The sequence below is a fragment of the Salvia splendens genome, chromosome 14 (genome assembly GCF_004379255.2).
Source record: "Salvia splendens isolate huo1 chromosome 14, SspV2, whole genome shotgun sequence".
In the NCBI taxonomy this organism is placed as follows: domain Eukaryota; kingdom Viridiplantae; phylum Streptophyta; class Magnoliopsida; order Lamiales; family Lamiaceae; genus Salvia; species Salvia splendens.
The window spans coordinates 13,515,621-13,659,799 of record NC_056045.1 but is presented as its reverse complement, the minus strand read 5'-3'; the positions used below and the strand labels follow the sequence as shown (position 1 = coordinate 13,659,799).

Sequence of the window (144,179 nt, the reverse complement as noted above, 5' to 3'; positions counted from 1 at the left end):
AGTTCTGATTTGCGATTTTTAAACTGTGTAGAAGTGATTGTGTACAGATTGTTTTCCATGATACCACGACAGATATAAGAACCATCTTTCTTAATAACACAGTTGTCATTAAAAGAAATCGAATATCCATCATAAACCAATTTAGAAACTGAAATTAAATTTCTTCTAAAAGAAGGTATCAACAAAACATTCTTCAAAATCAAAAATCTATCACTACTAAAACGTAAATAAATGTCTCCCACTGCAACGGCTGTCACTTTGGTAGCGTCGCCCAGCTGGACTTCGATCTCACGATCATGTAGCCGTCTTGTCACCTGCATTAAGTCAGGATCAAAACAAATATGATCAATGGCTCCTGTGTCAATAACCCAAGTGCAAATTGATGTCGAAGTCAAACAAGACTCGACAACTAGAGCCTGGTGCATACCTGTAGCCTTGCCCCGTTTAGGACAGTCTGGCTTCCAATGCCCCTTCTCTCCACACTTGAAACACGTCCCCGTGGGCTTCTTGGTAGCCCTCTTCTTCTTCTTTCCCTTAGCTATCTTGGCCGGTCCTGAGTTCGGTGCCTGCCTTTTTCCTTTGCTAGGCTTTAAGCCAGAGGAACGAGGAGCCGAAATCATCATGGCCGCCTTAGCCTGGACCATAAGGTCCTCTGCCGACTGAAGTTCAGTCAACAGCTCTGCCAAGGTGTAATTCCTTTTGTTCATCTCGAAGTTGAGCTTGAACTGTTGGAAGCTAGGGGGAAGACTTTGAAGGATGATAGTCACCTGGGACTCGGGATCGATCGTCCCTCCCAAGACCTCAATTTGGTTGAGGTGGCCCATCATCTCGAGGACGTGGTCCCTCACAGACGAGCCTTCCTTCATTGTCTTCGACATGATACTCCGAAAGGCTTGAGACTTAGCCGTTCGATTCTGAGTACCAAAAAGATTCTTGAGATTTTGCATAATCTCGGCGGCAGTTTCCATAGCAGAATGCTGATGCTTGAGTACTAATGACATAGATGCCAACATGTAGCACTTAGCCATCTCATTCGCCTTATGCCACTGTCTATGTGCATCTCTGACTCCTGCCGCAGCGTTAGCCGCCGGTACTGGAGGTCGCGGGGTGGTGAGCACAAAGATGTACTCATCTGCTGTGAGAACGATGTCCAAATTTTGTTTCCATTCTATATAATTTTGGCCCTCGAGTTTATTTTCTTTGAGAATTGCAGAAAGAGGATTGAACGACATATTGACGATTTGGATTGCACTACAAAACATAGTATTTTACTATTGTCATAAACTTATGTAGGAAGTTTGATTAGATTAACCATAAAACTTTTCAAAATCTTACAACTGTAAAATTAAAATTTTGTACCCTCCAGAGGAAGTCAATACGCATTAAAATCTTACAGTTTTACTGGTCACAACACCGACGAATAGTCCAGAGACCACAGAGTGGCATGGCCGCCAAATGTTGCCTAAGCAAGACCATCTCTTTAGCATTACAGAGTCTTGTTTCTACAACACACTCCCATAACAATGCTTATGTGCTGCTAACAAGATCAAGCATATCTCATAAATTCTGTGTGAACTTCTGAATCTCGTAGTTTCTTAGGATTATTGTCCCCACAGGGCAGGTGGCGATAATATTGGAAACCACATTGAAGTTCATACTATTTATATTTGAGAAGTCCGCCCTCATGAACTTGCTATTTTCTTAGGATTATTGTCCCCACAGAGCAGGTGGCGATAATATTAGAAAAAAAGCTTCATAAATTGCAGACCAATTGATGGAGACCATATACAAACGTTGAGTTCGTAATTATAGCTTAGATATTTCGGTTATGGTTTTTCTTTAATTATCCTTAGTCTTAGGGAAGAGAAAGACTTGGTTAAATTCTGTTGGTATTTAATCTACTGGATAATTAAATCTTTTATTAATTGGTATCTTCCTTTAGGGAATAATTATTCTAGAATATAATTCTTATTCATGTCTACTATAAGATTTGACTAAAATAAATGAATTATTTAATTCTTAATAAGACATGAAAAATTAAATTCAAATTAATTCCATGTTCAAGATTAGGAAGAGATATTTCATTATTTAATGTATTCATACATATCTATCCTTTTTAGGATCTTAGATATATAAATATTAGGAAACTATTAAATTATTCTTATCCATATCATCTAGGAATCAAAATATTATTATTTATTTCCATAGATATAGAAAATAATAAAAATATTCCTTAATTCTAGATAAATATTAGGAAACTATTAAATTATTCTCATCTATATCATCTAGGAATAAAATAATATTATTTATTTCCATAGATATAGATAATAATAAAAATATTCCTAAATCTAGGTAAATCTTCCAAAAAGATTTTATTTCCATTAAATAATAATATTTTAATGATATCTTTTAATAAAATAATTAAATAATCATTAAAATAATCTTTCATCATTATCTCATCGTACGAGGTTCGCACGAACGATGAACGATGAAAATCCGACGAGTTCTTCGTCGGACCACGAGGCATGAAGCGTCTCGGCCACCAGCGCGCAGATGGCGCGCCAGCGTCTCGGCCAGGAGCGTGCGCGGAGGCGCGGCTCCTCTCTGCCAGCGGCGAGCACCCGTCACGGCGTCTCGGCCAGGCGCGCACGGCGCGGCGTGCGCCTCTCGGCCAGCGTCTCGGCGCCCGTCTCGGCGCCTGTCTCCGACATCCGAGCCGTCGGGTGGCGCGAGCTCTCGGCCAGCGGCGCTCACGATGGCGCGCCCGCTCTCGGCCAGCTCCAACCTTCCGCCTAGGGTTCGGCCTGGCGTCTCGGCACCTTGGCACGTTCTCGGTTGAACTGCCGTGCCACTCCATCAGCCGCGTCAACCTCGACCCGGGTTCCGTCTGGTGCGTGTGGTCTCGGCCGGCGGCGCGCTCGAGCCCTACTCGTCTGCGCGTCGCCCCGTGATCACGGCTCCCGGCTCCCACTGTCTCGACATTCCTACCTCGATAGCACGTGGTGCGTTCGAGCAATTCAAGTTCTTTGATTCGATAGTTCTTGCGTTCGTCATGCATAAAATTAAACAAAAACACCAAGAACATGCTTCGCAATCAAATAACACATGCATACATGAATTTCGCGAAATTTAAATCCAAATAATCAGAGCCAAAGACTGGCTCTGATACCAACTGAAGGGGTAAGTCAAAGTAGTGGATCCTCAATATCGTATGTTCAATGCTAATGTACATTGATTAAGAAATTAATTTTCAAGACCTCGTCTTTCAGTAGATAGCATAAAGACTCGTCTTGCTGTTAGATCCATTCAGTGCTATACCACACCATCAATAAGGTTTAGAAATAATCGGACTGACATTGCAACCTTTCGCGATAGGTAGTCTAGGCCTATATAGGTTGTGAAGTTCTTATTTTTCTTTGTTTAGAACTGACCGTGTTACCTTAAATTGGACGACGCCCACAACCGGTCTACTAAAACAAAGACTTAGACTTTGTTACGTTTGCTCATACATTTAAATATGTAATAAACAACCATTAAATGTAAAACATAACAACATTATGACAAAAATAATCTGTTGCATTTATTGGAAAATAACCATTAGAGTTTTACAATATCCAATCACTCAAAAGGTGATTTCTAGTATACAAAACCCTAACAAAAACAAACGTCATCTATACTTTAAAATCAACATCATCATAATGGAAAATAGAAATTTCATAAAAAGATTCAACAATATTTCAACAGCCAACAAAAGCCGAGCTTCGATCAGCGAAGACTCGGTGAAATTCACAGCAGCAAACGAAATGAAAGCAGTAAATTGTTTCTTCGCCCTTCGTAAGGACGGTGGTGCACAACAGCTTAACCGAAAGTGAAATCCGAATCCATCTCAATTTTCGAAACCCAAGTGTGTAGAAGTGTGTGCGAGTGAGCTGAGAGCCCAAAAATAAAGTAAAAAAAAAAGTGTTCCCTTCGTATATTGCATGCTCTCTCTTATATAGATGCGGAGATGATATTCTAGAAGCCTTCACTTGAAATCTCTGTTCTGCCCTCAACTTAGCGATCTCCTCCGTCTGGCTATTTTTTCTTCATAATGCTCACTTTATTGCCTAATTTCCTTCGCCAGGCAATTGTCTTCCTTTCTTCCTTGGTCTGGCGATATCTACTACACACCTAGCTTAAAAAGATGCGTTAGACCCCGTAAATGCATGAAATTAACCTCCTAACCAATGCATGAAATTAGCCTTATCAATATATATATATATATATATATATATATATATATATATATATATATATATATATATATATATATATATGTAGGGGTGTGATAAAATACAAACTCTCTAAAATACAAACTATACAAACTTTAATCATACTCACTTAATACAATTAATCAACGGTTAATATAAGAGATTTTTCTAATGTCAACATTTTGACATCGAAAAATCAGAATTTGGACACCCCCGTCGACAGAATTTGTACACTCCGTACATCCCCCCGGTGACATAATTTGTACATTCCGTTGACATCGACCCCCGATGACAGAATTTGTACAGTCCGTTGACATAATTTGTACACTCCGGTGACAGAATTTGTACACTCCGGTGACATAGTTTGTATAGTTTGTATTTTACAGAGTTTGTAATTGATCACACCTCTATATATATATATATATGTTAGTGAACAAGATATAACTAATTTTAAGTGTATAACTAGAGAACAAATCTCAGCCACTCATTATCTTAATCTAATGACTAAATTAAGTATTCATTTTCTATTAATAAAAATTGCATGGGGGTATTTTGGGAAATACATTGTTCCATATTTTGACATACACACTACATTCATGCATACTCTCTCTCTACGAACAAGTGGATAGATAATCCACTTGCACCTTAGTGATCTCTTCTTCCTCATCGATTTCTCGCTCTTCTCTTCAATCGGCGTCGCCGCCACGCGGTGGAAATTGCAATCGATTTCTCGCTCTTCACTTTCAAAGATTATGGCTATGTTTTGCGAGTTGGGATGCATAGATGGAGAAGGAAACTAGGACATAATCGTAGCCTCTCAATTTTGGAGAGATACAAATGGTTGATAGATTCCATGATTATCGATTAGAAATGTGATTACAATCAGTTTACATAAATAAAATTAATTAAAGGATAAGTACGTTCTGTTCTGTTTTGTGAAGAGAATTGATTGACTTACAGGTCCAAGTGTTTTTGGTTAACTCGTATTAAGCCCACAACCATCACGGGCCTCGCATATTGGTATCGAAAATTCCAACAACATTAAAATTTAATGTAGACCAAATTATTCAATTTCGAGTAAATTAACACTTTGCTAACTAAAGGAATAACTCGATGGGAATGGGATTCATTTTTTAAATTTATATGTCATACATGATTACACCTTAACTAATCTACTCATATAGTATATTTTATATTTTAATAATGATATGTAGATATTTACTTCACTCTTGTTTACAAAACACATCACTCTTAGCATGATTTTACTTCACTCTTGTTTACAAAACACATCACTCTTAGCATGATTTTACTTCACTCTTGTTTACAAAACACATCACTCGTAGCATGATTTACCGCCCAATACGCTCTATGCTCCACTCCCACGGGCAGATGACACATGTTGCCAAACACCAGCCTGTAAGGCGGCATACCAATAGGAGTTTTATACGCAATCCTGTATGCCCACAATGCATCGCCGTGCCTCTTGCTCCAATCCTTCCTTGACGGGTTCACCGTTTTCTCCAATATTGTCTTAATCTCCATGTTCGAGATCTCTGTCTGTCCATTAGACTGAGGGTGGTAAGTAGTAGAAAGCCTGTGGTGGACTCCGTATTTCTTCATCAGAGCTTCTATGGTTCGGTAACGGAAATGCGTCCCTTGGTGAGATATAATAGCTCGGGGCACACCGTACCTGTTAAAAATGTTAGCTCTATGAAATTTAGCCACCTCTTTGGATTCACAAGAAGTGGTAGCTTTGGCTTCTATCCACTTTGACACATAATCTACGGCCATAAGGATGTACGTATTTCCGTACGAAGATGGGAATGGGCCCATGAAATCCATCCCCCAGATGTTGAAGATTTCGCAGACGATTACTGGGACCTGCGGCATCTCATCTCTCTTTGAAATGCTGGCATCGCTCACAGTTTTGATAGAATTCAAAGGAGTCCCTGTGTAATGTAGGCCAATAGAATCCACTGTCTAGGACTTTCCTCGCAATCTTCCTTGGCCCAAAATGACCTCCACACGCCAACGCATGACAATGATTAAGCACATCCCTCTGCTCCCATTCGGGGATACATCTCTTGATTACCTAGTCTGCTCCCATCCTCCATAAGTAAGGATCGTCCCAGAAATAATACTTAGCCTCGCTTTTAAGCTTCATCTTCTGGGCCCGGGAAATTTCTTGCGAACTAGGCACCTCTGCTGTGACCAAGTAATTTGCCAGGTCTGCGAACCATGGTTCAGCGTTCAGCTGACACTTTCCTTTCTCAGCATCTCCTGGACCTATTATCGCCATTATTTCCTCCCAACTGATAGGTCTAGGAGATCCTCCTATGTAGTACAGATGTTCCTCCGGGAATGTGTCTGTTATTGGTTCCTCAGTCTCTCCCTGGAAGATCCGACTCAGATGGTCAGCCACTTTATTCTCTCTCCCATTTTTGTCTCTCACTTCCCAATCAAATTCTTGCAAGAGTAACACCCAACGGATTAACCTTGGCTTCGATTCTTTTTTCGCCAGCAAGTTCTTGATAGCCGCGTGGTCGGTAAAAACTATCACTCTCGACCCTAGTAAGTAGCATCGGAATTTCTCGAATGAATACACGAATGTTAACATTTCCTTTTCCATGGTGTCATAGTTTTTCTGGGCCTGGTTGAGTGTCTTCGTGGCATAGAAGATCACATAACTTTTTCCATCAATCCTTTGACCTAGTACCGCCCCCACGGCGAAGTCGCTTGCATCACACATTATTTCAAACGGCATACTCCAGTCGGGTGCCCTGATGATAGGGGCCGACACTAGCTTATCTTTCAATAATTGAAACGCCTTCTTACTCGTTGAGGACGAAATCAACATCATTATGCAACAGATGGGTGAGCGGCTGAGCAATCTCCGCGAAGTCCTTTATGAATCTTCTATAAAAACCTGCATGCCCTAGGAATCCCCTGACTTCTTTCTGATTCGTAAGGTAAGGCAATTTCGAAATCGCATCGACCTTTGTATGGTCCACCTGTATGCCTTTCTCCGAGACTACATGCCCCAAGACGATTCCCTCGGGTACCATAAAGTGATATTTTTCAAAGTTAAGGACCAAATTCTTTTCCTGGCATCTTTTCAATACTACGTCCAGGCTAGCTAAACATGAATCGAAAGAGTTCCCATATACGGTGAAGTCATCCATGAAAATCTCAATACATTCCTCTAGTAGATCTGAGAAGATACTCATCATGCAGTGTTGAAAAGTGTCTGGCGCATTGCACAGCCCGAACGACATGCTTCTATAAGCATACATGCCAAAGGGGCACGTAAACGTAGTCTTCTCTTGGCCTTCGGGATCTACATAGATCTGGAAGTATCCACTGTACCCGTTAAGGAAACAAAAGTACTGCTTTCCGGCCAGTCTCTCCAGTATCTAATCAATGAAGGGTAATGGGAAATGATCCTTCCTGGTTGCTTCATCCAGCTTCCTGTAGTCTATTATAACATCCCAAAAATTTGTGATGTTTAGGGTTTAGTACTTGTGTTCTCGCCCAGAAAGTTTCGTATTCTGTTTGACCGACCAAATGACCTCCGTTTGATGTGATTCTTGAACCAAATGACCTCCGTTTGATGTGATTCTTGAACTAAATGAACATGTGATTCAGCCTCATTGGACATCGGATGAATTTATGGTGAATTTTTCAAATGAACTGCGCAATGGTGCCAGAATTTTTATGTTCCGACCAGAGATTTGTATAAATGTTTTGACTGACCAAATGCCATGATTTGAGTGTGAAACTTTAACTGAATGAGCGTGAATGTGTCTACTGTGTTGTGACCAAATTTTAGCTTCATATGAGGTCGGATGAATGTTTGGTGATTTTTACAAACCAACCGCGCAGTTCTACCAGTTTTGTTGTTGTGTGAAAATATCACTTGTTGCTAAGTTTGATGAACTATATGATGCATGTATGATTTGGGAAAGTATCCTATGACGTGATTATGTGTGACACGTTGAGAAATATTATGGCATGTTTTTTCTTATGTTGATGAATGATGGGATGGGTAATTTATGGGAAACGATAAAAAGGAACAATAGGACATGCATGATAACATAAGTTTATGGAAAGCTGATTGTGTTGTCGTTGGCAAGGGTGATTGAGTATACGTGAGCTCGAGGAACGAGAGTTGCATAAGTTGGAATTGTGTTGTTAAGCAATCGAGGTGGGCTTTCTTTTCAAACCTTTTTATTTTCCAAAAATACGATGTGGTGTTATAAGGGTGGTTTAACTTGTTATGTCATGCCATGTTATTTTGTTTGTGAGATTGTTGCCTGATGCCTAGTTCGTCTGAGCTTGCTTCGTTAGGCTATATGGTTGTGTTGTGAAACGAATTCGGGTCTGAGTAGGGCCGTAAACCCTATCAGGTTGTGTACACTGGTGGGATCGTGAGCCGTCCTTGTTAGTCGGCCGGTCTCGTGGGCGAATAGTGTGGCCACACTTTCGTTGCACTGTGATATGATGATTGTGATTGATGGAATGATGTGAAAAGTGGGGAGATAAATTGTCTGGCCAGACTTGAAATGTTTTTGTGTTCTCGTGATATTTCTTACTACATATAAAACTCGAGATCACTGGTATGGATGACATAACTAATATAAAAAGTTTTTGGCATGAGCCCATTGAGTACAACAAGTACTCAGCCCTACATATTATTTTTCTTATGTGCAGGTTGAGCGGGATGTTGCGGAGGATGTTGAGTTAGCCTTAGGATGCGTTGTGTCTTCATACATAGGCGTTATCCTTGACTCTCTTTAAACCTTATCTCCGCTGCTATGTTTTTTTTAACTATGTTTCACTACTTTAATCTTTTCCGTACTATGTTTGAGTATGTTTTGGTTGTGTCAGGCTTGAAACGAGTATTTACAATGTTACTTGAAAATGATGTCTCCCGCTCTTTAAACTAAATGTTTTCTTAGGAGTTGATTGAGTTTTAATATTTATTGTTTTTCCGCTGCTTCTTTTAAAAGTGTTTATCATAAGTCGTTTTTATTTAATAGTAAAATTATAACTTTAAGCTTCTTTAAAACAAAAAAAAAAAGTTTTTCATCCTTTAAGTTAATTAAGTTTTCATAAAAGGCTATCCTTGCATGTTGTATCACGATCGCCGCGTTTGTAGTACCCCTAGTATGGGCGGTCGTGACATCTATGCACATCCTCCACCCAGTGACAAGTCGGGTGGGCACTAATTCATTCTTGTCATTCTTAACTACCTGAATTCCTGACTTTTTGGGCACCATGTGAACTGGACTGACCCATTCACTTATCTGGAATGGAGTAGATGATACCTAGGGAAAACAGCTTCAAAACTTCCTTCAGAACTTCCTCCCTCATGTTTGGATTTAGCTTACGTTGCGGGTCCTTATAGGCCTTTGCACCTTCTTCCAACTTGATGTGGTGCATGCAAAGATCAGGACTAATCCCTACTAGGTCTGAGAGAGTCCATCCTATTGCCTTTTTGTTCCTTCTGATTACCTCCAGTAATTCTCTTTCCTGTTCCTCGGTCAAGTCGTTGTTGACGATTACTGGGAAAGTCTCATTTTCTTCCAGATAGGCATACTTGAGGCCTGTTGGAAGCATTTTCAGTTCCTTATCATTCCCTTTTCAGACCCAAAAGAATTTTCCACACTAGCCACATGGGCTAATCCCCTTGACCTGGCTGACTCCGGATTCTTACAAAACTCTGAAATAGCTTCGACTAGCTCCTTATCCGTTAATTCCCTTGTGTGCATTGCCTCACACTAACCAACTACCTCTCTGTCAATAGAGTGACTTAACTCTGAATTATCAATCTGCTCCTATATTAACTCGGTCTCAAGATATTCCTGGACCAGGGGGTAAATAACATTGACAGCATGCAAATTTTCAACATCTAATGATTTTTTCATTGCTTCATCTATGCTAAATGTATATTTTTCCCCATTATAGTCCAGGCATATGGTTCCATCAAAGACATCGATAATGGTCTTAGCGGTACGCAGAAAAGGTCTATGGAGCATGCCGCTAGACTCAGAAGATTCATTATCACTCATTTTAATAACATGGAAATCGGCCGAATATAGAAAATCATGCACTTTGACTATAACGTTTTCTAAAACTCCCTCTGGACAAATGCATGACCTATCCGCCAATTGGATTACCACTTTCGTATCCACCATTCCTACTCCTACCAACTTTTTGTATATGGAAAGCGGTAAAACATTTATTGACGCCCCTATGTCACGCATAACATGCTCAATTCTGACATCACCGATGGAAATGGGCAGGGTGAACATACCTGGGTCAGTGCGTTTCGAGGGCATCCTTCGTTTCTGAATCACTGCTGACACGTTTTCTCCGATCAGGATCTTCCCACTGGGTCTTGTCTTTCTAGATATGAACTCCTTGATGAATTTGATGAAGACAGGCAGTTTCAAAGCTTGTAAGAACGGTAGGTTGATTTCCAACTTTCCAAAGATATCCATAAAATCCACCGGTTCATCCTTCTTCTTCTTAGTCTCTCCTCGGTGCGGAAATGGTTTCAATTGTTTCCCTCCACTTGTAGAACCTACATCTGAAAGCTCGCCTGTCTCCTTCCTCACTATTTCATTCTCCACTTCTGGCTCTGGGTCTAGGAAAAACGGTTCAGCCACACTAGGTAGCGGTCTCTGATAAGGCTAATTTCATGCATAGGTCTAGGGCAAAAATTCATGAATTTACAGGGTCTAACACTTGTTTTAAGCCAGGTGTGTAGGAAGGAATCCGCCAGGTCCAGGAAGGGAAGGCGGTAATCACACGCCCGAGGAAACTGGCGGATAAGTGAACAATGTGCGAAAAATTGCTTGACGGAGGAAACCTCGGAGTTGAAGGGTAGAATAGAGATTTCTACGAAGACTCTAGAAGGTTACGTCCGCATCTATAAAAGGGAGAAACATGCACGCTGGAGGGACCTTCTCGGTTGGAGGCCTCGTTAACAACCTGTAGCTTAGTTCACTTTTCACACACTTGGGTTATTTTCGTGGGGTGATTCAGGGTGACGTACCTTGGGTTCACATCTAACTTTCTCACGTTTTTGATTGGGTTGTAACACCGTCTTTCTGTGGGGCGAAGAAACAATTTAATTTCCGTTTTCGTACTTTGTTGATTTCACCAAGCTTCTCTGTTCGAAGCTCGGACCTCTGGTTGTTTTTACCATTTATTCCGTCTTTTATGCATGTTTTATTTTCAGTTATATCGATGATGTTGATTTCTGGTTTTGCTGCTATGATTTTCTGGAATTTGAGTTAGTTTACTTGTTTTGGATGCGTTTCGCAATTGTTTTCTGAATTTATGCAGGTTGTGGTTGGATCTGGGTGATCGGAGTCTGTTTGTTGATGAATCGGAGAGTTGAGTTCGCTGGTGTTGTGGAGATGTTTGTGATTGTTGGAATTCGGAGTTGATAGGGATAGATCTGTGAAAACCGGAGTTGTAGAGTCGATTTTGTCTGTTGTTGGGTTCGGATCGCTTGGATCCGGAGTGGATTAAGCTTCCGACGTGAATCTGAGCAAGATTGATTAAATTTCATGCCTAGTTTACGTGTTTTCATTTCATTTGGCCTAGTTTACGCAGATCTGATGTATTTCCGGTTCATGGTAAGTTTCCAGCATCCAAATCTTTATATTCTGTTCGAATCCAGATATAGGCTCTTCTTTCTCCATTTGCGTGCTTGAATCGGTTAGGAAATTTCATGTCGCTGTTAGTTGGAGCATAAGTTTGTTATTTGCAGCTTTGGCCGTACTTACTATATTTGGAGTCATGGTCCCCGCCGTTTTATTCTCTCTGTCTAGTCTTAATTAGTTAGGCGTTTACTCAATCTAGGAAGTAAAATGTGTCTCTCAGTATTTAAGTCTGATTTTATTTTCTTTTCCGTGTCCTAGGTCTAGCATTTACATTTCGTGCCTAGGTCTAGAGGTAGTTAAAATTCTCAACCCTTTTGTGTGGCAGCAGCCGCTTGTTTCCAGAGTTTCTAAGCGCTACTTCATGAATCCATCTTCGTGGGATCGACCCCGCTTTTCTATACTAATTTATAGTATTCGGGTGGAGGGATTTATTTTTGAAGGGGAGTCGAGTGTGTCCAACGACAAAAACACTGTTGTTCTCTTGAGTTCCTGGACCTGGTGATCCGGTGGATTTAAGGAGCGTGGTGTCTTAACCGAGCACTTGCTTTAGTTTTCTCTGTGCACACTTGACTTACTTACTATCACTGCTTACACAGAAAGCAACCCTTCAAATGGCGCCGTTGCCGGGGATGGATGGCGTGCTTTGTGTTAGTGTTCAGAGCCTGTGGTGTAAATAGTTTTGATTTATTTTCTCTCTCTTTTATTTGTAGTTTATGAGCAGAGGCTCAAGATCTACCTACTGGAGCAACTCATCTGGGTGGAAGCACGGCCAGTTTAACTGGCGGGTAAAGGATACAGTCTCTACTGTGACCACCAGATCAGGGTTCACCACGGGAGATCCGTTTCCGAGTGAATTTACTAGCGACGAATCTTGGACGTCGTCAGGACGCGAAGATCCAGAGTCACCACCCGAATCAGAAACAGAGTCAGAAACAGGGAAGCAGAGGAATTAGTCATGGCGCAAGTAGTAGATCCAGATCCAGAGATCGGTTCGCTCACTGCCCATTTAGATGGAGAACCAGCTTAAGCAATAGTGATGAATCCACTCCAGAGGACTATTGAGATCAAGACAAACGTACTTGGCATCTTGCCAACGTTCTCTGGACGTAGGAATGAGTGTTCGTATGAGTTCCTAAATGAATTCAGTAAGTTGTGTGGTATTCAGAAGAGGCCGAATGATGCAACAGAGGAGGATTATCGCCTACGTGCAATTCCATTTACCTTGAAGGGGGAAGCTAATACGTGGTTATTGAGGTTGCCCCCAGATTCTATCCACACATGGAGGGACTTCAAGTTGGAATTCTTAGATTATTTCTTTCCATCCAACAAGACGAATGCACTGAAAAAAGAAATACTAGAGTGTAAGCAGGATTACGATGAATCGCTGAGTCAGTATTGGTCGAGATTCAAGGGGTTGTTGGATGCATGCCCGAACCACCAAATGATAGAGGCAGAGACCTACTCTCTGTTTTACGAAGGGGCAACTCCTGAGTCAGAGGACCTAATGAATTCCTCGAGTGGAGGGAATTTCACAAGAAAAAGAGGAAGTGAGGCAAGAGAAATCCTGGGGAAGTTGATCGACGCTAAAAAAACATACGATAACCCTAGGAATGCAGTGAGGAGAGGATCGGTGCATGCTGTAAGAGAGCAAGAAGAGGACAAAGTAGAAGCAAGAATTGATAGGCTCGAGAAAGCTCTTTTGAACGCGATTGAAAAGACGATTCCACTGGCTTCACAAGGGAAGGAGACATCTCCTGGTCTAGGAGATAATCAAATTCAGCAATGTTACGGGACCCCGGAAGGAGATTATCAGGCCCAGGTCAATTCAATGGGAAGTTGGAATCCCGATGGGAGCTGAAATCTAGGGAGACAGAGAGATGCGCCCTGGAGGAACCATCCAAATTTCAGATGGACTGACAATGAGCAGAATCAGCCGACACCACAACAAAGTCAGCAATTTGCACCTTAGCCCGAAAGACAAGGTAACTGGTCAGGAAGGAATCAAGAGGGGTAGGGCAGCTGGATCAATCGGAACCAAGGAGACCACTCGAGCTGGGGAAACAGAAATCAGAACAGTCAAGGGAACTCTTATGTACCACCGCACCAAAGGAATTTTCAGAACAATTACCAGGGTCAAGGAAATCAATACAACAATTCTTCAGGAGGTCAAGGAAACGCTCGTCAGGGTCAAGTGAGTGGACCGACTCTGAGCATAGGTCCAGGGCCCAGTCAGCCATCGAAATCACCAAAGAGCATCGATGATATGGTGCACGATCTCGTCAGTTCTCAGCAGCATATGCAAAACAACCTGCAATCGAACAATGACGTAGTGCACAAGCTTCAAGAAGCTCAACAGGAGCAAAAGGCAGCAATGGATATGCTGGCCAAGCAGTTATCCCAGATAGCCACTTCTTTGAGTGATATGAGGGGAAATGAAGGGAAGATTCCCGCCTCCGTAAGGCCACCGGATAGAGCGAATATAAGTCAGATTACCTTGAGATCCGGGAAAGGATATGTTGGGCCAGTGGTAAGAACGAAAGAAGCGACAAGCCCCAAGGAAGGCAAGGACGAGGATACAATTCCTAGGCCTAGGAACTTGGAGGGATGAACTTCCTGGGTCAAGGATGATCTTAAGACAGGGGATTTGGAGAAACCCTTGCCAAGGTCAGCTGAGCCTTTTTTCCTCGATCCAGAGCCGGAGTTGGAGAACGAGGCAGTAAGGGAGGAAACTGGAGAATTCTTAGCTGAAAGCTCTACAGGAGCAGAGAAGCGACTGAAGCCTTTCCCAAGTCGGGGGGAAGCCAAGAAGAAAAAGGAAGAACCGGTGGACTTCATGGATATTTTCGGGAAATTGGAGATTAATCTACCATTTTTACAGGCCTTGAAATTGCCGGTGTTTAGCAAGTTCATCAAGGAATTTATAGCTAGGAAGGCTAGACCCAGTGGAAAAATTTTGATAGGCGAGAACGTCTCTGCAGTGATTCAAAAGCGGAGGATGCCTTCGAAATGCAATGATCCAGGTATGTTTACCTTACCCATCTCTATTGGTGATGTAAAAATCGAGCATGCTATGTGCGATTTAGGTGCATCCATAAATGTGTTACCACTGTCTATATACAAGAAGTTAGTAGGGGTAGGCATGGTGGACACGAAAGTTGTGATCCAATTGGCAGACAGGTCATGCATTTGTCCTGAAAGAGTTCTTGAGAATGTGATAGTAAAGGTACATGACTTCTTGTACCCAGCTGATTTCCATGTGATTAGAATGAACGATAATGAATCTGCAGAATCTGGCGGAGTACTTTTAGGGAGACACTTCCTACGTACCACCAAGACTATCATTGATGTTTTTGATGGTACCATCTGCCTTGATTATAATGGGGAGAAATATACATTCAGCATAGATGAGGCAATGAAAAAACCTCTTGACGTCGAAAATTTGCATGCTATAGATGTTATTAACCCCTTGGTCCAGGAATACCTTGAGACAGAATTAATGCGGGAACAGATCGAGAATTTTGAGATGAGTCATGCCATTGATAGAGAAGTAGCTAGTTGGTGTCAAGCAATGAACACGTGTGAGTTATCAGATGATGAGCTAGCTGAAGCGATTCTGGAATTCTGTGCGAACCCGAAGCTAGCTAGATCAAGGAAGGCACCTTATGTGGCGAGCATGGACAGTTCTACTTAGTCTAAGAAGGGAATCGCAACAGAGTCGACAGAGAAAAATCCCTTGCCCCAGGAAAAAGATGTCCCCAAGAAAGAATTGAAAACGCTTCCACCTGGGCTCAAGTATGCGTATCTGGAGGAGAATGAAAATTTCCCGGTAATTATTAACAGCGGCTTGACCGAGGGACAAGAAGAGAAATTGCTGAATGTGATCCGGAGACACAAGAAGGCTATTGGGTGGACACTCTCTGACTTGGTTGGAATCAGTCCAGATATGTGCATGCATCACATTCGTCTAGAAGAAGGAGCAAAGGCCTGCAGGACCCGCAACGCAAGTTGAATCCGAACATGAGGGAAGAAGTGCTGAAGGGAGTATTGAAGCTGCTATCCCTAGGAATCATATATTCCATACCAGACAGTGAATGGGTTAGTCCAGTACATATGGTACCAAAGAAGTCAGGAATACAGGTGGTTAAGAATGATAAAAATGAGTTGGTCCCCACTCGACTTGTTACTGGGTGGAGGATGTGTATTGACTACCGGAAGCTGAACGAGGCTACTAAGAAGGATCACTTCCCGTTACCTTTCATTGACCAGATGTTGGAGAGGTTGGCATGCAAGCAATATTTCTGCTTCCTGGATGGATATAGTGGGTATTTTCAAATCTATGTGGATGCCGAGGACCAGGAGAAGACAACCTTCACGTGTCCCTTTGGAACGTATGCTTATAGATGGATGCTGTTTGGTCTGTGCAATGCGCCAGGCACCTTTCAGCGGTGTATGATGAGTATCTTCTCAGATCTCCTAGAGGATTGCATCGAGATTTTTATGGATGACTTCACTATGCACGGGAATTCATTTGACTCGTGTTTGGCAAGTTTGGATGTAGTGCTGAGGAGGTGTCAGGAGAAGCACTTGGTTTTGAATTTCGAGAAATGCCACTTTATGGTCCCCGAAGGAATTGTCCTAGGGCATGTGGTATCGGAAAGAGGCATACAGGTAGATCAAGCAAAAATCAATGTTATCTCAAAACTGCCTTACCCGACGAATCAGAAAGAGGTGAGAGGATTCCTAGGGCATGCAGGATTTTATAGGAGGTTTATAAAGGATTTTGCGAGAACTGCTCAACCACTCACTCACTTATTGCATAACGATGTGGAGTTTGTTTTCGATGAGGAGTGCAAAAAAGCTTTTCAGTTGTTAAAGGATAGGTTAGTTTCTGCTCCCATTATTAGAGCGCCCGACTGGAATCTACCCTTTGAGATCATGTGCGACGCAAGCGACTACGCCGTGGGAGCGGTGTTAGGTCAAAGAGTTGATGGGAAAAGCTACGTGATTTTTTATGCATCCAAGACACTGAATCAAGCTCAGAAGAATTATGACACCACTGAAAAGGAGATGCTGGCTGTTGTATACTCATTCGAGAAGTTTCGCCCGTACTTGCTGGGGTCGAAGGTGATCGTTTTCACAGACCACGTGGCCATTAAGTACCTGCTGGCGAAGAAGGAGTCCAAACCAAGATTAATCCGTTGGGTGTTACTTTTACAAGAATTTGATTAGGAGGTCAAGGATAAGAAAGGAACTGAAAACAAAGTGGCTGACCACTTGAGTCGTATTTTTCAAGGGGAGACCGAGGAAGCAATTCCAGATGCATTCCCCGAGGAACATCTGTACTATTTAGGAGAACTTCCTAGACCCGTTAATTGGGAAAAGATCATGGCGTTAACAGATCCAGGATATTCTGAGAGAGGAAAATGTCGTCTAAACGATGAGCCATGGTTCGCAGATTTGGCAAACTACTTGGTCACTGGAGAGGTGCCCAGTTCGCAGGAAATTTCTCGGGCCCAGAGGATGAAGCTCAAAAGCGAGGCCAAGTATTATTTCTGGGACGACCCGTATTTGTGGAAAATGGGAGCTGACCAAGTGATTAGAAGATGCATACCAGAATGGGAACAAAGGGATGTGCTGAACCATTGCCATGCCCTAGCTTGTGGAGGTCACTTTGGACCCAGGAAGACTGCAAGGAAGGTGCTAGATAGTGGTTTTTACTGGCCTACATTGCATAAGGATGCTTTCGACCTCTCAACAGACAGGGGGAATCTCCAGGAGGGACGAAATGCCACAAGTTCCAGTGATTGTGTGTGAGATCTTCGATGTCTCGGGAATAGATTTCATGGGTCCATTTCCGTCTTCATACGGGAACGCATACATACTTGTGACAGTTGATTATGTTTCAAAGTGGATAGAGGCCAAGGCGACCACATCGTGTGAAGCCAAAGAGGTAGCAAAATTTCTTAGAGCTAACATCTTTAACAGGTACGAAGTGCCCAGAGCTATAATATCTGATAATGGGACGCATTTCCGTAACCGGACTATTGAAGCTCTAATGAGAAAGTACGGAGTTCACCATCGCCTTTCCACACCATATCATCCTCAATCAAATGGGCAAGCTGAAATATCAAACAGGGAAATCAAAGCGATTCTGGAAAAGACGGTTAATCCGTCAAGAAAGGACTGGAGTAAGAGACTTGATGACGCACTATGGGCATACCTAACAGCATATAAAACGCCCATTGGAATGTCTCCTTACAGGTTAGTATTCGGCAAGATGTGTCACTTGCCGGTGGGAATTGAGCGTAGGGCGTACTGGGCAGTCAAGGAGATTAATATGAATCCTCAAGCCTGTGAGGGAGAGAGGAAACTGCAGCTCCAGGAGTTGAAAGAATTGAGGCTTGAGTCTTACGAATCAGCGATTTGGTACAAAGAAAAGACCAAGCTTTGGCATGATAAGAATCTCCGGACCAAGGAACTGCTAGTTGGGCAGAAAGTTCTCATTTTCCAATCCCGGCTCAAGTTAATGCCTGGTAAGCTGAAGTCCAAATGGACTGGACCATACACTATTGTGAGTCTTCGTGCAAATGGAGCAGTAGAGATCCAGGGAAGTGCTTCAAACTCAACTCCTTTTCTTGTCAACGGTCATCGTGTGAAGGTATTTAGGGATAACTCAGAACTGTGTGTAGTGGACGAAATGCCACTACCCGCACTCCCTGATATCGCCTGATCGGTCTAGGAAGAGAGTGTTCTTAAGGACTTCCTAGGTCCAGTATCCAAGAAGTTTTACCATGACCTGACCTAGGAATCGTGAGAACACTTGAACACAATTTGTAAATATTTAATTGTTTTCCTTAAATCAAGAAACCCCAAACAAATCAGAAAAAAATAATCTTCCAAAAATATTTTCGAAATACCAGACTCCTTGGGAATGTTTTTGATATTGTCATATCCTAGACCTGGGGGGTCTGGCGTTTCATTTTTCTAGTTTGATTCTTTTTTTTGTGTAGTTCTGCAGAGAGTATCTACTGGGGCAGGGAGTTGAGGAGCAAAACATTGGAGGGAATTGGCACCGGTTCGGATTTCAAAAAAAAAACTAAAGGGGTACCTTTATGAGGAGACGTACGGTTGCTAGCGTCATGCCTGCAAAACCGTCCTCGTCCATACCCATCAGCTAATAACCGTGTGCTGCTTTTTATTTTTCATTACTCACTCTCTCTCTACATTCGAAAATCCCTAAAATTTCTCTTTAGGTTTTCTTTCTCTAACCCTAATCGAGAAAATTCCGTCCGAGTTTATGTGAAAATTTTGCAGCATTCTTCATGGACAACAAGCAGGGTGCCGGAAGTACTTCAGGACCCACCGATTCTAATATGGTGGCGTTCATGGCTGGCCTCCTTCAAAAATTTGGGGGGCCAGAAAGGGCGATGGAGGCATTTGCCATGTTCGCGGCTGTGATGGGGAAATCTGTACCGGCCGTTTCAACATCTGACGTACCACCCCCACCGGAAACTTCAGGGGTTTCAACATCTGCCGTACCACCTAACTGTTGAGGAAGATGTCAAAGAGGGGGAAACCCCTGAGAAGTCCGTGGGTATTGAAGCCCACGTTGAACAAGAGTTGGTTGGGGTAGAGTCCCCTGTTTATCTCAAGGGGGCAACCCCTTTTATGTCTGACAAGGGAGAAGCCCTCGTTGCTGATGCTGAACAAGAACCCGACGGCGACGAGATGACTTTGATGGTAGATCTGACTGATGTCCCCGATGGGACCGATTCACCAGTTAACGCACGGGAAGCAAGGAGGCAAGCTCGCCGAGGTTTACGTGATGAAATAGAGGAACACGTCCCGCGGACAGAAGCAGGGTCGCTGGATCTAGAGCCTGCAGCTCCTGACCAGGTAAACTCTCCTAGACCTACTGATGGGGAGAGCGACAAGGAGGAGCGCCGACACGCGGTCGAGAGGAAGAGGAAAGGAAAACAGATTGCTCCTTCCTCGACCAAGAAAGCAAAGGGGAAGTACGTTGAACCCTCTCTCCCTCCACCTGCTAAGGTACCGTACGCTGCTGAGTCCGGAAGCCCTGATGGGTCCAGTGACTCCGAAGAAGAACAAGAGGTGGAGCTCAACTTTGAGCCGAAAGAAATCTAAATTACTAAAGAGCTACTGAACGAGATGAGGAAGTTCGCGGATCCAAAACGCACAGCAATATATACGGAGAAGAGTGGTTTAGGAAAGGTTGCTAAGTCCGGGAAGATGTATGACTCGGCAGAAATAAAGGAGATCTCGAGCAACGATGAATTTTGGGGGTATATAGAGGCAATCGGCTTTGACTGGTTGCTAAAACATAGCACCCTTGAGGTTCTGATAGACTTGGCCCGGGAATTTTTCTCGACTTTTCGGTTTAATTCTACCACCGACTTGGATGCCGATTCCATTAACTTCCGGCTCTTCACCGAAGAACATGTGATGAGCATCCGTGAGTGGACCTTACGGATGGGTCTGCTGACGCGTACAGAAGATGACGAAGGATTATGGAACGAGAGAATGGTCGGCCCACCAAAGTTCACGCCAGGTTTCAAAGCGCAGAGCGCATGGGAGTTCTTGACCCACCCGAGGGTGGGTCAATTTAAAACTAGTTTTTCGAAGGCCCACCATATCGAGAACAGGATCCTGAGGTTCGCCCAAACCTTCATTAGCTATAATCTGATGGGCACAGCTAACAACGCATTGACGACTCCCGACTTATACTTTACCTGGTGCATGGCCACGGGTGTACGTGTCCACTTTGGCTACTGGTTAGCCCAAGCCTGCCACCAAGTAACTGCCAACCCTTCCCGGCATCTATACACATGCCATCTTCTCGGGGCTTATCTACAGCGGAATGTGATCATGAAGATCCACAAGTCCTGTCGAGAAGTGAAGATGTGTCTACCCCCAGAGGTTTTCAACATGGATTACTTCTTCAACAAGGGGCTGCTAATCACGCACGGGAGGGATGTCTGTTTTTATGAAGTTGGTAAGTCGGAAGCCCAGATCAAACAGGAGCAAGAGGTGGCGGGAGTGAAGGAAATTGCTAATGTGGATGAAGCCAGAAGATCAGTCGTGGAAGTTGAAGAAATGAGGAAAGAAGTCGGATGGATGAGATCCGAAATTAAAATGGTGAGAGAAGAGATCGTGGCCCTACGGGGCAAAGGAAAGGACAGTGCTGAAAGTGAGAGAGTATGGAAGGAGGTCACGGGAGTAAGAACAGAAGTACACAACATGCGAATGGAAGTTGGGCAAGTTAGGGAAGAGATCATGGCCCTTAAAGGGCGTGTTTCCGATCTAGTGGCTACATCAGCCAAGTATACTGAGAATATGACGGAGGCCGTCGCACTGATGATGACGATGGCAAAATGGTTTAGAAGGAAGTTCCCAGAGTTGCTTCATGGACCTGGGAGCACTTCGGAATCGTCGGGGCAGGGAAGTTTACCTCTTCAAAAGCTTTCCCAACCGACAAAACCTCTAACCGCCCCATCTACCAGCAAGCCCGTGACTGTGAAATCAATCCCCAAATCCGTGACCCTGAAGAAGACTGTACCCATACAGACAGCAGAGACGACAGAGAGGCCGGAATCGCCGGCGAGAAAGAAAGCTAAGGTGACCCAACAGGCCGTGCCGCCCAAGTCTGGCTCCCGAGGGGGCCAGACCCCGAATTGAACCCCCCCAACCCAAGTAACTTTTACTTTTCATCTTTTATTGCTTTCTGTTTTTGTTTTTTCTGTGCCAGTATGCTTGTTCTGTACTTATGTGTTGCAATTTCCCACACTTAGCCCATTCTTTGGTCTAAGTGTGAGAAGGGGTTGTGCCGTTTTTGCGTGTTTGGTTTGAGTTATTGAACTTTCTCCCACTTAGCCCGGTGTACGGTCTAAGTGTGAGAAGTTTGTTTTGTTTTTAGCATGTTGTTTGTTCGTTTTATGGTCTGTTTTGTGTTGTTCATACTTCCCTGTTTCCCTCCTTCACTAGGATAGCTTGGGGACAAGCTTGAGTGAAGTGGGAGGGGGAGGGAATAGGTGCAGTATGTAAATAAGAGTCTTAGAGTCTTCAGTTTTTTTTTTATTTTATTTTATTTTTGTGTGTTGCATGAGCTAGTGGATACAATAAGGAAAAAATTCCCTTAGTAAGAGCAATTGAAGAAAGAATACACGTCAACTTTGATGCCCTTTTCCTTAATAAACCAAAAGCGGTTTGGATGAAGTGAGGACGATAGAGGATGCTTTAGATAACCTAGCTGTGCAGCCCTACTATAAAAGTGAGTTATAAGCCTAAACACTTTAAGCTAACATGTAAAAATGGGCAGCCACTTGATGCTTAGGGAGTAGAGTACAAAGGAGGAAAAATGGGTTAAGGAGGAATAAGCTGGACGAAGTCCAGAATTGTTGGTATAAGCTGGACGAAGTCCAGGAAAAGGAGGTATAAGCTGGACGAAGTCCAGGGGAGGAGAAAATTGAAAAAAAGGGAGAGGTATAAGTTGGACGAAGTCCAGGGAAAAAAAGAGGGGGAAAAAAAGAATAATAATTACTGACCTAGAAAAAAAATAAAATAAAAAAGAGATGATAGAAATGAGAAACTCTCGTAACCCAACGCATCAGTGGTGTAACTTTAACTTTGGAGCGTTTTTGGTCCTAACATCCCTGATGAGGAATGAGCGATCGAGCAAACCTAACCGCTAGGAAATCCATAGGCTTCTTGACAAACTGACGGACCGTTTAGGTCGACGAAGGAAGAGGGAGGATTTGAAGACTGTAGACAATCAGAGAGAACTTAAGCTTGTGGGGACCGTTGCCTAAACGTTGAAACTAGTGCATGCTTATTTGTTGTGTTTTGTGTTCTTTGTGTGTTTTATTTTTTCTTTTCTGAATCTGTAGTTGTCTAGGTCTAGGAGTCTGTTTTTGTGTTAGTGTCTTGTTTATAGAGTTGTTCTTGGGAACCGTGCATTGAAATTCGCCTTATTTCTTTTTTCTTGTCTTTCATACTTGAGGACAAGCATGGTTTAAGTGTGAGCAGTTTGATAAGGCTAATTTCATGCATAGGTCTAGGGGAAAAATTCATGAATTTACAGGGTCTAACACTTGTTTTAAGCCAGGTGTGTAGGAAGGAATCCGCCAGGTCCAGGAAGGGAAGGCGGTAATCACACGCCCGAGGAAACTGGCGGATAAGTGAACAATGTGCGAAAAATTGCTTGACGGAGGAAACCTCGGAGTTGAAGGGTAGAATAGAGATTTCTACGAAGACTCTAGAAGGTTACGTCCGCATCTATAAAAGGGAGAAGCATGCACGCTGGAGGGACCTTCTCGGTTGGAGGCCTCGCTAACAGCCTGTAGCTTAGTTCACTTTTCACACACTTGGGTTCTTTTCGTAGGGAGATTCAGGGTGACGTACCTTGGGTTCACATCTAGCTTTCTCACGTTTTCGATTGGGTTGTAACACCGTCCTTTTGTGGGGCGAAGAAACAATTTAATTTCCGTTTTCGTACTTTGCTGATTTCGCCGAGCTTCGCTGTTCGAAGCTCGGACCTCTGGTTGTTTTTACCATTTATTCCTTCTTTTATGCAAGTTTTATTTTTAGTTATGTCGATGATGTTGATTTCTGGTTTTGCTGCTATGATCTTCAGGAATTTGAGTTAGTTTACTTGTTTTGGATGCATTTCGCAATTGTTTTCTGAATTTATGCAGGTTGTGGTTGGATCTGGGTGATCGGAGTCTGGTTGTTGATGAATCGGAGAGTTGAGTTCGCTAGTGTTGTGGAGATGTTTGTGATTGTTGGAATTCAGAGTTGATAGGGATAGATCTGTGAAAACCGGAGTTGTAGAGTCGATTTTGTCTGTTGTTGGGTTCGGATCGCTTGGATCCGGAGTGGATTAAGCTTCCGACGTAAATCTGAGCAAGATTGATTAAATTTCATGCCTAGTTTACGTGTTTTCATTTCATTTGGCCTAGTTTACACAGATCTGATGTATTTCCGGTTCATGGTAAGTTTCCAGCATCCAAATCTTTATATTCTGTTCGAATCCAGATATATGCTCTTCTTTCTCCATTTGCGTGCTTGAATCGGTTAGGAAATTTCATGTTGCTGTTAGTTGGAGCATAAGTTTGTTATTTGCAGCTTTGGCCGTACTTACTATAATTGGAGTCATGGTCCCCGACGTTTTATTCTCTCTATCTAGTCTTAATTAGTTAGGCGTTTACTCAATCTAGGAAGTAAAATGTGTCTCTCAGTATTTAAGTCTGATTCTATTTTCCTTTCCGTGTCCTAGGTCTAGCACTTACATTTCGTGCCTAGGTCTAGAGGTAGTTAAAATTCTCAACCCTTTTGCGTGGCAGCAGCCGCTTGTTTCCAGAGTTTCTAAGCACTACTTCACGAATCCATCTTCGTGGGATCGACCCCGCTTCTCTATACTAATTTATAGTATTCGGGTTGAAGGATTTATTTTTGAATGAGAGTCGAGTGTGTCCAACGACAAAAACACTGTTGTTCTCTTGAGTTCCTGGACCTGGTGATCCGGTGGATTTAAGGAGCGTGGTGTCTTGACCGAGCACTTGCTTTAGTTTTCTCTGTGCACACTTGACTTACTTACTATCACTGCTTACACAGAAAGCAACCCTTCAGTCTCCCCAGATCACCTTCTCGAAGGTCATATCCTCTTACGGTACTCCCTATCTTCGAATTTCCAGGTCCAGGAACTGAGTTCTTCCCTTCCCTGCCTTCCGCGGGAGGTGTTTCTTCATTCTTCCTCATCACTGGACCTTCATAACCACGCCCAGATCTTAAAGTGATTTGACTGATGTTAGGTCTGTCTGGTGGCTTGACTGAGGCAGGAATCTTTCCTTCGTTCCCTCGCATCTCGTTCAAGGAAGTTGCGATCTGAGTCAATTTCTTTGCCATCATGTCCATTGCTGCCTTCTGCTCCATCTGAGTGTCCTGAAGCTTATGCACCACGTCATTGTTGGATTGCATGTTGTTATGCATATGCTATTGAGAACTGACTAGATCATGCACCATATCGTCAAGATTCCTTGGTGTCTTTGAGTTGGGTTGGCCGGAATTTAGTCCTGAACCCAAGTTCGGTCCACTCCCTTGGTTCTGGCGGAAGTTTCCCTGACCTCCTGAACTGTTGTTGTACTGATTTCCTGGCCCTTGGTTCCCCTGGTAATTGGGTTGGGAATTCTGATAATTTCCTAGGTAGTTCCTCTGGTGTGGCGGCACATAAGAGTTCCCTTGGTGGTTTTGATTCATGTTCTCCCAATTAGAATGATCGACCTCGTTCCGGTTGCTCCAGTTGTCCTGCCCCTCCTGATATCTCCAAGACCAGTTAGTCTGCCTTTCTGGTTGGTGTGTAAACTGGGTGTTTTGTTGTGGAGGTGGCTGGGTCGGGTCATTGTCAGACCATCTAAAATTGGGATGAGTTCTCCATGGAGCCTCTTTTTGTTTCCCCTGATTCCAACTCCCATCTGGATTCCAACTCCCCATCGAATTCACCTGGGCCTGGTAATCTCCCTCTTGAGGGCAATAATATAGCTGGGGTGGAGCTTCTCCCAGGCCTAGAGTTCTCTCTTTCTCTTGTGAGGCTGGCAGGTTGGTCTTCTCGATTGCACTCAAGAGTGCTTTCTCAAGCCTCTCTATTCTCGCCTCGACCCTTTCGTCACCTTGCTCCTTCAGTGCATTTGCTGACCCTCTCCTCATAATGTTCCTCGGGTTGTCGTACGCCTTCTTGGCTTTTATCAACCCCCCCCCCCAAAGTCTCTCTCGCTTCACTTCCCTTGTTCTTTGTAAAATTTCCCCCGCTCGAGGAATTCATCAGATCCTTTGATTCAGGGGTTGCTCCTTCATAAAACAGATAGTAAATTTCTGCCTCGATCATTCTATGATTCGGGCAAGCATCTAACAATCCCTTGAATTGCGACCAATATTGACTCAGAGATTCATCGTACTCCTGCTTACACTCCACGATTTCCTTCTTGAGGGCATTTATCTTGTTTGAAGGGAGAAAATAATCCAGAAACTCCAACTTAAAATCTCTCTAGGTACGGATGGAATCCTGAGGCAGCCTCAGCAACCATGTGTTGGCCTCTCCCTTCAAGGAGAATGAAATTGCACGTAGGCGATAATCTTCCTCTGTTGCATCGTTGGGCCTTTTCTGAATGCTGCACAGCTTGCTAAACTCATTTAGGAACTCGTATGGACACTCGTTCCTACGCCCGGAGAACGTCGGTAGAATGCCTAGCACATTAGTCTTAATTTTGATGGCCCTCTAACGCTGATTCATGACTATAGCCTGGGCTGGCTCACCATCTAGATGGGCAGTGAGCGAACCGATCTCAGGATCTGGATCGTCTACCCGGGCCATGTCTCTGATCTCTTTCTCCTCTATATCTGTTTCCGAAGACGACTCGGGATCCTCTCTTCTTGACGAACTCCACTCCTCGTCACTTCCTGAACCAAACGGAAATGGATCTCCCGTGGTTAACCTCGATCTAGTGGTGACCGTAAATGCTGTCTCTTTGACCTGCCAAATAAACCGATCGTTCCTTCACCCAGAGAAGTTACTCCAGTGTCCAAACCGTGAGTCTCTGCTCATAAACTAAAAATAAAGAAAAAGGATAAATCAAAACTATATACGCCAAAATCTCTAAACACAATCATAAACTACGCCATCCATCCCCGGCAACGGCGCCATTTAAAATTGTTTGGTCAGGAACTGTGTGTGCTTTTGTTCTTGGTCAAGCTTCTCAACTCCAGAGAATCCGCTAGATCACAAGGTCTAGGAACTCAGAGGATCCTGGAAGTCTCGGTCGTCAGACACACAAATGCCGCGTTCAAAACCCTCAACCCTCTATACTATGAATTAGTACAGGGAAGTAGGGATCAATCCCACGAAGACAGATGCGTAAGAATGCATTTAAGAGACTCTGCAAATGGGGTTGGCTGCTGCCACGCAATTTTGGGGTTGAGAAAATTGGCTGACACTAGACCTAGGAAACAGAGAACATCATGCAAGCATGGAACATCATCTTAACTTCAATATCTCAACAAACTTCCTCGACCTAGAAAACCGCTACCTAATCTAGCTAAGCAGGAATCAAACATGCAGTGGGGACCATTTCCCAAAAATAGTAAAGTATGGATGAAAAGCTGCAAATAACTAACTATGAATTTAACCAACAATGTTCTGCATCTCGTCACCTGATTCAAGCTCGAACATGGAGAAAACAGAGTGATAACCCAGATTCAAACAGAACATAATAATTCGGACGTCGGAAACTGGCGATTAATCAGAAACCGAACAGATCTACTTCTACTAGACGAAGTAAACAGAAACACAGAAACGAGTCATCAAATTCATGCAAAATCAACCAACTCTGTTTCAGATCCACACGTCGAACGCTTAATCCACTCCGGATCCAAGCAATCCGAACCTAACTGCGATAAAAAACAACTCCATTAGCTCCGATTTAACAAATCCACTCCGATCAACAACAATCCAACTACGATTCAATTCCAATTCACCAGATCAAGTGCGAAAAGCATCCATTCAAGTTAACAACTCCAAACTCAGAATCAAACATCATCAAAACTCAAAATCAACATCATCATGACAGAAAATCGAAATTCCATAGATAGATCAACAGCGAAGATTCGGTAGAATTCTGAACAGAAAATGAAATGAAAGCGGATAAATTATTTCTTCACCCTACATGAGGACGGTGGTACACAATAGCCAACTGAAAATGAACCTAACCCCTATAGATTCCCAATCAACCCAAGTGTGTGTGTAGAAGTGTGAAAGTGAGCTCAGAGCTAAAAATATATCTCCTCATAAAATTCTCTCTATCTCCCAATCCCTCTTATGTATGTTGCGTGCTCTCTCTTTTATAGACGTGGAGGCGATCTTCTAGAAGCTTTCTCTTGAATTCTCCGTTCTGCCCTCCAGCTAATGATCTCCTCCGTCTAACAATTTTTCTTCATTCTGCTCACTTTCTCGCCAATTTCCTTCGCCGGGTGATTATCTTCCTTCCTTCCTGGACCTGGCGATTTCTTCTACACACCTGGCTTAAAAGGTGTGTTAGACCCCTCAAATTGTTGAATTTAACCCCATAACCGATGCATGATATGAGCCTTATCAGTATGGTATAGATTCTCAGACTTGATTTGAAAATTCCCAAGTCATGGGGTAGCTCCAAACAAGGAGTTGCACAAGTTCTACAAAGGTCTAACTTATAAGGATGTGCGTTGGATCAATGCCGCGAGCAAGGAAGACTTGAGGAAGATGTCCTTTGATCAAGTGAGAGAGCTCTTCGAGACTCAAGTGGTGATACGCTCGGATTTTGCATTATTTTAAGGCCATCTTTTAGTCCGTTTTTAATGTCAAAGTTGCATTACATGTCCATTATTTGCATGAGCATAATCTAGGTGACTCGTTCTATAAAAGTAAGAACTGTGCTAGGGTGTTGTAGTTGGAATTTGCATAACCATAACTGTGAATGCAAATAGTTGCTTCTTTTCTCTATACTTTTATCTTCGTGTTTATTTGCAAATAGTTGTTTCTTTTCTTTCAATAGTTCCTTGTTTTCAAAAAAATCGCCAAAACTTTCGGTTTTCCAAATAGTAATTGAATTTTAGTAGATGATAGACAGACTGTGTTTGTTTTCCCTGTGATCGATATCTGATACTAACCTTTAGCTATACTATTCCTACTCTGTATACTTGCAGGTATTTATAGTGCTAATAAAAAGTGCATCAAGTTTTCGGCACCGTTGCTGGGGATAACAATTCACTTTATGATTGATATCTTCAAACGGATAAGCTAATAAAAAGTGCATCAAGTTTTCGACACCGTTGCTGGGGATTACAATTCACTTTAGATTTTAATTGCTTTCTGTTTTTATTTTTTTTTTTAGTTTGATTTTTGTTTTGTTTCTTTTAGGTTGTGTATGCGAACGCGTTCTGGGAAGAACATCTTAGAGACGCTCAATCCCGAACTTGAAAGGACCCGTAGGAAAATAAGAAGTTAGCAAGGATCAATGAGAGACAAAACAGAGCTAGAGAGGTTTCAAGCCACAGTCAAGTGTTGATGGATAAGAGATACGCGGAGAGGGTTGCCCGAGAGGAGCAGGAAAGGAGGAACAAGAAGATAGTACCCGTGATCCATATGTTCAATCACGGGAATATGATTACTTTTCCCTAAGGCCCTCGTATAGATGCTAACAATTTTGAGCTGTGAATGCCCCTTATTCAAAGGATTGAGCAGTTTCCTTTTACAGGGAGGGTCACAGAAGATGCCAGCCGCCACCTCTCGAAGTTCGTGGAGACTGCAAACACACTGAAATTGAATGGTGTCGACGACGACACCATTAGGGTAAGACTCTTTCCCTTTTCATTGAGTGGTTTGAGTGTCTGCCCACAGAGCAAGTCTCCACGTGGATTGATATTGTGGTTTCCTTCCTCTACAAGTACTACCCGCCAACCACAATATTGAAACTCAAGAGTGAGATCTTCCAATTCATGCTAGGAAACGACGAGCCCCTCTACGAGGAGGTCTCTTGTTTCAAGGGCCTACTCTGCAAATGCCCCAACCACGGTTTCACCGTCGACCATCAGGTAGGAATCCTCTATAATGTATTTAATGAAAAGATTTGTGCTATGTTGGATTCAGGGGCCAATGGGGGATTCTTAAGGAAGAGTGGACCGGTGCCATGACAGTCATAAAGGAGTTCACCACCAACAGCAGGGGTGGTTGAAAGAAAAGCACAACTCAAGGAGAGTAGCGGCCATAGAGGAGGCCGAAGAGAGTTCTTTTGCGAAGGAATTGGCCGAGCTTAGAGTTCGGGTTGACCAAATGGACACATATAGAAGAGAGGATCCGGCTCCACCGACCTCTGTCATTGCGGTCACCAAACCCGACTCTCTTCCCGTTCTTATGGATGATGTCAACTACGTGCAACAAGGAGGCGGTCCCAATAGGGGTTACAACAACAATTATCACCCTAACCAGGGGGGTGATAATTTCAATAATTATAACGGGAACTGTCCTCATCCTAATCTCTCTTATTCTAACAATAATTTCTTGCAACCCCCCACAGGATTTAATGTTAGCAAGGGTGGAGTAGTTGAACCTATCAAGAAAGAGGAGAAGTATGACAAAGGGATTATGAAGATTTTAGAGGTGCTAGTGAAAGATGGAAAGACTAATGACACCAAGATTGGGGTCGTTGAGGCAAGGTTGAACAATCACGAGCAAGGAATAAACACAATTGCCACTGCCGTCTCGAACATTAAGACTCAAATGGATCAAGTCCACAAGAATATTGAGGAAGACAAGGCAAAGGCAGCAGCACGAGTGGCGGACATAAATAAGAAATGTTTCACTAAGCAGAAGAATGATGAAGGCAGCACCTCAAGAACGAATTCTAGAGACTGCCCGACGCCCGGCGGACCGCCACACACGCCGCAGCGGTCCGCCACTAAAGAGGCAAAGGCGCCCGCTAAGAAAGAGCTCATGCGGCACAACGGGATTGTACTCTCTTTCCCGCCGAAGAAGAAGTTCAAGCTTGAAGAGCAGTTCAAGCATTTCCTAAATATGTTTTGTAAGGTCCATACTAACATCCCTCTCGTTGAATCGTTGCAGGAGATACCTAGGTACGCAAAGCTACTAAGGGAGGCCGTGATGAGAAAGAAGAAACCTACTAAAGCCGACCTTAAGTTGCCACATCATTGCAGCGAGATCATTCAACGGGAGAGGGCCGTGAAGCAAAGGGATCCCGGTCAATTCATCATTAGGTGCTCAATTGGAAAAGGAAAAGTGGACAAGGCCCTTTGTGATTTGGGGGCTAGCATCAATATCATGCCACTAAAGTACTATGAAAAGCTCAACATCGGACCTCTCGAGATGTCTTGATATTGATGCAAGTAGAATTTGCCCTACTTTCTCTCTAAGATTTACCATATTTTGCAATTCTTTTCCTTATATGATGAGGGGTGATTTTCCCCCTATAAATACTCCCCAAAAGCTTCATCAAAACTAGATCTTCTCTTTGCCAAATATTTCCAGAGCTTAAAGTTAGAGTGCTTCATTGTGCAAGGAGTTGAAGAAGGATTCAAGATCATCAAGGCTACAAGGATTCAACCTTTGGGTTTTACTGATTGTTCTTATGTTTTCGTTGTCTTTCCTTCAATCTATGTTTTTAGCTTATTCTATCATCTATAACTGATTTCATAGGATTTTGGGGGTGTGTTTGTAACTTTTTTTGGTTTATACAATTCCTATTTATATTTAACATCCGTTTGTTCTTACTTTGTTTCTTCCTTAAGTTAGATCCACTTAATAGACACTACAATTGGCTTCCTTTAAAACGACACTGTTAATTAAGAGTGAGGACTTTTCAAGGGTCTTAGGAGCTTTTAGGAGTTACGTATTTAGGATTGACAACCCTGATGTTTGTAATCAATGTTTGCATCGCATGAGCATAATCTAGGTGACTCGTTCTATCAAAGTAAAACCATAACTCGCACATCCCTGGAATTCCCTTATCTCTATACTTTTATCTACGTGTTTATTTGCAATTAGTTGTTTCTTTGCTTTAAATAGTTCTTTGTTTTCAAAAAAATCTCCAAAACTTTCGGTTTTCTAAATAATAATTGAGTTTTAGTAGAGGATAGACAGTCTGTGTTTGTTTTCCCCATGATCGATATCCGGTACTAACCTTTAGCTATACTATTCCTACTCTATATACTTGCAGGTATTTATAGTGCTAACAAAAAGTGCATCAAGCGGCAGCACAGAAGACTTGGCATAGCTCAGGGAGAGCTAGTAAGAAGGCATAGGCATTTGGTGATAGCTTGCGTGATGAAGAGTTGACATTGGTGAAAGGCCAAATCGCGAGCATCCACGCCCAAGGGGGTCTTGTCTAAGGCCTTCACAACCATGCAGTTTGGCGTTCCCTCCACTGTTGCCATTGTGAAATATGGAGTTTGCCAAGGGGATCACCACACTTATAAGTGTCAGCTTGTACAAGAAACTGAGAAAGTGAACTATGTTGGAAACCGTCAAGGATTTCATCAAGGCCCGAATTAATCATATTTCCAAGGAAATCAGTTTCACCAAGGGAATCAAGGGCCAAGTGGAAATTGGAGGCCAAATGCACTTCCCGGATTTGAAACAAGGAAGCCCGAAGTTGTGGATCCATTAGCTGCCATATTTGCCTTCATATCTGATAGTAAGAATGAAAATGATCAATACCGGGAAAAAAATGATCAATTCAAGAAGGATGTAATAGAGAAGTTTCAGCAAGTGGATGCCACCATGAAGAGCATCCAGACCCAAACTGGGCAAATTGCATCGGCTTCAAACACAAGGCCACCTAGAGGCCTACCGAGGGACACAATTCCAAATCCAAAGGGAAACGTTGAGCATTGCAATGTCGTGATATTGAGGAGTGGAAGAGAGTTAGGGACAACCCCAGTTAGTCCAAATACGTTGCACACTGGGGTGGACAATGTGTTAGGTTCACAAACCTCGCACGTAGGGGCGGACGAGGTGAGTAAGCAGGCTACTGTGATTGCATATGAATTGACAAAAGAGGGAAAAGAGACTGCATCTGGCTATTGGGATTCCTAGAAAGGAAGCTTCAACAATTCGGCTGAGAACAAAGAAAAGTTAAGTCCCCGCAAGAGACCCAAAGAGCCCCTACAATTTTCCCAACTACCTCCCACCCCCACCTTTCCCCCTGCTGGAAAGAAGAAGCCTCAAAGTGTTGAGTGGCTGAAAGAAATTTTGAAAAAGGTGAATGTTGAGGTATCCCTGATGAACTTGATGGCTAACTTTCCAAAATTCTTCACTTTTTGTAAAGAGTTGATCTCAATGAAGGGAAAATTGCCTAAGGAATGGATGGTGCAAGTGAGTGCACAATGCTCACATTTCTTCACTGGGCGAATACCTCTGAAAATGGAAGATCCTGGGAGTTGCCATATTTCATGCGGAGTAGAAAATAGGCAGTTTTTTAGCTGCTTACTTGATCAAGGATCTGGCATTTCACTGATGGCTCAAAAGACTGCAGATGAAATTGGTCTTTTGAAAAGAATTAAGTTGGCCAACGTCCACCTCCAGTTAGCTGACCAGTCCATTATCAAGCTTAGAGGAATCGTGGAAGATGTCCTCGTTAAGGTTGATAAGTTCATTCTGCTTGTGGACTTTATGATTTTGGACATGGAAGAGGATAAAAACATGCCTATTTTGTTTGGACGACCATTCTTGGCCATAGGTGACGTGACTCTCCATGCTAGAGACAACACTGAAACTTTTAGAGTCAATGAAGAGGAGATAAATCTCAAGGGTGCAGGGGCCACAAAAAAGCCCATGGACTTTAAGTTTGTGTTTATTGGAGAGGATGAGCCGCTCCCAATTCTCATCTTCGCTCATCTCAAGCCTATGGAAGAAAAAGGGCTTTTGGCATGGTTGAAAAAGAACAAAGGAAATCAGAATAGATTCAAATTGAATGCCTCTCATGGCGTGAGTGGAAGCAATGGGAAGGAGAACCTAAATGGTCATCTTAGTGAATGGAAGAGTTGCGATGGTGATGGATATGGGTGAGTCAAAGCACCAAAGGAAGGTCTAGCCAAAGACGTGAAAGAAAGGCGCTAGATGGGAGGCAACCCATCATATGTGGTTTGAGTTTTTACTTGTTTATGTTTTTATTTTGATCACTGGGGTTTTCCTAACTCGGTTCTTTCCCTCGTTTTTGATCTTGAACCAGGTATTGTAAATAGTTTATTGTCTAGTTTTGTTTTGTATGAATAAGGATGGGCTACATATGAGGAGCCGTGCCAAAGGAAAGAAATACCCGACCCACCCACCCCGACTTAACATGATTTGAGGGAGTCTTCTTACCCCTTTCTTTACTAATTTTGTCCTTTGCGTTTCAAGAGTATGCACATTAAGGACAATGCATGATTAAGTTTGGGGGGTGTTCGCATGCTTGCTTGATTGGTGTTGATTTTGGCTTAAATTCTTCCTATATTTGTGTATAAGCATGCTTAATTGTCTTCCTTCGAATGTCACTAGCACACCGTTCCTTTAGAATTTGTTGGTGTGGACTTAGTTTCTCATAAAAGTTGGGCCGTGGAACCTTTCTTTCACTTATTAACCACTTGAGAGCTATAACTTCCATATTTCGATCAAGCGAATTTAGTGTCCTTAGGAGTCTGATTTCTTGAGCTAAGGAGAAATGACAATTCCGGTTTTGAAAAAATGAAAAAAAAGGCCTTAGGTTGATCTTCTAGGCTTAAGCTTGATGAATTGTGAACATGTTATTGTTGATGCATGAAAATGATTTAGGCAATATGACATTAAGCCACATATTTATACCATCACATGCCTATCCCTTCATAAACCCCTAGTGAGCCAATTTTGAGCTTTGAAGCTTCATTTTTTGTTGAAGATTTTGAGTCACTAAATGAGCATATGTTATTTACCCTTTGCTAAGCCTTAATTCTCGGTCCCTATCACCAAGTTTAAAGCACTAGCACATCTTGGGAGGGTTTGTTGTGTGACAAGAAAAAGGATTGTGTTTGAGCCATTAGGTGATAAATGATGTTGTAAAAAATTGTGAATAAAAGTAAAAGGCAGCCAGCCTGGATGAGTGGGCTTTTTTCTCCTTTGAAGAGTTATTGTGATTTGGAGAAGTGTATTGTATTAGGCAACCAATTCTTTGCATCTAGAATTCTAAATGTACATTCATCAATTCTGAACTAGTAATGACAATGAAACTTTAATAATACTACATCCGTCCTAATTAAGTTGAGTTATATTCATTTTTGGACGTCCTAATAAAATTGAGTCATTTTCTTTTTTGACTAAAAACAAAATATCTAATCATTCATACTTTACTTCACCTACTTTACTCTCTTATCTCTCGTACTTTTTTCATCTCTCTTATTTTATACTATTATCATTTAACACATCCAACACAAATTTTCTTAATATCTCTGCCCAAAAGAAGTGATACAACTTAGTTGGAACGGAATACTCCACAAAAAGATACTCCCTCCGTCCACGAAAAATAGAGCACATTTATCATTTTTGGTTGTCCACGAAAAATAAAGCACATTAAGAAAAAGAAAGTTTTCAACAACTTCTCTCCTACTTTTTTCCCTTCTCTCTTACTAATAATATAGACCTCACATTCCACTAACACTACTTCTCTCTTACTTTTTTCTCTGCTCTCTTACTTTACCAATTCCACATTAAAACTCGTGTCATTCACAATGTGTCCTAATTTTTGTGGGTGGAGGGAGTATAAATTATACTCCTTCATCCCACCGAAGATGACTTTTTTTCAGTTTGTCTCATCCAAAGTGACCTATTACTAAAAATAGAAATCCTTTATCTCTACTTTATTCTATATCTCTTACTTTATTCTATCCACCTCACACACAAAATAAAACTGCATAAAATCACGTGCCGACTAAGGAAGGGGTCATTTTCATTGGCACGGATTGATTGACATTATAAAATTCAATAAAATTCTCAAAAATTTGTCACGCCCGCATTTCCTAAGGATAGAAAACACGGTTGATCGTGACTAGGGGAGGATTAAAGAAGCGGGGGAGAAAGGGGAAAACAACACAACTCGATCATAGCTCGAAACAAATGGGAATAGCTCGAATAAAATCAGAGTATCTCAACAATCAACAACTCAAAAATGAATATTATCTCAGCGTTACAAGAACTCAAAAGAAGGACAACTACTCAGCGGAAGCATTTGAGAGAAAGAATATGCCACGTGTGAAGACATGACACATTCTAGACACTCAAATTTCATCAATGGTCTTGCTCAACACCCACCGCACCCGTCACGCTCTACCTGCACATTTTTAAAAAGAAATGCAGGGCTGAGTACTTGATGCACTCAGTAGACACATGCAAAAATAATTTTCATAAAATATTGTGTCAGCATTTAAAAGTGAACTCGGTGTTTTATAAAAGACCAAGTCACCAAAACATTTCCTTGCTCAAAAGTATGGCTACAGCCCATTTTTCTTTCTCCTCGTACCATATCTGAACCTCATATGTGAAACGAGAACGTGGTCACATTCTCGATCACTAGATCGGCCAACTCGAAAGATAGCGCACGATCCCCTCTGTGTACACTAGCTTGAATAGGGACTCACTCCCTAGACAAACCCGAATTCGATTAAACTCATAACTTCTAGTAGGGACTCACTCCCCACTAGGCGATCAGATAGGCACATCCTCAAAAACAAAATACGACATGACACAACATATTTAGAATTTAAGCACATAACTCATACTTGAAAAATATTGCGTAAATTTAAAAGTAAGCCTACACAATAATGTACGATAGAAAGCCCACCTCAAACGCTTAACTCCTCAAACCACTTTCTGTTCCCAACCGTAACAACGTGCACAAGTTCACCCTTTTTGAAATCGCATGATATGCAAAATTAGACTTTGCTAAATAAATTACTTAGTTAAAACAATGCATGCATTCTACGTGTATGCTCAAATTATCCTTCGCCCGTCACAAAGAAATATATGCATAAAGTCCACATATTTTTCTGATTTAATTCTTCACCACGTAATCTGCCCAAAATAATTCCCGTCTACGGCTCAAGCATACAATTAACTAAAGTAGTCCACTAAAGAATTTATTTAGTATACCAACAAAAGTAAATACACTAAATGAAAAGATATATACTCCCAAAACTAGAACACACATACATATATGTATTCCTAACCTTAAAGTCTTACATGCTGAATCTAAATTGGTTCCATTATTAATCTCTTTCCTCAAATAAATTCCAACTAGCTCATAGCAAATAATGGCCGAACAAAAATATTAACATTGCCCAACAAGGCAAATAACTAAATAAACGAATTTAAAAACATATACTCCCAGCCACAAATTACTTTTTCTCAAAATTAGTCCAAGATAAGAATGTCATAATTAAACAAAAATTAAAGAGGGAAAAAGAGCCTGTAACATAAAATACTCCCACATCACACGTCTCTACCCTCTAGCTCTAGGAATCAATTCTACTCTCTCTAGTTCTCAAAGAACAAAACAATGCTCCCTATTTATTAAATTACTCCACCACCTACACGTCTCTCTCTCTCAAATTTTATCTCAAAACAGCAACTTCCTCACTCTCTAAAATTCACCAAAATATTAGAAACAGAGTTACCATCTTCTTCCTCTCCTTCAATCTCACTCTCCGTTTCTCTCTGTCATCTTCTACGATTCACCAAGACAGAAACGATCCCAACTCTCCTATCTCCTTCTTCACTCCCTCGCAACAACAAGGAACCACAATCGGATATCTCTTCGGTCAATGTCACAGCGCCGCTACTCCCAACGGTAAGTCCCTCTCCCCTTTTTCCCAAATCTAAATCTTTTACTATTTCCAATTGTTTGATTTCAGTTATTAATGGGCCGACAAAATTTGCAGAAATAAAATTGGAAGAGAAAACAAGAGAACAAGCTCTAATGATATTAAAGTTTGCAACTTTATCATTCAAAATTTCCAGAAATTCAACAAGTCTAAGTTCGATTTCGTGAACTACTATGAGGAATTGAATGCAGAGGGACTGTGTATATCCCTTCCATACTATGAGGAATTGAATGCAGATACTACCAGGGACTGTGTATATACCTTCCAGAAGAGGCAAAACTTGCAGAAGAGGAGGTATTAACAAAATCGTGCTCTCTCGATTTCTCCTTCACCCTTCATGGAAGAGAAGAAAACTACAATGGAATGGCATTGAAAATTGGCTAAGATTGTGGGAAGAGATATATAATAAATTATGTGGAGATTTGGTTTGTTGGAGAGATTTTAGGGAGTGGAGATATGGGGAAATCGTTTGGTAATGGGATTTGGGAGAAATATATTTGACCAAAATTTGACTGCTTGACTAGAATGAATAATTAATATTTTGGACTTCTAAAAAAATTCCATAAACTCTCAAAATAAAATGAAACGATATTCGACTAAAAGTTTGACGATCATCCAAAAACTAACTTAAAAGAAATAGGAAAAGTCGGGGCGTCACAATCTGCCCATCTTAACAAAAATTTCGTCCAGAAATTTGCATAAATAAAAAAAATGGTTCATAGTGTTCTCCATCTTATCTTCCCATTCTCAAGTAGCTTCCTCGTTATTGTCATGATGTTGTTGTCGGTGTGGGGGTGGGGGTGGATCTCCTCTTGGCCTGGCCTCAATTACTTGTAGTTGCGGGCGTTGTCTCTCATTGTTCTGTCTTGCCCCATTTCCATTATTATTGCTCGGGCATTCCTTGGCGAAGTGTCCATTCCCACTACACTTGTAACATCCACTGCTTCCACCCTTGCATTCCCCAAAATGAAACTTAGAGCACTTGGCGCAGGGCAGAGTCCTATATTTAGCCCCTTGATGTCTTCTACCATACTGCGGGTTTCTGTTAGGTTGTTGCCTCTTGTTATCATATGGAGTCTGATCTCCATCCCATTTCCTCTTGTCTCGAGAGTTATGTTGTTGTTGTGGTGTTAGTGGTGTAGGATTCGCTACCGTCTTATCCTTAGGCAGTGCCTCTTCCACATCTAAAGTGCAATTCAAAATCTGGAGTATGTAATTCCTCTACGGCTGGCCACGGCTACCCTTATTTCGTGTCTAAGACCAGAACGAAATTTTTCGGCAATTTTCTCATCTGTGTCTACTAACTCGGGCGCATATCGGGTCATTTCACAAATAGCACGGTCGTACTCCGTCACCGTCATGCTTCCTTGTTTTAGGGTGTGGAACTCAACTATCTTTGCCCGTCTGTAGCTCATGGGAATGTACTTGTTGTACACCTCCTCCTTGAATTCATTCCATGTCAGCGCCTCACGGTGTGCGGGGTTCATTGTCGTTCGCTTAGTATCCCACCAAAAATCGGCAGGCCAAGTTAATTATGGTCATCCAAAAACTAACTTAAAAGATATAGGAAAAGTCGGGGCGTCACAAAATTAATATGGGAATGCATGATTAAATAATACTCCATCCATCCTATAAAAGATGTCACACTTATAGAATGATATGAGATTTAAAGAACTTTAGTTTTTATGTATTAAGTGGAGAAAGAAAATGTAAATTTTATATTAATATAAGAATTTTTACAAAAAATGAAAATGTCACATTTTTAGTAGGACAAACTAAAAAGGAAAGTGAAACATTTTGTATCAATATGTTAGGATTGATCCTGACATATTTAAAAACACTAATTTAAGATTTGTAAAACTTAAGCAATACAATTCGATAAATTTGAAACTATGCTTTAGAATATAAAATCTTTCTCATTGACGATTTATTTTTTTCTCAATTTTTTTCTATTATTTTATTGTATTGAAAAGTTTGAAATATATATATATATATATGAAGATATAAGGATGTATTCAGATTCATATACTAAATAGTGTTCAAAATCAAAATAATTGTAGTTCATTGGATCTTGTGATCTAATGGTTAGATTAATGTCACGTGTGATCTAATGGTTAGATTAATGTCACGTGTCATCTAATAACGTAGAAAATTTTAGTCTAATAATGTAGCTATGCTAATAATATACTCACTTCGTTCCATAGTAGTGGAGGCATTTCTTTTCAGCACGGAGATTAAGAAAGAGGTGTGTAATGTATTAAATAAAAAGATAATAAAGTAGGAGAGAGGAAAAAGTAGAGAGAATAAAACAAGAGAGGGAAAAGTAAGTGAGAAGAAAATGTGTTGACTTTTACTAAAAAGGGAAATGACTCCACTATTATGAAACGTACCAAATGGCAAAATGATTCTACTACTATGGAACGGAGGGAGTACTATTTTAGTAAAATAATGTTTCATATTAGTTTAATAATGTAACTCTTCTAATAATATAGCATCTTAGTCGAATAATGTAGCTTAACCCAACGATCCAATCTAAGGATCCAATGGCTGTGACTTGTTTGATGAAACATTATTTTACTAACCACACCACCACTGTACACACTACACTCAGTATACATATGCGATACATACTACAAATATTAAACACACTAAAATAAAATAACACAACACATGTGCAGACATATAAAATAACACAACACATGTGCACACACTACAAATACTAACACAAAATACACAATTTACATGTTATACAACAAATATACACATAAAACACATAATTTATACATAAACACATTATAAATAAAATACACAAACACAATATAAATAAAATACTCTACACATTAAATGGACTGTTGATACTACACACTAAATGGACTGCACATATTACACACATTTCACACAAAATACACACACTTTACATAGTATAAACAAAATACACACACTGCCCCCACGAAATACACATACTACAAATACATACATAAAATTCACTATTTATACATACGTGTTACATACTACAAATATTAAACACAGTATAAGTAAAATACACAAACACAATAAATAAAACACACACGCACACATAGCACACGCACTACAAATACATGCATAAAATACACTACACAACAAATACACAATTTATACATACTTGTTACATACTACAAACATTAAACATGTTATAAATAAATCACAAACACAATAAATAAAACACACAAGCACACACTATACACCATAACCAAACTACATAATATAAAAAAATAACACAAACTGCATATACATACAATACATCATAGCACAAAGTACAAAGTATATACAACACTCAAATACGCACACTTTATACACATACATATTAAACAATCACTACACACACTATACACAAAATAAATACAGAAAATACAAACATTGTAGAAACACCACTTAGTATACATATGCTACACATATTAATATATACTATACAACAAATGTACATATAAAATACTATATTTATACATACGTACCACATACTATAAACATTAAACATAGTATAAATAAAATACACTACACATTAAATGGACGATAAAATACATAAACACAATATAAATAAAATACACTACACGCTAAATGGATTGCACATACCTCACGCATTATACACAAAAGAAAATAACACACTTTACACACAATATATAGACAAAATACACTTTTTATACACTATACAATACACAATTTATACATACGTCGCACATACTACAAACATTAACCACGGTACAAAAAAGACACAAAGACAATATAAATAAAACACATACACACTATTACTACATAAAATGAACATACTACGCACTAAACAAAAAATAACACACACTTGATACACATTACGTACTATATGCATACCATATATCATAACACAAAGTTCAAATTGCACACAAAGTATATATACCACGCACAATATACATACAACGCACATGCTGCTTACTACACAAAAAAACACACATTCTATACAGACCATACACACGCGAGACATTATAGAAATACTACACACACTATACACAAAATTCATGCGCTGCACACGCACGCATAAACAAAATACATGCGTTGCAAACATAGATGCACACTACATATATTGTACATAATACTTAAACTATACACAAAATATACACTCGTACACAATAAACAAACTGAACACACTACAAAAAAAAAAACTAAATTTACTCAATGTATACACAATAAACAAACTGAACACACAATATACATGCCCTGCACACACTTCACACAAAGTATACATACACTACAAAAAGTATTCCTAAACATATTATACATTACAAGTTAAATTCACACACTATACACAAAATACACTGCACGTAAAATTCACACACTATACACAAAATACACATAGTGTCCGCACACAACATAACACACTACATATACATACAATACATCATAGCACAAAGTACAAAGTATATACAACACTCAAATACGCACAATTAAAAAATACTATATTTATACATACGTACCACATACTATAAACATTAAACATAGTATAAACAAAATACACTACACATTAAATGGATGATAAAATACATAAACACAATATAAATAAAATACACTACGCGCTAAATGGATTGCACATACCACACGCATTATACACAAAATACACACTAGGACGCAATTCACAAAATAAACACACACACACAAAAGAAAATAACACACTTTACACACAATATATAGACAAAATACACTTTTTATACACTATACAATACACAATTTATACATACGTCGCACATACTACAAACATTAACCATGGTACAAAAGAGACACAAAGACAATATAAATAAAACACATACACACTATTACTACATAAAATGAACATACTACGCACTAAATAAAAAATAACACACACTTGATACACATTACGTACTATATGCATACCATATATCATAACACAAAGTTCAAATTGCACACAAAGTATATATACCACGCACAATATACATACAACGCACATGCTGCTTACTACACAAAAAAACACACATTCTATACAGACCATACACACACAAGACATTATAGACATACTACACATACTATACACAAAATTCATGCGCTGCACACGCACGCATAAACAAAATACATACGTTGCAAACATAGATGCACACAACATACATTGTACATCATACTTAAACTATACACAAAATATACACTCGTACACAATAAACAAACTGAACACACTACAAAAAAATAATCAAAATATACTCAATGTATACTATACACACAATATACATGCCCTGCACACACTTCACACAAAGTATACATACACTACAAAAAGTATTCCTAAACATATTATACATTACACGTAAAATTCACACACTATACACAAAATACACTGCACGTAAAATTCACACACTGTACACAAAATACACAGTGTCCGCACACAACAAAACACACTACTTATACATACAATACAACATAGCACAAAGTACAAAGTATATACAACACTCAAATACGCACACTTTATACACATACATATTAAACAATCACTACGCACACTATACACAAAATAAATACAGAGAAAATATTATATTTATACATACATACCACATATTATAAACATTAAACATAGTATAAATAAAATACACTACACATTAAATGGATGATAAAATACATAAACACAATATAAATAAAATACACTGCACGCTAAATGGATTGCACATACCACACGCATTATACACAAAATACACACTAGGACGCAATTCACAAAATAAACGCACACAAAAGAAAATAACACACTTTACACACAATATATAGACAAAATACACTTTTTATACACTATACAATACACAATTTATACATACGTCACACATACAACAAACATTAACCACTGTACAAAAAAGACACAAAGACAATATAAATAAAACACATACACACTATTACTACATAAAATGAACATACTACGCACTAAACAAAAAATAACACACACTTGATACACATTACGTACTATATGCATACCATATATCATAACACAAAGTTCAAATTGCACACATATTATATATACCACGCACAATATACATATAACGCACATGCTGCTTACTACACAAAAAAACACACATTCTATACAGACCATACACACACTATACACAAAATTCATGCGCTACACATGCAAGCATAAACAAAATACATGCGTTGCAAACATAGATGCACACAACATACATTGTACATCATACTTAAACTATACACAAAATATACACTCGTACACAATAAACAAACTGAACACACTACAAAAAAAAATAACAAAATATACTCAATGTATACTATACACACAATATACATGCCCTGCACACCCTTCACACAAAGTATACATACACTACAAAAAGTATTCCTAAACATATTATACATTACACGTAAAATTCACACTCTATACACAAAATACACTGCACGTAAAATTCACACACTGTACACAAAATACACTTAGTGTCCGCACACAACAAAACACACTACTTATATATACAATACAACATAGCACAAAGTATAAAGTATATACAACACTCAGATACACACACTTTATACACATACATATTAAACAATCACTATGCACACTATACACAAAATAAATACAGAGAAAATAATATAATTATACATACATACCACATATTATAAACATTAAACATAGTATAAATAAAATACACTACACATTAAATGGATGATAAAATACATAAACACAATATAAATAAAATACATTACACGCTAAATGGATTGCACATACCACACGCATTATACACAAAATACACACTAGGACGCAATTCACAAAATAAACACACACAAAAGAAAATAACACACTTTACACACAATATATAGACAAAATACACTTTTATACACTATACAATACATAATTTATACATATGTCACACGCACTACAAACATTAACCATTGTACAAAAAAGACACAAAGACAATATAAATAAAACACATACACACTATTACTACATAAAATGAACATACTACGCACTAAACAAAAAATAACACACACTTGATACACATTACGTACTATATGCATACCATATATCATAACGCAAAGTTCAAATTGCACACAAATTATATATACCACGCACAATATACATACAACGCACATGCTGCTTACTACAAAAAAAAACACACATTCTATACAGACCATACACACACTATACACAAAATTCATGCGCTACACACGCAAGCATAAACAAAATACATGCGTTGCAAACATAGATGCACACTACATATATTGTACATCATACTTAAACTATACACAAAATATACACTCGTACACAATAAACAAACTAAACACACTACAAAAAAAATAACAAAATATACTCAATATATACTATACACACAATATACATGCCCTGCACACACTTCACACAAAGTATACATACACTACAAAAAGTATTCCTAAACATATTATACATTACACGTAAAATTCACACACTATACACAAAATACACTGCACGTAAAATTCACACACTATACACAAAATACACATAGTGTCCCCACACAACAAAACACACTACGTATACATACAATACATCATAGCACAAAGTACAAAGTATATACAACACTCAAATACGCACACTTTATACGCATACATATTAAACAATCACTACACACTATACACAAAATAAATACAGAGAATACAAACATTATAGAAACACCACTTAGTATACATATGCTGCACATATTTATATACACTATACAACAAATGTACATATAAAATTCTATATTTATACATACATACCACATATTATAAACATTAAACATAGTATAAATAAAATACACTACACATTAAATGGACGATAAAATACATAAACACAATATAAATAAAATACACTACACGCTAAATGGATTGCACATACCACACGCATTATACACAAAATACACATTAGTACGCAATTCACAAAATAAACACACACAAAAGAAAATAACACACTTTACACACAATATATAGACAAAATACACTTTATACACTATAAATACACAATTTATAAATACGTCGCATGTACTACAAACATTAACCACGGTACAAAAAATACACAAAGACAATATAAATAAAACACATACACACTATATCTACATAAAATGAACATACTATGCACTAAACAAAAAATAACACACACTTCATACACATTTCATACTATATACATACTATGTATCATAACACAAAGTTCAAATTGCACACAAAGTATATATACCACGCACAATATACATACAACGCACATGTTGCTTACTACACAAAATAACACACATTCTATACAGACCATACACACCCAAGATATTATAGACATACTACACACACTATACACAAAATCCATGCGCTGCACACGCACGTATAAACAAAATACATGCATTGCAAACATAGATGCATATATTGTACATCATACTTGAACTATACACAAAATATACACTAGTACATAATAAACAAACTGAACACACTACAAAAAAAACACAAAATATACTCAATGTATATTATACACACAATATACATGTACTGCACACACTTCCCATAAAGTATACATACACTACAAAAAGTATTCATAAACATATTATCAATTACACGTAAAATTCACACACTATACACAAAATACACTACACGTAAAATTCACACACTATACACAAAATACACATAGTGTCCGCACACAACAAAACACACTGCACTACATACAATATACACAAAATACATAAAATATACACACTGCTTGCACAACACAAATACACACACTTTACACATACATACAAAAAAACATTACACACTGCCTGCACTACACAAAATACATACAGAAAATACAAACCCTATAAACACACTTCATGATGAATGACAGATAATTTAAAGCATATAGGACGGCATTTGTCAAGAGCTTTGTATTAAACTCAAGTTGCCCCTTCTGGTAACTTGCCTTGGAGGGAGTTATTGGAGGGAGTATTTAACTGTCTTGAATCTATACCAAACTTTTTTCCGCAATGCAGGAACCTATACAAAACAAATGACTATGATAACACCAAGTAAGGCAAAATGAATAAAATGACAACTGTTCATATGTATAGCATGCAAAATCTTTCTCAAAGTGCAGATATATCAATGCTTAATGTACAGTAAATACTACAAACAATGTTATAGACCAATTGCGGCTATGCATTACTAATTAGTTAAAAATCACAAGAAAAGGTTGTACAAAACTCGTTGATTTTTAAATGTAATTGTAACAATAGATCAAAAGGGTCTGGGAAATCTTTTTCTATTATAAATGCAATGAACATTATTTCTCTCTGAGAGTTATGATAAAAACTGCAAGATGCTTTGATTTTAGAAACCAATACCTCGAGTCCAACAAACTTTGCCATATCCTGAGTTGCCATTGCTGGCCAACTCATCCAGGTATGATACACTTTCAGCTTCACAGAGTTGCAAAAACTGCAGCAGAAAAAATCACACTTACTTTATAGAATTAAGGGTCTGTTTATACAACCACACCAAGCACAAGTACAAGGCATTACTAATAAGTAGTTAAAAATCACAAGAAAAAGTTGGAAAATAATTCAGTTTATTTTCGGAGTACAAAACTTGTTTTTTCAACGTAATTGTAACAATAGATCTAAAGGGTCTGGGAAATCTTTTTCTATTATAAATGCAATGAACATGTATCTCTCTACAGTTAGGACAAAAACTGCATGATGCTTTGATTTTAGAAACCAATACCTCGAGTCCAACAGAGTGTGTGCCATATCCTGAGTTGCTGTGTTGCTGGCCACCTCATCCAGGTATGATACACTTTCAGCTTCACAGTGTTGCAAAAGCTGCAGTAGAAATATTCATACTTACTTTAAAGAATTAAGGGTCTGTTCATACAACAACACCAAGCACAACTACAAGCACATAAAAATTTTAAGGTGTGCTAACTTTACCAGCAGCTCTAAGATTTAAAGACATATATCAACTTATCTTAATTGGAAAGTGCACTCATAATAGATAAAACTTTAGATTTTAGGTGGGAGATAGCAGCCATGTATAAGGAAATATTTTCAGAGACGATAACTTTTAAGTTCTTGACGGTCTGAACCAGAATCAGAACACCTCCATTGCCCCACTACTCCTTAATTAATAAATATGTCACAGGGACGAAAGTAAATAATAAAGAAACAAAAGGGGAAAAGGAAAACGAGAAAGTAACCGGGAATTGAGAAAGAATTCAGAAGTGTGAGATTTTAGTTAACTAGTGGGATAAAGTTAAATGTGCTATTAATAGAACTTGTAATTGCTAACTCATAACAAGGAAGAAAATCCTGAGTAAAAGCATGGGAAACCCAAAAGGATCAAGATAACGTGTAAACAGAGACTTAAAATTTATAAGACAGCTACATCCAATCACCTCTACGGGAGTTTCTCTTCTCATAGTAGTAAAACCAGTCCCAATGTTAATGTAATCCATAAAGCACACTGCGAGAGAGAGTAGCATAGTTAAACCTGATAATTTATTTGCTGAGGTTGATTTAGACGACCGTGGTAAATCCGATGAGGCAGATTGTATTGATAGCAAAGCACCACTGAGTGACTGCATTGTGGGTTTTGAGTAGATTAGCTCTCAAAAATACAGTCAAAACAAGGTAAGAATAGAAAAAGTATCAAGTCAACTACATCAAAGTATACAAAGACACTATTACTTGCCTTAGGAAGGGTAGGTGTGTTGTGATGGCTTCATGTAATTAGGAGTGAACTCAGAGAACTTGGTGGTCTCTGTTGCAGTGGGATCGAAGTGGGAATTGCTAATCGAGACAAAATGTTGTTGGGTCCAATCAGAGAAAATTGTGGGCGTGCAATTTGAAACCAAAAGGACAAAATTGTAGTGATCATGAGTTCACGCAAATCACTTGGAGTAGAAGTATTATCCACAACCACATAGACAAGGTGAAACCAGAAACCACATATAGGCATGTGGGAAGACGATTTGAATGATGACATCGAGATAGCACTTTTGTCATGTTTTCTAAGAAATAGTCATCTGTTTCTCATATGCTGGTTCAACTACTTAACAGGAAGATAAAATAACATGTTTAATACCTCTATATGTGGAGCTGAAGATTGAATATGACCGCGTCGGTGAGCAGTATTGGCACTATGGCCACCATCAGGTTCGGTATAAGCCGCTGAAATACTGTTGAGTGCCCTCTCTATACTGTGGCCACTCAATGAGATGGTCCACAAACTGCTCCAATGCCATACTCTCAAAGGAAAACATCAGAATGTTATAAATCCAAGGTAAAACTGAAATTCACAATAATAACATTAACTGATAAACTAGGAAGGAACAAACTTCTGAATCTGCAGGCTTCCTCAAAGCATCTAAAATAGCACGTAAAGCAATACCCTATGTACGGTGAGTCACACATTGATGTTTAATGACTGATCCTGAAGCAGAAGCATTCACAAAGGATAAACATTATAGACAAACTGATTATAACAGGGTAACATTCAACTAAAATAGTTAGGTTGAATAGTATTTTACAATGCTACTAATTTGTAAACCAAAATTTGTTGTATCAATCATAATCATCAAACGGACAGTAAAGATAACAAACTCAAATATAGTAGACTACGTATTAAACTGCTTAACTGGCATATAAGAGATATTAAGTCAAATTAAATTGTTGAGGAACTTGACTAAATATATAGAAATCGAAGTAGTCTAGATTCCATCCATTGTAATTGAAGTATTTACTACATAGTAACAACAAGCTGCAGTTTCCATTCCGGCATTGAAAAAATATTAAAATTCAGTCACCCTGCCACAGTAGTGGCAACACTAACCTCATAGAAAGTATCTTTACGTGACACTAATTGGGTGCTCAACCAGCTTCCAAGGCCCATGATTTCTTTTTAGATGCAAGTACAGCAAATTGAATGCCAAAGTAAAAAAGGAAATGTGTCTAGTTAACAGATATATTAAGAAGCCAAGATTTGACAATCGATGGGTATACATATCAAAGAAACACTAATATTGCACATATTTGTACACGGCATAGACAAAGAAAAGTAGGATGCTATGTATGTATTAATTAATTATGCTGCAAGGTAGCAAAAGGTGGATTAGAAAGAGATGAAAAACGTCAGTCACAGTATAACAAACAAAAATTTAATATATGTAACAGTTCAATAATTAGCTGCAAAAGGCAGCAAATAATGAATAAAATAAATATAAAATATAGGCGCAACAACCAGGAAGCAGAAGACCACGCAAAGCAAGGTCAAAAACCAATAAATAGACTTGTGCCTTTTGTTTTCCACACCTTCCCCCCGTTTCTTATAAGTTAAAAACTCCACCTACCACCCCCGACCTTCAGATCGACCAAGTACATTCTACTCTATTTATGCACTAGGAACTATCACAGAAAACACCTTAGTTGCACAAGGGATAACATTTTGAAAAAATGAAACTAAATGCTTAGAGAGGCCTTCAAGTAGAATGAATCTAAATGCTTAGAGAGGCCTTCAAATCGACTAAGAGTGACACGAGAATATGCTAAATTATATAAGTAGCCTCAAACGCAGCAGAATTGGCAGACAGCTCAGTAATCTAAATCAGACAGAAATTCTTTCCTGCATACAGCCAAGAAAAGGGTTACAAGTTTAGTGCAACAGGTAGAAGTATTCCAAGGATGCAAAAATAATAGACTGTTGTATGTATTCCACTTCCTACAACTAAACAAAAAATTATATCTAAATGTATGTACAAAGAAGAGAATAACTAACCACACATCCTGGTATCGTGAAGATATCGTGTTCTTCAAAATTAGACAAAGAAGTCCAACCCTAATTTTATCAGGTACCGACAAGTGTAGAGCATCAGAAAGATTTTGCAGTAGTTCTTCATTGATGGCTTTAGTATGAAATGACACACTAAACAGAAGTCTTGCTCGCCCTCAAGCAACTTAGACAAATAAGCACATTCACAAGACCCAGGATTTGACGACTACAATAAAAGCTCGGATTTCCCACCTGTTGGAAACTGGTTCCTTCTCGCATACCAAAATGCTGAAAACAAACCTCTACCGTTATATCTTTATCAGAATAAAAAAACATAATACTCTGTCAATTTAGATCATCTTCGAAACATTCCAACATTTAATTTTGAGTGATCGATTAAATTGTCTTTAAATATATACTACCATCTTTCCTGTCATCTTTACAAGATCAGTCTTACCTTCCTACCTTCCTTTTCTGGCACTAAAATTCCTTTTTATGAAGCGTATTCCCTACAAAACAGTTTGAATCATTTGCATATCATATAAGACCCCAAGCAAATTAAGTGTTATTTAAACGTGGTTTTTAACATGATTTTCAAATCTTAAGTGAAAGGAAGGAAAAGTTTTATATCATAGAAAAAAGAGAATTTCTTTAGTTTTCTTTTATCATCACTAGAAAAGGTAAGTACTACAGCACCAGAAAAGTTACATAAGATGATCTCTTACAAAAACAGTGTGAATCATTGCAAATCATAAATAAAAAGTTACATAAGATGACCCCGAGCAAAGAAGATTGTCAATCTTAGATTTTCAGAAACAGGCAGGCAGTACTTTAAAAAGTACAGAATGCAATCATGCACATAATGAATAACTATGGTGAGTTAAGCAAGTTTATTAAAGAAAAAATAAAGTGCAGCTACAAGAAGCAGCACTGGACCATCTGCTAGAATGTTTCATTATCTAAATAGCAAAAATAAGAAATATAGGACATGAAGAAATAATCAATGTCCGATTACTGCATAGGAAGGAAGGGCAGATATTCAAATTACCTCAGCAGTTGTACATCATCTTCATTCAAAAATCCTGGAACTAAAGACTCTGCATGACATAACAGTGAACCTACATGCAATAGAGTATTAGAATATAGATATGTACTACTACTTGATTAACCAAGGGAAGAATTAGAAGCAGGCATACATAACTGTGGACACTTTGCCATCTGACAGTTTCTAATAGTCCTTCTCTATGACCCGAATGAACATGTTGAGAACAGATCCTTCTCATCTGGGATTGAAACAAATGTTATTACTTGTTAAACATTACTATCAAGCAGCATACCCTGATTGAAACCGAAAATTACTAAATCATTTTATTCTGGTATACATCAGGAACAAAGCAATGAAGGTTTGCAATCACTTTAATCAACAAGACGTTCTCTGATGAGCATTAGATGAACGAGGTACACTGCAAGGGGTGAATTCAAATTTATACATTGGCGATTAGGGTGTTTAAGACCCACGCAATAGTTGTAACTGACTAATTTGGTGAAATAAGAATTATTAAGATGATGTAGATAATACATACTCTAATGGTGCATCCTCTTCACAAACTAGAATGTTAGACGAGCACCAGCCAGATACAAACTCTCCAGAGGGAGTAGAAAGATTGTTGCTAAAGCTTCCCTATGAAGGAACACATTTGTAGGGTCAGAAAAAAAATGCACGATTTCCTTGAGAAAAGATTATAACAATTGATGAATCAAAAGAATTGATGTGTATAATATAGCATACCAATTTCCATTTACTCTTGAGACAAAAAACGTCAGATGAAAAAAATAACTGACCATCATACATTGACAAATAGCTTAAACTCTTCTTACTAATCATTTGTATCTCTTTGCAATGACAAAAACCAAATGAGGAAATGAAGTCACTTGAACAGTTCGTGGTAGTTTTTCAATTAGACGATCAAAATGACAAAAATATGCTGGTAAACTTACAAACTCATTCTATGTGCTAAGTGACTTGTGAATATAGCAACTACAGTTTAGGAAGCCCTCTTTATTCCATTTCACAAAATAGCAGCAAAAAAAAATTAGTTGGTTAGGTTTAAGTAAAGAAATTTACCAGCAAATAACATGCAAAATACAAATAAGATTGTCCCCAGACTACATAGTACAAACATTCAAGATAAGATAAGCATGGAGTCATTTGAAATTAAATTTCATAAAATTAGCATCCATTGTTAAAACAAGCAATTTGATCTCAAAATCTCTTCAGGCACATCATTACTGTGTTCACATAAGCAAAGATATTTTCTAAGAAACTCAAATATCATGGTTTAAGTCATTTCGACCTTCAATCGTGAAACCTTACCATGAAATCTATAGCACTCTATAAGATTTTAAAATTAGTTGTACAGATGGAAAGCTTACAAAGTTTATCATAACGAATGACTCAAAATTTGAAGCATCTAAGACGACATCTGCCAAGCGCTTTGTATTACGTTCCAATTGGCCCTTCGGGTAACTTGCCTTGGAGGGAGCATTTAACTCTCTTGAATCTATACCAAGCATTTTTACAGCAATGCAAGAACCTATACAAAACAATTGCCCATGTTAACAGTAGGGCAAAATGAGAAACTGAAAACCGCATATGTATAAAAGGCAAAATCTTCTCAAAGTGCAGATATTGCAATGCTTATTGTACGGTAAATGCTATAAACATTTGTTATAGACCCAATTGACTGCTCAACCAGCTTCCAAGGCCCATGATTTCTTTTTTAGATGCAAGTACAACAAACCTAATGCCAAAGTAAAAAAGGAAATGTGTCTAGTAAGTACTTGGGAATGAGCCTGTAAAAACAGATATTAAGATGCCAAGATTTGACAATCAATGGGAGTTTATATATCAGAGAAACACTAATATAGCACATATTTGTACAGGCATATGAGACAGAAAAATAGGATACTATGTATGTGTTTATTTATAAAGCAGTAAGACAGCAAACAGTGGATTAGAAAAAGTAGAAAAACGTCAGGCACGGTATAACTCACAAAAACATAATAATTTAACAGATTAATTTTAAATCTGCAAAATGTAGCAAAGAGTGAATTAAATAAGTAGAAAAAATATAGGTGCAACAACCAAGAGGCAGAAGATCAAGCAAAGCTAGCTCAAAAATCAATAAATAGACTTGTGCCTTCAATTTTCCACCTTTCCACCCGTTTCTTTTATGTTAAGAACTCGGTCCCCTACCACCCTCGACCTTCTGATCGACTAAGTACTTTCTAGTCTATTTATGCACTAGGAACTATCACGGAAAACACCTTAGTTGCACAAGAGATAACATTTGCAAGAATGAATCTAAATGCTTAGAGAGGCCATCAAATCGACTACGAGTAACACTAGAATATGCTGAATTATCTCAGTAGCCTCAAAGCAGCATGATTGCTCTGTAATCTGACTCAAACGGAAAGTTTTTCCTGCATACAACCAAGAAAAGGGTTACAGGTTTAGTGCAACATGTAGACGAATTCCAAGGAGATAAAAATAATAAACTGTTGTATGTATTCCCTTCCTACAACTAAACAAAAATTATATCTAAATGTATGTACAAAGAGGGGATAACAAACAACACATCCAGGTATAGTGATATATCATGTTCTTCAGAATTAGACAAAGCAAGTCCAACCCCAATTTTATCAAGTACCAACAAGTGTAGAGCATCAGAGAGATTTTGCAGTAGTTCTTCATTGATGGCTTTAGTATGAAATGACACACTAAATATCGAACTAAAGTTAGGTTTATAAAATAAAATGGTTGAATATTGAAGCAAATATTGGTTGCAGCTTTATACCCTCAACCCACTGGAATAAATAGTGAGGTGGTCAAAATTGAACTGGAGCAGTAGTGCGCTACCCTCCATTCCATCCATTGTATAATAACAAGTTAAACAATTACCACAGACATCAAATACCACCAGACATAAGTCTTGCTCGCCCTCAATCAAGTTAGACAAATAGGCACATTCACAAGACATTAGATAATCCTCTACTTCAAGTCACGTCAAATCACACGAATCATTTAGAGAAACTAGGTTGACCCCCAAATTCACTCTCGGGTAAGACTTTAGAACAAGAATTGTACACGAACTAATTCCCTAAGAGCTAGGCATCCCAATGCTTCAATGTAAGTTCGATTTATGTCTTGGGAGTCTCAAACCATCGTCACTAATTCATAAAGAGAATTTCTTCCGGCTATTCTTTATTTTAAGCACATAAGATCTTTCTCCCAAACTCAAGCAAAATTCATCACTCACAAGTCAATATGATGCATATATCAAAAGGTCTTATTCATTTGGATGTAATGGGGCTTATGGTAAAGGTGTGATCATATTTGGTTAAGTAGCTTATCACATTTTAAATACTAGCACATCCATCATAGCATCCTTCACAACATCCTTCACATCTCACTCAATGCGTGCAAAATTCTGACAGCTCACCACCCCAACTTGAGATTTTTCTACCATCTAAACAAAGTCATCTTATTCTTTTGAGCATATTTCTGTTTTTTGCTCAATTTTTTTTCTAGCCTTGGCTTTTTTTTACACATGAAAGGCTGCCTTTTTATTTTATTTTTTTACTAGCCTTGGCTTTTTTTACACATGAAAGGCTGCCTTTTATTTATATTTTTTACTAGCCTTGGCTTTTTTTTTACACATGAAAGGCTGCCTTTTTTTTTCTAGCCTTGGCTTTTCTTACACATGAAAGGCTGCCTTTTTTTTCTAGCCTTCGCTTTTTTTAACACATTAAAGGCCGCCTTTTTATTTATTTTTTTCTTGAAGACACAGCTTTTTTCACTTTGTATCTCAATATAAATGAATACCACCTGATGAATGTTCCAGGACTTCCATCTTTTTCTTGCCACCATAAATACCCTCCCAAGAATGTGCTAGCATTTTAATTTAGTGACTAGGGTAGAAAATATAGGCCAACAAATGGATATAATAAGTAGGCTAATATAGTGACTTCAAAATTTTCAACAAAGAAATTAGGCTTTTGGGGCTCAAACGGGCTCACTAGGGTTTATGTGGGGTTAGGCATGTGATAATTTGGATATGAGGCTTTTTGTCCTATTGCCTAAATCATTTTTATGCACCAATATCAACAAGATTGCAACTCATAAAGCTCTCATTCAGTCGATCGGCCCTATGGCTTTTCAATTAATTTTTCAAAACCGGATAGTTCTCTCTCCTTAGATAAATAACACTCAAGAAATCGGGCACAAAAGAACACTCTTGTCACTTTATCTGAAGCACCGGGAAACCTAGTTCTCCAGAAGTTAGTAAGCACAAGAAGTTTGCAGACCAACCCTCGAGAGAATGAAGCCTACGCTAATAACCCATAAAAAGTGGTTTGAAAGTAGTGACAATCAAATAGAGAGAAAATCTTGCATGAACACCAAATAGCAGTGGGAACTCTGTTAATGGAAGCATTTGTCTCAGTACAAAGTAGCGTAGTACTAGCGCAATTTTTGGATATTTATGAGCCAATCAATATGGTGTTTATCATTGGTGATGTGTATAACTCATTAAAAACGAGGTAGATGCACATATTAGAGAGCCATGGCAGACACCCTCTGGAAATTAATCTTAATCATACACGTCAATTACAAAAAAAAACATTTAAATCTCTATAAAATCACCATCCCATTACAAAAAAAAAACATTTTAAATTCTCTATAAATAACAAAGGCAGTATAAGATAAATAGCAGTTAGGCAATCATGTATGAGTAGGAAACATCACAAGTGAGTAATAATATACGGGTTTGAATGACACCCGAAAAAGAGAGAAGTAGAGTTACCAGACATCATCAAAGACCAAGATTTGACAGACGATCTCTATAATAAGAATTTTTTTATTAAATATTTCAAAATTCCAAGACGATCTCTATAATAAGAATTTTTTATTAAAAATTTCTTGCAAATCTGCCAAAGAAGTTCTTATCAAAGATGTCCAAAATATAGTTTCATAACAATTTTTTGCAAGATGGCAAGCCATCCTCTCTGTCTTTGATTTTGAAATAGAGTATGTAAAAGGGGAAAATAACTTTCTTCCTGATTTTCTAACAAGAGAATTTTTACAAGGTACTACTAGCCAAGGATCAGGGAAAGAAAAAGATCAGAGTGCAAAGACTATGAGATAATAGATTCAAAATCCATAGTTCCATCTTCATACCCCATAACTCCTCAAAAGCAAATTGTTTCAACAGATTCTCCCCTCTTCAATAAGACCAGAAATTCCTTTCAAAAGTGTCCTTTCCTCACTCAAAAGGATTTCATTCGCAACAAATTTCATAGTCCATCTCACCTTTGGGAAACTGATAATACATTAAAAGATCAAAGATTTTATGAGTTGATTCTCGTAGATTCTCACTCGGCAGAAATACTCATACCTGCTTAGATTCAAAGAAACCAGCTATCAAATGTGTCATCAAAAAGTTCATACTGATACCTTCGGAGGAACTTTGGAATTCAAAAACTTTCAGTCAGCCATCCAACAAAAGACTTCAATATAAGACCTTTTTCCCATTCATCGTTTTTTACCTTTCATTCTCATGTTGATAAACATTTTCCAATCCGGTTCTATGACTGGTGGAGGAAATTTGGTTCAAATCTTCAATTCACCCCACCTGTTGTTCACAAGGGTTTCGAAGTCTGTGTTCAGTTTTCAAGTTATGCCTCTTGCAAGAAACCCATCATGTTTCATGCAGAATTCAAAGTACCATGGATCTTTGTATGAGACTTGATACGATCATGAAAGTCGTGCATCAAAGTTTTCACCCACAGCTGGATTCAATTACCATTCTGCCTATCAAGATGATGTCTAAATGCTCTGAAAAAGCCACCAATTTCTTCTCCTTCGAAAGAGCTTCGCGTGAGTATCTTACACGCCTCAATCGGAGTACAGTGGAGGGAGTTATGCTCATTTACAAAAGTCGCGCATTGAATAGCGGGTGAATCCAGAGAGAACACGCGGGCGGGTGTTTTGGGCTTTACAATTCACCCGACCGGGCGAATCACGCGGGCTTAGATTTTGTGGGCCATTTTCTAGGAATTTGGGCCTAAACAATAAATAACACATTTTCCCATTTTTCTTGGGGTTGAACATTGAATTTGTAGCTCGTGAGCTTTGTTTCTCCCCCCTTGAGGGTTTGTATCCAATTCCAAGTTTTCTAGGTTGCTTTTCCCATCATTGCTAGTTCAAGTATGAAATTTCCATCAATTGCTAGTTCAATCATGGATCAGGTAGAGGTATACTTTGAGGATTGTGGTCTCCTTGAAGGCTTAGCCATGGTCGCATGTTAGTATGGTGTAAGTGTCTTAGCTTCTACCATCACTGACATTTCATCTCTTATTCCACATTATCTTTTGTTGATTTTCCTTCTTTTATCTTAGATTCGATGGGTATTGTTGGATCTTTGTTTTTATCTTTGATTGCTTGAGAAATTGAAAATCATCACAAAAATATTGTTAGATCAAATATAAGAGTATAATTCTTGGGTTAATGGATCTAAATCTACATGTATCCTTATCAAATATTGTTAGATCAAACATCATCAAAGAGTATAATTCTTGGGTAATGGATCTAAATCTACATGTATCCTTATCAGACTTTCAATTGAGAATAATCAATCCAAATCCAACACCTTACTCCATGGTGAGAACATTCAAAATCAAATGGTGGAGTAGATTTCAAGTGAATATTTGTTCTGAACAAGCAGTTAGGCATTTCTTGTCTACAGGGCAAAAAGTCATGTATCAAAAGGAAGAAGTTAAGGCAAAAGCAGAGTCCCATTCTAAAGCACCTAACGAGCCCAATCTCTTAGGGACGCCAAAAGATATGAAAAGAGAATTTTTCGAATTCCTTTCCCGAGGTCTACATCTACCAAACAAAATCAGAGGAGTCTGTTTCTTCGGATCCTATTGAGGGCAAGATCCTTATGATTTCTAATGGCAGGGTTTTTCAGAAGAAAAAATATGATATTGCATATAGAAGCCCTCAAACAAGCAATTAAATATGATAAATCAAGAATCACTTGTTGTTACAAGCTATGTCAATACCTCAGGAGATATCTGTCATTTCAGAGTCACGATGGAATTGATTGAAATCCAAAGAAGAATTGACAGAATTAATGAGATGCAGAGAAAACTCAAAATCATTTATACCATCCTAGCAGCATAAGATGTCATTCGATTTCAAGAATAATTGTAGAGATGAAATTTCAAGACTGAAAGAAGAAATTGAAGACAACAGGAGAAGGATTAAACGTCTTCTAATTACTTTGCAAAGAAGAGAAAGTGTTAAAATCATAATTCTTGTCCCACATCGACTTGGTAACGATCCTAGCTCACCTATATAAGTGTGGATAACCCTCCCCCTTATAAGGTCTTTTAAGGGGTGAGTGACCTATTTCTAATATGGTATCAGAGCAAAAATCTTCCGCTGTGTGCTTCATCTCCGCCGCATCCGCGACTTCGACGGAGTTCTTCAAATTTTATTTTGGATCCGCAATTTCTTCTCACCGTTTTTTTCTCACCGATTGAATTCGGTGTCTTATCTTCTCAAATCACCGATTGAATTCGGTTGTTTTTTCTCTATCGCCGATTGAATTCGGCTTTCTCATAGTTTTCTCAAGTGAATCTCTGTATTCACGATCTATTTCAGTTTTTCTCAAGTGATCTCTGTGTTCACGATCTGTTTCGGAAGTGAATCTCCGTGTTCACGATCTGTTTCATTTTTTTTCTCTTCTCAAGCGAATCTCCGTGTTCACGATCTGTTTTGTTTTTCCCTTTTCTCAAGTGAATCTCCGTGTTCACGATATATTTCTTCTCATTTTGAATCGGTTCAATCTTTCTCTCTTCGGCGTTTGATTTCAGCCGATCTATTTTTTTCTTCTCCGATTGTATCGGATATTTCCGAGGTTTGATTTGGTTCTGTGGAGATTAGGATGTGGTGTTGTTCAAGTCAAGTAGAGTGAAGTTCACATCCAGTAATGTGAAGTTGCAATAGAGTGAAGTTGCTAATGCCGTAGAGTGAAAACTGGTGGTGTGAGCCTCCTGTGTTGGAAAGGGCAGCACTATTACGTATGGTTGAGATGTTGAACATGGCTTCATCAAGCCGACCGATGATGGCTCGATCAAGGGCTTGATCAAGCAGGCCGATGATGGCTTGATCAGGGGATGGAAAGTTGATAAGCTCAAGTTGTTGCCAATCTTATTGTGAATCTTTATGCTATGGATGATGTTCTAGGAAGCAATGCTCGACATCAATAATATGCTCAAGATGGAATGTAATTAGGATTTAGTTAGAATAAGATTGAGATGGTTGTAGTTCTTCTTCTTTTGTTGTTTGCTGTTTTGTTGTCATGATGGTAGCAATTGTCTTGCTTCCATCTTGAGAGGGGAGGGGCTATTAGAGTTAGTTAGTTAGAGGAGTTAGTTAGTTAGATGTAAGCCTATATAAGGCATAGCTTGGTGTAGTTTGAAAACAACAATTCACAATGTAGTCAATAAAGATTTTCGATTCTCTCAATCTCTTCTTCTTCCCATGCAACAGAAACCGGTAGTTTTCCTCTGTAAATATGTAAATATGTTCTTCATCTCCTTCCATGGAGTTCTATCATTTCTTCATCCATCTCTTCACATTTCACCTCTGATTTTCACCACGATCGGTTTGATAAAACTTGACATGGTATCAGAGCGGGCCCAAGTCGACGATGGATTATATCTCTTTATCTCTTCTCTTGCCTACCCACGTGATGAAGTCCGATGTATCATTCCGGCCCACACTCGAGGGGGCGTGTTAAAATTCATAATTCTTGTCCCACATCAACTAGTAACGATCCTAGCTCACCTATATAAGTGTGGATAACCCTTCCCCTTATAAGGCCTTTTAAGGGGTGAGTGACCCATTTTTAATAAAAAGATTTTTTGGGGTCAATCTATCCGAATCAGAAGCACAATTTATTATTGACTGGAGGACTGATAGTATAATTGAAGCTCAACAAAAAATAAGCCGCATTCATCTGCATAAAGTTAGGAGATGAAGATAAGGATGGAAGAATTTCAAATTCCAAATTTCAAATTATTGGTTAAAGAAAGTTTCACGGAAGCAAACAAAAGTGCTCAGAAAATTTACAGGAGATTCCCGCATCTATATGAAGAAAGCAACAAAAGTGCTAAGAAGACTTGCAGCGAGATTCCCGCATGAAGATGTATGTATAATATATTCCACTCAATAAGTGAAATGGTGGAGTCTTTTCAAAAGTGTAAGAGCATCCACAACCGTGCTCTTGCCAGCGGCACGGTTGTGGACCCGGCCCCACTTTTTCTGCCTGCTCTCTGGCAAGAGCACAACACCACAGCTGTGCTCTTCCGCAAGGACGAGCACAATTAATTTAAAATTCAATTAAACAATAACATTTCAATAATACTAAAATTCATTAAAAAAACCTAAATAATATTACAAATGACAAATAAAGTAAAAACGACATAATTAAATCCTAAAAAATAAAAAATTACATAATTAAAATACTAAAAATTAAAAAAACACTACGCGTTGCCGAATTTCGCCCACATGTGTTTGATTAGGTCTTCTTGTAGTTGATTGTGGATTAGGGTATCGCGCATTGTGTGCCTTGTCTCGATTCTTTGGCCGACCGTCATATGCTCGCCTCGGCGTGAGGGAGACCTCGCTGTTGAGCTTCCGGCTTCGTCCTCGTCGTAGAAGCTAGCCGCCCTCGGCCCTTCGTCGGCTATAATCATGTTGTGTAAGATAATACACGTGAACATGATGTCGGCGATATTATTCACGTACCATAGCCGAGCCGGGGAAAAAAAATGTGTGTATTTATAGATGATTTTGGTGGAAAATTAAAAAAAATCAAAAAATTCAGAAAAAAATGGGAAAAAAACGGCCATATTTTTGGGATTTGGAATTTTTTTTTTAAATCATTTTATATAATTTAAAAACGATTTTTAAAGTAATAAAAAAAAATAATTCAAAGGCAACGGCTATGCCGTTGCCCAATCATAAAGCCGCCACGTCGCCTGCTCGCTGGCACGGCACGAGCGCAGCTGGCGGTGGTCCTCGTCCTCGCCGCTGGCACGGACGGCGGCCTTCACTCCCACCACCGTTGTGGATGCTCTAATGATGCAGCCACTAATGTAATAGCTAGTAGATATGCATACGTGGTATTCAAAATGTAATACTACTCCCTCCGTCCCACCTAAACGAGACGTTTATATTTTGACACAAAAATTTAGGTAGTGGTATTTAGTGAATTAAATTATTAATAATAAAGTAACAGAAAGATAAAGTAGAAAGAGAAAGATAAAAAGAAGTAAAAGATAGATAAAATAAGAAAGAGAAAGAGAGAAAAAGTTAAAGAAGGAATAAAGAAAGAAAGAGAAAGAGAGAATAAAGTAAGAAAGATGATAAAGTATGAGAGGTAGAGAATAAGTCGGAGAGAAGAGTGAGTTGATTGTTCCAAAAAAAACGTCTCACTTAGGTTGAGACGTATCAAAAAAGAATACGTCTCACTTAGGTTGGGACCGATGGAGTAGTTAGGATAGTCTATAAAATAGGAGGTGGTTTTCTATGAAGGGATGACACACCGATTTGTGTTAACAACTCTCTCCCTCCTTCTTCCTCTGTAACCTATCAATGTTTTGAAGCCTATTGCAAGTATTTCTCTTTTCAAACCCTCTTATTTTCGTATTTTCTATCAAGCATTTTCAGCATGTCTTTGTTACATATTTCAAAATGTTTTACTATCTGTGCATCATCTCATATATTATTAACATACATAATATAATTAATATACACTTAAAATATACATATTTTAGAATATCCGCGGATTTAATAAGAAATTTTGTTTAGAACCTTTGCCAAAAGAGTTTTGTTAATTGTTTTCCTTTTATACTTATAAAGCTTCAGACTTCAGGTTTGGTAAGCTTCTAAGTCGGTTGGTAAGCCTTTTGTTGTTCCACACATTATGTTCCCCTGCGACCAGCTTTATTCTTCTAAAAGAAAAAAAACTATTAACAAACACTTTAATCCTTACTCGGATATGGCAATCATGTCACGACCGCCCTTCTAGGGTAGAATAAATGCGGCGATCGCGACTTAAACGGACTTAAATGCAACAAGGACAATAGGCTGGGGTTTTATCAAGAGGTTTGACCAAAGTATTTAATGAACAATTAAGTATAAGAAAAGAAGGTCACGCTTTAGCAATGAAGAAAAAAACCAATGAAGAGTGACTATCATAATTTAGGTCTAAAGGGCAAGGTTCAAAATAATCCAAAACAGTAATCCAATAGTTTCAGTATCAACCAAAAGATAAGAAAATCATATTTTAGCGGAAGCATCCAATAGAAAAGTGAAGTCATGTGTGAAGACACGACGACACTCGGAGTTTCAAGACAGTCTCATAAATTTAATTAATTTGCTCAACACCGCCAACCTCTCGTCGCCGCTCAACCTGCACATAAGGAAAACACATGCATGACTAAGTACTATAATAATACTCAGTGGGCTCATGCCGAAAACATTTTCAATAAAAGTATTATTTATCATGCCATACATAAGTAACCATCGGGGTTTAGCTTTAGAAAGGCCCGAGGCACTCAAAATCATTTTCCATTGTAAAAGTCGACTGATCAGCCATTTTTCCTTAGATGTTAACCATATCTGCCAATACATGACATGGAATGTGGCCACAAATCAAGTCACTAGACCGGCCATCCCGTACGCTAGCACACGGTCTACCATAGGTGTACACTAGTCCAACTAGGGTTTGCGGCCCTACGAGGACCTGAATTCGATTTAGATAATAATGACATAAAGCCATATCAGATAGGCACGCTAAAATCAAATAAGACATGATAAACACAATTTCATTCCCATCGATAAAATATTTAGGACATCGTCCTTATTTAAAAGAAAGCCCACCTCGTCTGCTTAGATCTCAAGTACTTCCTTCCCTTTGCTATGACGCTGAGAGCGCGAGTTATCACCTTTAAATTATGTGTAACACAATTCAGTCTCAATCATTGACTCAAAAACATGCATGTCCTATCGTTCCTTTCATCGTTTTCTTAAATCACCCCATCTCAAACGTTTACCAACATAAGGAAACACACCATAGTATACCTCCACGTATAACACATAACCTCGCCATAAGATACGTTCCTTAGATACACATGCATCAAGTATTTCATTCAAACTTGACAACAAGTATTATTTAAACATAACAGAAATCTGGCAGAACTGTGCAGTCATTTTGTAAAAATAATTAAAAATCCATCTGACCTCCGTTGGGGCTGAAATTTTACCACAACCCAGTATACACATCAAAGGTCATCTAGTTACAATTTCACATCAAAATCACATGTTTAGGTCGGTCAAATCAAAAACGAAACTCACTGGTCGAGAATACAAATTCTGACAGAACTGCGCAGTTGACTTCAAAATTTCATTAAAAATTCATCTTTTGTCAAAAGAGGCTGAAATTTTTACACGACACAGAGGACATCTCAAATTCTACTCAGTTTAAAATTCATGCCAAAATAAGATCGTTTGGTCGGTCGAACACACATCGGAATCTACTGTCCAAACACTACAGTTTTCATACTTCACAATTTCGAATTATGGTTTATCTATCATTCACCCAAACACATATATTCATGCTTCAAAAGGATCTCACAACCATGTTCTCATACATTCACATAACATTCACCAAAAAGTCATCCACCATCTTACACATACCTAAACGCATATCCACACTTTTCTCATGAAATCATTCTTCCCACCCGATTAAATTCTTAGATCTACAATTCCTACACTCATTATATGCATGAGGGAATCAAGAAACATGGATTCAAAGGTAAGGGTGAGAAAGATGATTCAAGTATACCTTTCCCTTGCGAAAACAATCGGTAGAAGCGAAAAGTGGCTCGATTCTTCAATAAATCTGGAATCTCCAACTCCCAAAATGATGCAAGAACAAGGGATTGGTGAAGAATTGGTGGAGAAGGAGAGAGGGAAGAGAATAATCGTGTGGGAGAGAGAGGGAAGGGAGGGAGGCGTTTTTTTTTTATTCCTAGGTTTAGGGTTTCTCATGTATTTGTAGAGTGCAAGATATAATATTTAATTAAATAAATTAAAGATTTGAAAAGATATGGAAGAGTGGAAGTTGGGCGTGAATTAGGAGAGAAAATTAGGAGGAATTCGAAATCTAGGCTATTTAATTAGCCTATGATTTAATTTGGTATTTCACGGAGTAGAATAAAATAATACGGAGCAGAATAAAAATAATAATACTCCCAATAATATATGGAGTAGGCGATTTTATTTCTTTTCCCACAAGGAATTACTCTCAAATCCTAATAAAAATATGATATGGCAAGATCTCCTTAGGTATGGTAAGATTTCCTAGGATGTTTATATTTATTCATGGAAGGGAATAAATAAGGGATCAAAATATATAATAAATAATTTCCTCCTCCCATAAATAAGGGGAATTTCGAAATCTCTCTAGGAATATGGTAGGGGTCGAATTTCTCAAGGAGAAATAAAGAATAATCGGGTTTTGGATTTAATTAGGATAATTATCCCAACAAATAATTAAATCCAGGAAAAAATACAATTCCTCTCCAATAAATAATAGTGGTCGAAAATTTTAAATAAAAAGGGTAAGGTAATTATTGATGATCCTAGTTAATCTCACTCACCCTTAGAAAATAATTCACCACAATATATTGTCACGACCACATCTCCCTAGTCAAAGAAAGTGTAGCTTTACCGTGACTAAAACATACTGAAACTGTCTCAACTCATCATAAGATGCTTAAATCAAAAGAAACATTGTCTGAAGTGTGTTGAGGGTACAAATCATGCTGAATCAGAGTAGTTATGAGAAATTGTCTTTGTTAAATGAATGTTCTGAATTTGCGCAACGGAAGAGTACCAAGACAGATGTAGTATGTATGAAGACACACTACACCCGCTACCTTCCTACTTATTTGGTCTTCTGTCCCAACACCTCCTCTGCCTCGATCGATCAATCTGCACATTAAGGAAAACAATATGCAGGGCTGAGTATTTTATATACTCAGTGGCTTATGCCGAAAACTGTTTTCTTTTAGTCGTCAGCCAAACTGAGTGAACGCGGGGTTTTTTCTGAAAATAAGTCCCGGTCACTAAAATCTGTTATTTCTTTCTGAAATAGACTGCAGTCTTTTAACTTTCTGATGATATACCATATCAAGCTGTGTGAATCGGGAATGTGGCCACATTCCACGATCACTGGGCCGGCCAACCTGGCGCTAGCTCACGACCCACGGACCGGCCAACCTAGCGCTAGCTCACGGTCCCTACGTGTACACTAGTCCGAGTAGGATTTACTGACCTACTGGGACCCGAATTCGATTTAACCATGAATGGCAATCACAAAATAAAATATGGCATGACAACTCATTCAAATATTCACACTTATTCTCATAGAGTTCTGTAAATAAAAAGGAAAGAAGCCCACACCTCAATTGCTTAACTCTTGCAAAATAGGTGCTTCCCGGTTCTGAGAATATGCGTCGAGCGACGACGTTCCTTTACAAAAATTCGTATATTTGAATTAGGCTTAAAAATTTACTGATTTGCATGAATGCATGCCTAAGCGTGCTCCTTTATTATTTTATTTCCTTTCTTCTAAAATTAGGAAATCTTAATTCTTAATTAAATCTGCGATTTAATTTATTCGGAAACTGGCCGAAAACTATTTCCCGCATTAATTTAAATATCTTAAAATAGTTTCCGGGCTAAGAGTTTGCTTAATTATTTATTGGCTTTTATTTTATCACGGCGAACATTCTTTTCATTTTCTTCCGTAGCTTAGGAAATTAATTCCATTAACTCTTGGAAATAATCTTAAGATAATGGCTCCAACCCAAAATAATGGTCCTACTAAATAATTTCTCAGGCCCAGTTAGAAATTATTAATCTGGCCCAGAAAGTATCCTTCGGCCCACTTCTCTTTTCTTTTATTCTTTTCTAAAAGAGGCCCAAAAGATGAATAGTGGAAAGGCCCAAAGACTCCCTTCACATTAAATCTAGCCCAACTTAAATAATTTCTGGCCCAAATATTTTAAATTGGGGAGGCCCAAAAAAAAAACATACTCCCTTCCTCAATCAGCCGATTCCATCGGCTTTTCCCCATTCTTCATTTCCTCCTTTCTCCAAAATTAAAACCCCAAATTGAGAAAGCCCTAGTTTCTTCGACGTCCGCTCCCTCCGCGAAGCTCCAGCTCCGGCGGAGGTCCGATGACGCGCGACGCGTTGTCTCACCCTCGCTCATCCCTGCAAGGGCGAACTCTCTCCCTGATTTGGGAATATCCTCGCCGCGTCGGTCCCTTCCAACCACGGCGAGTCTTGCCGTGCTCCCATCCATCGGCTCCGTCTCGTTCTCGCCAGTGAAGGGAAGTGGCGACCCTCCGCGCTCCTCCGTTCCTCGGCGGAATCACCATCGATTCACCCTCCGTCGCGTCGAGGCAGCAGTCCCTCGTCGGTGCTGTCCCCCCTTCCCGCGAGCTCGTCGAGCCGCCACCGTCGAGGGCCAGTGGGGAGGCATCCAGCTTCGCGAGGCTTACGCCGTCGCTGTTCGCAGGGGTTAGGCTGAACACGGTAGGGTCCGTTGCCGTTACTGCATGCCGGGATCGCCTGCTGTCTCGGCTCGCCACCGCTCTTGACACCCCGCCGTCGGGTCGCTGCCTCTCGTCTAGCGTTTCCGCCTCTGGCAGCACGGCACCTCGGCCAGAGCCATTCTCCCTCCAAAGCTAAGTTTCTTGTTTAAATCTTTCTAGTGTTGTTAAGTGAAGCTGGCGAAAAAGATACTGTGACTTGAGCATTAGGGGATTTTCTTACATTCTGCTATGATTGATTTGATTTCATGGAGGGGTTGAGCCAGTGGTAGCCGTTTCTATGTTACTGATTATGTTCTAATGTGGGGTTCTAAGGCATACTCCTATGTTCTTGAGCTCATGTGTTCCTAAGTTCTCATTCTTGGCTATCTACTGTGTACTACATGATGCTAGTATGGTTTGGAGGATTTACCTCTTGTGATTGCTGAGTGAGGCTGCTCTTACTCTTGCTCGATTCCTTCCGCTTTCTCTCGGTTCTCCCTCCCTCTCTTTAGCTTGTTACTTTGCTACTAAGTGGAAGGTGTTGTGGTGTGGTATAGTAACCGAGGGGCTTAGAATGTGTATATAAACACATATCTTGTAACTGAAAGCTGCAGAGGCTGAGTGTTGGCTGACCTTGCAGCATCCTTTAACTGATTTTGGTGTTTTGTGCTGCCTTGTACTCTGATTCATTCATGAATTTTGTCTTCTTTTGCAGAGTATTAGCTGGAGGGGAGCCTGCTGGCTGGAGTTTGCCTCTTTCGATCCAACACTCACTCACATTTCTGAAAGGTATTGTTTCCCCTTCCCTTTCTTAATACACTTCTCTTGTTGTCTCTGTAAACAATTGAGGAGATCTAACGGCTGTTGAAACGAGTTGTCATAACAGCCGAGCTCTTCTTCATGTTTTGATCTTTCTCTCCAGATCACGGAGTTGCCGAGCTTGGTGCCGAACTGCCGAGCTTGGTACCGAACTGCTGAGCTCCCTGCCGAACTGCCGAGCTTGGTGGCGAACTGCTGAGCTTGGTGCCGAGCTATCACAATCCACCAACAGTCTCTATTCATGCAACTAGTTCTCTTTCGTGCGCTTTGGCAGGAGTTGCGACTGGCCAACGAGGCTGTCTTCCCTCGTGGTCTCGCCCTCCCGGCTCGTTTGAAAAATCTGGGGCCGAGACGGCCCGATGACGAAGGCCAAAGTAGCCCTTAGAGATTTCTAAATGTAGTAGTGTAGCTCGACTTTTATTTTCATTGTCAAAGATTGTAATTTAGTTTGAGATTCTGAAAATTGTAATTGTACCCTTTTTCAAGAAATAAAAATACTCTTTCATTTGTCAATAAAAGTTCTAGTATTTTATTTCATAACTCCCGAGAAATCTAAGTCTCGGCTATTACATTCTACCCCCCTTAACAAAAATTTCGTCCCGAAATTTTGTCTCGGTTAGGCAAAAAGCTGTGGGTACTTCTCTTTCATCTGGTCCTCGAGCTCCCACGTCACCTCCTTGCGGTCGTGATGCTTCCAAAGGACTTTCACTGTTACAATATTTTTATTTCTCAATTCTTTAACTTTTCTGTCCAGAATTGCTTCTGGCTTTTCTTCATAGCTCAAATCTGGTTCTATCACCATCTCTTCTTGGTGTACTATGTGTTTGGGGTCAAACACGTACTTTCTCAACTGTGATACATGAAATACATTGTGAACATTCCCGAAGCTTGGCAGGAGCGCTAATCAATACGCCACATGGCCGACTGTTTCTAGGATCTCGTAAGGTCCGATAATACGCGGTTTTAGCTTGCCCTTGACGCTAAGTCTGGTTATCCCTTTCGATGGGGATACTTTCAGAAAGACTATATCTCCTGCTTTGAACTGTAAATCCGTTCTGCGAGCATCTGCATAGGATTTCTGTGTATCTTGAGCTTCTTTGATTCTCTCTCGGATCTGTCGGACAATTCCTATCATTTCCTCCACCGAGTCTGGTCCGAGTATCCTTGTCTCACCAACTTCATCCCAGTAAAGTGGTGATCTACACTTTTTCCCATAGCGTGCCTCATATGGGGCCATATCAAAAATTTCCTGGTAACTGTCGTTGTAGGCGAACTCTATAAGTGGAAGTACTGGCTCCCAGCTTACTCCACGGTCGAGCACTACAGCTCTTAACATATCTTCCAATGTCTGGATCGTCCTTTCGGACTGTCCGTCCGTCTGTGGATGGAACGCTGTGCTGAAATTTAGCTGAGTGCCTAACTCTCGCTGTAGGCTTATCCAAAATCTAGAAGTAAATTTTGAATCTCGATCTGAGGTGATCGTTACTGGGACACCATGTAAGCGTACGATCTCTCGCACGTAAATCTGTGCTAACTTGTCCGAACCGTGTGTGATACGAATTGGTATGAAGTGAGCACTTTTGGTGAGGCGATCGATAACTACTCAGATGGCTGTGTTTCCTCGCTGTGATTTTGGCAATCCTGTCACAAAATCCATTGCTATGTGCTCCCATTTCCATTCTGGAATCTCGAGAGGTTGTAGCTTTCCATAGGGTCGTTGATGCAAAGCCTTCACTTGCTGGCAAGCCAGGCATCTTTCTACAAACGACGCTATGCCTCTTTTCATGCCGTCCCACCAAAATTGCTTCTTCAAATCCTGATACATCTTCGTACCTCCAGGATGGGCAGTATATGGTGTTTCATGAGCTTCACTCATGATCTCATTTCTGAGTGCCTCCTCGTCGGGTACGCATAATCTCCCTTTGAAAGTGAGAGCATTATCCGCCTCTTCGCGGTAGTATTCCCCTTTTCCCGTCCTTACTCTGAGACGGATCTTTTCTAGAGCGTCATCGTCTCTCTGGGCTTCAACGATTCTGGCTCTTAAATCTGGTTCTATGACCAAGGTGGAAATTCTGCTGTCCACTGTCTCCGGGGCTCTTACTATTTCCAGTCGCATCTTGGTGAATTCCCGGATAAGCTCTTCCTCTTGTGTGAGGAAAGCAGCCACTTGAGGCGCAGTCTTTCTGCTCAAGGCATCTGCTACCACATTGGCTTTGCCTGGGTGGTAGTTTATACCACAGTCGTAGTCTTTGACTAGTCCCAGCCATCTGCGCTGTCTCATATTCAGATCCTCCTGCTCGAAAAAGTATTTGAGACTCTTATGATCTGTGAAGATCTCACATCGAACTCCATATAGGTGATGCCTCCAAATCTTCAAGGCGTGTACCACTGCTGCTAATTCCAAGTCGTGCGTCGGGTAGTTCAACTCGTGCGGCCTCAACTGGCGTGACGCAAATGCTATCACCTTACCCTTCTGCATCAGCACGCACCCGAGTCTGACCTTAGATGCATCTGTATACACCACATAATCAACCCCCCGCTTCTGGCACGGCTATAACTGGCGCTGTGGTCAATTTTTTTCTTAAGCAACTGGAACTTGCTTCGCATTCTGGGGTCCAGTTGACTTTAATTCATTTCTTGAGCTGTTGAGTCATTGGCCTCGCTATCCTAGAAAATCCTTTGATAAATCTCCGGTAGTACCCTGCTAGACCTAGGAAACTTCGAATTTCGTTGGGCGTCGCTGGTGACTGCCAACGTTGCACGGCTTCAACTTTAGCGGGGTCTACTCGGATCCCTTCTGCTGTCACTATGTGTCCAAGGAAATTCACTTCATTAAGCCAGAACTCACACTTGCTGAACTTAGCATGGAGTTTCTCGCCTCTTAACGTTTCTAAAGTGGCCCCTCCTTCTCGTTCCTCGAGTAAATGGACACATCATCTACAAAACTAGGACAACTTGTCCATCTGTGGGTGGGACACACAGTTCATTAGGTTCATGAACACGGCTGGGGCATTTGTAAGCCCAAAAGGCACTACTGTAAACTCGTACTGGTCATACCTGGTGCGAAATGCAGTCTTAGGTATACCGTTCTGTCGAACTCCCAGCTGGTGATAAATCAATCTCAAGTCCATCTTCGAGAACACACCACCTCCTCGCAGCTGGTCGAAGAGGTCGTCGATCCTCGGTAAAGGTACTTGTTCTTGAGGGTTAACTTGTTCAGCTCTCGATAGTCGATACACATTCGCAAAGTTTCATCCTTCATCTTCACGAAGAGTACTGGTGCGCCCAACAGCGATACACTGGGTCGGATGAAACCTAGGTCTACTTATTCTTGTAACTGGATCTTAAGTTTATCTTATTTCTTAAGCGCCGTTCTATATGGTGACTGAGATCTTATGACTGATTCGAGTCATCCATTAGACGTTTCATCTCGTCTGGCTGTTGAAACCATTCCTCGTTTTAGATTTCATCGTCAGTTGAGCTGCATATTAACCTCGTAACCTCTTGCTTAGCTGAGGTAGTCTACTCTCACTTCTTCCAAGATACTTTTGTGCCTACCGCGACTCTTTCGTCATGATCTAGCGCACACTCTGTTCTACTCGCGTTAATTCTTGAACACTGGGCCGGTGCATGTGGATGTGTTGGCTTCTTTCTCCCAACGCTATTGTCTCCATGCCCTTTTGGTTCGACTAAGCGATTCTTGGTGAGATAATCTAGCATGACTTTCCAACATGGTCTAGATCTCGTGTCTATAAAACTCTATCGACAGCTCCTTTCTGAGCCGCTTAACTGAGGTGTGGCAAATCGTAGAATACTTCTTCCCATTTTACTGCTAACGTTTGCCCTTGCTCTGTATTATAGGGCTCCCAATCGGTTCTTCTCCGATAACTCTTTAAAGGAGAATTTTGGTTCTTCCTTTCACAGTAGGGATTGTGAGGGTAGCGATGCTATCAAGCTTTCCTCTTTCCCGAATGTCTCTCCAGTTTTAGCTTTTCCTGGCCACCTCTTAGACGAATCCCTTTTGCTGATGGGATTTGTTCCGTCAAACATAAACTACGAATACACTCGTACTTTCTCCATGGCTTTCGTTACATGCCCCTAATTGAGTCTTTGTTCTTGTGGCTTACTTATCTTACTCGGAGTAAGCATTTTGATCGTTCAAACTATCATATAGGTCTTTTACGTCTTCGGACATCATTTAATCCACAAATATTCCTTGATATTTCTCTACCCAAGGCTAGTTGCTTCTCTATACAACAAAATATTCGATCTTCCACCTGCTTGTCACAAGCGGTACGTAGATTCGAAGTATTTAACGCTTTGCTGTCGGTTATGCGACGCTTCTGGTTGGTGCATCGTTTCCTGCACGTGTCTCCATGGGGACGTATTTATTATGCGTATCTGAAAGAAATTGAGACCATGCCTTTTTCTGCTAGCCTCGTATCAATAACTCGATGATTAATCTAATAGTCTTAACTTGGATTATTATTCACACAAGAGAGTATGACTGAAAGTTTGAAGGGCTACTGAATACCCAACTGGACTAGAATAACATCTCTTGTTCAACTTATATGAATTTTTGTCGATAATCGGCCTTGAAGGTAAGTATTGAGTTCATTCAAAGAACTACGTAGTTCAACTGGTTCCAGGCAAACTCATAGAAGCTGAGGCTCACCCCTGGTGGGAGATAGAAATAATCATGAGATAGGTCATGAAAACTGGATGGAAATGAATTAACTGTAAATTCCCATAGTAAGCTGCAAAATAGGACAATATAGTTGTCCAATTAAACTGAAAGGATCTGAACATCAAGGATAGTGGTTCAACATGTCACCGTCTAAGATGATCAATCGCGAAAATTTATAAACGTAGGCGATTGCAATGAAGGAAACATTGATCATGCTTCAAAGGCATCTTGATATGGAATAACAAAATCACATCAATGATTTCATAGGTTCATTAAGGCAACGCACTGAAATGAACTATCCAGAAAAATCAGCTAGGGCAAGCTCATTAGGGAAAGGTGCAATGTGCTTGCCTTAACTTCGAGCTGCAGAAAAATTCCGAGACTAGGAATAATACATGTACTGGAATCGAGGTCGAAAAATTTCACCTTTGTAGGATCTCAAAATAGGGAGGTAAAAAGTTCCAGCACCACATGAAATTCCCTGAGGAAAATGTTTAACTGTCTTGATCACTCTGGGGATCACAACGTAAGCATCGTAAGAATGAAATTTCATTGCATAGGTCCAAGAAATCGAGATATAAATCTCCAATATTGTGGCTCAAAGGAGACAACAACAAATAACGATGCTTGAAACATAAAGGTATCCAAAATTTGGGAACTGAAACTGAGTCGCCGCTTTCCTGAAGAGAATGAAAGTGGCGTACTACTTGCAGAACGTGAGTCAATCAAAGGTCTTAATAGCCGACAGGACATCGTTGTCCCGGAGGTTCAAAGAATGTCTGAGGAATACGCTCATTCCGAAGATCATGGATATGAACAACTGTAGAATTTAGGGTTTACCTGGAGCTTAAACAGTCAAAACTTTACTCTTTATGTACGATGAGTCAAAAAGGACTGCAGTCCATAAGCTGGAAGTGAGTCAAACCTCGCATAGAGAAATGAATACTGGCATGTTACTTGTGAGTCAAACTAAAGTCTGAATAGACGGGGGTACCGTGCTCTGGGAGGACTCTTAGAAAGAATTTCACTGGGATCCAAGTAAGTACTATTGATTATATTCATCGGTTCTAGTTATGTGACACTTCTTTGTTTGTTCTTGTGGAGTTCTGACATGATAAACGCGTTCTAGGAAACCATACATTTCAAGATGGGGTTTCTCGTGCTATTAAACTGATAACTGCAGCTGGAGGTCATACTTTCATATCGTTCTTGATAACTTAGAACGCCGATTCTGGTAAAACATCACATTCTCCATCGTGCTTCGTAGCACGCTATAAGTATCGCTTCTGGATCACGTAGCCACTTGGGCTTGTTACGCCACATTAGATCACTTTACTAGATCGCGGGTACGATCTCTTTCCGTGTAGGGATGCATCTCCCGAACAAGCTGGAAGGTAAACTATTTTCGTTATAACTTGGTCTTTGTAAACACATTGGGAACTTCTTGGTTCATCGTCTAGTATACATATATATATGTATACTATCTGTGTGCTTAAAAGAATGGACTTCCTTTAATTGCTGTCCATAAGTAGTACAATAGTACTTTTTGGCTCGTCTTTTCTTTCTCATAATTCCTTTGGAATTTGAAGCTTGCCCAAACTGATGGGTTTTAGTTGGTCTCGTCGCCCTGGAAGGCGGTAACAAATTCTTATTCTGCTAGTACTTGATCCTGAAAGTCTCACCTAAGGTACTTTTCTAAAGCACTCTAGGTTCACATACATAGTCCCCATGACATCTATACATTCATGTCAAGCTCTTTAAACATAAATCACAGATACATTAAGCATATCTCATGCAAAGTATCAGCTATCACGTTGCATCTTGCAAAAATCTCAATTAAACATTTTCGTTCCCATAAAGGGCTGTGAAAATTCTTTCCTTTTTCTGAAAATCTCAAAATTTTCATTTTCTTTCTTTAAAATTTTCTTTTCTGGACGAGCGGGCGTCGACCCCTGTTTCTGCTGCAGTTGATCGTGTCGAGCTGAGGTGTTGGGATCTTGTACTTAACATTCTGTTCACTTTCTAGCCTAGTACTATCTTTTCTGGACTGAGGCTTAGAAGGAAGGTTCTTGGGTCAGAGCGAAAGAAAAGTGCTCTGATACCACTCTGTCACGACCACATCTCCCTAGTCAAAGAAAGTGTAGCTTTACCGTGACTAAAACATACTGAAACTGTCTCAACTCATCATAAGATGCTTAAATCAAAAGAAACATTGTCTGAAGTGTGTTGAGGGTACAAATCATGCTGAATCAGAGTAGTTATGAGAAATTGTCTTTGTTAAATGAATGTTCTGAATTTGCGCAACGGAAGAGTACCAAGACAGATGTAGTATGTATGAAGACACACTACACCCGCTACCTTCCTACTTATTTGGTCTTCTGTCCCAACACCTCCTCTGCCTCGATCGATCAATCTGCACATTAAGGAAAACAATATGCAGGGCTGAGTATTTTATATACTCAGTGGCTTATGCCGAAAACTGTTTTCTTTTAGTCGTCAGCCAAACTGAGTGAACGCGGGGTTTTTCTGAAAATAAGTCCCGGTCACTAAAATCTGTTATTTCTTTCTGAAATAGACTGCAGTCTTTTAACTTTCTGATGATATACCATATCAAGCTGTGTGAATCGGGATTGTGGCCACATTCCACGATCACTGGGCCGGCCAACCTGGCGCTAGCTCACGACCCACGGACCGGCCAACCTAGCGCTAGCTCACGGTCCCTACGTGTACACTAGTCCGAGTAGGATTTACTGACCTACTGGGACCCGAATTCGATTTAACCATGAATGGCAATCACAAAATAAAATATGACATGACAACTCATTCAAATATTCACACTTATTCTCATAGAGTTCTGTAAATAAAAAGGAAAGAAGCCCACACCTCAATTGCTTAACTCTTGCAAAATAGGTGCTTCTCGGTTCTGAGATTATGCGTCGAGCGACGACGTTCCTTTACAAAAATTCGTATATTTGAATTAGGCTTAAAAATTTACTGATTTGCATGAATGCATGCCTAAGCGTGCTCCTTTATTATTTTATTTCCTTTCTTCTAAAATTAGGAAATCTTAATTCTTAATTAAATCTGTGATTTAATTTATTCGGAAACTGGCCTAAAACTATTTCCCGCATTAATTTAAATATCTTAAAATAGTTTCCGGGCTAAGAGTTCGCTTAATTATTTATTGGCTTTTATTTTATCACGGCGAACATTCTTTTCATTTTCTTCCGTAGCTTAGGAAATTAATTCCATTAACTCTTGGAAATAATCTTAAGATAATGGCTCCAACCCAAAATAATGGTCCTACTAAATAATTTCTCAGGCCCAGTTAGAAATTATTAATCTGGCCCAGAAAGTATCCTTCGGCCCACTTCTCTTTTCTTTTATTCTTTTCTAAAAGAGGCCCAAAAGATGAATAGTGGAAAGGCCCAAAGACTCCCTTCACATTAAATCTAGCCCAACTTAAATAATTTCTGGCCCAAATATTTTAAATTGGGGAGGCCCAAAAAAAAAACATACTCCCTTCCTCAATCAGCCGATTCCATCGGCTTTTCCCCATTCTTCATTTCCTCCTTTCTCCAAAATTAAAACCCCAAATTGAGAAAGCCCTAGTTTCTTCGACGTCCGCTCCCTCCGCGAAGCTCCAGCTCCGGCGGAGGTCCGATGACGCGCGACGCGTTGTCTCACCCTCGCTCATCCCTGCAAGGGCGAACTCTCTCCCTGATTTGGGAATATCCTCGCCGCGTCGGTCCCTTCCAACCACGGCGAGTCTTGCCGTGCTCCCATCCATCGGCTCCGTCTCGTTCTCGCCAGTGAAGGGAAGTGGCGACCCTCCGCGCTCCTCCGTTCCTCGGCGGAATCACCATCGATTCACCCTCCGTCGCGTCGAGGCAGCAGTCCCTCGTCGGTGCTGTCCCCCCTTCCCGCGAGCTCGTCGAGCCGCCACCGTCGAGGGCCAGTGGGGAGGCATCCAGCTTCGCGAGGCTTACGCCGTCGCTGTTCGCAGGGGTTAGGCTGAACACGGTAGGGTCCGTTGCCGTTACTGCATGCCGGGATCGCCTGCTGTCTCGGCTCGCCACCGCTCTTGACACCCCGCCGTCGGGTCGCTGCCTCTCGTCTAGCGTTTCCGCCTCTGGCAGCATGGCACCTCGGCCAGAGCCATTCTCCCTCCAAAGCTAAGTTTCTTGTTTAAATCTTTCTAGTGTTGTTAAGTGAAGCTGGCGAAAAAGATACTGTGACTTGAGCATTAGGGGATTTTCTTACATTCTGCTATGATTGATTTGATTTCATGGAGGGGTTGAGCCAGTGGTAGCCGTTTCTATGTTACTGATTATGTTCTGATGTGGGGTTCTAAGGCATACTCCTATGTTCTTGAGCTCATGTGTTCCTAAGTTCTCATTCTTGGCTATCTACTGTGTACTACATGATGCTAGTATGGTTTGGAGGATTTACCTCTTGTGATTGCTGAGTGAGGCTGCTCTTACTCTTGCTCGATTCCTTCCGCTTTCTCTCGGTTCTCCCTCCCTCTCTTTAGCTTGTTACTTTGCTACTAAGTGGAAGGTGTTGTGGTGTGGTATAGTAACCGAGGGGCTTAGAATGTGTATATAAACACATATCTTGTAACTGAAAGCTGCAGAGGCTGAGTGTTGGCTGACCTTGCAGCATCCTTTAACTGATTTTGGTGTTTTGTGCTGCCTTGTACTCTGATTCATTCATGAATTTTGTCTTCTTTTGCAGAGTATTAGCTGGAGGGGAGCCTGCTGGCTGGAGTTTGCCTCTTTCGATCCAACACTCACTCACATTTCTGAAAGGTATTGTTTCCCCTTCCCTTTCTTAATACACTTCTCTTGTTGTCTCTGTAAACAATTGAGGAGATCTAACGGCTGTTGAAACGAGTTGTCATAACAGCCGAGCTCTTCTTCATGTTTTGATCTTTCTCTCCAGATCACGGAGTTGCCGAGCTTGGTGCCGAACTGCCGAGCTTGGTACCGAACTGCTGAGCTCCCTGCCGAACTGCCGAGCTTGGTGGCGAACTGCTGAGCTTGGTGCCGAGCTATCACAATCCACCAACAGTCTCTATTCATGCAACTAGTTCTCTTTCGTGCGCTTTGGCAGGAGTTGCGACTGGCCAACGAGGCTGTCTTCCCTCGTGGTCTCGCCCTCCCGGCTCGTTTGAAAAATCTGGGGCCGAGACGGCCCGATGACGAAGGCCAAAGTAGCCCTTAGAGATTTCTAAATGTAGTAGTGTAGCTCGACTTTTATTTTCATTGTCAAAGATTGTAATTTAGTTTGAGATTCTGAAAATTGTAATTGTACCCTTTTTCAAGAAATAAAAATACTCTTTCATTTGTCAATAAAAGTTCTAGTATTTTATTTCATAACTCCCGAGAAATCTAAGTCTCGGCTATTACAATATTTCACCCCGCATCGATTATTCAAACAGTCCCGTCATAATTCAACAAGATTGACTATTCCACGTTCTCGTCACATCTTCAACGATATTGACCATTCAATGGCCACGTCATTTCTCCAACAATGTTGACTATTCAAACGAAGTCTCAACTCCAAAGTACAATTAGGTCACATAGAAATCAAGCAATTAATTCACTCGTCAATTAATCCACATACTTCACGGCATTAAAATATTTAATGCAAAATTTTAGGGTTCGAAAATTAAGGTTCAAAAAGTGGGGCGTTACATCCTACCACTCTTAAAAGAAATTTCGTCCCGAAATTTGGTACCTTCATGAGAAGAGTTCAGGGTACAATTCTATCATCTTGTCCTCAAGCTCCCCACGTGGCCTCTTCATGCCTGTGGTTTCTCCACAACACTTTTATGCTAGCATTCGATTTATTTTCTCAAATTCTGAATCTTTTGGTCCAGGATCATTTGGGGTCTCTCCTCGTAGCTCAGGTCAGAATTCAATGCAACTTCTTCGTAATGAATCACATGCTTTGGGTCGAACACGTATTTCCACAACTGTTATATGTGAAAGACGTTATGAACATTTCCGAGACTTGGCGGTAGCGCCAGTCGGTAAGCAACAGGTCCTACACCTTCTAGAATTTCATAAGGCCCGATAAATCGCGGTTTCAACTTTCCCTTAACACCAAAACACGTTATCCTTCTCGACGGGGATACCTTGAGGAAAACTTTGTCTCTGGCTTGGAATTGCAAGTCGGTTCGTCGGACATCCGCCTACGACTTTTGTCTGTCCTGAGCTTCTTTGATCTTTTCACGAATTTGTCGAACAATTTTAATCATTTCTTCAACTGTATCAGGTCCAAGTACTCTTCGTTCGCCAACTTCGTCCCAATAGAGCGGCGATCTACACTTTCTTCCATACAAGGCTTCGTACGACACCATGTTTATCGTTGCTTGGAAACTGTTGTTGTAAGCGAATACGATCAGCGGTAGCAACGATTCCCAACTTCCTCCGCGGTCAAGCACCACGTCTCTCAACATTTCCTCGAGAGTTTGGATCGCCCCCTCGGATTGTCCATCGGTTTGCAGGTGAAACGCCGTGCTAAAAAAATCAATCGAGTTCCAAGCTCGCGTTGCAGACTCATCCAAAATCTTGAAGTGAATTTCGGGTCACGATCGGACGTGAATGTCACTGGGACTCCTTGCAGTCGCACTATTTCCATTATGTAGATCTAAGCTAGCTTGCTCGATCCATACGTTACGGGAATCGGTATGAAATGCGCACACTTGGTGAGTCGGTCTATAATTACCCATATGGCAGTATTCCCTTTTTGCGTCTTTGGCAATGCCGTCACAAAATCCATGGCGATATTCTCCCATTTCCACTCAGAAAATTCTAGTGGTCGCAACTTTCCGTACGGTCGTTGATGTAGAGCCTTCCCTTGCTGGCAGGCTAAGCAGCGCTCCACAAATGCCGCTATGTCTCTCTGCATGCCATTCAACCAAAAGGACTTTTTCAAGTCTTGATACATCTTCATGCTTCCCGGGTGAGCGGTGTATGGAGTCTCATGAGCTTCACTCATGATCTCGTTCTTGAGTTCCACGTCGTTTGGTACGCACAGTCTCCCTTCAAAAATGAGGACGTTGTCGGACTCCTCACTAAAGCTTCCAGATTTGCCAGTTCTCACTTTAGTTCGAATTTCTCCAAGTTTCGTATCCATCCGTTGTGTTGCAACGATTCCCGTTCTTAGATTAGGTTCAACCACTAAGGTGGTAATTCAGCCTTCCACTATTTCAGGTGCCCTTACCACTTCCAATTGTATTTTACTAAACTCTCGTATTAGACTTTCCTCTTCCATCAGAAAAGCAGCTAGTTGCGAAAGGTTCCTTCGACTCAAAGCATCTGCCACTACATTTGCTTTGCCAGGGTGGTAGTTGATGCCACAATCGTAGTCCTTTACTAATTCGAGCCATCTTCGTTGTCGCATTTTCAAATCTTTCTGCTCGAAGAAATATTTCAGGCTCTTGTGGTCCGTAAAGATTTCACATCGAACTCCGTAGAGATGGTGCCTCCAAATCTTTAGGGCATGTACTACTGCTACTAGCTCCAACTCGTGGGTTGGGTAGTTCAACTCGTGCGGTCTCAATTGTCGTGACGCGTAGGCGATCACTTTGTTGTTCTGCATCAACACGTATCCTAGTCCCACCTTCGAATCGTCGGTGTAGACTACGTAGTTCACTCCAGGCTCCGGCACAGCTAACACTGGCGCGGCGCGGTGTTCAATTTCTCCATCAAGAGTTGAAAGCTCGCTTCACACTCCGGGGTCCGATTGACTTTGACTCCTTTCTTGAGTTGTTGGGTCATTGGTCTCGCTATCTTGGAGAACTCTTCTATGAACCTTAAGTAGTATCCTGCCAATCCCAGGAAACTCTGAATCTCGTTCGGTGTCGACGGTGACTTCCATTGTTGTACAGCCTCAACTTTGGCGGGATCCACTTGGATTCCTTCTGCCGATTCAATGTGTCCAAGAAAGTCTACTTCTTTCAGCCGAAATTCACACTTGCTAAATTTGGCGTACAACTTCTCAGTCCTCAAAGTCTCCAAAGTGATTCGTACATGCTCCTCGTGCTCCTTCCCGTTCTTCGAGTAGACTAGGACGTCATCTATGAAGACCAAAATGAATTTATCCAAGTACGGATGGAATACCCGGTTCATCAAGTCCATGAATACTGCAGGTGCATTCGTTAGACCGAACGACATCACAATGAACTCATAGTGACCATATCTTGTACGAAATGCGGTCTTCGGTATGTCCTCCCTTCGAACTCTCAGTTGGTGATATCCGGACCTTAAGTCCATCCTTGAAAACACGCCGGCTCCTCGGAGTTGGTCAAACAGGTCATCTATCCTCGGCAGTGGATACTTGTTCTTGAGAGTCATTTGTTCAACTCTCTATAGTCCATACACATTCTCATCGACCCGTCCTTTTTCTTGACGAAAAGCACCGGTGCGCCCCACAGTGAGACACTAGGCCTAACGAATCCTAGGTCCATGAGCTCTTGAAGTTGTATCTTGAGTTCCTCCAACCCCTTGGGCGCCATTCGATACGGTGCCTTAGACACAGGTGCGACCCCTGGTTCGAGGTCGATCGTAAACTCCACTTGTCGATCTGACGGCGGTCCAGGCAAAGCTTCGGGGAAAACATCTGGAAATTCTCGTACAACGGCAACATCTTCCACTTTCCTTCCTCCTTTCTCCTCTCCTTGTAGATAGACAAGATAAGCAGGACGCCCTTTTATCACCATCGTACTAGCTTGGAGCGCGGAGATGGTAGATGTTCGCCGGTTCATCGAGATTCCATAGTATATGGTGGGTTTCTTTCCCGGGGCTTGCAGAGATATTTGTCTCTCCTTGCAACAAATCGTCGCAATATTCGTTGTCAACCAATCCATCCCTAAAATTACGTCGATATCTCCCATCGCTATAACTTGCAGATTGTGAGCGACTAACTTAAGGTTTTCCATAATGATTTCTACGTTCGAGCATGTTCGAGAGATTTCTAATGTCCCACCCACTGGTGAAGACACTACCATCTTATGTTCAGATTTGCTAATCAGATATGAATGAATGCGATGCACCCGTATCAAACAACACAACGACAGGAGTGTCGAGAATTTTGCACATACCTGTCAGGTTTCTTTTTTCGCGATCACCTCGCTCCATCTTCGGTTGTTTTTGTTCCAACGCATACGCTCTAGCTTGAGTCGGAAGTCTTGGGCGGTGGGGTTGTTGTTGTCGTGACGGCTGGTCGCGATTTACTCTCGATTCACCCTGCGGTGCCCTTGGTTGCTGACGGGATCCTTGATCGTTCTGCCTCGATCCCAATCCTTCATTCTTGCTCAGACACTCCCTAGAGAAGTGATCATTCCCTCCGCAGTTGTAACACTTTGTAATGTTTTGATGGTGACATTCTCCGAAGTGATACTTAGAGCACACGTTGCACTGTGGTGCCCTGGATCGGTAGTCTCCTCTCTGACTAGAAGTATGTTGTCCTCTTCCGTGTTGAGATCGATGCTGACTCGACTGGTACTTTCCGTCGTATGGAGTCCTAGAATCATCCCACTCCCTTTTTCTCCCGGGAGTGGTGTGATGACAAGGTAGTGATTTCCTTGGCTCTCTCCTTAGGCATCGCTGCCTCAATATCCAGTGCTAGAGCTAGTGCTTCCGCGTAGGGGAGTCTCCCACGGCTCGTCAATGACATCTTTATCTCGTGCCTTAGTCCCTCGCAGAACTTATCAGACAGCTTCTCGTCAGTATCGACTTAATCAGGTGCGTATCGTGTCATGATGTTGAGTGCACGGTCATACTCTATCACGGTCATACGTCCTTGGGTCAGATTGTAGAATTCAGACGCCTTTGCCTTCCGGTAGCTCTTCGGCACGTACTTGCTATACACTTCCGCCTTGAAGCCTTCCCAAGTTATTCCTTCTGCTTGGTCTCGGGGCATTGTCTTCATCCTGGTGTCCCACCAAAAGTTAGCAGCGTCGGTTAGTTGGTCGTTCACACAACTTAACTGTTCTCGATCATTGAATCCTATGATTGCGAAAATTCGCTCCAGTACGCGTATCCATGATTCAGCCTTGGCTGGTTCTCCCATTCCATCGAAAACGAGCAGTTTTTGTTCTAGGAAAAGCTTTACTAATTCCCGATCGACTGGGGGTGGGGGAGGTGGTGGCGGCGGAATCGGTTGCGTCACATTTTCCTCATTTGTTGGCTGAGGTGTCGGTCCTCGGTTATTGCATCCTGGCGGCATTCTGATTTATCATAACACGAATTATTTTTCCAAATTTGCAATAGTCATGTGGCAGTTGACAACCAATGTCCATGGAACAATTGTATAGAAGGAAGATGGAATGCTCTCGCAACACAAGATATCAATAGTCCGTCGCATAGAAGGATAGCAAGAGAGCAGTGTCAAAGTTTTATCATATAAAAGATCCGTTGCGCCATAGGATGACAAATGGGTCATTGCTCATTAGCAAAAGGGGCAATTGTACATTAATGTCACAAAGACAGTTGTGCTACTGAGTAGTGAATTATAAGGCACAAGAAGGCATTGAAAGATGTTTGTATAATAGGATGGCGTAATGTGATGATAGGATGAGATAGCAAAGACAAATTTCACAATGGCAATGAAAAAGACATAATGAGAGGTTATTGCACCATAAGGTGGTAAAAGATGAAAATTCCCCATGGCATATCAAATCAAAACGTTGCCTCAACAAGGTCTTAGTATCAAACGCAAAACGGTAGAAGGGTAGCAAAAAAATATGGCGAAAATGGTGAAAGTCGAATAAAACAATTAAAACATGGGGGAAGCAAAACAATGTATTCCACGACTATCATATTTAGTCAACTCCGTTGATGTCCTCTTCCGGGTCCTCGGAATCTCCAACACTTTCCATATCCAATTCATGCCCTTCCTCGTCCACTCCTCCAACATGTGGGGGCGGAGGGGTTATCGCGCGCCTATCCTTTACATTTCCGTGTATGACCAAAGGGTTAGACATACATGCCTAAGCCTTGGTTTCCTAGGAACGTGAGCGATATGCGGCTCTTCATCATAACGATACTTCCACCGGCGGGCTTGACCTGGTGGGATCTTATGCGCAGGTGAAGCGGAGGTCTAAACCCTAAACCCGAGGGTAGTATCATATCAAGAATGAATGAAATTTCATTTTCGAGGCAAAAAGGTTCGTGTGTTTTTGCATTTCGTTGAATCGCAGTAAGCCGACCTCCCCATAGGCTGCTCGCCTCGCATTAGGCATTTCGCACCTCCACGTTCATTATTATCATAAAGTTTTACATTCATCGCACTATTTGTAATTATGTAAGGTTGCAAGAGAAAAATGTTTCCAGTATGAGTTGTTTCATAGTGTAGTCGAATAATAGCAATCACACTTCGCGTTTCACCATCTCACGCGAATTATGCAATCCCAAATAAAAAATTCATTCACACACGATTTACAATTAGGTATAGCAACATGCTCAAGTTCACTCTCATAGATATTGTCTCATAATGCAATCGAATAATCACAATCATATAAAACTTCATTCATCCAACTCATATAGGTTTAACACATATTTGCCGATTTTCTTTATCGAGTAAAATACAAGTTCATTTGTATAACAGCATTCATCATTTTTTTTGCATAGACGTACATAATAATTTCATATCCATGCATATTCATTATTTCATATTCCAAGCAAAATTTCCAAAATTTCATATTAGCTTCGACTCCCATCGAAAATTCCAAACTTCTGTAATTCAATCCAAAACTCACAAAATATTTTTACCTCTTTCTTCGTGGTTGGGCGGAGACGAGTCATGGTGTTGAGCCTTCGACGATTATCAATTTATCAATTTACACATGAAAAGACTTTTGACTCAACAAGACTCTTGGGTCCAGAGCGGAAAGAACTGAGGCTCTGATACCAAACTGTCACGACCGCCCTTCTAGGGTAAAATAAATGCGGCGATCGCGACTTAAACGGACTTAAATGCAACAAGGACAATAGGCTAGAGTTTCATCAAGAGGTTTGACCAAAGTATTTAATGAACAATTAAGTATAAGAAAAGAAGGTCACGCTTTAGCAATGAAAAAAAAACCAATGAAGAGTGACTATCATAATTTAGATCAAAAGGGTAAGGTTCAAAATAATCCAAAACAGTAATCCAATAGTTTCAGTATCAACCAAAATATAAGAAAATCATGTTTTAGCGGAAGCATCCAAGAGAAAAGTGAAGTCATGTGTGAAGACACGACGACACTCGGAGTTTCAAGACAATCTCATAAATTTAATAAATTTGCTCAACACCGCCAACCTCTCGTCGCCGCTCAACCTGCACATAAGGAAAATACATGCATGGCTGAGTACTATAATAATACTCAGTGGGCTCATGCCGATAACATTTTCAATAAAAGTATTATTTATCATGCCATACATAAGTAACCATCGGGGTTTAGCTTTAGAAAGGCCCAAGGCACTCAAAATCATTTCCCATTGTAAAAGTCGACTGATCAGTCATTTTTCCATAGACGTTAACTATATCTGCCAATACGTGACATGGAATGTGGCCACAAACCAAGTCACTAGACCGGCCATCCCGTACGCTAGCACACGGTCTACCATAGGTGTCCACTAGTCCAACTAGGGTTTGCGGCCCTACGAGGACCCGAATTTGATTCAGATAATAATGGCATAAAGCCATATCAGATAGGCACGCTAAAATAAAATAAGGCATGATAAACACAATTTCATTCCCATCGATAAAATATTGAGGATATCGTCCTTATTTAAAAGAAAGCCCACCTCGTCTGCTTAAATCTCAAGTACTTCCTTCCCTTTGCTATCGCGCTGAGAGCGCGAGTTATCACCTTTAAATTATGTGTAACACAATTCAGTCTCAGTCATTGACTCAAAAACATGCATGTCCTATCGTTCCTTTCATCGTTTTCTTAAATCACCCATCCCAAACGTTTACCAACATAAGGAAACACACCATAGTATACCTCCACGTATAACACATAACCTCGCCATAAGATATGTTCCCTAGACACACATGCATCAAGTATTTCATTCAAACTTGACAACAAGTATTATTTAAACATAACAGAAATCTGGCAGAACTGTGCAGTCATTTTGTAAAAATAATTAAAAATCCATCTGACCTCCGTTGGGGCTGAAATTTTACCACAACCCAGTATACACATCAAAGGTCATCTAGTTACAATTTCACATCAAAATCACATGTTTAGGTCAGTCAAATAAAAAATGAAACTCACTGGTCGAGAATACAAATTATGACAGAACTGCGCAGTTGACTTCAAAATTTTATTAAACATTCATCTTTCTTCAAAAGAGGCTGAAATTTATACACGACACAGAGGAGATCTCAAATGTTACTCAGTTAAAAATTCGTGCCAAAATAAGATCGTTTGGTCGGTCGAACACACATCGGAATCTACTGTCCAAACACCACAGTTTTCATGCTTCACAATTTCGAATTAGGGTTTATCTATCATTCACCCAAACACATATATTCATGCTTCAAAAGGATCTCACAACCATGATCTCATACATTTTAATAAGGAGTGAGGACTTTTTAAGGGTCTTAGCTTCCCTTAAAATGACACTACAATTAGTTTCCATTAAAACGACATTGTTAATTGAAAGTGCGGACTTTTTAAGGGTATTAGGAGCTTTAATGAGTTACGAATCTAGGATTAATGCTCCTAGTGTTAGTAATCCACGTTTGCACCACATGGGCATAACTTAGGCGACTCATCCTATCGAAGTAAGAACTGTGCTAGAATGTTTTAATTGGAATTTGTATAACCATAATTGTAACGCACATTCCTAGAATTCCCTTATCTCTTATATGTTTATCTCTGTATTTGCAATCAGTTCTTTACTTGCTTTCACTTGCTTTTGTTTTCAAAAATTCCAAAAACTTTCGGTTTTCCAAATAATAATAAAAAGTGCATCAATAACCATAACTATGAACGCACATTCCTGGAATGAGTAGTGATAAAATGCAAAATTTTATATTGTACAAACTCTAAACTTTTCAACACAGTTTCAACAAAATGTCAATACATTGTAAAATTTCAATATTTTGAAGTCAACACAATGTCAATACAATGTCAACACGATTTCAACACAACGATAATCGTTGAAACTGTGTTGGAATTTTCTGTTCCTATTATTTTGTCATCTGTTGACATTTTCTGACAATATTTAGAGTTTGCATTTGATTACATTCCTCCCCGGAATTCCCTTATCTCTCATATCTTTATCTCCGTGATTTATTTGCAATTAGTTGTTTACTTGCTTTTTATTTTAAAAAATTCTAAAATCTTTCGGTTTTCTAAATAGTAATTGAAGCTTAGTAGAAAGTAGACAATTTATGATTATTTTCTTTGTGTTCGATATCCGGTACTGACCTTTGGCTATACTATTTATACCCTGTATACTTGTAGTTATTTTTAGTGCTAATAAAAAGTGCATCAAGTTTTTGGCCCCGTTGCGGGGATTACATTCACTTCATGATTGATATCTTCAAATGGACTATTTTATTACTTTGGATTTTATTACTTTCTGTTTTTTAATTTTTGTTGTGTTTTGTTTTTGTCTTCTACAGGTTGTGTATGCAAACGCTTTCTATGAATAACATCCTAGAGCCGCTCGATCTCGAACTTGAGAAGACACATAGGAAAATAAGAAGTGATCAAAGCACGATGGGGGACAGAACAGAGTAGAGTGGCTTTAGGCCATGGTCAAGCTATTGATGAATGAGAGGGACGTAGAGAAGGTTGCCTGCGAGGAGCCGGAGAAGAAGAACAATGAGATATTGCTCGTGATGCATATGTTTAATCATGGGAAAACTGTTACTTGTCCCGAAGGCCCTCGCATTGATGCTATCAATTTTGAGCTGCAAATGCCCCTTATACAAAGGGTTGAGCAGTTTCCTTTTGCAGGCAGGGCCACCGAAGATTCCAACCGCCACCTTACCAAGTTCGTGGAGATTGCAAACACGCTGAAATTGAATGATGTCGATGGCGACGCCATTAGGGTAAGACTCTTTCCTTTCTCTTTGATTGTCTGCCAGTAGAGCAAGTCTTCACGTGGAAGGATATAGTGGCGGCCTTCCTCGACAAATACTACCCTCTGGGAACCATCCTAAAGCTCAAGAGCGAGACCTTCCAATTCTTGCAAGGCCACGACGAGCCAATCTACGAGGCTGTTGCTCGTTTCAAAGGCCTCCTCCGCAAGTGCCCCAACCACGGTTTCTCCGTGGACCATCAGGTAGGCATTCTTTATAACGGTTTCACTGAAAAAATTTGTGCCATGTTGGATTCAGGGGCGAATGGAGGGTTCTTACAAAAGAGTAGTCCATAGGCCATGGTGGTGATAGAGGAGTTCTCCACCAACAGCAGGGGGTGGTCGAAAGAAATGCACAATTTGAGAAGGGTAGCGGCCATTGAAGAGGCCGAGGAGATTCTTACGCAAAGAAGTTGACCGAGCTAAAAGTCAGGGTTGACCAAATGGACACTTCAAGAAGAGAGGATCTGATTCCACCAACCTCAGTTATTGCTGTCACCAAACCCAACACTCCTCCTACCCCAACCGAAAATGTCAACTACGTCCAACAAGGAGGCGGTTCCAATAGGCCTTACAACAACAATTATCACCCTAGTCAGGGGGCGGTAATTTTAATAATTATAATGGAAACCGTCCTCATCCTAACCTAGTCAGAAGTACCACCAAGGGATCATGAAAATTTTTGAAGTGCTAGTGCAAGATAGGAAAACCAATGACACCAAGATTGGATTCGTTGAAGCAAGGTTGAACAACCTCGAGGCCGAGATTAACACAATTGCCTCCGCCGTAAAAACATAAAGAATCAAATGGACCAAGTCCAACAAAAGATTGAGGAGGATAAGACCAAGGCAGCAGTATGGGTGGTAGATATTAACAAAATGTTGAAAAGCAGAAAAAGGACGAAGCCAGTACCTCCGGAATGAATTATGGGGACTGTGAGACGCCCAGCGGTCCGCTGCACACTCCGCAATGGTCCGCCACCCGAGAGGAAGAAGCACCCGCAAGCCAGACACCTATGCAATACAATGGGATTGTACTCCCTTATCAGCTTAAGAGGAAGCTTAAGCTTGAAGAGCAGTTCAATCACTACTTAAATATGTTTTGTAAGGTACATACTAACATCCCTCTCGTTGACTCGTTGTAGGAAATTCCTAGATGTGCTAAGCTACTAAGGGAGGCCGTGATGAAGAAGAAAAAGCTCACAAAGGCCGACCTCAAGTTGCCACTTCATTGCAGCGAGATCATACAAAAGGAGAGGACCGTGAAGCAAAGAGATCTCGACCAGTTCATCATTGGGTGCTCCATTGGGAATGGCAAGGTGGACAAAGCCCTTTGCGACTTAGAAGAAAGCGTCAACATCATGCCACTAAAGTACTATGAGACGGTAAACATCGGACCGCTCATGACATCGGATGTGATCATAAGGTTGGCCGATAACTCGGCAATCAAAACAGTGGGAATGATTGAAGACATCTTTGTAAAGGTTGATGACATTATTTTCCCTGCCGATTTTATTATACTTGACATCAATGTAGACAAGAATATACCTCTAATCTTGGGTAGAGATTTTCTTGCCACTTGCAAAGCTCTCATTGATGTAGGTAGATGCGAGATTACAATAAGTGACAACTACAGCAAGTCCACCTACCAAATCGAGAGTGCAATGCTCAAGTATAAAGAGGCGCAAAGAGTCAAGTTGGAGCATGAATGCAGGGTGGTCATGATGTGTAATAAGTCTAAGCCTTTTAGGCCATTATAATGGGAAGATCTTTCTCAACCTTCTATTTTTATTATAAATCCTTTACCTCAAGCTCCCAAAAAGGGCAAGCCTAAACTTGATAAGCCTCGTTTGCAGGAAAGAACCAAGAGGAAGAAGAAGCCTCATCATCTAGTCGACTCTGAGGTCTACGTGATCAAAACTTCGAACGGAAAATACAAGTGGAGGAAAGTTTGCAAGAAATTAGTCCCGTTCGCAGTGTTTAGCGCAAGAGTTGTTGATGCCCACCTAGTTAGGTCACTTCATGTCTAGCTAACGACATAAAACAAAAGCGCTTGTTGGGAGGCAACCTATCGTGTTTTTACTTTATTTTTCTTTATTTTCATTTTTCAGTTTTTCCTTAATTTTAGTGCTTTGTGCACATTAAAAAAAAATTAATAAAAATTTAATCCACAGGGGGTCGCTGCCCATGTTACATGTATGCATAGCGGTCGGTGCGGTCGCTGGAGAATGCATAGCGGTCGTTGCGGAAGAGGCAGTGACGCGAAACTACCTATTTAAGGTACGTTTTCTCTTCTTTTCTCCACCATCTTCTCCACTTCTTCCTTGCACACGACCCCTACTCCAACATATCAACAAATTTACACACCCACACTCTCATTCTTCCATTACATTTATAATTTCAAGCTTTCATCGTCCAATTCTCTCCAACTCAAGGTATGGATCCTACTCTTAATTTCTGAGTTTTGATTGAATTCTTTCATGGATTTATGTTCTTTCTTGTTGAATTGTTCGGTTGAAAAGCATGTTTTAGCATCGGGGATGAGTGTGATGATATTTTTACTTAATTTTCATGGTTGAATCTTTGCATAGGGTGGTGAATTGTGAGTTTTTGTTGGTGATTTTCCCTCTTGTTCTTTGTTGATTATATATTGCAATCATGTTTATAGCATTGTGAGGCTATTATTACTTCCATGAATTGTGATACTTGAGTAGTTGTAAGAGATTGATGATTTGTGTTGAATATGTTGATACGTCTCTACATGGGTGATTATTTCACGTTGGGGGGTGGATTATTGTTGTTCTAAATTGTCGTTGTTGCTTCACATGTTCATATGCTACAATTTAGGATGATTGTTTGATGCAAGCTTGCACACCCTTGTTAATTTTTGTTTGATGTATGTTTTGGGTGCAAGTTTGGGGGAACCCTAGTTTGTCTATTGTTTGATGCTCTTTTTAGAGTTTGGTTTTCTTTTGTAGGAAAATGACAACAAGAGGAAAGCCCGAGAATGCGAAGAGCTACTGAGTTTGCCTTCCCACGGATGACAACAAAACTATGTGGAAAAGTGTCTCGGCAAGAGACACGGTGCCCTCACAGTACCCTCATGAGCTACCTGATAAGTCATATTCTAGGCCTTGGTTACTGGTCAGTATGATGAGCTTAACATGCATATTCTGCAAGAAAAGTTGCAGAAGTGTGCAGGAAATTGTACAAGTCAGCAGGAAAGGAATCGGAGGTTTCAAGTGATAAAGGACGCCAGAAGGGTGCAATACTGACCAGGATGCATGCCTAAAGGTTCGAGATGGAGAGGAGAGGACTGCTAGTAGACGACCAACTATTTAACGGGGGCAAAAGCGACAAATTACAAAGGAGGACAACGCTAATCCTAGGGCAAGCCTTCCTATAAATAGAAGGTCACATGAAGAATGAAGATAGACTAATCATTTTAGAAGGCACACTTAGAAACCGCTCCCGGAAGTCTTAGTTCCACAGCGGAGGCTAGCCCCACACCTTTCGTTCCTCGCCACCAGTCAGATTCACTTGAAGATCTCGGAGTTCCACCGCGATCGTTCACCGTCAACTCCACCAGCCGTAGTAGTCGCCAGAATACAGTTTCATCGTCCGGAGTGACAAAAAAATCTTTACATGCTTTCATAGTTTAACTTTGTATTTCATTTTATTTCATTGGATCTACCGTTGGAACTGGAATATCTTGATGTTTTTGAAGTATTTTGTTGAGATCCAAATGCCATGGTATGGAAGTTAGTTTTATTTCATATTTTCGTTGCAATCGTGTTTCATTCTGCCTAGATTAATTAGATCCAGTCGTTTGCATGAGTTTTTGAAGTGTTGAAGCTTGAATTTGTTTGAGTATGGTAGATCTGAGTTTGCTTGATATGATTCTAAGTGTTTAATCTTTCGATTTGAAGTTTAATGCATGAGATCTGAGTTTACGTGCCTGTCACCACCTTGCATGTTAGTCAGTATGCGTAATTTGGGATTATCGGTTGTTACTCTTCGAGTTTTAGCTTTTTAATTGTGGATCTTGGTTTGTAAAGTTGTTGATCTGAGTTGTTATCAATGGAATCTGTGTTTATCTTATTTTTGTGCATACTTGTTGGAGAAGACAACATCAACATCCATTTTGTGGACCACTTTTACTTTTCAGCTGCTTTTACCTTTTGTCCTTCACCTTTTGTCAGACTTTTGGCGGATATGGCAGTTCATCAGCCAGTTTGGTCAAGAATCCGTTTTGTCTCAGTCTACCTACTTTTAGTAAATTTCTACTTTTCACATGCACAGGAGTCGTACCAACCCACCTTTCACGTGCTCAACCTGATCCCGGTATGTGAACTTCTTACCAGTCAGTAGAGTACAGGTCTACCCCTTAGTTTGTGTCTAGATAGAACCTCAACCCAAGCGTGCTAGCTAACCAAACCCCTTCCAGATTATAACCACAATAACAAGAAGCAAACATCCATCTCTGTGGGATTCAACCCTTTTTCTCACTATACTAGCCAGTACATGTGGGGTTGAGGAAATTGTTGATACCAAGATTTTAGGTCGTCGTGCCAACGACACAACTAGATTGGGAATCACCCACCTGAACAGTTGATTACACGAGCCTGCACAAGAACCTGCTCTTTCAAATGGCGCCGTTGCCGGGGATGGATGGCGTTTTTACTTGCTTTTGTGTGTGATACTTTGGCATATATACTGTTCATAATTTTTCCTTTCTTTTGTTTTCCAGTTTATGAGAAGGAGCTCAACCTTTGAGAAGTGGAGGCCGAAAATACTCCCATGAGGATCAATACCTATTACCACTCGTTTTGGCCTGTCGACAGCCATGTCTGACCTAGGCACGAGTAGCGACAAGGAAAAGGATAAAATAGAAGAAGTAGAGCCAGTATCACCAGTCAAATCAGAAGGAAGTCCAGTAAGGATGCCCGAAAACATTTTAGACGATTGATAAGGCTAATTTCATGCATTGATTAAAGGGTTGAATTCATGCATTTACGGGGTCTAGCACATGTTTTTAAACAAGGTGTAAAGTAAGTTTCCGCCAGGTCCAGAAGAAAGAAGGACGATTGCATGGCGAAGGGAATTGGCGATAAAAGTGAGCAATATGGGAAAATGACTAGACGGAGGAAACAGCGAAGCTGAAGGGCAGAATTGAGATTTCTGCGAAGGCTTCTAGAAGATCCTTGGCGCCTATATAAGGGAGAGAGCATGCAGAAAAGGGGAGAGTTTTTTTTGGCTCCTTAGGTTTTATTTTGGCTCTCTTAGCTCACTTACTTCTACACACTTGGGGGGATGTCCGGGAAGTTGTAGGGATTACGGGTTTCACTTTCTGTTTGTTGTTGGGTAACACCGTCCTTGCGTAGGGCGAAGATACAATTTACCGCTTTTATTTCATTCCGTTGCTGTGAATTTCACCGAGCTTCGCTGTTCGAAGCTCAGCTCTGTTTTTCTAAAAAATTATCGTGGATTTATGCAATTTCTGTTTTCTGATATGGTGATGATTATTTCGAGTATGAATGATGTTTTATTTCTGAGCTCGTAGTTATTTACTCAATTGGATGCTTTTCGCATTTGCTTGTCGAATCAGAGTAGAATCGTTGATGATTGTTGTTGATCGGAACAGATTTGTTGAATTGGAGTTTATGGAGTTGATTTTGGTGGTAGTTGGGTTCGGATTGCTTGGATCCGGAGTGGATTAAGCATCTGATGTGTGGATCTGAAACAGAGTAGTCGTAGTTTGATGCCTCATTTCCGTGCCTTTATTTCCTTCCGTCTAGCATATGTAGATCTATTTTTTTTCCGGCTAATCGCAAGTTTTCGACGTCCAAATATTTACATTTTGTTTGAATCTGGAAATCTACTATGTTTTCTTCATGTTCGCGTTTGAATCAGTAAGAGAAGCATGTCGTTGTTAGTTAAATTCATAGTTCATTAGTTGCAGCTTTTCATCCGTACCTTACTGTTTTAGGGAGATGGTCCCCACTGCTTGCATTTTTCCTGTCTAGCTAATTTAGGTAGTTGTTTACTAGGTCAAGGAAATTTGTTTGAGAGATTGAGTTACGAATATGTTCCATGCCTGCATGATGTTTTCAGTTTCCTAGGTCTAGTGTCATATTTTCTTCTGGAGTCTAGTAATAGTTTACCTCATCCCAAAATTGCGTGGCAACAGCCAATTCCCTTGCCAGAATCTCCCAAATGCTTTCTTACACATCCATCTTCGTGGGATTCGATCCCTACTTCCCTGTACTAATTCATAGTATAGCGGGTTGAGGGTTTTGAATGAGGAATTTGTGTGTCCGACGACTGAGATTTCTGAGATCATCTGAGTTCCTAGACCTCGTGATCTAGTGGATTCTCTGGGTTTGAGAAGCCTGACCTAGCATAAAAGCACACACAGTTCCGAACAAACTTTCAAATGGCGCCATTGCCGGGGATGGATGGCGTAGTTTATGACTGTGTTTATAGATTTTGGCGTATATAGTTTTGATTTGTTTTTCTTTCTCTTTATTTTCAGTTTATGAGCAGAGGCTCACGGCTTGGACACTAGGGTAACTCATCTGGGTGGAGGAACGATCGGTTCACTTGGCAGGTCAAGGACACAGTATCTACGGTCACCACCAGATCGGGATTATCTACGGGAGATCCATTTCCGTTTGGTTCAGAGAGTGACAACGATTGGAGTTCGTCAGGAAGGGAGGATCCTAAGTCATCTTCAGAAACAGATACAGAAGAGGCAGAGATCAGAGACATGGCACACGTAGTCGACCTAGATCCGGAGATCGGTTTGCTCACTGCCCATTTAGATGGTGAGCCAGCCCAGACTATAGTCATGAATCCGTGTCAGAGGGCCATCGATATTAAAATAAATGTTTTAGGCATTCTACCGACGTTCTCTGGACGTAGGAACGAGTGTCCATACGAGTTCTTAAATGAGTTTAGCAAGCTGTGCAGTATTCAGAAAAGGGCTAACGGCACAACAGAGGAGGATTATCGCCTACGTGCAATTCCATTTTCCTTGAAGGATTGTTAGATGCTTGCCTGAACCATAGAATGATCGAGACATAGATTTACTATTTGTTTTATGAAGGAGCCAACCCTGAGTCAAAGGATCTGATGAATTCCTCGAGCGGGGGAAATTTTACGAAAAAAAGGGAAGTGAAGCAAGAGTGATCTTGGGGAAGTTGATAGAGGCCAAAAAGGCGTACGACAGCCCGAGGAATGTTATGAGAAGAGGGTCCGCAAATGCGCAGAGAGAGCAAGATGACGAAAGAGTTGAGGCGAGAATAGATAGGCTTGAGAAAGCACTCTTGAATGCAATCGAGAAGCCCAATCCGCCAGCCTCACAAGAAAAAGGAAAATCTCCGGGTTCAGGAGAAATTTCACCCCAGCAATATTATGGTCTACAAGAAGGAGATTACTAGACCCAAGTTAATGTGATGGGGAGTTGGAACCCAGATGGAAGTTGGAATCCAGGGAGACAGAGGGATGCACCATGGAGAAACCATCCCAATATTAGATGGTCTGACAATGATCCGAACCAGGCACCCCCACAATAGAACGCCCAGTTGACACATCAACCAGAAAGGCAGATTAACTGGTCTAGGAGAAATCAGGAGTGGCAGAACACCTGGAGCAACCGGAACCAGAGAGATCATGCGAATTGGGGAAACATGAATCAAAACCACCATGGGAACTCTTATGTGCCGCCACACCAAAGGAATTACCCAGGAAATTATCAAAATTCCCAACCTCCTTACCAGGGGAACCAAAGGCCAGGAAATCAGTACAACAACAGTTCAGGAAGTCAGGGAAACTTTCGCCAGAACCAAGGAAGTGGACCGAACCAGGGCTCGGGACCGAGTCTCAGCCAACCCATTTCTAAGCCACCAAGGAATATTGATGATATGGTGCATGATCTAGTCAGCTCGCAACAACATATGCAGAACAACTTGCAATCTAACAATGACGTGGTGCATAAGCTTAAAGACGCTCAGTTGGAGCAGAAGCCAGCAATGGACATGTTGGCCAAGCAATTGTCCCAGATCGCGACTTTCTTGAGCGAGATGCGAGGGAATGAAGGAAAGATTTCTGCCTCAGTAAGGCCTCCAGACCGAGCTAACATCCGTTAAATCACTTTGAGATCTGGGCGAGGTTATGACGGTCCAGTGATGAGGACGAATAAAGAGACACCTACCACAGAAGGCAAGGAAGGGAAGAACTCAGTTCCCGACCCTGAGAATTCGAAAGTAGGGAGTACCACAAGAGGAGATGACCTTCGGGAAGGTGATCTAGAGAAACCGCTACCTAGTGAAGCTGGACCATTTTTCCAAGACCCAGAGCCAGAAGCAGAGAAGGAATTTTGCAAGGGAGGAAATAGGCGAGCTTCCAGCTGGAGGATCTACAAGACCAGGGAAACAATTGAAACCATTTCCGCACCGAGGAGAGGCTAAGAAGGAGAAGGATGAGCCAGTGGATTTCATGGATATCTTTGGAAAGTTGGAGATAAACCTACCATTTTTATAATCTTTGAAGCTGCCGGTCTTCAGCAAATTCATCAAGGAGTTCATAGCTGGAAAGACAAGATCCAGTGGGAAGATCCTGATTGGAGAAAACGTGTCAGCAGTGATTCAGAAACGCAGGATGCCTTCGAAATGCACTGACCCAGGTATGTTCACCTTACCCATTTCCATTGGTTATGTCGGAATTGAGCATGCCATGTGTGATTTAGGGGCATCGATAAATGTTTTACCGCTTTCCATATACAAAAGGTTGGTAGGAGTAGGGATGGTGAATACAAAAGTGGTGATCCAATTGGCGGATAGGTCGTGCATTTGTCCAGAAGGAGTTTTAGAAAATGTTATAGTCAAGGTGCATTATTTTTTGTATCCGGCCGATATCCATGTTATTAAAATGAGTGATAATGAATCTGCCGAGTCTAGCAGGGTGCTTTTAGGACAACCTTTCCTGCGTACCGCTAAGACCATTATCGATGTCTTTGATGGAACAATATGTCTGGACTATAATGGGGAAAAATATACATTTAGCATAGATGAAGCAATGAAGAAACCTCTAGATGTAGAGAACTTGCATGCTATCGATGTTATTAACCCTCTGGTCCAGGAATATCTTGCGACCGAGTTGATGCATGGGAAGATTGAAAATTCGGAGTTAAATCACTCTATTGACAGAGAGGTAGCTGGTTGGTGTGAGACAATGCACACGAAGGAATTAACGGATGAGGAGCTAGCCGAAGCTATTTCGGAGTTTTGTAAAAATCCAGATACAGCTAGGTCAAGGGGATCAGCCCATGTGGCTAGCATGGAAGATTCTTCTGGGTCTGGAAAGGGAATGATAACAGATGCGATAGGAAAAACTCCATTGCCCCAGGAAACAAGCACCCCCAAGAAGGAACTGAAAACGCTCCCACCAGGCCTCAAGTATGCCTATCTGGAAGAAAATGAGACTTTTCCGGTCATCGTCAACAACAACTTGACCGAGGAACAGGAAAGAGATCTACTGGAGGTAATCATAAGGAACAAGAAGGCAATAGGATGGACTCTCTCAGACCTAGTAGGGATCAGTCCGGATATTTGCATGCATCACATCAGGTTGCAGGAAGGTGCTAGGGCCTACAGAGATCCGCAACGTAAGCCCAATCCAAATATGAGAGGGGAAGTGTTGAAGGAAGTTTTGAAGCTGCTTTTGCTAGGTATCATCTACTCTATTCCAGATAGTGAATGGGTCAACCCGGTTCACATGGTGCCTAAAAAATTAGGAATTCAGGTAGTTAAGAATGACAAGAATGAATTGGTGCCCACTCGACTTGTCACTGGGTGGAGGATGTGCATCGATTATAGGAAACTGAATGAAGCAACCAGGAAGGATCATTTTCCTCTACCCTTCATTGATCAGATGCTAGAGAGGCTGGCTGGAAAGCAATATTTTTGTTTCCTTAACGGATACAGTGGATACTTCCAGATCTATGTAGATCCCGAAGACCCAGAGAAAACTACATTTACGTGCCCCTTTGGCATGTATGCTTATAGAAGGATGTCGTTTGGGTTGTGCAATGCGCCAGGCACTTTTCAGCGCTGCATGATAAGTATCTTTTCAGATCTACTAGAGGATTGTATCGAGATTTTCATGGATGACTTCACCGTATATGGGAACTCTTTCGAATCCTGTTTAGCTAGCCTGGACGTAGTATTGAGGAGATGCCAGGAAAAGAGTTCGGTCCTAAACTTCGAGAAGTGTCACTTCATGGTATCCGAGGGAATCATCTGGTGGCCTGTAGTCTCGAAGAAGGGAATACAGGTGGACCAAGCAAAGGTCGATGTGATTTCGAGATTGCCTTACCCTACGAATCAGAAAGAAGTTAGGGGATTCCTAGGGCATGCAGGTTTTTATAGAAGATTCATAAAGGACTTCGCGAAGATTGCTCAGCCGCTCACCCATCTGTTGCATAATGATGTTGATTTCATCTTCGACGAAGAATGTAAGAAAGCCTTTCAGCTATTGAAGAATAAACTAGTATCTGCCCCTATCATCAGAGCACCCGACCGGAGTCAGCCGTTCAAAATAATGTGTGATGCAAGCGATTACGCAGTGGGGGCGGTACTAGGTTAAAGGATCGATGGAAAAAGTTACGTGATCTTCTATGCCTCGAAGACACTCAACCAGGCCCAGAAAATCTATGACACCACGAAAAAGGAAATGTTAGCCGTTGTGTATTCATTTGAGAAATTTCGACCAAACTTACTGGGGTCGAGAGTGATAGTTTTTACCAACCATGCGGCTATCAAGTACTTGCTGGCGAAGAAGGAGTCCAAGCCAAGAATTTGATTGGGAAGTGAGGGACAAAAAGGGGACAAAGAATAAAGTGGCTGACCATCTGTGTCGGATTTTCCAGGGAGAAACGGAGGATGCTATACCTGACGCATTCCCGGAGGAACTTCTGTACTACATAGGAGAATCTCCTAGACCTATCAGTTGGGAGAAAATAATGGCAATAACAGGTCCAGGAGATGCTGAGAAAGGGAAGTGTCAGCTGAACGCTGAGCCATGGTTCGCAGACCTGGCAAATTACTTGGTCACAGGTGAGGTTCCTAGTTCACAAGAAATCTCCCGGGCACAGAAGATGAAGCTCAAAAGTGAGGCCAAGTATTAGTTTTGGGACGACCCTTACTAGTGGAGGATGGGAGCTGACCAGGTAATCAGGAGATGTATTCCCGAGTGGGAACAGAGGGATGTGCTTAATCATTGCCATGCATTGGCGTGTGGAGGTCATTTTGGACCGAGGAAGACTGCGTGGAAAGTCCTAGACAGGGGATTTTATTGGCCTACATTACACAAGGATTCTTTTGAATTCTGTCAAAACTGCGAGAGGTGCCAACAAACTGGAGGAATTTCAAGGAGAGATGAGATGCCGCAAGTTCCAGTTATCGTTTGCAAAATCTTTGACATCTGGGGAATGGATTTCATGGGCCCGTCCCATCTTCGTACGGGAATACATACATCCTTGTGGCTGTAGATTATGTTTCAAAGTGGATAGAAGCCAAGTCTACTACGTCTTGTGAAGCTAAAGAGGTGACAAAGTTTCTGAGAGCTAACATTTTCAACCGGTACGGTGTGCCCCGAGCCATAATATCTGACCAAGGGACGCACTTCCTTAACCAGACCATAGAAGAACTGATGAGGAAATACGGGGTCCACCATAGGCTTTCTACCCCGTATCATCCTCAGTCTAACGGCCAGGCGGAGATCTCAAACAGGGAGATCAAAGCAATACTGGAGAAGACGGTGAATCCGTCAAGGAAGGACTGTAGTAAGAGGCTCGGAGATGCATTGTGGGCTTACAAGACTGCATACAAAACGCCTATTGGATGTCGCCCTACAGGTTGGTGTTTGGCAAGATGTGCCACCTGCCCTTGGGAGTGGAGCACAAAGCATATTGGGCGGTGAAGGAGATCAATATGAGACCCCAGTCTTGTGAGGAAGAGAGGAAATTGCAACTTCAAGAGCTGGAAGAGTTAAGGCTGGAGTCATATGAGTCCGCAATGTGGTACAAAGAGAAAACAAGGCCCTGGCATGACAAAAACCGCCAGGTCAAGGAACTACAAGTAGGTCAGAAGGTCCTTCTTTTCCAATCTAGGCTCAAGCTGATGCCTGGGAAGCTAAAGTCCAAATGGATCGGGCCATACACAATTGTTGGCCTTCGAGCAAATGGAGTTGTGGAAATCCAGGGAAGTGCCTCAAACTCTACTCCTTTCCTTGTTAATGGTCATCGAGTAAAGGTTTTTAGGGATAATTCTGAGTTGTGTATGGTGGAGGAAGTGCCACTACACGCACTCTCTATTATCGCATAATCAGTGTAGTGAGTAAGTGCTCTCTACAAATTCCTGGGTCATGTAAATGGGGATGCATTTTTTCAATCTATACACTGAACCAGGGGATCTCGAGAGTACTCAATTGAAAGTGTAAATAGTTTAATTGCTTTTCAAATAGTAAAAATTACCGAACAAAGAAAAAAAATCTAATCTTCCAAAAATATGTTCGAAACACCAGACTTCTTAGGGAAATTGTTTTGTCACATGTGAAACCTTGACCTGGGAGTCTGGCGTTTCATTTGATTGTTTTTCCTAAGTTTGGAATTGCAGAGAATAGCGTTTACATGGGGCAGAGAGATTTTCAGACCAGATGTTTGGGAGGGAAGTTGTGAAATTTCAAAATTCAAATCATCGCTTTATGGGAAGGCGTACGGTTGCTTACATCATGCCTGCAACCACCTGCAACCGTTCCCATCCCTATCTAAAATACCTATTTCCCTCATTCTTTTATTTTCCACAAACCGAACTCTCCCTCACTCTAAAAATCCCCCAAATTTTCTCTCGCAATTTCCACAGTTCTCTAACCCTAATCGAAAATTTGTCCCAAGTTCTTGTGAAATTTTGTAGATTCATGTCATGGACACTACACCGAAAGTAGGGAACACCACCACATCTGCCGATTCCGGTGCGGCGGCGTTCATGTCAGACTTGGTGCAGAAATTCAGAAGTGCGGAGGAAGCGATGAAGGCTTTCGCCCTCTTCACGACAATGATGGAAAAACCAAATCCTACCGCGTCAGCAACCACCATAACCACAACACCACCACCGCCTACGACTCCAGTAGACTCAACTGCCCAACCCGCTATTTTACATACAGTGGCCGAACCGACCATTAGCGTGTCGGAGAAAGACACTGCGGTAGGCGAAGAAAAAGCGGATGAGGCTGATCTGGCGGCGGGGTTTGAACAGATGGTGGTTGGAGACCAAAGGTTAGCCCGTGTTGTTGAGGGGCCCCTGGTGTTTCTACAAATGTTGGCGAGGGGGAAACCCCTATTTTTGAAGGAGTGGTGATTGAGGGGGAAACCCCTGTTTCTGTTGTAAGTGTTGCAGAGGGGGAAATCCTAGGTTGTGAAGGTATTGCTGAGGGGAAACCCATGAAAAATTTGTGGGCAGTGAAGCCCCTGGTGTTGATCTGTTAGTTGCTGAGGGAGAAACCCTGGTTTACATTGAGGGGGGACCCCTAGTTTGTCTGAGGGGGGAGAGACCCTTGTTACTGAGGACGTTTCGGTGCCCATGGAGAGCGGGCTTGAGTTGGTGGTTGATCTGGAAGAGATTTCGAAGGATGCAGACTCACCGGTGGACAAGAGAAAGGCGAGGCATAGGGCACGAAGGAACTTGAGGGACGAGATTGAAGATCTCATTCTACCCACGGAGGATGAATGCCTAGCCCCGGGAACAGAGGGCGAACTAGCGGAGGAAGTCCCTGGGTCTTGTAGGGAAGAGGACGCAACAGAGGAGCGCCGCCTGGCGGCGGAACGTAAAAGAAAAGGCAAACATGCTGCTACCTCCCAGACTAAGAAGTCCAAGCAGACTACAGCGGGAAAATCTGTTGAGGCTCCACTCACTGCCCCTACTAAAGTTCCCTTCGCCAAGTAACGAGTTGGCCCTACTCTGGATAGTGAGTCTGATGAAAAAGAGATGGATGAACAAAATGAGGAGTTGAATTTTGAGCCAGCAGAAGTCTGGTTGACGAAAGGATTGTTGAAAGCAATGGGGAAGTTTGAGGATCCAAAGAGGGCGGCAACGTACAAAGAGCGGTGAAATTGGAAGATCCTGGGAGTTGTCATATTTCATGCGGAGTAGAAAATAGGCAGTTTTTGAGCTGCTTACTTGATCAAGGATCTGGCATTTCACTGATGGCTCAAAAGACTGCAGATGAAATTGGTCTTTTGAAAAGAATTAAGTTGGCCAACGTCCACCTCCAGTTAGCTGACCAGTCCATTATCAAGCTTAGAGGAATCGTGGAAGATTTCCTCGTTAAGGTTGATAAGTTCATTCTGCTTGTGGACTTTATGATTTTGGACATGGAAGAGGATAAAAACATGCCTATTTTGTTTGGACGACCATTCTTGGCCATAGGTGACGTGACTCTCCATGCTAGAGACAACACTGTAACTTTTAGAGTCAATGAAGAGGAGATAAATCTCAAGGGTGCAGGGGCCACAAAAAAGCCCATGGACTTCAAGTTTGTGTTTGTTGGAGAGGATGAGCCGCTCCCAATTCTCATCTTCGCTCATCTCAAGCCTATGGAAGAAAAAAGGCTTGTGGCATGGTTGAAAAAGAACAAAGGAAATCAGAATAGATTCAAATTGAATGCCTCTCATGGCGTGAGTGGAAGCAATGGGAAGGAGAACCTAAATGGTCATCTTAGTGAATGGAAGAGTTGCGATGGTGATGGATATGGGTGAGTCAAAGCACCAAAGGAAGGTCTAGCCAAAGACGTGAAAGAAAGGCGCTAGATGGGAGGCAACCCATCATATGTGGTTTGAGTTTTTACTTGTTTATGTTTTTATTTTGATCACGGGGGTTTTCCTAACTCGGTTCTTTCCCTCGTTTTTTATCTTGAACCAGGTATTGTAAATAGTTTATTGTCTAGTTTTGTTTTGTATGAATAAGGATGGGCTACATATGAGGAGCCGTGCCAAAGGAAAGAAATACCCGACCCACCCACCCCGACTTAACATGATTTGAGGGAGTCTTCTTACCCCTTTCTTTACTAATTTTGTCCTTTGCGTTTCAAGAGTATGCACATTGAGGACAATGCATGATTAAGTTTGGGGGGTGTTCGCATGCTTGCTTGATTGGTGTTGATTTTGGCTTAAATTCTTCCTATATTTGTGTATAAGCATGCTTAATTGTCTTCCTTCGAATGTCACTAGCACACCGTTCCTTTAGAATTTGTTGGTGTGGACTTAGTTTCTCTTAAAAGTTGGGTCGTGGAACCTTTCTTTCACTTATTAACCACTTGAGAGCTATAACTTCCATATTTCGATCAAGCGAATTTAGTGTCCTTAGGAGTCTGATTTCTTGAGCTAAGGAGAAATGACAATTCCGGTTTTGAAAAAATGAAAAAAAGGCCATAGGTTGATCTTCTAGACTTAAGCTTGATGAATTATGAACATGTTATTGTTGATGCATGAAAATGATTTAGGCAATAGGACATTAAGCCTCATATTTATACCATCACATGCCTATCCCTTCATAAACCCCTAGTGAGCCAATTTTGAGCTTTGAAGCTTTATTTTTTGTTGAAGATTTTGAGTCACTAAATGAGCCTTTGTTATTTACCCTTTGCTAAGCCTTAATTCTCGGTCCCTATCACCAAGTTTAAAGCACTAGCACATCTTGGGAGGGTTTGTTGTGTGACAAGAAAAAGGATTGTGTTTGAGCCATTAGGTGATAAATGATGTTGTAAAAAAAATTGTGAATAAAAGTAAAAGGCAGCCAGCCTGGATGAGTGGGCTTTTTTCTCCTTTGTAGAGGTATTGTGATTTGGAGAAGTGTATTGTATTAGGCAACCAATTCTTTGCATCTAGAATTATAAATGTACATTCATCAATTCTGAACTAGTAATGACAATGATCCTTTAATAATACTACATCCGTCCTAATTAAGTTGAGTTATATTCATTTTTGGACGTCCCAATAAAATTGAGTCATTTTCTTTTTTGACTAAAAACAAAATATCTAATAATTCATACTTTACTTCACCTACTTTACTCTCTTATCTCTCGTACTTTTTTCATCTCTCTTATTTTATACTATTATCATTTAACACATCCAACACAATTTTTCTTAATATCTCTGCCCAAAAGAAGTGATACAACTTAGTTGGAACGGAATACTCCACAAAAAGATACTCCCTCCGTCCACGAAAAATAGAGCACATTTATCATTTTTGGTTGTCCACGAAAAATAAAGCACATTAAGAAAAAGAAAGTTTTCAACAACTTCTCTCCTACTTTTTTCCCTTCTCTCTTACTAATAATATGGACCTCACATTCCACTAACACTACTTCTCTCTTACTTTTTCTCTGCTCTCTTACTTTACCAATTCCACATTAAAACTCGTGTCATTCACAATGTGCCCTAATTTTTGTGGGTGGAGGGAGTATAAATTATACTCCTTCATCCCACCGAAGATGACTTTTTTTCAGTTTGTCTCATCCAAAGTGACCTATTACTAAAAATAGAAATCATTTATCTCTACTTTATTCTCTATCTCTTACTTTATTCTATCCACCTCACACACAAAATAAAACTGCATAAAATCACGTGCCGACTAAGGAAGGGGTCATTTTCATTGGGACGGATTGATTGACATTATAAAATTCAATAAAATTCTCAAAAATTTGTCACGTCCGCATTTCCTAAGGATAGAAAACACGGTTGATCGCGACTAGGGGAGGATTAAAGAAGCGGGGGAGAAAGGGAAAACAACACAACTCGACCATAGCTCGAAACAAATGGGAATAGCTCGAATCAGAGTATCTCAACAATCAACAACTCAAAAATGAATATTATCTCAGCGTTACAAGAACTCAAAAGAAGGACAACTACTCAGCGGAAGCATTTGAGAGAAAGAATATGCCACGTGTGAAGACATGACACATTCTAGACACTCAAATTTCATCAATGGTCTTGCTCAACACCCACCGCACCCGTCACGCTCTACCTGCACATTTTTAAAAAGAAATGCAGGGCTGAGTACTTGATGCACTCAGTGGACACATGCCAAAATAATTTTCATAAAATATTGTGTCAGCATTTAAAAGTGAACTCGGGGTTTTATAAAAGACCTAGTCACCAAAACATTTCCTTGCTCAAAAGTATGGCTACAACCCATTTTTCTCTCTCCTCGTACCATATCTGAACCTCATATGTGAAACGAGAACGTGGCCACATTCTCGATCACTAGATCGGCCAACTCGAAAGATAGCGCACGATCCCCTCTGTGTACACTAGCTTGAATAGGGACTCACTCCCTAGACAAACCCGAATTCAATTTAACTCATAACTTCTAGTAGGGACTCACTCCCCACTAGGCGATCAGATAGGCACATCCTCAAAAACAAAATACGACATGACACAACATATTTGGAATTTAAGCACATAACTCATACTTGAAAAATATTGCGTAAATTTAAAAGTAAGCCTACACAATAATGTACGATAGAAAGCCCACCTCAAACGCTTAACTCCTCAAACCACTTTCTGTTCCCAACCGTAACAACGTGCACAAGTTCACCCTTTTTGAAACCGCATGATATGCAAAATTAGACTTTGCTAAATAAATTACTTAGTTAAAACAATGCATGCATTCTACGTGTATGCTCAAATTATCCTTCGCCCGTCACAGAGAAATATATGCATAAAGTCCACATATTTTTCTGATTTAATTCTTCGCCACGTAATCTGCCCAAAATAATTCCCGCCTACGGCTCAAGCGTACAATTAACTAAAGTAGTCCACTAAAGAATTTATTTAGTATACCAACAAAAGTAAATAAACTAAATGAAAAGATATATACTCCCAAAACTAGAACACACATACATATATGTATTCCTAACCTTAAAGTCTTACATGCTGAATCTAAATTGGTTCCATTATTAATCTCTCTCCTCAAATAAATTCCAACTAGCTCATAGCAAAATAATGGCCGAACAGAAATATTAACATTGCCCAACAAGGCAAATAACTAAATAAACGAATTTAAAAACATATACTCCCAGCCACAAATTCCTTTTTCTCAAAATTAGTCCAAGATAAGAATGTCATAATTAAACAAAAATTAAAGAGGGAAAAAGAGCCCGTAACATAAAATACTCCCACATCACACGTCTCTGCCCTCTAGCTCTAGGAATCAATTCTATTCTCTCTAGTTCTCAAAGAACAAAACAATGCTCCCTATTTATTAAATTACTCCACCACCTACACGTCTCTCTCTCTCAAATTTTATCTCAAAACAGCAACTTCCTCACTCTCTAAAATTCACCAAAATATTAGAAACAGAGTTCCCATCTTCTTCCTCTCCTTCAATCTCACTCTCCCTTTCTCTCTATCATCTTCTACGATTCACCAAGACAGAAACGATCCCAACTCTCCTATCTCCTTCTTCACTCACTCGCAACAACAAGGAACCACAATCGGATATCTCTTCGGTCAATGTCGCAGCGCCGCTACTCCCAACGGTAAGTCCCTCTCCCCTTTTTCCCAAATATAAATCTTTTACTATTTCCAATTGTTTGATTTCAGTTATTAATGGGCCGACAAAATTTGCAGAAATAAGATTGGAAGAGAAAACAAGAGAACAAGCTCTAATGATATTAAAGTTTGCAACTTTATCATTCAAAATTTCCAGAAATTCAACAAGTCTAAGTTCGATTTCGTTGAACTACTATGAGGAATTGAATGCAGATACTACCAGGGACTACACATATACCTTCCAGAAGAGGCAAAACTTGCAGAAGAGGAGGTATTAACAAAATCGTGCTCTCTCGATTTCTCCTTCACCCTTCACGGAAGAGAAGAAAACTACAATGGAATGGCATTGAAAATTGGCTAAGATTGTGGGAAGAGATATATAATAAATTATGTGGAGATTTGGTTTGTTGGAGAGATTTTAGGGAGTGGAGATATGGGGAAATCGTTTGGTAATGGGATTTGGGAGAAAAATATTTGACCAAAATTTGACTGCTTGACTAGAATGAATAATTAATATTTTGGACTTCTAAAAAAATTTCATAAACTCTCAAAATAAAATGAAACGATATTCGACTAAAAGTTTGACGATCATCCAAAAACTAACTTAAAAGAAATAGGAAAAGTCGGGGCGTCACAATCTACTCATCTTAACAAAAATTTCGTCCAGAAATTTGCATAAATAAAAAAAATGGTTCATAGTGTTCTCCATCTTATCTTCCCATTCTCAAGTAGCTTCCTCGTTATTGTCATGACGTTGTTGTCGGTGTGGGGGTGGGGGTGGATCTCCTCTTGGCCTGGCCTCAATTACTTGTAGTTGCGGGCGTTGTCTCTCATTGTTCTGTCTTGCCCCATTTCCATTATTATTGCTTGGGCATTCCTTGGCGAAGTGTCCATTCCCACTACACTTGTAACATCCACTGCTTCCACCCTTGCATTCCCCAAAATGAAACTTAGAGCACTTGGCGCAGGGCAGAATCCTATATTTAGCCCCTTGATGTCTTCTACCATACTGCGGGTTTCTGTTAGGTTGTTGCCTCTTGTTATCATATGGAGTCTGATCTCCATCCCATTTCCTCTTGTCTCGAGAGTTATGTTGTTGTTGTGGTGTTAGTGGTGTAGGATTCGCTACCGTCTCATCCTTAGGCAGTGCCTCTTCCACATCTAAAGTGCAATTCAAAATCTCGGAGTATGTAATTCCTCTACGGCTGGCCACGGCTACCCTTATTTCGTGTCTAAGACCAGAACGAAATTTTTCGGCAATTTTCTCATCTGTGTCTACTAACTCGGGCGCATATCGGGTCATTTCACAAATAGCACGGTCGTACTCCGTCACCGTCATGCTTCCTTGTTTTAGGGTGTGGAACTCAACTATCTTTGCTCATCTGTAGCTCATGGGAATGTACTTGTTGTACACCTCCTCCTTGAATTCATTCCATGTCAGCGCCTCACGGCGTGCGGGGTTCATTGTCCTTCGCTTAGTATCCCACCAAAAATCGGCAGGCCAAGTTAATTACGGTCATCCAAAAACTAAGTTAAAAGATGTAGGAAAAGTCGGGGCGTCACAAAATTAATATGGGAATGCATCATTAAATAATACTCCATCCATCCTATAAAAGATGTCACACTTGTAGAATGATATGAGATTTAAAGAACTTTAGTTTTTATGTATTAAGTGGAGAAAGAAAATGTAAATTTTATATTAATATAAGAATTTTTACAAAAAATGAAAATGTCACATTTTTAGTAGGACAAACTAAAAAGGAAAGTGAAACATTTTTTATCAATATGTTAGGATTGATCCTGACATATTTAAAAACTCTAATTTAAGATTTGTAAAACTTAAGCAATACAATTCGATAAATTTGAAACTATGCTTTAGAATATAAAATCTTTCTCATTGACGATTTATTTTTTTCTCAATTTTTTCTATTATTTTATTGTATTGAAAAGTTTGAAATATATATATATATATATCTATATATATATATATATATCTATATATATATGAAGATATAAGGATGTATTCAGATTCATAAACTAAATAGTGTTCAAAATCAAAATAATTGTAGTTCATTGGATCTTGTGATCTAATGGTTAGATTAATGTCACGTGTCATCTAATAACGTAGAAAATTTTAGTCTAATAATGTAGCTATGCTAATAATGTACTCACTCTGTTCCATAGTAGTGGAGGCATTTCTTTTCAGCACGGAGATTAAGAAAGAGGTGTGTAATGTATTAAATAAAAAGATAATAAAGTAGGAGAGAGGAAAAAGTAGAGAGAATAAAATAAGAGAGGGAAAAGTAAGTGAGAAGAAAATATGTTGACTTTTACTAAAAAGGGAAATGACTCCACTACTATGAAACGTACCAAAATGGCAAAATGACTCTACTACTATGGAACGGAGGGCGTACTATTTTAGTAAAATAATGTTTCATATTAGTTTAATAATGTAACTCGTCTAATAATATAGCATCTTAGTCGAATAATGTAGCTTAACCCAACGATCCAATCTAAGGATCCAATGGCTGTGACTTGTTTGATGAAACATTATTTTACTAACCACACCACCACAGTACACACTACACTCAGTATACATATGCGATACATACTACAAATATTAAACACACTACAAATAAAATAACACAACACATGTGCAGACATATAAAATAACACAACACATGTGCAGACACTACAAATACTAACACAAAATACAAAATTTATATGTTATACAACAAATATACACATAAAACTCATAATTTATACATAAACACATTATAAATAAAATACACAAACACAATATAAATAAAATACTCTACACATTAAATGGACTGTTGATACTACACACTAAATGGACTGCACATATTACACACATTTCACACAAAATACACGCACTTTACATAGTATAAACAAAACACACACACTGCCCCCACGAAATACACATACTACAAATACATACATAAAATTCACTATTTATACATACGTGTTACATACTACAAATATTAAACACGGTATAAGTAAAATACACAAACACAATAAATAAAACACACATAGCACACGCACTACAAATACATGCATAAAATACACTACACAACAAATACACAATTTATACATACATGTTACATACTACAAACATTAAACACGTTATAAATAAATCACAAACACAATAAATAAAACACACAAGCACACACTATACACCATAACCATACTACATAATATAAAAAAATAACACAAACTGCATATACATACAATACATCATAGCACAAAGTACAAAGTATATACAACACTCAAATACGCACACTTTATACACATACATATTAAACAATCACTACACACACACTATACACAAAATAAATACAGAAAATACAAACATTATAGAAACACCACTTAGTATATATATGCTACACATATTAATATATACTATACAACAAATGTACATATAAAATACTATATTTATACATACGTACCACGTACTATAAACATTAAACATAGTATAAATAAAATACACTACATTAAATGGACGATAAAATACATAAACACAATATAAATAAAATACACTACACGCTAAATGGATTGCACATACCACACGCATTATACACAAAAGAAAATAACACACTTTATACACAATATATAGACAAAATACACTTTTTATACACTATACAATACACAATTTATACATACGTCGCACATACTACAAACATTAACCACGGTACAAAAAAGACACAAAGACAATATATTTAAAACACATTCACACTATATCTACATAAAATGAACATACTACGCACTAAACAAAAATAACACACACTTGATACACATTACGTACTATATGCATACTATATATCATAACACAAAGTTCAAATTGCACACAAAGTATATATACCACGCACAATATACAAACAACGCACATGTTGCTTACTACACAAAAAACCACACATTCTATACAGACCATACACACGCAAGACATTATAGACATACTACACACACTATACACAAAATTCATGCGCTGCACACGCACGCATAAACAAAATACATGCGTTGCAAACATAGATGCACACTACATATATTGTACATCATACTTAAACTATACACAAAATACACACTCGTACACAATAAACAAACTGAACACACTACAAAAAAAATAACAAAATATACTCAATGTATACTATACACACAATATACATGCCCTGCACACACTTCACACAAAGTATACATACACTATAAAAAGTATTCCTAAACATATTATACATTACACGTAAAATTCACACACTATACACAAAATACACTGCACGTAAAATTCACACACTATACACAAAATACACATAGTGTCCGCACACAACAAAACACACTACATATACATACAATACATCATAGCACAAAGTACAAAGTACATACAACACTCAAATACGCACACTTTATACACATACATATTAAACAATCACTACACACACACTATACACAAAATAAATACAGAAAATACAAACATTATAGAAACACCACTTAGTATACATATGATACACATATTAATATATACTACACAACAAATTTACATATAAAATACTATATTTATACATACGAACCACAAACTATAAACATTAAACATAGTATAAATAAAATACACTACACATTAAATGGACGATAAAATACATAAACACAATATAAATAAAATACACTACACGCTAAATGGATTGCACATACCACACGCATTATACACAAAATACACACTAGTATGCAATTCACAAAATAAACACACAAACACAAAAGAAAATAACACACTTTACACACAATATATAGACAAAATACACTTTTTATACACTATACAATACACAATTTATACATACGTCACACATACTACAAACATTAATCACTGTACAAAAAAAGACACAAAGATAATATAAATAAAACACATACACACTATATCTACATAAAATGAACATACTACGCACTAAACAAAAAAATAACACACACTTGATACACATTACGTACTATATGCATACTATATATCATAACACAAAGTTCAAATTGCACACAAAGTATATATACCACACACAATATACATACAACGCACATGCTGCTTACTACACAAAAAACACACATTCTATACAGACCATACATACGCAAGACATTATAGACATACTACACATACTATACACAAAATTCATGCACTGCACATGCACGCATAAACAAATTACATGCGTTGCAAACATAGATGCACACTACATACATTGTACATCATACTTAAACTATACACAAAATATACACTCGTACACAATAAAAAAACTGAACACACTACAAAAAAAAATAACAAAATATACTCAATGTATACTATACACACAATATACATGCCCTGCACACACTTCACACAAAGTATACATACACTATAAAAAGTATTCCTAAACATATTATACATTACACGTAAAATTCACACACTATACACAAAATACACATAGTGTCCGCACACAACAAAACACACTACTTATACATACAATACATCATAGCACAAAGTACAAAGTATATACAACACTCAAATACGCACACTTTATACACATACATATTAAACAATCACTACGCACACTATACCCTAAATAAATACAGAGAAAATACTATATTTATACATACATACCACATATTATAAACATTAAACATAGTATAAATAAAATACACTACACATTAAATGGATGATAAAATACATAAACACAATATAAATAAAATACACTACAAGTTAAATGGATTGCACATACCACACGCATTATACACAAAATACACACTAGGACGCAATTCACAAAATAAACACACACACACAAAAGAAAATAACACACTTTACACACAATATATAGAAAATACACTTTTTATACACTATACAATACACAATTTATACATACGTCGCACATACTACAAACATTAACCACAGTACAAAAAAGACACAAAGACAATATAAATAAAACACATACACACTATTACTACATAAAATGAACATACTACGCACTAAACAAAAAATAACACACACTTGATACACATTACGTACTATATGCATACCATATATCATAACACAAAGTTCAAATTGCACACAAAGTATATATACCACGCACAATATACATACAATGCACATGCTGCTTACTACACAAAAAAACACACATTCTATACAGACCATACACTCGCAAGACATTATAGACATACTACACACACTATACACAAAATTCATGCGCTGCACACGCACGCATAAACAAAATACATGCGTTGCAAACATAGATGCACACTACATATATTGTACATAATACTTAAACAATACACAAAATATACACTCGTACACAATAAACAAACTGAACACACTACAAAAAAAATAACTAAATTTACTCAATGTATACACAATAAACAAACTGAACACACAATATACATGAACTGCACACACTTCACACAAAGTATACATACACTACAAAAAGTATTCCTAAACATATTATACATTACACGTAAAATTCACACACTATACACAAAATACACTGCACGTAAAATTCACACACTATACACAAAATACACATAGTGTCCGCACACAACAAAACACACTACATATACATACAATACATCATAGCACAAAGTACAAAGTATATACAACACTCAAATACGCACAGTTTATAGACATACATATTAAACAATCACTACACACACTATACACAAAATAAATACAGAAAATACAAACATTATAGAAAATACTATACAACAAATGTACATATAAAATGCTATATTTATACAAACGTACCACATACTATAAACATTAAACATAGTATAAATAAAATACACTACACATTAAATGGACGATAAAATACAAAAACACAATATAAATAAAATACACTACACGCTAAATGGATTGCACATACCACACGCATTATACACAAAATACACACTAGTACGCAATTCACAAAATAAACACACAAACACAAAAGAAAATAACACACTTTACACACAATATATAGGCAAAATACACTTTTTATCCACTATACAATAAACAATTTATACATACGTCACACATACAACAAACATTAATCACGGTACAAAAAAGACACAAAGACAATATAAATAAAACACATACACACTATATCTACATAAAATGAACATACTACGCACTAAACAAAAATAACACACACTTGATACACATTACGTACTATATGCATACTATATATCATAACACAAAGTTCAAATTGCACACAAAGTATATATACCACGCACAATATACAAACAACGCACATGTTGCTTACTACACAAAAAACCACACATTCTATACAGACCATACACACGCAAGACATTATAGACATACTACACACACTATACACAAAATTCATGCGCTGCACACGCACGCATAAACAAAATACATGCGTTGCAAACATAGATGCACACTACATATATTGTACATCATACTTAAACTATACACAAAATACACACTCGTACACAATAAACAAACTGAACACACTACAAAAAAAAATAACAAAATATACTCAATGTATACTATACACACAATATACATGCCCTGCACACACTTCACACAAAGTATACATACACTATAAAAAGTATTCCTAAACATATTATACATTACACGTAAAATTCACACATTATACACAAAATACACTGCACGTAAAATTCACACACTATACACAAAATACACATAGTGTCCGCACACAACAAAACACACTACATATACATACAATACATCATAGCACAAAGTACAAAGTATATACAACACTCAAATACGCACAGTTTATAGACATACATATTAAACAATCACTACACACACTATACACAAAATAAATACAGAAAATACAAACATTATAGAAAATACTATACAACAAATGTACATATAAAATACTATATTTATACAAACGTACCACATACTATAAACATTAAACATAGTATAAATAAAATACACTACACATTAAATGGACGATAAAATACAAAAACACAATATAAATAAAATACACTACACGCTAAATGGATTGCACATACCACACGTATTATACACAAAATACACACTAGTACGCAATTCACAAAATAAACACATAAACACAAAAGAAAATAACACACTTTACACACAATATATAGGCAAAATACACTTTTTATCCACTATACAATAAACAATTTATACATACGTCACACATACAACAAACATTAATCACGGTACAAAAAAGACACAAAGACAATATAAATAAAACACATACACACTATATCTACATAAAATGAACATACTATGCACTAAACAAAAAATAACACACACTTGATATATATTACGTACTATATGCATACTATATATCATAACACAAAGTTCAAATTGCACACAAAGTATATATACCACGCACAAAATACATACAACGCACATGCTGCTTACTACAAAAAAACACACACATTCTATACAGACCATACACACGCAAGACATTATAGACATACTACACATACTATACACAAAATTCATGCGCTGCACACGCACGCATAAACAAAATACATGCGTTGCAAACATAGATGCACACTACATATATTGTACATCATACTTAAACTATACACAAAATACACACTCGTACACAATAAACAAACTGAACACACTACAAAAAAAAATAACAAAATATACTCAATGTATACTATACACACAATATACATGCCCTGCACACACTTCACACAAAGTATACATACACTATAAAAAGTATTCCTAAACATATTATACATTACACGTAAAATTCACACATTATACACAAAATACACTGCACGTAAAATTCACACACTATACACAAAATACACATAGTGTCCGCACACAACAAAACACACTACATATACATACAATACATCATAGCACAAAGTACAAAGTATATACAACACTCAAATACGCACAGTTTATAGACATACATATTAAACAATCACTACACACACTATACACAAAATAAATACAGAAAATACAAACATTATAGAAAATACTATACAACAAATGTACATATAAAATACTATATTTATACAAACGTACCACATACTATAAACATTAAACATAGTATAAATAAAATACACTACACATTAAATGGACGATAAAATACAAAAACACAATATAAATAAAATACACTACACGCTAAATGGATTGCACATACCACACGTATTATACACAAAATACACACTAGTACGCAATTCACAAAATAAACACATAAACACAAAAGAAAATAACACACTTTACACACAATATATAGGCAAAATACACTTTTTATCCACTATACAATAAACAATTTATACATACGTCACACATACAACAAACATTAATCACGGTACAAAAAAGACACAAAGACAATATAAATAAAACACATACACACTATATCTACATAAAATGAACATACTATGCACTAAACAAAAAATAACACACACTTGATATATATTACGTACTATATGCATACTATATATCATAACACAAAGTTCAAATTGCACACAAAGTATATATACCACGCACAAAATACATACAACGCACATGCTGCTTACTACAAAAAAACACACACATTCTATACAGACCATACACACGCAAGACATTATAGACATACTACACATACTATACACAAAATTCATGCGCTGCACACGCACGCATAAACAAAATACATGCGTTGCAAACATAGATGCACACAACATACATTGTACATCATACTTAAACTATACACAAAATATACACTCGTACACAATAAACAAACTGAACACACTACAAAAAAAAATAACAAAATATACTCAATGTATACTATACACACAATATACATGCCCTGCACACATTTCACACAAAGTATACATACACTACAAAAAGTATTCCTAAACATATTATACATTACACGTAAAATTCACACACTATACACAAAATACACTGCACGTAAAATTCACACACTATACACAAAATACACATAGTGTCCGCACACAACAAAACACACTACATATACATACAATACATCATAGCACAAAGTACAAAGTATATACAACACTCAAATACGCACACTTTATACACATACATATTAAACAATCACTACGCACACTATACACAAAATAAATACAGAGAAAATACTATATTTATACATACATACCACATATTATAAACATTAAACATAGTATAAATAAAATACACTACACATTAAATGGATGATAAAATACATAAACACAATATAAATAAAATACACTACAAGTTAAATGGATTGCACATACCACACGCATTATACACAAAATACACACTAGGACGCAATTCACAAAATAAACACACACACAAAAGAAAATAACACACTTTACACACAATATATAGAAAATACACTTTTTATACACTATACAATACACAATTTATACATACGTCGCACATACTACAAACATTAACCACAGTACAAAAAAGACACAAAGACAATATAAATAAAACACATACACACTATTACTACATAAAATGAACATACTACGCACTAAACAAAAAATAACACACACTTGATACACATTACGTACTATATGCATACCATATATCATAACACAAAGTTCAAATTGCACACAAAGTATATATACCACGCACAATATACATACAATGCACATGCTGCTTACTACTCAAAAAAACACACATTCTATACAGACCATACACACGCAAGACATTATAGACATACTGCACACACTATACACAAAAGTCATGCGCTACACACGCAAGCATAAACAAAATACATGCGTTGCAAACATAGATGCACACTACATATATTGTACATCATACTTAAACTATACACAAAATATACACTCGTACACAATAAACAAACTGAACACACTACAAAAAAAACAACAAAATATACTCAATGTATACTATACACACAATATACATGCCCTGCACACACTTCACACAAAGTATACATACACTACAAAAAGTATTCCTAAACATATTATACATTACACGTAAAATTCACACACTATACACAAAATACACTGCACGTAAAATTCACACACTATACACAAAATACACATAGTGTCCGCACACAACAAAACACACTACGTATACATACAATACATCATAGCACAAAGTACAAAGTATATACAACACTCAAATACGCACACTTTATACACATACATATTAAACAATCACTACAGACTATACACAAAATAAATACAGAGAATACAAACATTATAGAAACACCACTTAGTATACATATGTTGCACATATTTATATACACTATACAACAAATGTACATATAAAATTCTATATTTATACATACATACCACATATTATAAACATTAAACATAGTATAAATAAAATACACTACACATTAAATGGACGATAAAATACATAAACACAATATAAATAAAATACACTACACGCTAAATGGATTGCACATACCACACGCATTATACACAAAATACACACTAGTACGCAATTCACAAAATAAACACACACAAAAGAAAATAACACACTTAACACACAATATATAGACAAAATACACTTTATACACTATAAATACACAATTTATAAATACGTCGCATATACTACAAACATTAACCACGGTACAAAAAAAACACAAAGACAATATAAATAAAACACATAAACACTATATCTACATAAAATGAACATACTATGCACTAAACAAAAAATAACACACACTTCATACACATTACATACTATATACATACTATGTATCATAACACAAAGTTCAAATTGCACACAAAGTATATATACCACGCACAATATACATACAACGCACATGTTGCTTACTACACAAAATAACGCACATTCTATACAGACCATACACACGTAAGATATTATAGACATACTACACACACTATACACAAAATCCATGCGCTGCACACGCACGTATAAACAATATACATGCGTTGCAAACATAGATGCACACTACATATATTGTACATCATACTTGAACTATACACAAAATATACACTAGTACATAATAAACAAACTGAACACACTACAAAAAAAAACACAAAATATACTCAATGTATACTATACACACAATATACATGCACTGCACACACTTCCCATAAAGTATACATACACTACAAAAAGTATTCATAAACATATTATACATTACACGTAAAATTCATACACTATACACAAAATACACTACACGTAAAATTCACACACTATACACAAAATACACATAGTGTCCGCACACAACAAAACACACTGCACTACATACACTATACACAAAATACATAAAATATACACACTGCTTGCACTACACAAATACACACACTTTACACATACATACAAAACAACATTACACACTGCCTGCATTACACAAAATACATACAGAAAATACAAACCCTATAAACACACTTCATGATGAATGACAGATAATTTGAAGCATATAGGACGGCATTTGTCAAGAGCTTTGTATTAAACTCAAGTTGCCCCTTCTGGTAACTTGCCTTGGAGGGAGTTATTGGAGGGAGCATTTAACTGTCTTGAATATATACCAAGCTTTTTTCCGCAATGCAGGAACCTATACAAAACAAATGACCATGATAACACCAAGTAAGGCAAAATGAATAAAATGACAACTGTTCATATGTATAGCACGCAAAATCTTTCTCAAAGTGCAGATATTGCAATGCTTAATGTACAGTAAATACTACAAACAATGTTATAGACCAATTGCGGCTATGCATTACTAATTAGTTAAAAATCACAAGAAAAGGTTGTACAAAACTCGTTGGTTTTTCAATGTAATTGTAACAATAGATCAAAAGGGTCTGGGAAATCTTTTTTATTATAAATGCAATGAACATTATTTCTCTCAGAGAGTTCTGATAAAAACTGCATGATGCTTTGATTTTAAAAACCAATACCTCGAGTCCAACACACTTTGCCATATCCTGAGTTGCCATTGCTGGCCAACTCATCCAGGTATGATACACTTTCAGCTTCACAAAGTTGCAAAAACTGCAGCAGAAAACATCACACTTACTTTATAGAATTAAGGGTCTGTTTATACAACCACACCAAGCACAAGTACAAGGCATTACTAATAAGTAGTTAAAAATCACAAGAAAAAGTTGGAAAATAATTCAGTTTATTTTCGGAGTACAAAACTTGTTTTTTCAATGTAATTGTAACAATAGATCTAAAGGGTCTGGGAAATCTTTTTCTATTATAAATGCAATGAACATGTATCTCTCTACAGTTATGACAAAAACTGCATGATGCTTTGATTTTAGAAACCAATACCTCGAGTCCAACAGAGTGTGTGCCATATCCTGAGTTGCTGTGTTGCTGGCCACCTCATCCAGGTATGATACACTTTCAGCTTCACAGTGTTGCAAAAGCTGCAGTAGAAAAATTCATACTTACTTTAAAGAATTAAGGGTCTGTTCATACAACAACACCAAGCACAACTACAAGCACATAAAAATTTTAAGGTGTGCTAACTTTACCAGCAGCTCTAAGATTTAAAGACATATATCAACTTATCTTAATTGGAAAGTGCACTCAATTCATAATAGATAAAACTTTAGATTTTAGGTGGGAGATAGCAGCCATGTATAAGGAAATATTTTCAGAGACGATAACTTTTAAGTTCTTGACGGTCTGAACCAGAATCAGAACACCTCCATTGCCCCACTACTCCTTAATTAATAAATATGTCACAGGGACGAAAGCAAATAATAAAGAAACAAAAGGGGAAAAGGAAAACGAGAAAGTAACCGGGAATTGAGAAAGAATTAAGAAGTGTGAGATTTTAGTTAACTAGTGGGATAAAGTTCAATGTGCTATTAATAGAACTTGTAATTGCTAACTCATAACAAGGAAGAAAATCCTGAGTAAAAGCATGGGAAACCCAAAAGGATCAAGATAACGTGTAAACAGAGACTTAAAATTTATAAGACAGCTACATCCAATCACCTCTACGGGAGTTTCTCTTCTCATAGTTGTAAAACCAGTCCCAATGTTAATGTAATCCATAAAGCACATAGCGAGAGAGTAGCATAGTTAAACCTGATAATTTACTTGTGCTGAGGTTGATTTAGACCACCGTGGTAAATCCAATGAGGCAGATTGTATTGACAGCAAAGCACCACTGAGTGACTGCATTGTGGGTTTTGAGTAGATTAGCTCTCAAAAATACAGTCAAAACAAGGTAAAAATAGAAAAAGTATCAAGTCAACTACATCAAAGTATACAAAGACACTATTACTTGCCCTAGGAAGGGTAGGTGTGTTGTGATGGCTTCATGTAATTAGGAGTGAACTCAGAGAACTTGGTGGTCTCTGTTGCAGTGGGATCGAAGAGGGAATTGCTAATCGAGACAAAATGTTGTTGGGTCCAATCAGAGAAAATTGTGGGCGTGCAATTTGAAACCAAAAGGACAAAATTGTAGTGATCATGAGTTCACGCAAATCACTTGGAGTAGAAGTATTATCCACAACCACATAGACAAGGTGAAACCAGAAACCACATATAGGCATGTGGGAAGACGATTTGAATGATGACATCGAGATAGCACTTTTGTCATGTTTTCTAAGAAATAGTCATCTGTTTCTCATATGCTGGTTCAACTACTTAACAGGAAGATAAAATAACATGTTTAATACCTCTATATGTGGAGCTGAAGATTGAATATGACCGCGTCGGTGAGCAGTATTGGCACTATGGCCACCATCAGGTTCGGTATAAGCCGCTGAAATACCGTTGAGTGCCCTCTCTATACTGTGGCCACTCAATGAGATGGTCCACAAACTGCTCCAATGCCATACTCTCAAAGGAAAACATCAGAATGTTATAAATCCAAGGTAAAACTGAAATTCACAATAATAACATTAACTGATAAACTAGGAAGGAACAAACTTCTGAATCTGCAGGCTTCCTCAAAGCATCTAAAATAGCACGTAAAGCAATACCCTATGTACGGTGAGTCACACATTGATGTTTAATGACTGATCCTGAAGCAGAAGCATTCACAAAGGATAAACATTATAGACAAACTGATTATAACAGGGTAACATTCAACTAACATAGTTAGGTTGAATAGTATTTTACAATGCTACTAATTTGTAAACCAAAATTTATAACGGACAGCAAAGATAACAAACTCAAATATAGTAGACTACGTATTAAACTGCTTAACTGGCATATAAGAGATATTAAGTCAAATTAAATTGTTGAGGAACTTGACTAAATATATAGAAATCGAAGTAGTCTAGATTCCATCCATTGTAATTGAAGTATTTACTACATAGTAACAACAAGCTGCAGTTTCCATTCCGGCATTGCAAAAATATTAAAATTCAGTCACCCTGCCACCACAGTAGTGGCAACACTAACCTCATAGAAAGTATCTTTACGTGACACTAATTGCGTGCTCAACCAGCTTCCAAGGCCCATGATTTCTTTTTAGATACAAGTACAGCAAACTGAATGTCAAAGTAAAAAAGGAAATGTGTCTAGTTAACAGATATATTAAGAAGCCAAGATTTGACAATCGATGGGTATACATATCAAAGAAACACTAATATTGCACATATTTGTACACGGCATAGACAAAGAAAAGTAGGATGCAATGTATGTATTAATTAATTATGCTGCAAGGTAGCAAAAGGTGGATTAGAAAAAGATGAAAAACGTCAGTCACAGTATAACAAACAAAAATTTAATATATGTAACAGTTCAGTAATTAGCTGCAAAAGGCAGCAAATAATGAATAAAATAAATATAAAAATATAGGCGCAACAACCAGGAAGCAGAAGACCACGCAAAGCAAGGTCAAAAACCAATAAATAGACTTGTGCCTTTTGTTTTCCACACCTTCCCCCCGTTTCTTATAAGTTAAAAACTCCACCTACCACCCCCGACCTTCAGATCGACCAAGTACATTCTACTCTATTTATGCACGAGGAACTATCACAGAAAACACCTTAGTTGCACAAGGGATAACATTTTGAAAAAATGAAACTAAATGCTTAGAGAGGCCTTCAAGTAGAATGAATCTAAATGCTTAGAGAGGCCTTCAAATCGACTACGAGTGACACGAGAATATGCTAAATTATATCAGTAGCCTCAAACGCAGCAGAATTGGCAGACAGCTCAGTAATCTTAATCAGTAATCTAAACCCTAATCTTAATCAGATAGAAATTCTTTCCTGCATACAGCCAAGAAAAGGGTTACAGGTTTAGTGCAACAGGTAGAAGTATTCCAAGGATACAAAAATAATAGACTGTTGTATGTATTCCACTTCCTACAACTAAACAAAAAATTATATCTAAATGTATGTACAAAGAAGAGAATAACTAACCACACAACCTGGTATCGTGATGATATCGTGTTCTTCAAAATTAGACAAAGAAGTCCAACCCTAATTTTATCAGGTACCGACAAGTGTAGAGCATCAGAAAGATTTTGCAGTAGTTCTTCATTGATGGCTTTAGTATGAAATGACACACTAAATATCGAACTAAATTCAGGTTTATAAAAATACAAATATTAGTTTCAGCTTTATACCCTTCAACTCACTGGAATTAATAGTGAGGTGGTCAAAATTGAACTGGAGTAGTAGTATGCTACCCTCCATTCCATCCATTGTATAATAACAAGTTAAATTAACCACACACATCAAATACCCCCAAACAGAAGTCTTGCTCACCCTCAAGCAACTTAGACAAATAAGCACACTCACAAGACCCAGGATTTGACGACTACAATAAAGCTCGGATTTCCCACCTGCTGGAAACTGGTTCCTTCTCGCATACCAAAATGCTAAAAACAAACCTCTACCGTTATATCTTTATCAGAATAAAAAAACATAATACTCTGTCAATTTAGATCATCTTCGAAACATTCCAACATTTAATTTTGAGTGATCGATTAAATTGTCTTTAAATATATACTACCATCTTTCCTGTCATCTTTACAAGATCAGTCTTACCTTCCTACCTTCCTTTTCTGGCACTAAAATTCCTTTTTATGAAGCGTATTCCCTACAAAACAGTTTGAATCATTTGCATATCATATAAGACCCCAAGCAAATTAAGTGTTATTTAAACGTGGTTTTTAACATGATTTTCAAATCTTAAGTGAAAGGAAGGAAAAGTTTTATATCATAGAAAAAAGAGAATTTCTTTTGTTTTCTTTTATCATCACTAGAAAAGGTAAGTACTACAGCACCAGAAAAGTTACATAAGATGATCTCTTACAAAAACAGTGTGAATCATTTGCAAATCATAAATAAAAAGTTACATAAGATGACCCCGAGCAAAGAAGATTGTCAATCTTAGATTTTCCGAAACAAGCAGGCAGTACTTAAAAAAGTAGAGAATGCAATCATGCACATAATGAATAACTATGGTGAGTTAAGCAAGTTTATTAAAGAAAAAATAAAGTGCAGCTACAAGAAGCAGCACTGTGACCATCTGCTAGAATGTTTCATTATCTAAATAGCAAAATAAGAAATATAGGACATGAAGAAATAATCAATGTCCGATTACAGCATGGAAGGAAGGCATATATTCAAATTACCTCAGCAGTAGTACATCATCTTCATTCAAAAATCCTGGAACTAAAGACTCTGCATGACATAACAGTGAACCTACATGCAATAGAGTATTAGAATATAGATATGTACTATTACTTGATTAACAAAGGGAAGAATTAGAAGCAGGCATACACAAGTTATTGCTAACTGTGGACACTTTGCCATCTGACAGTTTCTAATAGTCCTTCTCTATGACCCGAATGAACATGTTGAGAAACAGATCCTTCTCATCTGGGATTGAAACAAATGTTATTACTTGTTAAACATTACTATCAAGCAGCATACCCTGATTGAAACCGAAAATTACTAAATCATTTTATTCTGGTATACATCAGGAACAAAGCAATGAAGGTTTGCAATCACTTTAATCAACAAAGACGTTCTCTGATGAGCATTAGATGAACGAGGTACACTGCAAGGGGTGAATTCAAATTTATACATTGGCGATATAGGGTGTTTAAGACCCATGCAATAGTTGTAACTGACTAATTTGGTGAAATAAGAAGTATTAAGATGATGTAGATAATACATACTTTAATGGTGCATCCTCTTCACAAACTAGAATGTTAGACGAGCACCAGCCAGATACAAACTCTCCAGAGGGAGTAGAAAGATTGTCGCTAAAGCTTCCCTATGAAGGAACACATTTGTAGGGTCAGAAAAAAAAAATCACGATTTCCTTGAGAAAAGATTATAACAATTGAAGAATCAAAAGAATTGATGTGTATAGTATAGCATACCAATTTCCATTTACTCTTGAGACAAAAAACGTCAGATGAAAAAAATAACTGACCATCATACATTGACAAATAGCTTAAACTCTTCTTACTAATCATTTGTATCTCTTTGCAATGACAAAAACCAAATGAGGAAATGAAGTCACTTGAACAGTTCGTGGTAGTTTTTCAATTAGACGATCAAAATGACAAAAATATGCTGGTAAACTTACAAACTCATTCTATGTGCTAAGTGACTTGTGAATATAGTAACTACAGTTTAGGAAGCCCTCTTTATTCCATTTCACAAAATACCCGCAAAAAAAATTAGTTGGTTAGGTTTAAGTAAAGAAATTTACCAGCAAATAACATGCAAAATACAAATAAGATTGTCCCCAGACTACATAGTACAAACATTCAAGATAAGATAAGCATGGAGGTGATCATTAAGTCTAAGTTATTGCAGGTGCTCAAACTCTTACCTTTTCATTTGAAATTAAATTTCATAAAATTAGCATCCATTTGTTAAAACAAGCAATTTGATCTCACAATCTCTTCAGGCACATCATTACTGTGTTCACATAAGCAAAGATATTTTCTAAGAAACTCAGATATCATGCTTTAAGTCTTTTCGACCTTCAATCGTGAAACCTTACCATGAAATCTATAGCACTCTATAAGATTTTAAAATTAGTTGTACAGATGGAAAGCTTACAAAGTTTATCATAATGAATGACTGAAAATTTGAAGCATCTGAGACGACATCTGCCAAGCGCTTTGTATTACGTTCCAGTTGGCCCTTCGGGTAACTTTCCTCGGAGGGAGCATTTAACTCTCTTGAATCTATACCAAACATTTTTTCAGCAATGCAAGAACCTATACAAAACAATTGCCCATGTTAACAGTAGGGCAAAATGAGAAACTGAAAACTGCATATGTATAAAAGGCAAAATCTTCTCAAAGTGCAGATATTGCAATGCTTATTGTACGGTAAATGCTATAAACATTTGTTATAGACCCAATTGACTGCTCAACCAGCTTCCAAGGCCCATGATTTCTTTTTTAGATGCAAGTACAACAAACCTAATGCCAAAGTAAAAAAGGAAATGTGTCTAGTAAGTACTTGGGAATGAGCCTGTAAAAACAGATATTAAGATGCCAAGATTTGACAATCAATGGGAGTTTATATATCAGAGAAACACTAATATAGCACATATTTGTACAGGCATATGAGACAGAAAAATAGGATACTATGTATGTGTTATTTATAAAGCAGTAAGACAGCAAACAGTGGATTAGAAAAAAGTAGAAAAACGTCAGGCACTGTATAACTCACAAAAACATAATATATTTAACAGATTAATTTTAAATCTGCAATATGTAACAAAGAGTGAATTAAATAAGTATAAAAATATAGGTGCAACAACCAAGAGGCAGAAGATCAAGCGAAGCTAGCTCAAAAATCAATAAATAGACTTGTGCCTTCAATTTTCCACCCTTTCCACCCGTTTCTTTTATGTTAAGAACTCAGTCCCCTACCACCCTCGACCTTCTGATCGACTAAGTACTTTCTAGTCTATTTATGCACTAGGAACTATCACGGAAAACACCTTAGTTGCACAAGAGATCACATTTGCAAGAATGAATCTAAATGCTTAGAGAGGGCATCAAATCGACTACGAGTAACACTAGAATATGCTGAATTATCTCAGTAGCCTCAAAGCAGCATGATTGCTCTGTAATCTGACTCAAACGGAAAGTTTTTCCTGCATACAACCAAGAAAAGGGTTACAGGTTTAGTGCAACATGTAGAAGAATTCCAAGGAGATAAAAATAATAAAATGTTGTATGTATTCCACTTCCTACAACTAAACAAAAAATTATATCTAAATGTATGTACAAAGAGGGGATTAACAAACAACACATCCAGGTATAGTGAATATATCATGTTCTTCAGAATTAGACAAAGCAAGTCCAACCCCAATTTTATCAAGTACCAACAAGTGTAGAGCATCAGAGAGATTTTGCAGTAGTTCTTCATTGATGGCTTTAGTATGAAATGACACACTAAATATCGAACTAAAGTTAGGTTTATAAAAATAAATGGTTGAATATTGAAGCAAATATTGGTTGCAGCTTTATACCCTTCAACCCACTGGAATAAATAGTGAGGTGGTCAAAATTGAACTGGAGCAGTAGTGCGCTACCCTCCGTTCCATCCATTGTATAATAACAAGTTAAACAATTACCACACACATCAAATACCACCAGACATAAGTCTTGCTCGCCCTCAATCAAGTTAGACAAATAGGCACATTCACAAGACATTAGATAATCCTCTACTTCAAGTCACGTCAAATCACACGAATCATTTAGAGAAACTAGGTTGACCCCAAATTCACTCTCGGGTAAGACTTTAGAACAAGAATTGTACACGAACTAATTCCCTAAGAGCTAGGCATCCCAATGCTTCAATGTAAGTTCGATTTATGTCTTGGGAGTCTCAAACCATCGTCACTAATTCATAAAGAGAATTTCTTCCGGCTATTCTTCATTTTAAGCACATAAGATCTTTCTCCCAAACTCAAGCAAAATTCATCACTCACAAGTCAATATGATGCATATATCAAAAGGTCTTATTCATTTGGATGTAATGGGGCTTATGGTAAAGGTGTGATCATATTTGGTTAAGTAGCTTATCACATTTTAAATACTAGCACATCCATCATACCATCCTTCACAACATCCTTCACATCTCACTCAATGCGTGCAAAATTCTGACAGCTCACCACCCCAAACTTGAGATTTTTCTACCATCTAAACAAAGTCATCTTATTCTTTTGAGCATATTTCTGTTTTTTGCTCAATTTTTTTTTCTAGCCTTGGCTTTTTTTTTTTACACATGAAAGGCTGCCTTTTTATTTTATTTTTTTTACTAGCCTTGGCTTTTTTTTACACATGAAAGGCTGCCTTTTATTTTATTTTTTTACTAGCCTTGGCTTTTTTTTACACATGAAAGGCTGCCTTTTTTTTTCTAGCCTTGGCTTTTCTTACACATGAAAGGCTGCCTTTTTTTTCTAGCCTTCGCTTTTTTTAACACATTAAAGGCCGCCTTTTTATTTTATTTTTTCTTTGAAGACACAGCTTTTTTCACTTTGTATCTCAATATAAATGAATACCACCTGATGAATGTTCCAGGATTTCCATCTTTTTCTTGCCACCATAAATACCCTCCCAAGAATGTGCTAGCATTTTAATTTTAGTGACTAGGGTAGAAAATATAGGCCAACAAATGGATATAATAAGTAGGCTAATATAGTGACTTCAAAATTTTCAACAAAGAAAATTAGGCTTTTGGGGCTCAAACGGGGCTCACTATGGGTTTATGTGGGGTTAGGCATGGTGATAATTTGGATATGAGGCTTTTTGTCTATTGCCTAAATCATTTTTATATGCACCAATATCAAACAAGATTGCAACTCAATAAAGCTCTCATTCAGTCGATCGGCCCTATGGCTTTTTCAATTAATTTTCAAAACCGGAATAGTTCTCTCTCCTTTAGCTCAAGAAATCGGGCACCAAAGAACACTCTTGTCACTTATCTGAAGCACGGAAACCTAGTTCTCCAGAAGTTAGTAAGCAACAACAAGTTTGCAGACCAACCTCGAGAGAAATGAAGCCTACGCTAATAACCCATAAAAAGTGGTGAAAGTAGTGACAATCAATAGAGAGAAAATCTTGCATGCATCCACAGCACCGGCAAGTGTTCAAGGAATTAACGCGAAGTAGACAGAGTGTGCGCTTGGATATGACGAAAGAGTCGCGGTTAGGCCCACAAAAGTATCCTGAAGAAGTGATAGTAGAATACCTCAGCGAAGCACGAGGTTACGAAGGGTAATATGCAGCTCAATGACGATGAAATATTAAAAGAGGAATTGGTTTCAACAGCCAGCCAGACGAGATGAAACGTCTAATGGATGACTCGAATCAGTCATAAGATCTCAGTCACCATATAGAACGGCGCTTAAGAAATAAGATAAACTAAGATCCAGTTACAAGAATAAGTAGACCTAGGTTTCATCCGACCCAGTGTATCGCTGTTGGGCGCCCAGTACTCTTCGTGAAGATGAAGGATGAAACTTTGCGATGTGTATCGACTATATCGAGAGCTGAACAAGTTGTTAACCCTCAAGAACAAGTACCTTACCGAGGATCGACGACCTCTTCGACCAGCGAGGAGGTGGAGGTGGTGTGTTCTCGAAGATGGACTTTGAGATTGATTTATCACCAGCTGGGAGTTCGACAGAAACGGTATACCTAAGACTGCATTTCGCCACCAGGTATGACCAGTACGAGTTTACAGTAGTGCCTTTTTGGGCTTACAAATGCCCCCCAGCCGTGTTCATGAACCTAATGAACTGTTGTGTCCCACCCACAGATGGACAAGTTGTCCTAGTTTTGGTAGATGATGTTGTCCATTTACTCGAGGAACGAGAAGGAGGGGCCACTTTAGAAACGTTTTAAGAGGCGAGAACTCCATGCTAAGTTCAGCAAGTGTGAGTTCTGGCTTAATGAAGTGAATTTCCTGGACACAATAGTGACAGCAGAAAGGGATCCGAGTAGACCCCGCTAAAGTTGAAGCCGTTGCACGTTGGCAGTCACCAGGCGACGCCCAACGAAATTCGAAGTTTCCTAGGTCTAGCAGGGTACTACCGGAGATTATCAAAGGATTTTCTAGGATAGCGAGGCCAATGACTCAACAGCTCAAGAAATGAATTAAAGTCAACTGGACCCCAGAATGCGAAGCAAGTTCCAGTTTGCTTAAGAAAAAATTGACCACAGCGCCAGTTATAGCCGTGCCAGAAGCGGGGGGGGTTGATTATGTGGTGTATACAGATGCATCTAAGGTCAGACTCGGGTGCGTGCTGATGCAGAAGGGTAAGGTGATAGCATTTGCGTCACGCCAGTTGAGGCCGCACGAGTTGAACTACCCGACGCACGACTTGGAATTAGCAGCAGTGGTACACGCCTTGAAGATTTGGAGGCATCACCTATATGGAGTTCGATGTGAGATCTTCACAGATCATAAGAGTCTCAAATACTTTTCGAGCAGGAGGATCTGAATATGAGACAGCGCAGATGGCTGGGACTAGTCAAAGACTACGACTGTGGTATAAACTACCACCCAGGCCAAAGCCAATGTGGTAGCAGATGCCTTGAGCAGAAAGACTGCCGCCTCAAGTGGCTGCTTTCCTCACACAAGAGGAAGAGCTTATCGGGAATTCACCAAGATGCGACTGGGAAATAGTAAGAGCCCCGGAGACAGTGGACAGCAGAATTTCCACCTTGGTCATAGAACCAGATTTAAGAGCCAGAATCGTTGAAGCCCAGAGAGACGATGACGCTCTAGAAAGATCCGTCTCAGAGTAAGGACGGGAAAAGGGGAATACTACCGCGAAGAGGCGGATAATGCTCTCACTTTCAAAGGGAGATTATGCGTACCCGACGAGGAGGCACTCAGAAATGAGATCATGAGTGAAGCTCATGAAACACCATATACTGCCCATCCTGGAGGTACGAAGATGTATCAGGATTTGAAGAAGCAATTTTGGTGGGACGGCATGAAAAGAGGCATAGCGTCGTTTGTAGAAAGATGCCTGGCTTGCCAGCAAGTGAAGGCTTTGCATCAACGACCCTATGGAAAGCTACAACCTCTCGAGATTCCAGAATGGAAATGGGAGCACATAGCAATGGATTTTGTGACAGGATTGCCAAATCACAGCGAGGGAAACACAGCCATCTGAGTAGTTATCGATCGCCTCACCAAAAGTGCTCACTTCATACCAATTCGTATCACACACGGTTCGGACAAGTTAGCACAGATTTACGTGCGAGAGATCGTACGCTTACATGGTGTCCAGTAACGATCACCTCAGATCGAGATTCAAAATTTACTTCTAGATTTTGGATAAGCCTACAGCGAGAGTTAGGCACTCAGCTAAATTTCAGCACAGCGTTCCATCCACAGACGGACGGACAGTCCGAAAGGACGATCCAGACATTGGAAGATATGTTAAGAGCTGTAGTGCTCGACCGTGGAGTAAGCTGGGAGCCAGTACTTCCACTTATAGAGTTCGCCTACAACGACAGTTACCAGGAAATTTTTGATATGGCCCCATATGAGGCACGCTATGGGAAAAAGTGTAGATCACCACTTTACTGGGATGAAGTTGGTGAGACAAGGATACTCGGACCAGACTCGGTGGAGGAAATGATAGGAATTGTCCGACAGATCCGAGAGAGAGAATCAAAGAAGCTCAAGATACACAGAAATCCTATGCAGATGCTCGCAGAACGGATTTACAGTTCAAAGCAGGAGATATAGTCTTTCTGAAAGTATCCCCATCGAAAGGGATAACCAGACTTAGCGTCAAGGGCAAGCTAAAACCGCGTATTATCGGACCTTACGAGATCCTAGAAACAGTCGGCCATGTGGCGTATTGATTAGCGCTCCTGCCAAGCTTCGGGAATGTTCACAATGTATTTCATGTATCACAGTTGAGAAAGTACGTGTTTGACCCCAAACACATAGTACACCAAGAAGAGATGGTGATAGAACCAGATTTGAGCTATGAAGAAAAGCCAGAAGCAATTCTGGACAGAAAAGTTAAAGAATTGAGAAATAAAAATATTGTAACAGTGAAAGTCCTTTGGAAGCATCACGACCGCAAGGAGGTGACGTGGGAGCTCGAGGACCAGATGAAAGAGAAGTACCCACAGCTTTTTGCCTAACCGAGACAAAATTTCGGGACGAAATTTTTGTTTAAGGGGGTGGTAGAATGTAATAGCCGAGACTTAGATTTCTCGGGAGTTATGAAATAAAATACTAGAACTTTTATTGACAAATGAAAGAGTATTTTATTTCTTGAAAAGGGTACAATTACAATTTTCAGAATCTCAAAACTAAATTACAATCTTTGACAATGAAAATAAAAGTCGAGCTACACTACTACATTTAGAAATCTCTAAGGGCTACTTTGGCCTTCGTCATCGGGCCGTCTCGGCCCCAGATTTTTCAAACGAGCCGGGAGGGCGAGACCACGAGGGAAGACAGCCTCGTTGGCCAGTCGCAACTCCTGCCAAAGCGCACGAAAGAGAACTAGTTGCATGAATAGAGACTGTTGGTGGATTGTGATAGCTCGGCACCAAGCTCAGCAGTTCGCCACCAAGCTCGGCAGTTCGGCAGGGAGCTCAGCAGTTCGGTACCAAGCTCGGCAGTTCGGCACCAAGCTCGGCAACTCCGTGATCTGGAGAGAAAGATCAAAACATGAAGAAGAGCTCGGCTGTTATGACAACTCGTTTCAACAGCCGTTAGATCTCCTCAATTGTTTACAGAGACAACAAGAGAAGTGTATTAAGAAAGGGAAGGGGAAACAATACCTTTCAGAAATGTGAGTGAGTGTTGGATCGAAAGAGGCAAACTCCAGCCAGCAGGCTCCCCTCCAGCTAATACTCTGCAAAAGAAGACAAAATTCATGAATGAATCAGAGTACAAGGCAGCACAAAACACCAAAATCAGTTAAAGGATGCTGCAAGGTCAGCCAACACTCAGCCTCTGCAGCTTTCAGTTACAAGATATGTGTTTATATACACATTCTAAAGCCCCTCGGTTACTATACCACACCACAACACCTTCCACTTAGTAGCAAAGTAACAAGCTAAAGAGAGGGAGGGAGAACCGAGAGAAAGCGGAAGGAATCGAGCAAGAGTAAGAGCAGCCTCACTCAGCAATCACAAGAGGTAAATCCTCCAAACCATACTAGCATCATGTAGTACACAGTAGATAGCCAAGAATGAGAACTTAGGAACACATGAGCTCAAGAAACATAGGAGTATGCCTTAGAACCCCACATCAGAACATAATCAGTAACATAGAAACGGCTACCACTGGCTCAACCCCTCCATGAAATCAAATCAATCATAGCAGAATGTAAGAAAATCCCCTAATGCTCAAGTCACAGTATCTTTTTCGCCAGCTTCACTTAACAACACTAGAAAGATTTAAACAAGAAACTTAGCTTTGGAGGGAGAATGGCTCTGGCCGAGGTGCCGTGCTGCCAGAGGCGGAAACGCTAGACGAGAGGCAGCGACCCGACGGCGGGGTGTCAAGAGCGGTGGCGAGCCGAGACAGCAGGCGATCCCGGCATGCAGTAACGGCAACGGACCCTACCGTGTTCAGCCTAACCCCTGCGAACAGCGACGGCGTAAGCCTCGCGAAGCTGGATGCCTCCCCACTGGCCCTCGACGGTGGCGGCTCGACGAGCTCGCGGGAAGGGGGGACAGCACCGACGAGGGACTGCTGCCTCGACGCGACGGAGGGTGAATCGATGGTGATTCCGCCGAGGAACGGAGGAGCGCGGAGGGTCGCCACTTCCCTTCACTGGCGAGAACGAGACGGAGCCGATGGATGGGAGCACGGCAAGACTCGCCGTGGTTGGAAGGGACCGACGCGGCGAGGATATTCCCAAATCAGGGAGAGAGTTCGCCCTTGCAGGGATGAGCGAGGGTGAGACAACGCGTCGCGCGTCATCGGACCTCCGCCGGAGCTGGAGCTTCGCGGAGGGAGCGGACGTCGAAGAAACTAGGGCTTTCTCAATTTGGGGTTTTAATTTTGGAGAAAGGAGGAAATGAAGAATGGGGAAAAGCCGATGGAATCGGCTGATTGAGGAAGGGAGTATGTTTTTTTTTTGGGCCTCCCCAATTTAAAATATTTGGGCCAGAAATTATTTAAGTTGGGCTAGATTTAATGTGAAGGGAGTCTTTGGGCCTTTCCACTATTCATCTTTTGGGCCTCTTTTAGAAAAGAATAAAAGAAAAGAGAAGTGGGCCGAAGGATACTTTCTGGGCCAGATTAATAATTTCTAACTGGGCCTGAGAAATTATTTAGTAGGACCATTATTTTGGGTTGGAGCCATTATCTTAAGATTATTTCCAAGAGTTAATGGAATTAATTTCCTAAGCTACGGAAGAAAATGAAAAGAATGTTCGCCGTGATAAAATAAAAGCCAATAAATAATTAAGCAAACTCTTAGCCCGGAAACTATTTTAAGATATTTAAATTAATGCGGGAAATAGTTTTCGGCCAGTTTCCGAATAAATTAAATCGCAGATTTAATTAAGAATTAAGATTTCCTAATTTTAGAAGAAAGGAAATAAAATAATAAAGGAGCACGCTTAGGCATGCATTCATGCAAATCAGTAAATTTTTAAGCCTAATTCAAATATACGAATTTTTGTAAAGGAACGTCGTCGCTCGACGCATATTCTCAGAACCGGGAAGCACCTATTTTGCAAGAGTTAAGCAATTGAGGTGTGGGCTTCTTTCCTTTTTATTTACAGAACTCTATGAGAATAAGTGTGAATATTTGAATGAGTTGTCATGCCATATTTTATTTTGTGATTGCCATTCATGGTTAAATCGAATTCGGGTCCCAGTAGGTCAGTAAATCCTACTCGGACTAGTGTACACGTAGGGACCGTGAGCTAGCGCTAGGTTGGCCGGTCCGTGGGTCGTGAGCTAGCGCCAGGTTGGCCGGCCCAGTGATCGTGGAATGTGGCCACATTCCCGATTCACACAGCTTGATATGGTATATCATCAGAAAGTTAAAAGACTGCAGTCTATTTCAGAAAGAAATAACAGATTTTAGTGACCGGGACTTATTTTCAGAAAAAAACCCCGCGTTCACTCAGTTTGGCTGACGACTAAAAGAAAACAGTTTTCGGCATAAGCCACTGAGTATATAAAATACTCAGCCCTGCATATTGTTTTCCTTAATGTGCAGATTGATCGATCGAGGCAGAGGAGGTGTTGGGACAGAAGACCAAATAAGTAGGAAGGTAGCGGGTGTAGTGTGTCTTCATACATACTACATCTGTCTTGGTACTCTTCCGTTGCGCAAATTCAGAACATTCATTTAACAAAGACAATTTCTCATAACTACTCTGATTCAGCATGATTTGTACCCTCAACACACTTCAGACAATGTTTCTTTTGATTTAAGCATCTTATGATGAGTTGAGACAGTTTCAGTATGTTTTAGTCACGGTAAAGCTACACTTTCTTTGACTAGGGAGATGTGGTCGTGACAAATATATTGTGGTGAATTATTTTCTAAGGGTGAGTGAGATTAACTAGGATCATCAATAATTACCTTACCCTTTTTATTTAAAATTTTCGACCACTATTATTTATTGGAGAGGAATTGTATTTTTTCCTGGATTTAATTATTTGTTGGGATAATTATCCTAATTAAATCCAAAACCCGATTATTCTTTATTTCTCCTTGAGAAATTCGACCCCTACCATATTCCTAGAGAGATTTCGAAATTCCCCTTATTTAAGGGAAGAAGGAATTATTTATTATATATTTTGATCCCTTATTTATTCCGTTACATGAATAAATATAAATATTCTAGCAAATCTTACCATACCTAAGGAGATCTTGCCATATCATATTTTTATTAGGATTTGAGAGTAATTCCTTGTGGGAAAAGAAATAAAATCGCCTACTCCATATATTATTGGGAGTATTATTATTTTTATTCTGCTCCGTATTATTTTATTCTACTCCGTGAAATACCAAATTAAATCATAGGCTAATTAAATAGCCTAGATTTCGAATTCCTCCTAATTTTCTCTCCTAATTCACGCCCAACTTCCACTCTTCCATATCTTTTCAAATCTTTAATTTATTTAATTAAATATTATATCTTGCACTCTACAAATACATGAGAAACCCTAAACCTAGGAATAAAAAAAAAACGCCTCCCTCCCTTCCCTCTCTCTCCCACACGATTATTCTCTTCCCTCTCTCCTTCTCCACCAATTCTTCACCAATCCCTTGTTCTTGCATCATTTTGGGAGTTGGAGATTCCAGATTTATTGAAGAATCGAGCCACTTTTCGCTTCTACCGATTGTTTTCGCAAGGGAAAGGTATACTTGAATCATCTTTCTCACCCTTACCTTTGAATCCATGTTTCTTGATTCCCTCATGCATATAATGAGTGTAGGAATTGTAGATCTAAGAATTTAATCGGGTGGGAAGAATGATTTCATGAGAAAAGTGTGGATATGCGTTTAGGTATGTGTAAGATGGTGGATGACTTTTTGGTGAATGTTATGTGAATGTATGAGAACATGGTTGTGAGATCCTTTTGAAGCATGAATATATGTGTTTGGGTGAATGATAGATAAACCATAATTCGAAATTGTGAAGTATGAAAACTGTAGTGTTTGGACAGTAGATTCCGATGTGTGTTCGACCGACCAAACGATCTTATTTTGGCATGAATTTTAAACTGAGTAGAATTTGAGATGTCCTCTGTGTCGTGTAAAAATTTCAGCCTCTTTTGACAAAAGATGAATTTTTAATGAAATTTTGAAGTCAACTGCGCAGTTCTGTCAGAATTTGTATTCTCGACCAGTGAGTTTCGTTTTTGATTTGACCGACCTAAACATGTGATTTTGATGTGAAATTGTAACTAGATGACCTTTGATGTGTATACTGGGTTGTGGTAAAATTTCAGCCCCAACGGAGGTCAGATGGATTTTTAATTATTTTTACAAAATGACTGCACAGTTCTGCCAGATTTCTGTTATGTTTAAATAATACTTGTTGTCAAGTTTGAATGAAATACTTGATGCATGTGTATCTAAGGAACGTATCTTATGGCGAGGTTATGTGTTATACGTGGAGGTATACTATGGTGTGTTTCCTTATGTTGGTAAACGTTTGAGATGGGTGATTTAAGAAAACGATGAAAGGAACGATAGGACATGCATGTTTTTGAGTCAATGATTGAGACTGAATTGTGTTACACATAATTTAAAGGTGATAACTCGCGCTCTCAGCGTCATAGCAAAGGGAAGGAAGTACTTGAGATCTAAGCAGACGAGGTGGGCTTTCTTTTAAATAAGGACGATGTCCTAAATATTTTATCGATGGGAATGAAATTGTGTTTATCATGTCTTATTTGATTTTAGCGTGCCTATCTGATATGGCTTTATGTCATTATTATCTAAATCGAATTCAGGTCCTCGTAGGGCCGCAAACCCTAGTTGGACTAGTGTACACCTATGGTAGACCGTGTGCTAGCGTACGGGATGGCCGGTCTAGTGACTTGATTTGTGGCCACATTCCATGTCATGTATTGGCAGATATGGTTAACATCTAAGGAAAAATGGCTGATCAGTCGACTTTTACAATGGAAAATGATTTGAGTGCCTCGGGCCTTTCTAAAGCTAAACCCCGATGGTTACTTATGTATGGCATGATAAATAATACTTTTATTGAAAATGTTTTCGGCATGAGCCCACTGAGTATTATTATAGTACTTAGTCATGCATGTGTTTTCCTTATGTGCAGGTTGAGCGGCGACGAGAGGTTGGCGGTGTTGAGCAAATTAATTAAATTTATGAGACTGTCTTGAAACTCCGAGTGTCGTCGTGTCTTCACACATGACTTCACTTTTCTATTGGATGCTTCCGCTAAAATATGATTTTCTTATCTTTTGGTTGATACTGAAACTATTGGATTACTGTTTTGGATTATTTTGAACCTTGCCCTTTAGACCTAAATTATGATAGTCACTCTTCATTGGTTTTTTTCTTCATTGCTAAAGCGTGACCTTCTTTTCTTATACTTAATTGTTCATTAAATACTTTGGTCAAACCTCTTGATAAAACCCCAGCCTATTGTCCTTGTTGCATTTAAGTCCGTTTAAGTCGCGATCGCCGCATTTATTCTACCCTAGAAGGGCGGTCGTGACATGATTGCCATATCCGAGTAAGGATTAAAGTGTTTGTTAATAGTTTTTTTTCTTTTAGAAGAATAAAGCTGGTCGCAGGGGAACATAATGTGTGGAACAACAAAAGGCTTACCAACCGACTTAGAAGCTTACCAAACCTGAAGTCTGAAGCTTTATAAGTATAAAAGGAAAACAATTAACAAAACTCTTTTGGCAAAGGTTCTAAACAAAATTTCTTATTAAATCCGCGGATATTCTAAAATATGTATATTTTTAAGTGTATATTAATTATATTATGTATGTTAATAATATATGAGATGATGCACAGATAGTAAAACATTTTGAAAATATGTAACAAAGACATGCTGAAAATGCTTGATAGAAAATACGAAAATAAGAGGGTTTGAAAAGAGAAATACTTGCAATAGGCTTCAAAACATTGATAGGTTACAGAGGAAGAAGGAGGGAGAGAGTTGTTAACACAAAATCGGTGTGTCATCCCTTCATAGAAAACCACCTCCTATTTATAGACTATCCTAACTACTCCATCTGTCCCAACCTAAGTGAGACGTATTCTTTTTTGATACGTCTCAACCTAAGTGAGACGTTTTTTTTGGAACAATCAACTCACTCTTCTCTCCGACTTATTCTCTTACCTCTCATACTTTATCATCTTTCTTACTTTATTCTCTCTTTCTCTTTCTTTCTTTATTCCTTCTTTAACTTTTTTCTCTCTTTCTCTTTCTTATTTTATCTTATCTTTTACTTCTTTTTATCTTTCTCTTTCTACTTTATCTTTCTGTTACTTTATTATTAATAATTTAATTCACTAAATACCACTACCTAAATTTTTGTGTCAAAATATAAACGTCTCGTTTAGGTGGGACGGAGGGAGTATTACATTTTGAATACCACGTAATGCATATCTACTAGCTATTACATTAGTGGCTGCATCATTAGAGCATCCACAACGGTGGTGGGAGTGAAGGCCGCCGTCCGTGCCAGCGGCGAGGACGAGGACCACCGCAGCTGCGCTCGTGCCGTGCCAGCGAGCAGGCGACGTGGCGGCTTATGATTGGGCAACGGCATAGCCGTTGCCTTTGAATTATTTTTTTTTATTACTTTAAAAATCGTTTTTAAATTATATAAAATGATTTAAAAAAAAATTCCAAATCCCAAAAATATGGCCGTTTTTTTCCCATTTTTTCTGAATTTTTTTGATTTTTTTTAATTTTTCCACCAAAATCATCTATAAATACACACATTTTTTTTCCCCGGCTCGGCTATGGTACGTGAATAATATCGCCGACATCATGTTCACGTGTATTATCTTACACAACATGATTATAGCCGACGAAGGGCCGAGGGCGGCTAGCTTCTACGACGAGGACGAAGCCGGAAGCTCAACAGCGAGGTCTCCCTCACGCCGAGGCGAGCATATGACGGTCGGCCAAAGAATCGAGACAAGGCACACAATGTGCTATACCCGAATCCACAATCAACTACAAGAAGACCTAATCAAACACATGTGGGCGAAATTCGGCAACGCGTAGTGTTTTTTTAATTTTTAGTATTTTAATTATGTAATTTTTTATTTTTTAGGATTTTAATTATGTCGTTTTTACTTTATTTGTCATTTGTAATATTATTTAGGTTTTTTTAATGAATTTTAGTATTATTGAAATGTTATTGTTTAATTGAATTTTAAATTAATTGTGCTCGTCCTTGCGGAAGAGCACAGCTGTGGTGTTGTGCTCTTGCCAGAGAGCAGGCAGAAAAAGTGGGGCCGGGTCCACAACCGTGCCGCTGGCAAGAGCACGGTTGTGGATGCTCTTACACTTTTGAAAAGACTCCACCATTTCACTTATTGAGTGGAATATATTATACATACATCTTCATGCGGGAATCTCGCTGCAAGTCTTCTTAGCACTTTTGTTTGCTTTCTTCATATAGATGCGGGAATCTCCTGTAAATTTTCTGAGCACTTTTGTTTGCTTCCGTGAAACTTTCTTTAACCAATAATTTGAAATTTGGAATTTGAAATTCTTCCATCCTTATCTTCATCTCCTAACTTTATGCAGATGAATGCGGCTTATTTTTTGTTGAGCTTCAATTATACTATCAGTCCTCCAGTCAATAATAAATTGTGCTTCTGATTCGGATAGATTGACCCCAAAAAATCTTTTTATTAAAAATGGGTCACTCACCCCTTAAAAGGCCTTATAAGGGGAAGGGTTATCCACACTTATATAGGTGAGCTAGGATCGTTACTAAGTTGATGTGGGACAAGAATTATGAATTTTAACACGCCCCCTCGAGTGTGGGCCGGAATGATACATCGGACTTCCATCACGTGGGTAGGCAAGAGAAGAGATAAAGAGATATAATCCATCGTCGACTTGGGCCCGCTCTGATACCATGTCAAGTTTTATCAAACCGATCGTGGTGAAAATCAGAGGTGAAATGTGAAGAGATGGATGAAGAAATGATAGAACTCCATGGAAGGAGATGAAGAACATATTTACATATTTACAGAGGAAAACTACCGGTTTCTGTTGCATGGGAAGAAGAAGAGATTGAGAGAATCGAAAATCTTTATTGACTACATTGTGAATTGTTGTTTTCAAACTACACCAAGCTATGCCTTATATAGGCTTACATCTAACTAACTAACTCCTCTAACTAACTAACTCTAATAGCCCCTCCCCTCTCAAGATGGAAGCAAGACAATTGCTACCATCATGACAACAAAACAGCAAACAACAAAAGAAGAAGAACTACAACCATCTCAATCTTATTCTAACTAAATCCTAATTACATTCCATCTTGAGCATATTATTGATGTCGAGCATTGCTTCCTAGAACATCATCCATAGCATAAAGATTCACAATAAGATTGGCAACAACTTGAGCTTATCAACTTTCCATCCCCTGATCAAGCCATCATCGGCCTGCTTGATCAAGCCCTTGATCGAGCCATCATCGGTCGGCTTGATGAAGCCATGTTCAACATCTCAACCATACGTAATAGTGCTGCCCTTTCCAACACAGGAGGCTCACACCACCAGTTTTCACTCTACGGCATTAGCAACTTCACTCTATTGCAACTTCACTTTACTGGATGTGAACTTCACTCTACTTGACTTGAACAACACCACATTCTAATCTCCACAGAACCGAATCAAACCTCGGAAATATCCGATACAATCGGAGAAGAAAAAAAATAGATCGGCTGAAATCAAACGCCGAAGAGAGAAAGATTGAACCGATTCAAAATGAGAAGAAATATATCGTGAACACGGAGATTCACTTGAGAAAAGGGAAAAAACAAAACAGATCGTGAACACGGAGATTCGCTTGAGAAGAGAAAAAAAATGAAACAGATCGTGAACACGGAGATTCACTTCCGAAACAGATCGTGAACACAGAGATTCACTTGAGAAAAACTGAAATAGATCGTGAATACAGAGATTCACTTGAGAAAACTATGAGAAAGCCGAATTCAATCGGCGATAGAGAAAAAACAACCGAATTCAATCGGTGATTTGAGAAGATAAGAACCGAATTCAATCGGTGAGAAAAAAACGGTGAGAAGAAATTGCGGATCCAAAAATAAAATTTGAAGAACTCCGTCGAAGTCGCGGATGCGGCGGAGATGAAGCACACAGCGGAAGATTTTTGCTCTGATACCATATTAGAAATAGGTCACTCACCCCTTAAAAGACCTTATAAGGGGGAGGGTTATCCACACTTATATAGGTGAGCTAGGATCGTTACCAAGTCGATGTGGGACAAGAATTATGAATTTTAACACTTTCTCTTCTTTGCAAAGTAATTAGAAGACGTTTAATCCTTCTCCTGTTGTCTTCAATTTCTTCTTTCAGTCTTGAAATTTCATCTCTACAATTATTCTTGAAATCGAATGACATCTTATGCTGCTAGGATGGTATAAATGATTTTGAGTTTTCTCTGCATCTCATTAATTCTGTCAATTCTTCTTTGGATTTCAATCAATTCCATCGTGACTCTGAAATGACAGATATCTCCTGAGGTATTGACATAGCTTGTAACAACAAGTGATTCTTGATTTATCATATTTAATTGCTTGTTTGAGGGCTTCTATATGCAATATCATATTTTTTCTTCTGAAAAACCCTGCCATTAGAAATCATAAGGATCTTGCCCTCCAATAGGATCCGAAGAAACAGACTCCTCTGATTTTGTTTTGGTAGATGTAGACCTCCGGGAAAGGAATTCGAAAAATTCTCTTTTCATATCTTTTGGCGTCCCTAAGAGATTGGGCTCGTTAGGTGCTTTAGAATGGGACTCTGCTTTTGCCTTAACTTCTTCCTTTTGATACATGACTTTTTGCCCTGTAGACAAGAAATGCCTAACTGCTTGTTCAGAACAAATATTCACTTGAAATCTACTCCACCATTTGATTTTGAATGTTCTCACCATGGAGTAAGGTGTTGGATTTGGATTGATTATTCTCAATTGAAAGTCTGATAAGGATACATGTAGATTTAGATCCATTACCCAAGAATTATACTCTTTGATGATGTTTGATCTAACAATATTTGATAAGGATACATGTAGATTTAGATCCATTAACCCAAGAATTATACTCTTATATTTGATCTAACAATATTTTTGTGATGATTTTCAATTTCTCAAGCAATCAAAGATAAAACAAAGATCCAACAATACCCATCGAATCTAAGATAAAAGAAGGAAAATCAACAAAAGATAATGTGGAATAAGAGATGAAATGTCATTGATGGTAGAAGCTAAGACACTTACACCATACTAACATGCGACCATGGCTAAGCCTTCAAGGAGACCACAATCCTCAAAGTATACCTCTACCTGATCCATGATTGAACTAGCAATTGATGGAAATTTCATACTTGAACTAGCAATTGATGGGAAAAGCAACCTAGAAAACTTGGAATTGGATACAAACCCTCAAGGGGGGAGAACAAAGCTCACGAGCTACAAATTCAATGTTCAACCCCAAGAAAAATGGGAAAATGTGTTATTTATTGTTTAGGCCCAAATTCCTAGAAAATGGCCCACAAAATCTAAGCCCGCGTGATTCGCCCGGTCGGGTGAATTGTAAAGCCCAAAACACCCGCCCGCGTGTTCTCTCTGGATTCACCCGCTATTCAATGCGCGACTTTTGTAAATGGAGCATAACTCCCTCCACTGTACTCCGATTGAGGCGTGTAAGATACTCACGCGAAGCTCTTTCGAAGGAGAAGAAATTGGTGGCTTTTTCAGAGCATTTAGACATCATCTTGATAGGCAGAATGGTAATTGAATCCAGCTGTGGGTGAAAACTTTGATGCACGACTTTCATGATCGTATCAAAGTCTCATACAAAGATCCATGGTACTTTGAATTCTGCATGAAACATGATGGGTTTCTTGCAAGAGGCATAACTTGAAAACTGAACACAGACTTCGAAACCCTTGTGAACAACAGGTGGGGTGAATTGAAGATTTGAACCAAATTTCCTCCACCAGTCATAGAACCGGATTGGAAAATGTTTATCAACATGAGAATGAAAGGTAAAAAACGATGAATGGGAAAAAGGTCTTATATTGAAGTCTTTTGTTGGATGGCTGACTGAAAAGTTTTTGAATTCCAAAGTTCCTCCGAAGGTATCAGTATGAACTTTTTGATGACACATTTTGATAGCTGGTTTCTTTTGAATCTAAGCAGGTATGAGTTATTTCTGCCGAGTGAGAATCTACGAGAATCAACTCATAAAATCTTTGATCTTTTAATGTATTATCAGTTTCCCAAAGGTGAGATGGACTATGAAATTTGTTGCGAATGAAATCCTTTTGAGTGAGGAAAAGGACACTTTTGAAAGGAATTTCTGGTCTTATTTGAAGAGGGGAGAATCTGTTTGAAACAATTTGCTTTTGAGGAGTTATAGGGTATGAAGATGGAACTATGGATTTTGAATCTATTATCTCATAGTCTTTTGCACTCTTGATCTTTTTCTTTCCCTGATCCTTGGCTAGTAGTACCTTGTAAAAATTCTCTTGTTAGAAAATCAGGAAGAAAGTTATTTTCCCCTTTTACATATTCTATTTCAAAATCAAAGACAGAGAGGATGGCTTGCCATCTTGCAAAAAATTGTTATGAAACTATATTTTGGACATCTTTGATAAGAACTTCTTTGGCAGATTTGCAAGAAATTTTTAATAAAAAATTCTTATTATAGAGATCGTCTTGGAATTTTGAAATATTTAATAAAAAATTCTTATTATAGAGATCGTCTTGGAATTTTGAAATACCTAAAACAATTGACAAAATTTCTTTTTTGATTGTGGAATAATTCATTTGTGCATCGTTCCATATACCAGAGTGATATCTAACTAATTGTTCTTTTGAATTAATTCTTTGTTTTAATATTCCTCCATATCCAATATTTGAGGCATCTGTTTCTACTAGGGCTGGCAATTTTCGACACGACACGATAATCTGACACGAATCCGTACGAAATTATTGGGTTGGGGTCAAGTCTTATTGGATCTGTGTCCTTATCGGGTTGACCCATTAAGAACCCGATAATTTCGGGTTGGGTTCGGGTCGGATGCGGGTCGGATACGGGTAACCCATTAAGAAATAATATTATTATTATTATTATTATTTAAAAATATATATATTACTTTATTTTTTTAATTTCTTATATATTAGGTTTAAATAGTATAAAACGAATTTTAATTATGTAAATTAGGTTAAAAATTAAGGTTTAATCGTGTAATATTAGGTTTTAATCATGTAATATCAGGTTCGGGTTGTTATCGTGTCGTGTCAACCCATATTATATCTTGTCGATAACGGGTTCGTGTCGGGTGCGGGTCGTGTTCGGATTTGAAGGTAGCAGGTCGGGTTCGTGTTCGGATTTATAGTTTCCTTAACAGGTCGGGTTCAGGTTAGGCCTTATTGGGTTGGGTCATTATCAGGTTGACCCGATAACGACCCAATCCGCACAATTTGCCAGCCCTAGTTTCTACGATCATTAAAGCTTTAGGATTAGGGATCCCTAAACAAGGATGATAAGGGTCCATATAGATTGTGATCCATTAACCCAAGAATTATACCTTTGATGATG

General features: G+C 39.2%; 2 protein-coding genes and 2 long non-coding RNA genes across 9 annotated transcripts; 1 reads left to right on the top strand and 3 right to left on the bottom strand.

The window, feature by feature from the left end:
- The first annotated feature begins 29,798 nt into the window (after nt 1–29,798).
- LOC121764223 lies at nt 29,799–30,857 on the top strand. The gene has a single exon (XM_042160280.1). It carries the CDS (start codon nt 29,799–29,801, stop codon nt 30,855–30,857), a length of 1,059 nt encoding a protein of 352 aa, XP_042016214.1.
- Nucleotides 30,858–46,052: 15,195 nt separating this feature from the next.
- Nucleotides 46,053–120,089, bottom strand: LOC121764221. The gene is made up of 5 exons (XM_042160278.1): nt 119,994–120,089; nt 119,226–119,323; nt 47,051–47,148; nt 46,672–46,765; nt 46,053–46,324 (listed from the first exon to the last, which is right to left on the bottom strand). The coding sequence occupies exons 1-4, from the start codon at nt 120,087–120,089 to the stop codon at nt 46,749–46,751; spliced, it is 309 nt and encodes a 102-aa protein (XP_042016212.1). The 3' UTR covers nt 46,053–46,324; nt 46,672–46,748.
- Nucleotides 50,388–53,066, bottom strand: LOC121765200. The gene is made up of 3 exons (XR_006042790.1): nt 52,526–53,066; nt 51,141–51,210; nt 50,388–50,601 (listed from the first exon to the last, which is right to left on the bottom strand). It is a non-coding gene; the product is annotated as an uncharacterized LOC121765200 (long non-coding RNA).
- Nucleotides 120,090–120,198: 109 nt separating the features above from the next.
- On the bottom strand, nt 120,199–127,198 carry LOC121765197. 6 transcript variants are annotated; one of them, XR_006042787.1, is made up of 8 exons: nt 124,955–127,198; nt 124,057–124,154; nt 123,656–123,754; nt 123,508–123,577; nt 122,918–122,969; nt 121,320–122,347; nt 120,590–120,937; nt 120,199–120,294 (listed from the first exon to the last, which is right to left on the bottom strand). It is a non-coding gene; the product is annotated as an uncharacterized LOC121765197 (long non-coding RNA). The 6 variants fall into 6 exon arrangements; XR_006042786.1 differs by having other exon boundaries at nt 121,320–122,969; nt 124,955–125,115; nt 125,917–127,198; XR_006042785.1 differs by having other exon boundaries at nt 121,320–122,969; nt 124,955–125,115; nt 125,920–127,198.
- Between the last annotated feature and the right edge of the window lie 16,981 nt (nt 127,199–144,179).

Excerpts from the sequence above, each read along its gene's own strand:
- LOC121764221 (XM_042160278.1), bottom strand. The coding sequence starts at position 120,089 with ATGCAGTCACTCAGTGGTGCTTTGCTGTCAATACAATCTGCCTCATTG. Across the intron at positions 119,324-119,993 it reads CAGCACAAGTAAATTATCAG|CTTTTGCAACACTGTGAAGC; the intron begins GTTTAACTATGC and ends TTTCTACTGCAG. Across the intron at positions 47,149-119,225 it reads CACACTCTGTTGGACTCGAG|CTTTTGCAACACTGTGAAGC; the intron begins GTATTGGTTTCT and ends TTTCTACTGCAG.
- LOC121764223 (XM_042160280.1), top strand. The coding sequence starts at position 29,799 with ATGGACACATATAGAAGAGAGGATCCGGCTCCACCGACCTCTGTCATT.